Genomic DNA, 144,179 nt, shown 5'->3' on the forward strand with positions numbered 1-144,179 from the left:
TGTAAGTGTAGTGGAATTTTTATGTGAAGCCTAAATTATAATCTTTTTCCAAGTTATAGCTTGCTTCGTATTGATTTTGCAGCCAGAAGGCTATTCAAGTATGTCTGTGACAGAGTCTAAATTAATTTTCCACATATAAACCACAGACATGGCTGCAACATATATCAATGACAGGAAAGGGATGTCCGATAATATCAGCCAACCAATAGTATCGGCCGATATTAGCCTATTTTTGTAATATCTGTTCATATTGTTATCGGTTTTACCACCGATAATGAAAACGGATTACATAATGCCTGGGTTGTGCTGCTGCGTGCTCCTGCTGCTGCTGGTTGTGGGGTCCTGAGACATTTACCGGCATGCGATCAGGAAGAGTGTGATGATCCAACCTGTTGTTTGAGACAAAATGTTAATAAATATGGCACTTTTCCACAAGTGTCCTTATTTTTTATAGACAGTGTTAATTTGTGGAATCCATCTAGTGGGGTATCACAATAAAAGTAGGTGATGTGTTAATTCCACAACAGGAGATATGTTACCTAAAATTAGTCTGGACGGAAAAAAAAAACGCCTGCATATATCGGTATACCATATCGGTTGATATCGGAATCGGAAATTAAGAATTTGGACAATATTGGATATCTGATATCAGCAAAAAGTCAATATCCGACATCCCTAAATGAAAGTCTTCATGTATACTGGAAGGAAACTCTGCCTCATTCTAGTTTCCTTTCCCATCTTGAAAGTTTGTTCAGATGTGGAACTTATGCAACTTTGTTAGCATCAACTTTTTCTAGCAAGAAACACACACACACATAAACACACATGCATAAACACACAAAGTGATAGAAAACACAGGTTCCCGTTTAAACTGGCTACAGTCAAACTGATGAAGCAACAGCTCTCCAAAGTGCTACAAAGCAAATCAAAGCTCGATGCCCATGTAATGACACTGGAGAATTAAATCACTTTAGAGAGCTGTAGTCAGGTAGGTCCAAAACCAACACACTCAATCCAAATCGACAGCGCACATTCAAGCCGTTCTTTCAATTTCTCTGTCTGTTTTAACCTGGCACGGGATTGATGTATTGACACATGTTTTTAGTCCTAAAACTCGCCAGCAACTTGTTTTCACTGGCTTAGTTTTAGTTTGGTGATCAGCTTCGGAGTACAAAGTAGACTGAAGTTGATACTGAATTCGTCTTTCTCTGCCTCCTTTTTTCCCCATTTAAAAGCAATGGGAAAAAAAAGCTTTTCTAATTGAAACATACGAAAGCCTGCACTATAAACTGTGGTGTGGAGTTTCATACTAGGACTGAAAAGATAGCTGAACCATTATTTTCCTAATCTTTCTGTCACTCTCACTGCAGGACTTCTCCCAGTAAAAGAAAATTTCAGAAGCACAGATGTTTCTACTTTTGTACATAATCAAAAGATATATTTTCATCAGATTTCAGATACAACAGATGGTGTGTAAAACATTTTCAGGTCTTCGAGTAAATTAACTTTTTGAGTTCTTTGCAGAAAATCTTGTTCAACCCATTCATATTTTGTACTTGGCACAAACAATTTTACTGCCATAAAGTTCAGCCACAGCAACTACAATCAGTACAATAAGGACAGTTGTACCTGGGGGACCACATCGGTGAGGGCTTCACCAGGAGACTAAACACACAGCTGGTTAAGGCTCAACAGCAGTTGGTTAAGGCTCAACAGCAGCTGTGAGCCTGACAAAGTTTGGCATGATGCCTAAGATCCTCTACAACTTCTACAATTGCATCATTCAGAGCATCTTGATGAAGACTGCTGAGAAGATTACCAGGACTCCTATCCCTAATATTACTGAAAGAGAATTACCATTCGAAACAAACCTGATTATGGAAATTTACAAAATGAAGTATCCAAACCAGACCACATGTAGTTGATTACCTGGAGAGAATTAGATGTCTTAAGAGGCAAGCAACTCTTCTTCTGGCCACCTTTCAGTAACAGAGTTGTGTGCCCAGGTTAATTACCTCTAGTTCTCTGTGGGACACCTGTATATCTGATAAAACCTTGGGTTCATCTGTCTCTCTTAAAATTCAGTTCACTTTGAGAAATTGCTGTGGAACTTTAGCATGAAAGGACCTGGGGTGATCTGTGGGGAGAAACGTGGAAACATTTGATTAGTGAATCATACTGAGCAGCACTTTACTGCTTTGCTGTCTAGATGTCTGACAATAAATTATGAGTAAATTCATTCATGAGACATGATGTAAGTCATAGAAACAGGATCATCCTCACATCTTTTTTTAGGAATCATTGCAGTTCTTTACAAAAGGGTGTTTTGTAAATAGGATTGGTTAGGAACATTCAGGAAGAATACAAAAGGTAAAATACTTTGTGAAATAGAGTGTGCTTCTAAAAGAAATGCTAAGATGATTTTCAAATACCTCCAGTGTTGTTGGACCCTTGCAAAGAAATGTTTGACCAGAGACTTAAAAAAAGGAACAACACCATATATATTTTCTGTGAGATTTAACTCCCTGAATACTTGAAGGCTCATTTCGAGAGTTTTTCACACAGCCAAGCTTCAATGGTAGCAATAAAAGAACAACCAGGTACATAACACGGGAAATGTAACTTGTGAACTTGGACAAATATTTCTACTCACAACGGGCCTCACTTACGAACCGTGCTCACACACGTTTGACGCACAAATCTAGGATTCATTAATTTCTTCTTACCTAAGTTTTTTCCTACTACGCAAACAAATTTAAAACTCAGACCATGCGTACGCACAATTGATGAAAGAAATTTCCTCGGAAATGTTAAGAAACACCCTTTTAAATAAATACATACTATATTAAAACTTAATTTATCAGAAAAAAGGCTTTTATCATAACAACAATTGAATTTACTAATGTATGGACCAAACGTAAATGCCGTGTCATCCTCATAAATTATTATCACAATTAAAGTTGTCAATCACAGCAATTCAGTTATAGTTTATTCATTTTACAATAGAGTAGACTAGTAATCACTGCCATCAACCACTGCTCTCCTCTGGCATACTTTCCTCATCACTCAAAACAGCTGCTATTACCCCCACTCTCAAAAAACCTGGCTCAGATCCCAATGATTTCAACAAACTCTCCTTCTTATCCAAAATCATAGAAAAAACAATCACCTCTCAGCTTCATTCCCACTTATCTCACAATAAACTCTACGGAGAATTTCAGTCTGGTTTCCGCCACAGCACCGAAACAGCTCTACTTAAAATTACCAACAACCTCCTGACTGCTGCTGATTCCGGTTTCCTGCCCATTCTCATCCTCCTCGACCTAACCGCGGCATTTGATACATTTTCCCACTCAATAATCAATAGACTCTCCGCCATTGGCATCACTGACACACCTCTCCTTTGGTTCAATTCATATCTCTCCGGCTGCTTCCACTACATCAAGGTCAACTCCCACTGCTCCCAACCCTTCCCCATCACATCCGGTGTTATGACGGGGAAGACTCTGTCCTAGGAACCCTCCTTTTCCTTATTTACATCCTTCCCGCTGGCCACATCCTCAGATTCCTCCTGGTTGGCCCAAATTCTACCCTTTCCAAATCCCACAGGTTCTCACTACCCCTCAGCAACTCCACAATTTCATCCTCCCCCCAGGTCAAGAGCCTCTGGGTTATTCTGGATTCCACACTGTCACTACAGTCCCACATTAACCAAGTCACCAGGACCGCCTACTTCCACCTTCGCACTATCAACCGTCTTCGCCCCTCCCTAACACCTGAATCCACCGCCATCCTCATCCACTCCCTGGTCACATCCCGCCTTGATTATTGCAACTCTCTGCTCTCCGGTCTCCCCCTCAAATCACTTCACAAACTTCAACAGTTTTACAGCAACTCCACTGGCTACCCATCTGCTACCGCATCACCTTCAACAACCTTCTTCTAATTCTCAAAGCCCTCCCCCACCTTGCCTAATTGGCCATAATTGATAGGTGATTCCAAAAGACTTGTACTGCTATGACTGTGCGCATCTGTAGTTGATTTAATTGATTAATTGGTATGGAAGATATATAAAGGAGTCCAATTTACCTCCAACGAAGTGGAGATATGGCAGATCTAGCCTTGTTGGAAGAAAATATCGCTGCCCGTGCATTCAGGAGAGAACACATCTTCAGGGACTGTCAAAACATATTTGACGAAAGTGAAGAATGGCTTATGAACCATTTCGGACTGCCGAGGCATGTTTTGCTGGAGCTGTGCAATTCCTTGGAGCCGCATCTCCACTACCTGACTATCTGTGACGCTGACTGCTGCATCCTCAAAATTGTGGCCCGTTTGTGGCACGAGTCCTTTATTTTACACAACAGCACAGTGGGAATGCGTTTGGAGGGGGGAGCTGTAAGGGATGGGTGGCTGGTTGGTGAGTAGCTCTTTAACCCTTACATACTGTTCATATTCTGTACCTTCACAGTATGGGCCCAGACAAAGAATTCCTTTGTAGCAAGTATTTCCACAAAATGTTCAACTACAAACCTATTCAGAATGTTTAAATAGCTTATTCCACTTAAAAAAATGAATGATTAAACCTTCATGAATGTTTCAAAGAGCAGGGAAAGTGTATTTTTTAAGTTTTACACCACTCGTTTTTGATGAAAACTATCTATTACACAGTATAATGTCATGCTAACATATGTAAGAAGTAAAAAAATATAAAAAACATGATGATTTGAATATATTTTATTGACCCTGAAAATTACATGAACATTCTGGAACTTCATAATATAACCACTGAACACTGTCCGAACACTGTTTATCACAAGATAAAGTGCTTATCCTGAACTATTCTCTGCATTCAAAGCAAAGTGGGATACTTTCCGTGTGTGGATCTTGCACATGTTGTTCTCCGCTCGAAAAATCTGTCTTCGTGTCTCAGCATTCCAGACACTGGAAGCAGCCTCACCTTGGGATCTGTACACTCCAGCCAGGCTTTGAAGCCCCTTGTAGGCATGTAGGTCAGTTACATCCATGGTCTTCCGTTCCTGATCATAACGATAAAGTGGTGAGTTTTTAGATAAATGAAGGGCGGAAATGTTGACAAAATGTCATCTGCGTGGGATATGGTCAGTCTTGAGGGTCCTGGAGTCATTCGAATCACATTTTCTGCCAACATCCTGCCTGCAACAGGATGTGGAAGTGACAACCAACAGATAGCACTGTTTTTTGATAGAAGTGTCTGCCCTGCTCTCTGCACCTCTTCATCAGAGTCATCTTCATCAGATGGGGAATTTTCTTCTACATTGTCTTTCTGCTTTGACACATCCTCTAAATCAGAATCACACACATCTTGGAAGAGTAGATCCAGGGCCTGTTGGACATTCAGTCTTGCTGCCATGATGTCCATCACTACAATGGCAGCCCATATCTACCTTTATAATGTTATGACTCCCACCACCTCCCTCCCAATTCCCAGATTCTAATTTGTTATTTTCTACATTATTTTATTACATCGCAGGTGCAGGTGCAGGTGCTTGCAGGTGCATATCTTGTGTCTGTGTGAAGGCACCGTCTGACCTCTGGATGACTTCTGTTCCCTTCCTTTTCCATATATGATCACTCCTGGGATGTTTGTTGATATAGAGGTGCAGACAGCAGGGAAGAGATTTATATCAAAAAACAGTGTTATCTGTTGGTCGTCACTTCCACATCCTGTTGCAGGCAGAATGGCCGCAGAAAATGTGATTCAAATGACTCCAGGACCCTCAAGACTGACCATCTCCCATGCAGATGACATTTTGTCAACATGTCAGCTGTTCCTTCCTCCAGCCATTGAAAAAAATCACCATCTATGTGCAAGATCCACACACGGAAAGTGTCCCACCTCTGCTTCGAATGCAGGGACTAGTTCTGGATAAACGCTTTATCTTGTGTTATAGCAGTGAGGAGAGCAGTGTTCTCTGGTTCTCTTATGAAGTTCCAGAATGTTTATGTAATTTTCAGGGTCAATAAAATATATTCAAATCATTATACACTGTTAAAAAAAATGTAGTATAACGAAATTTTACTGTTTAAACAGTATATACAGACTATTTTAGAACTACAGAAACAATCTGGACAATCAACGAAAAAGACTGCGATTTTACATGCCAAAGGTAAAATAACATGAAATCACTGTAACTGTGAAAATATGTGTGAAAACATGATATTTCTGTTCTTTTACAAAAAAGCCCATTAGAAATACAGATATTTATTATTTTAATTTATTATTAAAATATGTTCACGTATCGTTATTTTACAAATATTTATCTGTTATTTAATGGAATAAACTGTAAAATTCAACAAAACCTAAAACTTTAAAAAAAAAAAACATTTAAAATTACTGAGAAATTAATAGTAAAATAACTATAACACTGTAGGCTATTGTGTGTATATATACAATCCAATGTAAATCACAACGTCTTGAATTATTTCACAGCATGTCTGAACAAAACACGTGTAATCAGGATACATATTACTGCTGCAACGTCTCCCTGCAAAAACACAAAAGACAAAAACGTGAACGCGACATGTCATTGGAGTGCGTGCTTTGAAAAGCGTGGGTCCCGTTTGGATTGGTCGACAGAAACGGTTGGAGAAGAAGAAGAAGAAGAAGACATGCCATTGGCTGTTGGGACACTGAACATGTTGTTATGATGTTATGCTTAACAAGGTCAACAACCACCACGCGGCCATTCCCGTTTGGTGACAGAAACTTGGAGTAAACAGCAGCTAATGTCGAGGCTGGAAGAAGGACGAAGGCAGAAGGCAAGTATCAAACTGAAGCTGAGTAGTATTAGCTTTATTTACCACCATGCCTCTGACTTGACTCAGTCGACAAAACCAATCCACTAGCATGCCGTCAATTGAAATGTTAGCTAACTACGATGACATAAGTATGGCCGGCGGCGGCCTCTTCAAGTGGCGTCTGCCAGTGTTAGTCATAGATATATAAATCTATGAGTGTTAGCAGTCAGCCAGACCAACCACTTTTTATTTTATTTACGCTAACGTTAGCTTAGCACTTAACACTGAGTCATTACGTTTACTTTTGTGAACTGACTGACACAGGCGGAGAAAGAGGAACAACATTTGTTTAGAGCTGCAACAATGAACAATAATCAATTATTAACCCTCTTCTACATTTTCACTAATTTTTTGGCCATAACTTTTACTGCGTGTCTTGAAATGGCATGATTTCTGGCTAGGATAGGAAGCTGGATTTTATGGCACGTGTCAAGATGTCAAAGTCTTCTTTCCGTGCAGACTGCTTCTACTCCTACTCCTCCAGTTGCAGGTGGTTAGGGTTAGGGTTAGGGTTAGGGTTAGGATTTGTTAATGGTTTATTTTAACCAGTTACTCTTTCTTAAAACTAATATTTTCATCTTCCTCTTGCCTCTCACAAATATAGGAAGAGTGACCTACTCTGCCTTTTTCAAGGTTTTTCTAATTTTAATTTTGGTGCAACACTAGTCAGTGGTCAACATGAAATTCAAAACAATACTGAAAAATATGTAAAGGATAAGCTAACGATCATCTTCTAGTTTATTGAGGGGAGATCTGCTAACACAGTTTAGGTCGACTTTTTCACAACCAATAGCATTTATTTTGATTTTGGCAAATTTCATGATTCATCATTTTTTTTTCTTTCTCTCTGCAGATAAGTGGTGAGAGTTGATTTCATGGCATAAACTGGTGGTTAAGAACTCCACTCCTTTCCATGCTGAACTGTACAGTGAAGCAGTGCGCTCCGCAGTAGGAGAAACCTTAGTCAAAGAACCCAATGTTTAGCAGCTACCGAGATGCAGTGGAAAGGCACTCAGTACAAAAAGGATCTTTCTGTGTTTAAACCAAGGTGAGGCACTTGAATTCAGACAGATTCAGCTCAGGCTTGTGATGCAGGACCAGCATGTATACTATATTGTTACACCTCATGATGTGTCCTATGTGCCAGCATTTGCATTGTATGAAGTGAAACAAGCATGAAATGTTGGAAGCCTGAGCAGAAACTAGATTATTACCATTTGCATGTGTACACGCTTTATGGGACAAGAGTAATTTCACTTAAGCATAGCATTGTTGACTCAGAGTCTGAAAGATTAAAATCTGACAGTAACAGTATTTTTCATCCCTTCTAGTCCTCCTAGTCATGGATGCAGAGAGTCCGCTTCTGTCTTTCATCAAATCAGTGCCTAAACTGAGAGACCCTGAGCCTTTGCTGGAGCATTTGCAATGTTTAAGAGTTGAGGACCTGAGCTACCTGCAGGAGCGTGACCTCCTTTCTGTCCTGAGACCAGTTGAAGCCAGGAAACGTCTGTCACTGCTCAAAAAGACAAGTATGTGTTTCAGTTTGTATAGAATAAACTTTCACATTAAAAAAATGTGCATAGTTAAAATCTACTTATTAGGTCCACCTGTACTAATCAATGCAGTCCAATACAGCCATTCTACTATGAATTATACTGAATAATCTTCTCTACATTTTTGTTGTTTTGAAAAAGGTGATGACTATACACTACACCTTGTTCATCATTGATTTCATAGTGGGTGTTAGTGGTGGTGTACTGCATTATATTGAGAAAGGAACAGTTTAAATTATATCAATGGCTACTGAGGATAGAATTATGTAAGGTAATAATATACCCACATTGAGCTATGTGATGTCTGTGTTTAATAAGGCCAACTACATGTCTTGGACAGTCCTCCAAGCAGCCAGAGCAACCAACAGTTGAGCAGAGCCAGTACCAGTACAAGTCCAGTAACACAGTCTGACCAGATGCCCCTCTCTGGTGAGTACATGCATCTGTTGCACACAATTACTCTTTTGGGTTAGATAGGCTGAAAAATAACATAATCTACCTGTAACTTAGTGTTATATAGTACAATCAGCAGCAGTGAATTGACAGTGTGCTTGTAAATCAGTACCATCAGTTGGGTCTATCTTCTCTAGATTCTGATTCGGTAGCAAATGACACACAACTAATGATGGGATGGGATTATGGGATGAACACAGGATACTTTATCACAATGTACAGAAAAAAAATACTTTTGTATCCAGCAGTAGCAATAGTTCCCCCGACAACAAAATGTTGTTCATTTAGTTCCCATGTATAGTCAGCCTGGTGTGTATTTTCTTTGTAGTGTGTTATGTTGAGATCTTGCAAACTTGTCTGTCCCAAAGCAATGTTGTCATCTATAATGGGACTCGTGTGACTGCTGTGGTGTTGGAAAAGGCTGTATCTTCTTGCACCTTTATCCTGGTCCTGCCTCTTTAACTGTTATTAGCTGTTATTATTTAATAACCGCTAATGTTTTCTGTCTTCTCTTCAGGTGGTTACAGCTCAGGAACTGCACCTTCACTACGATCAACAAGTAGTTCAAGTATGGACACCACACCTCGTCAAGTGTATAGAGCAGGGGTGAGCAACCCACGGCTCCGGAGCCGCATGCGGCTCTTTTGTTCCTCTGTCGCAGCTCTCTGCAGCGAGCGGTGCGGAGCAAGGATGCTGATCAAAGTCGTTCACTTTTTCACGCTAACTAACTGCCTCAGAATAGCGGCAACTAGTCACTCATCAGTGAACGAGCGAGAGTTACACAACAACTGAATGACACTGAATGCCACAACACACTCATGGTTGTAACATCAACCAAAAAACACTGAACTCCCACAACTCATTTACTAGTTGCTGTTGAGTATTTAATTCAAATGTATTTTTATTTTAGTGCATTCGTTTTTTAAATATAATTCTAAATTTGAATTGATGGTGATCTTTTAACATTAACATTTAACAAAATATACGTCACAACTGCCGACGTGCGACACCCGCCGGCAGGTCCAGCCCTCTATTTACTGAACTTTTTGACCCCAGGTAAGCCAACCATGGATAAATCCCCGTTATGTATGCATAATGCAATTTCGTTTTCTCTGTAGCAGTTATTTCATTTCATAAATGCAACACACTATGGGCCTAGCATAGAGGTGAAAACGATATTTTAGATGTCAAAGGGGTTTTGTGGCTCCCAGTGTTTTCTTTCCAAATGGCTCTTTGAGTGTTGAGGGTTGCCGACCCCTGGTATAGAGTATGGATTCATTTCCAGTGACGTTTCACCAAGTTTCTAATCAGTGTTGTGGATGTATGGTGACTTGTATGTAAATTGGTAACTCAACTATGTTTTTTTTTCTTTTTCTTTTTCTTTTTTTTTAACTTTTTTCTTTCATTATCAGTTCAGTTGAATTTTGTTTTGGTTTTGTTTCAGAACCACTCATTTTAATTGAATAGATTTTTGAATATTGGTGTAATAATGGCTACCTGCTACAGGAAATTGTAGCTGTTCTTGTTCAGCTTGGTCTCATTTTTTCTCATGTTCTCATGTTTTGAAAAGATCAAATTTTTGTTGTATACTGTTATATTATATCTAATCTAATATAGCCTACAGCCTTTTTAAATAAAATGCCATTAAAACAACTAAAAAGAGCACATTTATGTAACTTTAAGCATTATTATTCATATTACAATGTTCATTTGCTGTCTTTATGGGTAATTTCATTATTTTAAAATGTAAAATGTTTGTAATTAAACGTTAAAAATAAAGTAATTAAATATCCATTTGATGTTTTCTAAAATTAACAGTAAATTATTGCAATCTAACCAAATATCTAGTTTTGCAACAGTTTTTGATGTGTTTTGAAAGATTAATCACATTATTTTGTGTCATATACTGTTGTATTACATCAAATATAAATTATTATACAATCTCTTCCCATAAAATAATGTCATTTAAACCGATTAATAACAGCACATTTCTGTAAATTTAAGCAGTATTGTTCGTAATACAACCTTTATTTACCATATTTCTAGGTGATTTAATTGTTTTAAAATGTGAAAATGTTTCTAATTAAACGTTAAAATAACCTGAGTGGAAGTGGAAGAAGCTATTTAAACATTCTGAATAGGCCTGTAGTTGAACATTTGGTGGAAATACTTGCTACAATGGAATTCTTGGTCTGGGTCAATTTTGACCCGGACCATACTATGAACAGTATGTAAGGGTTAACACCGCTCTCTTCATGCGGCACTAAATGGATGTCCTAATATAGAGAAATTGAGGCGTGACAGTATGCTGATTGCTGTTCGCAGACACCCGCCTGTCAGTTTAGAATGGTTTTGATTTACTAACATACGCACGGTGGCGAGAACAAAATTGGCCAGTACGCATGTGTCATGAATCCGACGGTTTTTGGCAGAGAGTAAGAACATTTTTGCGCACACATTAGTGAATGAGGTCCATTGTTTTGAACATCACAAGAGGGGCTATAATTATGGACATTTTCTTTCAAGTGATAGGGAGACCTTACAAACGTGCTTACATTAACAATTCTAACATGCTGTTATTCTGGTGTAGTCAACTCAGTTCCTGTCAGAATACATCTGGTATACTTTTAATCTCTATATAAATCCAGAACAAACTATTTCATTGGCCTGGCAAATCAGCTCCATCAGGGTGACTCTAGACCAGGGCTCGGCAACCTTCAACACTCAAAGAGCCATTTGGACCCGTTTCCCGCAGAAAAAACACTGGGAGCCACAAAATCCCCTTGACATCTAAAATGAAGATAACAGTGAATATATAGTTTTTACCTCTATGCTAGACCTATGTATAAAAAACTATAGTATGTTGCATTTATGAAATGAATGAGCTGCAAGAGAGAAAACGATTTTTGTATGCATACGAATACATTTTGAACTCCGAAAAAAAGTAGATGAATGTACCACTGCATATATCGTTTGTTTTTTGTTTTTTTACCTCTACGCTATGTATAAAAACAACTATAGTGTGTTGCATATATGAAATGGAAAAACTGCTACAGAGAAAACAAATTGGTTTTAATGCATACATAACAGGGATGTATCCATGGTTGGCTTACCTGCGGTGGAAAAGTTCAATAAATAGCGGGCTGGACTTGCCGGCAGGTGTCGCACATCGGCAGTCGTGACGTATATTGTGAGCGACAAAAGTTACAAGATCACCATAAATTCAAATTTAGAATTATATTTAAAAAGCTAACGAACTTAAATAAAATACATTTGAATTAAATACTCGATAGCAAGGAGTATATGTGCTGCAATGCACTGTTGGAGTTAAGTGTTTTTTGATGTTATGACCATGAGTGTGAGTACAGTGGCATTCAATGTCATTCAGTTGTTGTGTAGCTCTTACTTGTTCACTAGTGAATGAAAAGTTCCTGATTTCTGAGGCAGTTAGCGTAAAAATCTGAACGACTTTGATCAGCATCCTTACTCTGCACCGCTTGCAACAGAGAGCAGCAGCAGAGGGACGTAAGAGCTGCATGCGGCTCCAGAGCCGCGGGTTGCCTACCCCTGTTCTAGACTAACCCTCCACAGCAAAAATGTGGTTGTTAGGGGAAGTTTAGTTGGCTTCCAGGCTAATATGCTCCAAAATTCTTTGTTACTCAGCCATCCTTTAAAGCACTTGGGAGTTTGTTCAAATATGTTGTGCAGGTTGATCCCTTCATTGGTATCATCAGTTTACTTATTGAAATAAAACTTGCTGTAAAGAGACTTTGATACAGTTGTAAAATATATTGAGAATGTGAGTGGTGAATACAAAGGAAATAATAAGCTTCAGCATTATGAGCAGTAGCTCTACTTGCAGTGTTTACCAGAATTCCTGCGGGAATTCTAAATTCATAGAAATCTTTCAGAATTTAGTGCCTCTGATAAACAAAACAAACTAATTCTTTCTATTTCACATCCAGAACAGAGCTGTCAGACATTAACGCAGACAGCCAGAGAATAAAGAAAAACACAGTGGAGAAAAAAACAGGCAAGTTAAGACAAAGAGAGATTGCCACTTCCAATCATCTGCCAAGGGATAAAGAGATCGCTACCCTCCATTTCACAAGTCTGTCCCTGATGAGCTGGTTTAGTCGAATCTGCTTAGGGGTGGGCCAGGCACAATTACGGGCAATCCACTTAACTTGTGACAGCTTCTCTAAACGTGATAAATTACACTGGTGGGGCAGAAATAACATTCTAAACTTTTGTTTGATGAATTTGGTCTCTGTTTGCTTCCAAAACTTTGCGAGCTAATGAGCGAAGTCCCACAACTCCCAATGTTTTAATTGGTGTGCTTTGTCATGATTAACTTTTCTGAGCTGCCTGGGAGAGAGAAGTAGTGGCAATGATATCTATCTATCTATCTATCTATCTATCTATCTATCTATCTATCTATCTATCTATCTATCTATCTATCTATCCATCCATCCATCCATCCAGCCAGCCAGCCAGCCAGCCAGCCAGCCAGCCAGCCAGCCAGCCTGCCTGCCTGCCTGCCTGCCTGCCTGCCAGCCAGCCAGCCAGCCAGCCAGCCAGCCTGCCTGCCTGCCTGCCTGCCTGCCTGCCTGCCTGCCTATCCAAGGTGGTTTGATTATTGTGAGGTCAGGTTTCTGAAGGATTAACTTAGTTTAAGTTGGAATACTAATTGGCATTTTTAAATCTTTTGATGTCTTTTCGTATCTGTTTCTTTAAAAAAAAACAACAAACATTTTTTTTACTGTACTATTGACTCTAATTTTGAATATTCAGAGAAAGTTCTTGACTATATAGGCTACAGACTTCATTGCTTAATTGGCAAATAATAACAAAAGGCCAGACAACCATCGTCTAATACAGACATAAACTATGTCCAAACAACACAACATGTAATTCTCAAGCTACAGTAAATTCTTTGGCTGACCTCGAATGGCTTTCAGAACAGCCATGCCCACAATTTTCTTGGTTGGCTTTAGAAGCCCATCTCAGCTCTTTGGGAGTTTCAGGGTTTTACACTAGGAAACACATTTTACTGCAGAAGCCTCCAAGTGTATTGACACATCGTTAAAAGCATCACATGCATTTAGAAGAAGTTTCTCCTTGTCTTCTTGTGTATGGCTATTTTGTGCAGAAAAATCTAAATTTCCATTCATCCATTTAACAGGGGCACACAGAATTCTAAACAGTGGGTAATTTGGTACGATTTCCCAACAAATAGTTATGCAATGTATCTAACTTCTGTGCACTTGTAGCAAAAATGATTAAGTTAATAATTAGTTGTTGTAGACTCTGTGTGTCTCTGAATATAGTCCAATCAGCACCACTTCTGTGTGATTTTAATATGGCTACTAATCGACAGATCCTTCTTGTATACATAGTGTTTTGATTCTCAAAAATCAGGTATGGTCACAACTGGCCATGGATACCATAACCAAGGTGTTCAGAAATTTACGACCCCATCTTGATTGCTATGGCAGCCAGTTAACGCTAAAAACAGTCATTCAATACACAGTAGGTTGGGACTGTCTAAATAAGTACTGGTTTTGCAGCTTTTGTGGGGAAGGAACTTATCAGTAACATACCCAATTATAATAACAATTGAAGGGTTTTGCTGCTATGAAAGAAACAATAGCAACATTTCAGTGGTTTCAAGTTTGAAATAATGTAAGCTGATTAGTGAGTTATGTGGTTGGTTTTGTTGTGTATTAAGTGCAATGGTTGAATAGTGAATGTCTTCACTCATCTTTATTCATTCATATTCATCTTATAAACCCCAGTACCACCTCTCTCCATTCTATATCAGTTGCACTTAAAAAAGGTGTTCGTGAAGTACTGAGTCAGATGATTAAGATGAGGAGACAATTAATTTTTCTTTAATACTAGAGTAATCACCTTTTCATCCAAAGGTGCTGACCTGATAAACGGAAACCCATCTGTGGATGATCTCTGTAGAATGTCAATTTGTCAAACTCATGGGTTTGTGTAGTACTCAGGTTAGGTACTATTTCTACATAATTTCAATGTTACAGTGTTCTTGCTAGCCTGTTGTTAATATACCCACTGGACTTCTTAGTCATCAGTACAATAGAAATAGCCTGCACTCCACTCTTTGCATTAAGTCTAAATAAACAATTTTTGTATCTTAATCTATAGATATGAAATGAATATCAAAGTTCTCACATTTCCTTACCCTTCACTTTCCTTTTCTGTCATTCTCTTTATATCCACCTTCACTTGGTTTCTCTCTGTCTCCCTCTCCTCTATCTCATTCTAATGCGTGGCTGTATTTTTGGCCTTTGTAGACACAGTATCAGTCCTGGAATCAATTTACCCTGCCTGTGCCAAGCCACTGATCAACAATTTACAGGCTATCAATGGTTAGTACAGCTTGGAGCCTGTTTAACTGGTATATTATGTGTCTGACATGACAAGAGCATTTTAAAGTGGATATAGTTGGAGGTTTAAAGAGAGCAACATGTCAGGAATACCTCTAATGTTAGTCTTTTCCATGTATACAGAGTTTTACATGGCCGTATTTAACCTACAGTCCTTTGGGCTTTGCTGACAGGCATCTAAGTACATGTAATCCATGCATGAATCTGTAACACAAATTTGCTGCTGCAAAACCCCAGAATCTGGATCCTGTTTTTAAGTTACAGCTGATCAGCTACAAGGATGTTAGCTGCAATTCCGAATCCTCTTTGTAGTTTTGGATTGTATTTGTTAAGAAAACATCATGGTGAGACATACAAATCAAGGCACCCACACAGCAACACAATAAACTAACATATTCCATCAGAGGGAATTGCATTCAACATGTTTCAGTGTATACAGCAGAAGTTAAAACCTGCATGACTTAATGTAGGATTAACTTAGCTCTGTATACTGCATTACCAAATCATTAGATGCCTTTACTATTTTTGTTGAGTTGTGTATGACAGAATACAATTTAAGAATGTGATCCTGTGATTCACGGAGAATACTTAGATTTACTAGATTTCTCACGTTCTCCCTCACCACTGTCAATGAATTCAGAGAAAGAAAAACAGAATAGAGCAAGAAAATAAGAGAGTAAGTGTGAGGAAACTTTGAGCAGAGCGGAAAATTGAGCAGAGTGGCATATAGGAACACAGTGGTTGCCGGATGGTCATCGCAAACATCAGTGATGACCGTCAGCCGTGATTTAAGATCAATTGTACAAACCCAAAATGAGCAATAATTTCAACATGATTGCAGCTTTTTCATAAAAGTGAAAAAGCTACAACATGAGCAAGACCAAGCGCCAAACAAAAATGAAACCAATGCAAACTGCAGTTTCCCAAATGCCCACTTGAGGCACATCAAATAAGTTTTATATAGTGTATGGTGAGTGATCGCAGACCTCCATGTTAAAACTCAGACAACGTTGCTCAAGAGCACTGTGAGTTGTGTGGAACACATGATTTGTGGACGCATCACCCCATTGAGTGAGGAAAAAAACTTGAAGAACCTAGCTCACCTTGATGTGCTGCATTGTTTGTTACTACATGGCACCATCTTCCACTGAAAATGTTCAGTCCCTTAGCCTGTGCTTCTCTACATCTACATATGTTACAAAAAAAACGTACATTTGTCAGAACCATGTTTAAATAAGTATATTAAGTATGTCCCAAAGATGGATGATGGATGATTTAGCTACAGTATGCCTTATTGCTTTCATATTTAAACAATTCTGTCAGAAAATTATGTCTTTTTGGTCAGTCAGGATAAACTGGCTTGTAAAACACATTTCAAGGGCTATTAAATAATCTGTGGCATATGCCACCAACATCACCAACATTCACAGCATCTTGCTCCAGCAATTACTGCTTTCATTTGGTCGAAAAGTATTGGTAGATTTAACATTTAGCGCACAGAGAGATCCTCATCTCTGCCTCTATAGTAGCATCCTCCAAATCCCTTTTAAGCAGAGGACAGATGGCTCACGTGTCAAGAATTCTGTCTCAAGTAAGAAAGCAACACACACAAACATGTGCATGCACTCAAACATACCTACAGGTAGACTTGAACCACAGGTCTTATCAGGTTGCCCCAGCTGTGTTGCCAGACGCTAGCCTCCACACTCCATCTGTCTATGGGAGTTAAACTGAGGGTGTTTAAAATTATATTTAACATCGATCATTTCCCCGGCCTGAATGTGGCCCAGTGTCAGAGGCTGGCAGAGGCAATCCCTCACACAGCGTCGGTCTGCCCCGCCCCAACACACCATCAGTCAGGTCTAGGAGACACGTAGGGAGAAATGGAGGGAGAAGGAAAACAAGTAAGGGAAGAGTACGACAAGGGGAATTACAAGTGGAGGGAGAAGGAAATGGAAAAAGGAAAGAGTAAGGGAGGAAAGCGATAGAAAAGAGACACAGTAAAAGATATTCATCCTTCCCATCAGGATCACCCATAATTTAATAACAATACGTTGTCTTTAAAATAAGGACATACGGTATACAGCAAGTTAGTAGTTATTAAATAGTTACATACATCATAGTATTTAGTTATTGCCCATGAACTGCATACCTTGGCCCAAAACATTTCAAACTCACAATTCCTGACCTTTGATTCTAGTGAAAACTTCCTGTCTTGGGTCAGATACTAAAGTCACTACTTTATTTTAAGAAGTGTTGAATAATATTAAAGGTAAGACTATTCGAAATTGATTTTCCTCACTCTGGAAAAATTTATTTAGTATCATTTGAGTATCTTTTAAACCCCTTGCCAAAGGCATAGGAATCCACAGAATTTCTTCTGAAGGCCTTAGCAAGCTCTTTACATCTTGGCATGATGACACCACACACTGTATTACAGTGGTGGCACTGAGATTTCCACACAATACCAATGAGAACACCAGACCTAGAATTCCTTTTCAGACAGAAACAGCACATGGATCAGTAATAGCTCCAAAACTCCACTGTCACCACCACTGTTAGCAACTTCACTAGTCATTCTGCAGAACCCCAATATAGCAGAAGGGCTACATCAATCATCTGAAAGTTCTTTACATACATATTACTAATTTAATTTGTACAACACAAATTGTTAAAGCTGCACTAATTAATGTTCATATGCTGGTCAGACGAATCTAATGTTCAGGCTGTGGCTACAAATATTAAGCTCCATTCAGATTTAAATTGGACGTTTTGAGTTTTAGTTGCTGGGCTGTTTACTTAACAGTAAACATAAGTTTTGAAAGGAAAGATAAAACAGACCTGGGGAGGAATAGTCACATCTGTCCGGTGTTGGTTATATTATCTTCTGCCACCTTCTGCCATTCCAGCAGCATGTCAGACATGGCATTACTCCCTGTAATACCTTCCATTCAGTTATGGCCTTGCAGCTGTAATGCCCACTCATTGGACTGTGATACTACCATCAGCATTCTTGTTATGTTTGTGAGATATCACCTTGCAAAATGTGAGGAACATTGATTTTTATACCGCTGCTCCCAGCAAAGTATATATCTGTAGTCTTGCTGTCTGGCCTTTCTCCTTTGAAGGGACAGTATATTTCAGTGAATACAGTAATTACCCATTAAAGGTCTTTGGGATAGATTTGATCAGAGGTATGACACAGTGTTTCCCCATCACAGACTAAATACCCAACTCAGTTTCTGTTCAGTTAATTCCTGAAGTGGATTCCTCATTACTGTCTTAATGGCTGTTCAATTAGAGTTTGGTCTGAAAGTGAATTAGCCCAACACTACAGTCTATGGACTCCAGTCAAGTATTTGTACAAAGGGGCCATTTGAGGCATGGAAATGGGTTTTACTTCAGAGATAAAATCAGAGGGCAGTTACATAATGACACCGTTTCACCTTCACACAGACTGTATGCTGAGTATAATGTGTATGTGGACTCAGACATGTTTTACCAACTGTTACTAACCAAGACTAAATACTGGAACATAAATTACATTGGAAAAAAATATTTTGTGCACTTTTGATATCTCTCTGATAATGTTCAGATTTAATTCAGAAGGATATTACATTTTGAACAGCATCATTCAATAAAATCAAGTTTTACCAACATCTGTGAAAGACTGTAGGTGAATGTGTGTGTCTTCTTTACAACAAACATAAAATAAATTTGTATGTCAATATTTTTGTTCAATAATGCCATTTTTTAAGATGTCGCTACATCCACTAGTGAAAGCTGAAGCCATCACAAATATTTTTGCCAAACAGATTTGTCACTCTATATATTTACATCTATTGTCCAGATTCAAGGAGCATGATCTGCAACTTTGCACTGACAATCAGCTATCAGATAGAAAACTATTGGAGAGAAAGCATACAGGCCAATTTCACTCAATGGGCCTGCATGCCATGCAGACAATTTTCAATCTTGATTGAAATTTTGATGCTGTCTCATTAAACCACACAGGTATTTTTCCCAAGACTCAGTAGAAAAACAAGATATAAGATAAGATATATCTTTGTCAACTAGTATTGTCTCCAATTTCCATTTCTCTGTATTCTTAATTTACATGTACCACTACATGAGATTATCTAGCAAATAGATTTCATGAATCAGAAAATATGTAAATTGCAAGCTAATGCATCTTGTCTGTGTGTACACATAATTTAGCAGAGGGTTGAATAACAACTGCTGGCCTCTTAATACCAACAATTCCTAATTTTTTCCACAATGTAATGAAAGGTCGACCTCACAACTTATAGGACCTAAAGGATCCACTGCCAAAACCTGAGATCAGATACCTGTTTCGACAGAAATTTCCGTCCAACATCATATTAGTCCTGTAAACATATTTTTTTCGTCTCATCGGTGTATACAGTACATCATATAATGTTGTTGAATCCCTGTTTTCTCATCTGGTGTCTGAACATGCTGAAAACAGCTGAAATTCTGACTATGATTCTCAATTCTGACTACGGGAGTCTAAATAATGTACATGATACCACAAAAATAAAGGCCTTAGAACGTCACTGACAGTCTGACACCTGCACGGTCATGCCCCTACTAAACAACATCATGTTACTGAAAAGCTAGTATAGCTTAGTCACCACCTTGTCTGGTTCAGGTCTAAGATAAAAGCTTCATTGTCATGCACAAACTGTATGCCAGAGTACCGCTTGGATCAGTGATTAGTAAGTATAAGCTGTCTCTTACCATACCTGTCCTTAACCTCCAATCAAACTAAGTTCATTTTCCTTCGTTTTTTTATCGTTTCTTTCGTCTCAACCCTTCTGTGATATCCATCAATCCTTAACTGTTGAGGGACACACTCATTTCACAGGTCAATTAATTTTAATCAGAGTGTGTCAATTTAATCTGAGTTCAAACCGCTAGACGGACACTTTGTGAAAATCTCATTAACCTTCCCATTTCCAATCTGCTCACTTCATCAGTGGGGCACAGCGATAATTCAGTCATTTCCAAACCCACACTTTTCCTACCAGTAAACAATCTCCGGAATTTGGATAATGTCACAAGAAGAAAAAAGAGACAACACCTGGGAGAGGAAACACACTGCATCCTTGCACACAGCGAAAATAGCACTGACATTGACTTGTGTTCTAAGGTAGCTGTTTCGATTGTAATCAGAGTGGCAAGAAAATCAATGTGATCTAAAGATAAGAATAAGGTTAAGTGGTTGTTGCAAGGGTAAGGAATGACGGCAGCAGCAAGAAGCACAACAAGTATAACATGTAATGAAAGATAATGCCAAAGTTTGCACTGAATTTAAATGTGTCAAATGCATGCAGTCAAACATGATTACAAGTTCTTGTTCTGAGTGCTTGAAATAGCAAACAAATAGCAATAGCAAACAACAGTGCAATCAAATTAGCATTTGTAAAGTTCAAAGTGGTTTTTCGATGTGACCATGAATGTAACAAGGTGAAGATGACAGAGGACTCTCAGATACAGGTTTGAGCTTGGAGACGTGAAACACGGTGTACCTTGAGGGTAGAGGGAAGCTTCAACTTGACCGCCACTGGATTAATGATGAACACGATCTCAAATGGACAATGAGGGGACAGCTTTCTGGTGTCGGTCTTCAATGGGATATTTTTTGCAGATAACCAGACTCTGACCTTGTTTGTAGGTGGGAGACCAGGGGTCAGCAACCCTTAACACTCAAAGAGCTATTTGGACCCATTTCCCACAGAAAAGAAACAGTAGGAGCCATAAAAATACATAACAGGGATTTATCCACGGTTGGCTTACCTGGGGTCGAAAAGTTCAACAAATAGCGGGCTGGACCTGCCGGTGGGTGTCACACGTTGGCAGTTGTGACGTATATTTTTGACAAAAAATAAAATAAATATATATAAATATATTTTATTTTAATGTTACAAGAGAGGGAGTTGTGAGTATATTCAATCCAAGCCAGATGAGAACTCCATGATGCTGGATTTTGAACCGCCATGCATTGCAGAGCAGCTTCAAGGTCTTGATTAGCTCTTTCTGCTTGGCCATTAGATTGGGGATGGAGACCAGACGACAGGCTGACCAACGCCCCCAGAGGGAAACAAAAGCTCTCCAAACTTGGGACGTGAACTGGGGGCCATGGCCTGAGATGATGTCAATGGGAATCCCATGGAGCCTGAACACATGAAGCACAAGCAAATCCCCTGTCTCTCAGGTAGAGGGGAGTTTAGGTAAGGCCACAAAATGCACAGATTTGGAGAAATGACCCACGATGGTTAGGATGACAGTTTCACCTTGAAAGGGAGGCAATCTGGTGACAAAATCTGTGGCGATGTGAGACCAGGGATAGGCTGGGAGCCGGCAAGGGATGAAGGAGACCTGCGGCAGGAGTGTGAGTAGCCTTACCCAGGGTACACACCTGGCAGGAGGCGACAAATGTGTAAGTGTCTGAGTACATAGTGGGCCACCAGAAGTAGCGTTTGAGAAGCTTCACCGTTCGATTAGCTTCAGCGTTTGATTAGCTCCTGGATGACAGGCGAAATGGGAACAGTGACCCCACTGCAGAACTTTGGTTGTCACCGAGTCAGGGATGAAACTCCTGCCAGGAGGACCGTTGCCTGGGTCAGACTGAACTCGGAGAGATGGCTGACTCTCTCCGAGGGGCGGGGGGGGGGGGGGGGGGGGGGGGGGGGATCTGAAACAGAGAACTGTCTGGAGAGAGCATCAGGTTTTATGTTTTTACTTCCAGGACGATAGGAGAGGGTGAAATTAAACTGGTTAAAGAATAAAGCCCAACGAGCTTGACGAGAGTTTGGCAGACTTATGATCAGTCCAAACCAGAAATGGATGCTTTGCCCCCTCGAGCCAGTGCCTCCACTCTTCCAGAGCAAGTTTGACGGTCAGCAGCTCCCAGTTCCCAACGTCATAGTTCTATTCAGCACAGGTTATTCTGCGAGAGCAGAAGGCACAGGGATGAAGCAAATCGTCTGACTGACTGCATTAAGAAAGGACTGCCCCCACTCCTACGTCCGAAGCATCCACCACCACTGTCGTTAGGGATCCGGTTGGATGAGAGTGGGGGCTGAAGTAGCCCTTTGAGCCACTGAAAGGCTGCATCTGTCTGAGGGGACCAGGGAAAAGGAACCTTGGAAGAGGTGAGTTGATAGAAGTTAGCAAAACCAAGAAATCTTTGCAGCTGTTTCACAGAGGATGGAAATGGCCATTCCACCACAGATCTAATCTTCTCCGGATCAGGTTTTACCTTTCCAGGATGTAGCCCAGGAACATAACGGAGGACTCGTGGTGTGCGAGAAGATCAGGATGTCATCTAAATAGACAAACACAAGCTGATTGAGGAAATCTCTCAAACTTTGTTGATGAGAGCCTGGAAGACAGCGCGCGCATTAGTTAGCCCAAACAGGTACTCAAAATGCCCAAGCGGGGTGTTGAAAGCCGTCTTCCATTCATCTTCCTCTTAGATGTGAACCAAATGGTAGATGTCCCTGAGATCAAGTTTGGTGAAGACACTAACACCTGGCAGAGGTTCAAACGCAGAGCAATTGAGAGGCAGTGGGTATTTATTTTTGATGGTAATCTGATTTAACCCTCGGAAATCAATGCAGGGACAGAGAGATTTGAAACCAGTTTGCAGGGGGGATGATGAAGGGCGAATGATTCTAGCTGCCAGAGAATCTGCAATGTATTTTTCCATGGCCTCTCTCTCTGGTCGGGAAAGGTTGTACCAGTGGGTACCAGAGGGAACCAGTGCGAAGCTGGGCTCCAGGGACAAAGTCGATAGCATAGTTGTGAGGACGGTGAGGTGGTAGGGAGTTTGCGTTATCTTTACTGAAGACAGCAGCTAGATCATGATAGTTAGCAAGGATGAGGGAGAGATCAGGAGGTGGTGAAGGGGAAAGCGATAGATTGAGTCCAGAGGGTGGAAGGGCAGATTGTAGGCAAACTTTATGCCAATGAAGACTCCAGTTCATTATTTTTCCCAAAGACCAATCTATGTGAGGAGTTAGTCATGGGTGACAACTGGAGCAGAGGGAGTGGACAAAAGTTTTAAAGATTGGGACTCACCATGGTTGCCGGACACTTGTAGCTGGAGGGGGTTTGGTGGGTTACTTGAGCTAGTAATTTCCCGTCGATAGCTCTCACCACAGTGGGGCTTTTGAGTGGTTCGGTGGCAAAACAACTTGTGATGTCTCTTTCTCATCCATGAAACAGTCCTCTGCTCCGGAGTCAGCAAGAGACGAAAGTTGCAGTAGACCAGTGGAAGTTCTCAGGGAGAGTAGGTTTTGCAGCAGTATTCATTTATGTATGGTATATTCTAGTACGATGACTGACAATTTGAAATGAGCATCCTTTATGTGTGTGTTATTGTGCATCTGACTCTGCACACACCCCTCATAAGTTTGGTCATAAGTCCACTCATTAATCACACACAGCATGTTGAGGGGAAAAGGTATGTCCGGCTTCTTTTTGTTTCTTTTTGTTTTTTTTTTTTGGCAATGATGCTAAGGCTATGTTATTTCACTAAAACTACGAAATGTACATGCATAATCACATAATTTTGGACTATTGTAGTAACAACGACAGGTATTTTTCTGTACAATGTTTCAAATCTGTGCTCCATGTGCTGACTTTAAACTTGGAGCACCTGCCCCTCCAGAGACTCTGCACAGCCCTTCTTCTATAACTGTCCTCAGCCGTCTTTGGGGAAGAGGTGGGGTCCACTCTGGACAGGTCTCCAGTCTATTGCAGGGCTAACACAGAGAGATAGACAACCATTCATACTTTCATTCGCATTACCGATGAACCACACCAGTATGTCTTTGGATGGTGGGAGGAAGCTGGAATACCTGGAGAGAATCCACGCAGACCCAGGGACAACATGCAAACTCCACACAGAAAGGCCCCAGTCGGGGATTCGAACCCAGACCCTTTATGAATTCGCCTTTTAACTGAACCTGAGGAAGAGAGACCAGTCAAACATTTCAGAGGACACTGATACTGACACTGATACTGGGTATGGATCTTTTTTTGTGCAGTGGGTATCCTAAAGTGGTTTGATCTTTTAGTCCAGACTTTTTACAAACAACAAAAGCTGTTTGCTCTTGTAAGTGGCCAGCGGGCTGATTTATTGTCAAGCGTATATATATTGTATTCATGTTTCTGGGTTACCGCGCTCTGTTAAGTTTGAAGGGAAGAGGGTGGATAGTGACGTCACACGCCAGTTTGTCGGCATGGATCTAGCACAGACCTGGGCATTTTACGGCCCGCGGGCCACATACGGCCCTTTGGGCATTCCCGTCTGGTCCGCGGTATGTCAGTCATAAGCACAGATGAACAAGTATTTATGCTGTGCATGCAATACAGCTGTGTTGCTTTTATTTTGAGCCATGATGTATTATTTCCGTCATGGCACTGTTAGTTCGTCAATTCTTCAAAAAGTAAGATTGAAACAGCTTCCTGCCATCTATTAACCCTCAAAAGCCTGAACGGATCGCTGGCATCTGTCAAAGCGGCTGATTTTGAATTACCCTAAGTCACAGTGGTTTGCGCTATTGACAGTATTCATTGTGAGTGAACACTGGTTAGTTGTGCTTTTGCCTGAAAGACCTTCTTGACATCTCAAGGGTATACCTAACTTAGTTTTTTACCAACAAATTCCTCCAAACAAGTCTCTCTTGCTGGCGCTCCGCGAACGTTGCTCTCCAACCTGTAGCCGACAGCAGTGGTGCGTCATCCTTACCGTAATGGCGTTTTTTCTAGAAAGTGCAACTTGAATATTATTCATCGGGGAGTTACGGTAATTCAAATACAGCAAGCTTCTCTGTGTGGGCAGACGGACATTCAGGTCTTAAAGGGTTAAACATTTATTGAAATTTATTGAGATACAGAAAATAATTCATGTAGCTATATGGTCCCTCCTTGGTCCAGCGAAGTTTTCCAAAGAGGACAAAGTTTCCAACATTCCATTGCGTTATATCCAAAACTACAGATCAATTGTGTTTCATTTTCCTCTTCAACCTACACCAAAACTCATAAATTTAAATAAATATTTACAGAATATTCTTATGTTTCTGATTACCAATAGCAGATTATCAACATATATAATTTACTGCTTTTTACAATGGGAGAAAATTAATAAGTAATATTGAGCAGAATTACGTTCAAGTTATCGTTTGTTTTGTCCCTTCAACACAGTTCAGATTTCTCATGTGGCCCCCTGTAGAAATCAATTGCCCAGCCCTGGTCTAGCAGGTGATCGTCGGGAGCGCAAACAACTGAAGTAACAAATCGGTCCAGGTTGGGTACATGTTGCCATTTGATGAGGCTGTTTGAATTAAAATTGCACCCTTGGTAGGCGAAGAGAGGTATGTTATATTAAGATATTAGTGGCGTGCTATTGCTTTTATAAAAGGGCTATGGGGTGTGTGGTATTGATTGTTATTGGGAGTGTATGTGTGTGTTTTAAGGAAATGTGATAATGTATTAAATGGCCTACTATAGTAGTTTTTGTGAATTATAAATGTCATGTTGTGTGTTAAGATGCATTGAATGTTAATATTTAAGTATTATTGTGTGCTAACTCACTGTTTTGTTTGCTTGTATTTGTTTTAGTTTCACGGTACTGGATGCTGAACGGATGAATGAAGTCGTACCAGTCGATCTCAATGCTGTGTTTATTGGTGACGAGGGCTGTAACAGCTCTAATTTACAAAATTGTTTGACCCCTTAGGTGTACTGATAATCACACTTCAAATCCCTGTAATATGAAAATGAAGAAAGAGAACATACGCTGTTGACTATATTTCAGCAGTGTCTCTCTCTAAGTAACTTAAACATGGCTAAATAGCAAAAGAGTTGTACTGACAACACTTAAATCTAATTATTGCCATTTTTGATATTCTAAATAAACAGCCACACATTTCTTTGAACTGATAAATAAATAATGAGCCAGAAGCACAAACTTACAATTTACAGCAGAACAGATGTGCATGTGTGCTTAATTAGCTCTTCATCATTATCAGGTTTACAGATGGCACAACTCAGACATGTATACAGTTGCTCCTATGCTGAGCTGTTAGTTATCCACATCATCATACTGCAGCTTTCACTTAGTGCGCCATTAAATTTACACCAGACTTCAATATGAAACTCTGTGACACTAGTGTGAAATGGTGTTATTATATTCGGAATATTCATGCCAAAGATTGCATCTTTTCAGAGGAGGTTACACACACATCATTAAGCCCTGCTCTCATTGCAGCCAAGGCATTGCATTTTTTCTTCTTGAGGTTTCAATGTGCTTGACAGACCAAATCAAACGCAGCCGACCACTACGGCCAAGTATTCATTATTTGGACTTCAGTGTCTTGGAGAGCTGATAAAATGCAAGCTCATTTGCATAAGAGGCCAAGACACCCTTCAGAAACCACAGAGCCATGCAGGCTGGCCGTTATAGTCAACACTAGCGTTTCATCTCTGTCTCGATCTCCTTTACTCTCCCATTCTCTTTCTGCACTCACGCACACACTGCTAGGTACAAAAGAATAATGGGCACGCATTGCAAAAAATGACAAGCTTGGCAAGAGATTTTATTTGCTATCAAAGTTTATCAGGCTCATTTTAGGACAGTTTAAGTCAACTTGTTCCATTGCTGACTCCCAGCATAATGTGAATTGTTTTATGATATTTGCTTCAAAAAAGACATACTGCCTCATGGTTTTTTGTTTGGAGGCTTTATGATTATTCTCCGAAAGAGGTGAAACAAGCAAAATTCAACACAATAAGCAGCAATGCAGCTTCACAAAAAGACCCTGGAGTGAAGGTGATAATTCTTCCTACAAAATACAGTCCCTTGCCAAGCTTGTAATTTATATAGTGTAGGAATATGAGGACACACACATACACATACACATACACACGGGTGCTCTCTTGCTCCGGCTCTCTCTCTTTCTCATAAAAGAAGCCTCTGGCCTCTTTAGTATTCTGATTTGGTTCGTGATTCTCTGTCAACATTTGACTTCACAGGCGGTGGGGATCAGACTCATACAGGGAGAGGCCAACTGCCTGTGGTTCACGGCTGCAGAGGACTGCAGGTAGGGATTACATGGACAAAGAGAGGGACTGACAGTATGACTTACAGACAGACACCCACCCCCCCTTACACCTGAAATTAAAGGGCATTGGACCTTAACAGATCTGAACTGTCAACCAAATTAGAAACTGCAAGAAAGAATCAGTTAAACTGCATCACAAGTGTTTTCTCTCCCCATCTCCTGTCGCCTTGAGCCACAGCAACCCTGTTGTCACAAAACAGACAAATAAGTTTGCTAATTACAGCAGAAGCCTGTCTCAAAGCCCTGCAGATACGCTACAGCCATTTCCTACTACGAGGCAATGAACAGTTTTTCTTATAAGCCCTTTAAAATTCACCTCACATGCAGTTTGCTTCTGGATATGATTCAGCTGGAGTACATTTATGGCTGACATTAAAATGCGATGGCAGTATACACACTGAAATTGGATTTCTGTTCTCCTCACCTAAATGCAGATTGTGCCCTTTACGTCCTTCAAAACTGACAGTAAATGTCTCATCCTATTTGTTCATCCAGAAGTATTCCATTTTTGACATGTATTTTACAAAGGTGCCTGTTGTGTGTTTTGATTTCCTTTTTTTGACTGTAGTTCCTTTATATGGACTGGAGTTGCTTTATGTTGGGTATTTTGGCCACCTCGGAGTGTCTGGGAACATCTTTCACATGCACCATGCTTTGCTCAGAGGAACACATCTGTATATACTGGTGCAGTGGTGCAGTAATACCCTGATAGTAGCAAAGCTGATAAGAAGTAGGGCTTGAGACCAGACACTGAATGTTTCATGTTTACTGATGGTTTACTGGAGGATGAGAGGGTCTGAATGACATTATTCACAGAAGTGTCCTGGAGCAAAGCACTTCTAATTTCCTGCCATGGCTATGCCTTCAAGGTGGATTATAAATAAGCAAACATTACGTTTTTCGCATTCCAGTGCAAGCTCATTTCACTTGGTCAACATCCCAGTTGTTAAGTCAGTGCTTATGCTGACCTATCACATGTTTTTTAATGAATTCTTAGACTTAGACAGACTTTAATGATCCACAGGGGAAATTAATTAGTCAAAGTAGCTTAATTGTTATGAAAAGCTGAGCTGTTATACAGCTGGATAGAGTGGTGAATAAAAGAAGTTCTGTAGCGTTCACTATGGCAGTGGAGCTGAATTATTCTGCTGGAGAATGAGCTTCTTTGCCCCTCTAGTGTTTGGTGTAGTGGATAGGATGGATTGTCCATAATTTAGAGCAGTGTATCCAGTGTCCACCTGTCCCTCACTGAGACAAATGACTCCAACTCCCTACCAATCACATGACCAGCCTTCTGGATCAGTTTGTGGATCCTACTGATATCTATTTCGCTGGTAAAAATCCCCTAGCAAACCACAGCAAAATACAGAGCACTTGTTACAACAGCGTCAATAACAATACAAACACAAAGGGAGATGGACTCACAGCGAAACCATGATATATAGTAGTAGCACACAGTGCATGAGCAGTGAGAAAGAGAGGATGAGATAAGGAACTAAATGACATTAGATGATCCCCTGCAGCCAGCCTATGTCTATAGCAGCATAACTAAGGGATGGTTCAGTCCAGTACTAAATACAAGATTTATCAGAAAGGAAAGTCTTTAGCCTGACCTCTAGGACACTGAGCTCCTGTCCTCTAATCTCTTATCTAATTTCTTCTCTATTACTTGCAATTCTGTGCTACTATTGTATGGCATGTTAACTGCTGTGTGCCCCACCCCTGGCTCCCTCCTCCATCTTTCTGTGAGACTGGCCTGGAGTTGGCCTGGAGTTGTTTGTTTCTGACCTGTGTAGCTCTAAAACTACATCTGTTGACTTGGTCTCATCAACCTGCCCAGTCTTCATGGCCTGGAGGTGTCCACTCCTACCTGCTCAGTTTTATTGCTGCTAAAATGACCCACGAATCAACCATATCATGAATATCATTCTAATAGTCTTATTTCTGCTTGGATGACGAAGACGGCATCTTGCTGTAATCAACATCTGTGTCAGTAAAACACATGTGGCCATCCATCAAACTCTGGTGGGGGGTCCTGTCCAGTATCCCACTTGACAGTTATACCACTACTAGAAACACCCAGACACCACTAGACAGTATAACCCAAAGTCAAGATATAAAGTAAGCTTTGGGAAACATTTTAATCTAAAAAGAAAATGAACTAGCAGATCATCCACTTATTCACAAATGAATAACTCTTAAATACCGGACATGCAAGCACAAATATTTTATCTAATAACAACAAACAGTTGTTATTAGATACAATTATTAGTGAATGAATGATTTTGGAGCATTTTCCATGTCCTAATAAAGTTCTTAAATATGAACCAGTTTTTGTGGCATGTATATGGTTTAGAGCATTCTTAAAATTAGTCTCACCTACAGGAAGTACGCAAGTACAGTTGTGCTCAAAAGTTTACATACCCCGGCAGAATTTTTGCTTTCTTGGCCTTTTTTTCAGTGAATATGAATGATAACACAAAAACTTTTTTCCACTCATGCTTAGTGGTCGGGTGAAGGCATTCATTGATAAACAACTGTGTTTTCAATTTTCAAATCATAATGACAACAAAAAACATCCAAATGACCCTGATCAAAAGTTTACCACAGTACTTAATACTGTGTATTGTCCACTCTAACATCAATGACAGCTTGAAGTCTTTTGTGGTAGTTGTGGATGAGGCTCTTTATTTTCTCAGATGGTAAAGCTGCCCATTATTCTTGGCAAAAAGCCTCCAGTTCCTGTAAATTCCTGGGCTGTCTTGCCTGAACTGCGCGCTTGAGATCTCCCCAGAGTGGCTCAATGATATTGAGGTCAGGAAACTGAGATGGCCACTCCAGAACCTTCACTTTGTTCTGCTATAGCCAAAGACAGGTCGATTTGGCCATGTGTTTTGGATCAATGTCATGTTGAAACGTAGTACGTCCCATGCGCAGCTTCTGGGCTGATGAGTGCAGATTTGCCACCAGTATTTGCCGATAACGTGCTGCATTCATCTTTCCTTCAACTTTGATCAAGTTTCCCGGGGCTTTTGTTGCTCACAAGACATCAGCAATCCACCTCTGTGCATTACAGTAGGAATGGTGTCCCTTTCATCATAGGCAATGTTTACGGTTGTGGCCAAAAAGTTCAATTTTGGTCTCATCACTCCAAGTTACCTTGTTCCATGTTCCCTTGTTTTGAGGCTTTTGAGGCTTGTCTCTGTGCTGTTCGGCGTATTGTAGGAGAGAAACTTTGTGGCATTTGCGCAGTAATGGATTTCTTCTGGCGACTCGACCATGCAGCCCATTTTTCTTGAAGTGCCTCCCTATTGTGCGTTGTGAAACAGCCACACCGCTAGTTTTCAGAGAGTCCTGTATTTCAGCTGATGTTATTTGTGTTTTTTTTTCCATCCTGAACAATTTTCCTGGCAGTTGTGGCCGAAATTTTTGTTGGTCTACTTGACCGTGGTTTGATTTTAGCAGAGCCCCTGATTTTCCATTTATTAATCACAGTTTGAACACTGCTGACTGGCATTATCAATTCCTTGGATATCTTTTTGTATCCCTTTCCTGTTTTATACAGTTCAACTACCTTTTCCTGTAGATCCATTGACAATTCATTTGCTTTCTTCATGACTCAGAATCCGGAAAACGTCAGTGGCTGGATGAAAGATGCAAGAGTCTGTCTGGATTCCAGAAACTCACTCAGCTTGTATGCACACACACTGATTACAAGCAAACCGATCACAGGTGAGGATGTTACCTTTAGTAGCCATTCAGACCCATTTGTGTCAACTTCTGTGCATGTTATCAGGCCAAAATCACCAGGGTATGTGAACTTTTGGGTCATTTGGGTAGTTTTTGTTGTCATGATTTGAAAAGAGAAAACACAGTCATTTGACAATAAATGGTTTCACCCAACCACTAAGCATGAGTGGAAAAAATGTTTTTGTGTTATCATTTATATTCTCTGGAAAATGGTCAAAGTATCATAGATTCTGCCAGGGTATGTAAACTTATGAGCATAACTGTATTGATGAATGCCACACATATTTTTTGGGGCTTAGTCATAAGGGTTTTGACTAATCTACAGTATGAATTCAAAATTTGTGTTTTTAATTTGTCAAATGATTGTCTGACAGCCTATTTTAGAGGGAAGAGACACTGCTGTGTCTGTGGAGGCAACTGTGCAATCTTTTTAGTATTTATCATATTCTGACATACCTGATACTGTATGTTGTCAAAAAAGGTTAAAACTTCAACCTGGCTGACCATACCTTTTAACTGGTCTTTTTCAGTTCTTTATCTTGTATTGACCTATATTGGCAATTGGGAATTTCCTAAATGATTTTGACGTCTTTAGAAAAAAGCTTGTGTAAATTGTCCCTGGACTAAGCTGGACTGAAAAGTGTTTTGCCATCAAAAGAAATGTTGGCTCTCTTTTGTCTAAATGCCACAAAGTAATCTTTGAGTACAAAGCCTAGATGTGATGTTGCGGCACGCTTGTGTTTATTGCTGAACTTTCCGAACAGTTAATCCCACTATCAGATGTCTGCATTGTTGGAATGTGATTATGTGAGTGGAAACGTGTGTGAGGGAAAGATAAACAGCAACAGAGAGTGAGTGGTGTGTCCATTTTGTGTGCAAATGTCAGTCAAGACAAGTAAAGCTTCAGGGACTTGATTCTGTGTGTGTGCACTGAGAGGCGCTGATGGAGGGATTAATCCAAAGGGATTTCTTCAGTGTTGTGAACAATTCATTTAAAAAAAGTCAGATAATGACACATTTGACTTTCAAGCACTTGTGACTCGAGCTTAAGAGCAAAGTGATAAGCGAATAGAGGGGTTTGAAGAGAAGGTCTGACAAAGATCCAGTTAAAATGTGAGACTGTGTTATTTGTGTGAATAATAACACTCAATGTATACAAATATATGGGTTAAATATACTGTATATCTGTGAATGTTTCACTCAATCAACTGTGCAGTTTTAGGTAAATACTGAAATGATGGACCCATGCGCACCAACCAAGTGGCTTCCTCCAGGGCTAAAAAATTAAACAAATAAGGAAGTTCCAAAAACTGCAGTTCTGCAAATAGCCACTTGAGGCTGGCTCCAAGATTGAGTCAATAGTCACATCCCCTCCATGTTAAAATGTTGAATTGTACAGCAACTTTAAACATGTCTACAGCTTTGTACAAATAAAAGGTTTGGGTTGATATTGCTACTTTATGACAATTTTACAGCAATTGTCATGATAACTCAAAAACGCACCTGCTTAAATTACATCAAGGCTTAGCGTCATGGATGATTAAGGGTGTGGTTGCTTTGAGTAACAGGTGATATCCTTGCTGGTTACTAGCTGTCTGAAAACATAGCCACCTCAGCAAACAGGGGGCAAATTGTCAGTCTACCAGACGGCCAGCACACGACATTCTATGGACTGTTCTGTTTATGGATGTGTGACTTTTAAATTGGGCTTTCACTATCTATACACAGGGGTTTGCAGATTAATTGAATTAATTCATTTTCATGTCTTCAAGGAGCTGCTAATCCACCTAAATGCTTTCATCAGTATCAGTTTCATTGGAGAGGTTTTGTATCGCATCTTGTTCTGAATTCTATTTCCGAGGCTTTTCCTTGCAGCTCCACTGTGTGTGTATGTGTGTGAGTGTTTGTGTGTGTGTGCTTTTGTACAGCTATCTTTCTGAGGACCAGTTTGAGATTTTACACCACTGGGGTGTGGACATTTGCGCAAAGTGAGGACATCTTAGCCGGGCCTCACTTCTTACAAGGTTGTTTGAGGGTTATGCCTTGACATTAGGGTAAAGGTTACAATTAGGTAATGCTGATGGTTAAGGTAAGGGCCTTGGGAATGCATTATGTCAATTAATGTCCTCACTAAGATAGCTGTACAAACAGGTATGTGTGTGTGGATTACCTTCCCCCAGTTACAATTGTCCAAAGATGTGGGCCACCACCAAATATCACTACAGCCATCACATTCAAAATGGAGATAAAATTGATTTTCTCTACCACACCTCTATCTCTGACAGCCACTCTCCACCTCCTCCTATGTCTCTTGTTCTCCTTCCTTTCTCTCCTTCTCTCCCCTCCTACACTATCCATACATATGTTTATCTCTGAAGTGTGTGTCCTGCTTCTTGCCATCTTCCTTTCGCTCTGTCTCTTTGTCTTGCTGCCATGTTACAGCATGCCAGGCAGGAGCCTCTAGCCTCTCTTGATATCAGGTGTATGTACCAAACAATGAAGAAGGAAGCTATTAAGCACTTGCTGGCTTCTTTGAAAGCATTTATAGGAAATACTGTAGGTGTAAGCTGTTCTCTGGCTTTTTTATCAGGAAAGTGCCATGCTGCCATGTCTTCATGCATCCATTTGTTACAGTTATTGTGTTTCAGTTACAATGAGTTAACACAACTAACAGTATTTTGTATTTGCAAATTAGCACCTTATATGCTCGTACAATACGATTGATTTTTCTTCATTTTTTATTGACCTGCTTTTTTTTGTCTGCTGAAATGTGCCTTGGCTGGTGCGTTATGTTGCTTAATATTGCATTTGTTTTATTCCATTGTATTATTTGCTTGTTATGTTATAGAGACACAGACTTGAAGTAGTTGCTTGTGTGGAGCCCTTTGCAAAGGCAATTTAGGAAAGGTGATCTACAAAAAAATCTGTTTGTGAATATTACAAGAAAAATCTTCCAGGAATTAGAGGGTTAGCAGTGGGACTCCTGATTCATGGACCATATGCAGAAATGTCCTTGAGCAAGACTCTGAACACCAAGTTGCCCCCCGTGCATGGCATTGGTGTGTGATTGTGTGTACATGTGAATGAGTGAGTAGATGTGTCATTGACTATGAAATGCTTTGTCTACCAATAGGTAAAAGGGTGCTATATAAACAGACCATTAAACAATCCGTACATGCAAATCCATACATTTCAAATCAGGACGACTGACGTTTCAGCCACACTTCTACCAGGCATTCTTCAGCCTCAAAAAAATCCTGTACACACTGTGGAAATTGTAGTAACAAACATAACCTCCAACTAAAGGTACTATACTTGAACAACAATATAAGGAGGTCAAGGACTCTAAAGAGGAAGGCACTGGATTCTTCTCTAGACAAAGCAAGGACAACCTTGGCATCAGTATTTTTGACTGCTCTTCCAAGTAAAGTTATGGTGTTTCTTGCATGTGCTGTCACTAAAATATATTAATGGGATTCCTATCTTAGCAAAAACCCTTTGACAGTTCAAAATGCTATTCCCTTTTCACTGCTTTATATATATCAGATTTTTAACCTCCCAGTAGTTCTATTACTATTGTTAATAATACTTTATAACCTACCACTCTCAAATTCCATGTAAAACTGCAGTTTACTGTTCTTTGCATCTTCTAATCAACAATTCACTAATGACAATAAAGTTGTAACTAATCTAATATGCATATCAGAAAATAATACATTGTATATTATACATGCAAGATGTATCTTATAGGCAACATGTATCTCTTAGGTTTTTCACTTTTTCCCCAAGAATAATCATTTTGATATAATAGCTGTAACTTCAGGCAATATTTGTTGTAAATAAATGTTTTCAAAAAGAGATAACAAATTGAACAGGGAAGTGCTAAAGGACTGGATGCTAACATGCTAACGTGCCAACATGGAAAGACATGGACGTTGATTTAGCAAAAGAGCTGACAGTAGACAGGCAGGAGATGGCACATGTTGAAGCTGAGAGAAAAAGGTGGCATGATGGTTTACATCGATTGGTGGCAATAATTCTACAGGATTTTAATTTTGTGGTAATTGTGTTTATATTGCATTTTTGATATTCATTTGTGATGTGTTGTAAATTGTTACGTTATCTTATGAATTGAAAACAATAGTAAAAACAATGCTGCAAATGTACTTTCAACTCTGTCAAGTGTTAAAATAAATTACAATTTAGGATCCACACATTAGGAAGAAATGTCTGGCAGAACAGTTTTTTTATTTATTTTTTTTTTCACAACGAAGATGTCAGCGTTTGTTTGGTGGGGCTCTGACGGACTCTGCTGATTTGATGAATAATTTCAGTCATATCTAACAGGAGAGAAACTCGTTTGATTGCACCACTTGACTTCGGGAGGAGGAAACAGTAAGGCCAACCCCTGCTCATCTCTCTCCCTCGCACTCTCTTTGTAAAAATAGCACTGCCACTCTGATTCTTGAGAACACTTATGTTGGTCTCCACAGCATGGTACAGTCACACTGACCTCATGTGATTTAACGCAATCAGCTCCCCCAGCTTGTGTGAAATTGTATTGTTCTGTTGCAAAGGAAATGGGGTACAATTCTGAGGAAATGATCCTACAGCGTCACCCCAGAGCAATTCCGCAGAGAAATGATGAGGCAATGTCATTAAGCAGACAGTTGTGTATCAAAAGCTTTTGGTTCCTTCAGGGATTGTGGAATGTGTTAATCATTGTGTGAAACAAAATGGATTTGTAATAATGGAGTCTTCAAGTCAGGCTTCCTTGCAGGGTGTTTTTTAAGTAGCTGACATGTTTAGATAAAAATATTACATACTATTCCTGTTGCCCTATTGTTAGAGTTATAAAGTGAGCTGGTTCTCACATACACCTGTGCCAGTATAAGTTAGTAACTTTACAAACACCATTATTTGGTTGTGAAGGACAGAAATACATTGGGGATGTCTGATCTAGAGTGTGAATGTTCAAAATAAGTTTCTTTTGGTTCAAATTACCACATTCATATTCATTAATACACAGGACAAGATGTTACAATCCCTTGTGCCATGATCTAAAGCAAAACTCCTTTAGAAGCCAGGTCCAACTGGACAACCAACCAGCAGACCAGTGGTCAGCTACTAACTAACCTAGCCAGCAGCAGTAGGTAATAGAGATAATGGGAATTTGACCACACTCGACCAGACATGTCTTCCTTCTGCCTATGTCAGAAATGAGATACAATTAGCCTAACCACAGAAACAAAACACTTAGAAAACACCAGTTAATTAGCCTAGCCACCAGCAGTAGGTAGGAAATGATGGGACATGCAACTATTCTTCAAACAACATTCCTCCCCTCTGCCAAGATCAGAAGTTACACACAAGAAAACACCAGCAAACAAGCCTAACTAGCAACAGTAGGCAGTGTGCAGTGTGCCGCACATCATTGGGGTTTTCAAGTGGGCACCTCCCTTCACAGACGTTTTGTTAAGTTAGGCCCACGACACCTCAAGAAGGCTTAACAGTGAGCTCCAGCATCCCGGAGTCACCCCCTCCATGCAGCCACCACGCCACCATGTGCCTTTCAACCAACAGATAAGATTAATCTAACTACAACTGCTAGCTAATGTTAGTACATAGCTAGCCTTACCTTTAGTATGCTCCCCAGCTAGCGTGCTTCCTCCATAGCCACAACCACTGGCTTGCTCGCTCCTTGCTCGCCAGGGACATATTTTCTTTACGGCAACCCTCTATTCTTTTCTGGGAATGCCCAACTCACACAGGAGAGCAATGGCGGATTTCGCCACAAATCCACGGCAGCCGACCCCCATTGGGCGCACACGGGCGCTCCAGCCTCTCTGCTCCGCTTCCGATGCCAACTCCGCATATCTAACTCTCTTGGGCTCATTTGCCTCTTCAACTTTGTCTTCCCACGGGACAGTTAACTTCACAAAATACACTATCCTTTTTCACACCACAATAGCACATCCGGTCTTTTAAGGGTCACGGCTATCTGTTGTGGAACGCTCAGGGTGCCATCTAGGTTGGTCCTCAGCTCCCAGGCTCCGCCCACACTTAGCTGCCCTACATTAAGCCTGCATCTCGCTGATCTGGCCTTATCTCCCTGTGGCTGAGCATACATGCACAAGAACAAAGTGGGCAGGCAGCATCCTCCCCTAGCCCCTGATTTAGGTTCTGGGGAGATGGCAGCACATACTGCCCCTATCATAAATCTAATCCTACGAGCCTCCATGCTCCACAGCTCTCTCCTCTCCTTTTCTCTACACTCTCCCAGTTCATCTACTGTCCTTGCTTAGCCTGCGACACTGCCTTCTTGCATCTCATTACTTCCTCTTGCCTATGAATTTCGTCCACTACCATCTTCCTCTTTTCCGCTGTGGATGCCTTGCTCCACAGAGGTTTCCCTGCACACAGTCCCAGGCCACCACGCCCTTTGCTGCACATGCCCCATTATATCCCACGAGAGCCCGCATCTCGTGGGTTCCACTTCCTCCCTGTTTTAACCGTGCGGGTTAGGGTTCGCCTGACTACTGGATCTTTTGACTGAGTAGGAGTCATCTCCAGTCTAGCCTTAGCACACTTAAACTCCTCTGTTAGACTAGTTACTGGGAGCTCCAGTATGCCTTTCCCATACAAGGCTGCACCGCTTAAGCAGCATGGGACACCAAGCCATCTCCTAATTGATGAATTAATCATCCTTTCAAGCTTCTCAACCTTTGTCAGAGGGACCTCGTACAATGTCAGTGGCCACATTAGTCGTGGCAATAACCCAAATTGCACCATAATCTCAGCTTTCCTGGGAGCCCTGACCGGTCTATGCTTGAAATGCCTTGGATCATATCTTGTCTCAATCCCTCAAACTATGCTACATTGCTGAGACTTGCATCATACCACCTTCCCAGACTCTTGACTGGCTTCTATATCACTGTGGGAATCACCTACTCATTTATAACAAATTTCTTATCTACTACCTTTCCTTTAACAACTGAGATGCTCCTAGACTTACTCAGCTTCACTTTCATCCTAGCCCACTGCATGCTGCTGTTTAACTTATCCAGCAGTCTGCTAGTACATGGAGCAGTAGACGTCACAGTCGTCATGTCATGTAGGCCCTAATTGGGGCCCTTCTCCACCTACCACCCATTTTGAGGCCCTAATAATCACCTCCATTGCCATTGTAAAGGGTAGTGGAGAGATTATACACCCTGCCATGATGCCTACCAGCTGCTACCATGCTGTAGTATACTCTGTTGTGGTAGGGCAGAGCTGTATATCTGCAAGGTATGCTTTGACTAGGCCTTTAATACTGCCTGGAACTCTAAAAAAATCAAAAGCTTCCCATAACAAACTGTGAGGAACTGAACCAAACGCATTAGCCAGGTCTAGAAATACCACATGCAGGTCTCTCTTTTCTCGCTTTACTAACTGGATTTGGTGCCAAATCATACTGGTGTGCTCTAAGCAGCCAGAAAAGCCGGGGACAGCCTTTTGCACCAAATTATCAATCAAGCCATTTTCCTCCAAGTACCTAGAAGGCCTCTGTGCCCCAACACTGAAGAAGACCTTCCCCTCAACATTAAGCAAACTGATCGGTCTAAACTGACTTATCTCTACTGAACCCTTCTCTTTGGGAATGAAAATCCCCCCTGCTCTACGCCACGCCTTGGGAATGACCTGTTTCTTCCAAACTACCAATTTCCAAAGAAATCTCAATACATCTGGTGCACTTTTATACAGCCAATACGGGACTCCATTAGGTCCCGGGGCTGAAGAGGCTCTTGCGCGCCTCACTACCTCCTGAACCTCTTTCCACCTTGATGGGCCAACATCACACTGCTTAACTATTTCTCCGATTGGTGGAATATCAGAGGGAAGTACCATCTTCCTAAGCCTTTCCTTAACTATGTGTACCTCCACCAAGTACTCCTCACGTTCCTGCTTTGGCACACCATCAGCTCACCTGCACACCCTCTGCCTGAACCCAGATTCGCCTGCCAACAAGCCCAGACCGAGACCCCTGGAGCTCCGATCCATGCGCTCGCCCGGACTCTTCAGCAACTCACGCCACGACTAATTTCTGTGTTTTCAAATAAACTCACTGAAAATCACTTTAACTCCTGGTCTGCGTTTGAGTCCTGTCACCAGTCCTGACAAATTTTATTTATATAGCGCCAATAACAATACAAACTGTCTCAAGACTCTTTACAAAAACCAGCCTGCAACCTCCAGAGAAGGCCTGGGGGTGACGGTGGCAAAGGAAAAACTCCCTTTTAACAGGAAAGAATCTTGAGCAGAACCTAGCTCATATGGAGGGGCCCATCTGCCGATGGCCAGCCGGGTAGAAACAGAGAATATAGAGAAAAAAGAACAGGAAAAGAAGATAAACAAATTTCTGTCATAGATACATATATCAAGCTGAAGGAAACATGTCAAATCTAATAATGTAACACATAGCTGATGATCTTATGTGACAGTTTGTGAGTATAACAGGAATCATGGGCAGGTTGGTGAATTGCTCATCTGGGTAGGAGTGGACAACTGCAGGAGGCCATGAAGACTGAGGCAGATGTAGTTTATGGAGCTCCACAGGTCTGATACACAGCACTCCAGGCCATCAAGACTGGGCTGGTTGATGAGGCCACAACATTGGTGTAGCTTACAACTCCAGAGGAGACCCTCACAAAAAGATGGAGGGGAGGGGAGAGTGAGAAACAGGGGTTACTAATAGAAAATAAATAATTAATTTAGAAAAGATTTTAGAGGACAGGAGCCAGAGAAGAGAGAGGAGAGGGCATGTCCTTAGTGCACAGTCCCCCCTGCAACCTAGGCCTATAGCAGGATAGCTAAGGGATGGTTAAGTTCAGCCCTAACTATAAGCTTTGTCAAAAAGGAAAGTCTTAAGTCTGACTGTTGTAAAGATTCACAAATTCACTTTATTTTTTCCACTTCCTGTTTCTTACCTTACTTCCTGTTACCCCTTCACTGATTGGTTGGTTGGTTTCATTTCATTATCCTCATTGATTTCACCTATGCATTCAATACCTATGTATTGTCTTTAGTTTTAGTGACACAGTATCATTTTTCAGAGAAATTATGATAATTTGATTTGTGTTAATTTAATCCTTTGTTTTGTTCTCTTTCAGAGGTACCCCCATGTGTATTTTTCTTTCCCTATTTTCTTATTTTCCATACATTCCCCACAATTCACAACTCAACAATAAATCTATTAAGAGTGACATCCAGCTTCCATCGTCTCATTCACGCATTCTGACCGATGCACCATGATGATAGCAAAGTCATGAACCTTTCTCCTATTTAATACTGACCTTAAAAGCAGAGAGGGTGTCTGCCTCCTGAACCGGAGACCGGAGCCTGATAGCTGAAGGCTCTACCTCCCATTTTACTTTTAGAAACTCTAGGAACCACAAGTAGTCCTGCACTTTGAGATCGTAGTGATCTTTTGGGACAATATGGTACTATGAGGTCTTTCAGATATGATAGAGCTAGACCTTTCAGGGTATGAGGAGGATTTTAAATTCAATTCTAGATTTTAATGGGAGCCAATTAAGAGATGCTAAAACTGGAGCAATATGATCTCTCTTGCTAATTCCTGTCAGTGCTCTTGCTGCAGTAAGTAATGAGTTACAATAATCCAGCCTGGAAGACACAAATGCATGAACTAGTTTTTCTGCATCACTCTGAGAAAGGAGGTTTCTAATTTTGAGGATATTACGAAGGTGAAAGAAAGCTGTGACAGTAGAGCAGAGTCTACTGGTCACCTGCTTTATGTGAGAATTAAAGGACATATCCTGTTCAAATAGAATACCAAGGTTTTTCATAGTAGTAATTGAAGCCATGTAATGCCATCCCAAGAAACCAAGTGATTAGATAATGAATCTCTGACATGTTTAGGGCCAAATACAATGACTTCAGTTTTGTCTGAGTTTAAAAGTAGTAAATGATATGTCATCCAAGCCTTTACGTCCTTAAGGCATGCTTGGAGTTTAACCAGCTCATTAGTTTCCTCTGGTTTCATGGATAAATATAGCTGGGTTTCATCTGCGTATAAATGGAAGTTTATACCATGCTTTCTAATAATGAGGGAAGCATGTATAATGTGAATAATATTGGTCCTTGCACAGAACCCAGAGGAACTTCGTAGCTTACTTTGGTATGTGTACACAGCAAATTGAGAAGAGTTGAATTCTTGGTGTTAAACTAGACATACACTAGAAGAGTTAATTATACTCTGGGTAGAGTTAATCCATTGTAATTAACTCTCAGTCGATAAATAGTTGTTGTTAAAACTGAGTGTAAAAAGGAAGTGTCACTTAATCAAACCTCTAGGTGTAAATGTTTAAATATTAACTCCGAACTTCTTACTCTAAACTCTGATCCTGTAATTAACACCTCAATTAACACCCCATCCTCCACATTACTCTTCGGGCACCCGAAGTCATTTTGTAGCGGTGAGCCACGGAAACTTTACTCGTCGCGCTGTTACTAACCACCCGAATACCTGCTTAATGAGCTAGAGGTTAGCATGCATGCCTGGCCTCACTGTAACATAGAAAGTGAGTAACGGCAGTGCACAGTACGTTTGGCTTGACGTTTTAGCTGAGTGAGACGAGTCATGCACTTTGTAACCATGGATATAAAACATGATAAGATGATGCTGATGGTTCGGAGTTCCTAGCTAGCGTGCTAAAGTGGTGCTAACACTACATACATGAATTGTGCCTTACTGTTACATGTTCTAATACTTGTGGTGCAAGTTTGAAAATAAACGTTTTCATAAAACGTGATAAGACGATGCTAATGGTTTGGAGTTGCTAGCTAGCGTGCTAAAGTGGTGCTAACGCTATACTGTGCCTTACTGTTGCATGTTCTAAAATTTGTGGTGCAAGTTTGAAAATAAATGTTTTTGAACTGCCAAACATGACAACCTTTTTATTTCAGTAAAGTTTATTTTCCAAGTATTTTTTGTAGGACTATATAAGAATTATATTGACACTTTTTAAGTGTTATGGGGGTAACATACTACATAAAAGTGTTAAAAAAAACTAACTGGTTGGTGTTAGGCAGTGTTAAATCTAACTACAAGAAGAGTCAAATTTACACTAACTTAGTGTAAAGGTATCAACACTCGAAAAAAGTGTTAAATTAAGATCAAATTGGACCCATATAGACACTTTAAAAGTGTTAAGATCAACTCTTACAGTGTTAATTTGGGTATGCTGATTTTACCGTGTAGAAGAATAATTGTTTACATGGACAAACTGAAGTCTGTCTGACAGATATGATTCAAACCAGTCTAATGCAGTTCCTGTAATCTTGATCACACTTTCAAGTCTCTGTAGTAGAATACTGTGATCAATAGTGTCAAATGCAGCACTGACATCTACACTAACATACCTTAAAAGGAAGATTTCATTCATTCCTATCCTTCTATTGAATAAGTATTAACATACAATTTATCTATTCATTACATTTGTTAAAGCACTGAACTTGAAGTTATCCACTGTCTTTTATAGATGTCTCAATTTTTGAGGAACATTGCTGCCTCAGTAGCATTGTAGGAAATATGGCATCCAGTTTTAGTTTTAAGAAAAGGGACTTTCTTAGTCTCATATCCTGGCAGGACAGAACTTTTCTAAGGGGCAGAGCACCAACCTCTAAAACACACAACACAACAACTTGTGAGCTTTTTCCGTGTTGTAAATACCATGTAAGATGGTCATTTATATGGACTCTTCATATGAATACAGTGAACACTGCCCCATTTAAAGTCACTGATTCCTTTGCTTTCCCTTCAGTCTCAGTGTCTGCTGCAATGTCTCTACTGTGAGAAAGACCCACTCATATAGAACTTTTCTTAACAAACAACAACAACAACAACAAAAATAATAATAAATCAGCTAAAATGCATAATTTCCTCTGTGCCAGTTTACCACATGCTTAACTCGTTGATGGCTCAGAAATCTGCTGCATTAGCCATTTCATGCTTGGGCTATTACTTGATGTTTTACTATAGTCCTTGTCTTTCATCATTCAGGCTTGTCCACATCAGATGAACATGTGGTTTGTTGTCATTGTCATTGCATACAGCTGCTGCACACCAATCTGTGAACTACATAACATATTTTAGTATAAGCCTTTATTTGCAAAAAGCTTATGAAGAAAACACATTCACCTGTGATAATGCCATCATCATCAAGACTCATCTTAAACACTATCAGTAAGATGTTATGTGAAAATTTCCGTTTATTTTCCTTCACCCTGTTTCTGTCTCTTTCCTTTGATCAAAGACTTTCTCCCCCGTGTTTGGCAGGATGTCAAGCTTGACTGTTTGGCCTTCCTTTTAATGTTGTTCCTATTGCTCTACTGTCACAGATCACTGACCAGAGACTGGAGTAGTTATGGTGCCGCCTATGTCACGCCACACACATTCCCCAATGTTGTTCATTGAAAAAGTGATTTTCTTCTTGTCTTGATCAGTGAGAAAGCTCAGCATATGGGGCTTTCCTATTATAAATACTGTAGAAGTAAGCTTATAAGATCAAGATTTCTGGTGAGAGGTCTGATGTGGAAACATTCATGTCCAATTTTACTTGAATTGTAGTTTTAGAATAGCTGAGTGTGCCCAAACGTATTTTTGTTATGATGCATCACAAATGTCCATAGAAGAAGCAGATTATAAGTAAATCAAATAGTGTAAATCAGTGTGAGTAAATATTCTACTGTGTACAACAGTATTAATTTTGCAGATTTTTTCAATGTGTAATTATCACATAATATTATTATACTATTATTGTATTAACACACACACAAAATACATAAATAAATAAATAAATGTTTTAAACTATTCAACCATCTATAGAAGTAGTAAAAATGGGGGGAATGTGTGTTGTTGTGTGCGTGACAGAGAGAGTGAGTATGGGAGGATGACATGTTAGGAATTGGAGTTGAGGAGAACCTGCCTTGGGACTAGCATTTGTGTTAAGTCCAGTGCATTTACACTGATGCCTAATGCACCAATCTTGATGAGTGTGCATTGTCACAATTCTATAAATGAATAAATGAAATGAAATGAGCAGGATAGCTTTGGGGACAATGGTGGCCATCCTCTTCTGGGTACTGCAGATGGGGTAGCTGAGCCACTGTCCAGAGTGGAGCCACTAAAATGCTGAGCAGAGGAGATGTGAGGGGTCTTTGGAGATCTTGCCTGAGTGCCTGTAGGTTGTGCATGTGTGAAATAGTTTTGACAGCTTCTGCAGCTGGTTTCTGTTCTGGGGACTGATGGAGTGGAACCAGCAGGTTTTGGAGAAAGTGATGCTCTCTATGAAACTGTAATAAAATGTCAATTGAATGTCTTTGCTGACTCCAAAGGAATGGAGTTTCTTAAGTTTATTATTGTCTCTGCTGTGTGCAAAGAGGTGATGTGTGCTCTTCTATGTTGGAGGGAAATTCTAGTAGGTTGTTAAAGATGGTGACCAAATATGTGTGCTCATCAGCTAGCCTCTACTTCTTGAAAAAGGCCACCATCATCCCTTTCTCATTTTCTTCCTATAGTAAAATAGATAGATGGACAAATTCATATTAACACGTGTCACAAATACTCCTACAGTGTACTCCTAAAATAGCTGACAATTCAACTTAAAAATAAATTGAATTAACTAATTATAAAAATAAGTTGGGTTCATAAATTAAGTAAAACAGAATCAAATATCAAACGTAGCCGTAGACATAATAGAAAAAAACATTACTTGTTTACCCTTATTCTATAGATTCAGCGCTTTATGCCTTTTGTGTATTGTTGAATGTTGACTGCCAATTAAAATAATTCTCCATTTTTTCTAATCTGTATGTCATCCTTCATAACATTATAGTCAGCTTGAATGGAATGTTATCTAACTAGTGTTCCAACCCCCATGAGTGAATTTAGTGGAGTTAGTAATAAATCAGAATTTATATACAGTTATGTATTTTTCAGATTATTTCCAAAACACAGTTTTTCTAGTGTTGCTTGTTTATGCAGCACGTTTCTGTTTTCGGTTATGAGTAGTCTATTTGCAGTAAACCTGTTGTCAGATGGGTGAAAATGTTCTCTTAATTTGCATGTGTTGCGTTGCAATGTGATGAGCTCTCTCTTCCACTGTTAATTTGTATGCATAAAGCGTTTAAAAAAGCCTAGATCCAAAAACGCTTTTCACACACATTGTCGTCCCTTAGGGTATACCTATGATACCGGGTATATGTAGAGACACTTTACGTTAAATTGAGAGAACAGAGCATATGGAACAGAAACAGTATGTGGCTGCTACTTTACGACTTTACGACTATGTGTTGTTACGACAATGATCAAGACCGTTTTACGGCAGGCATGTGTATGCGGGAAGCTTCAAGCTTGTTGATAACCGAATAGCTAACAGTTCAAAGTGTGCAGATTTACTTTTCTTTTAAAACAGATCGCCTTCAAGGCTACTTACACAGACAAATGGATGTCGGAGAGCTCCTAAACTATCAGGTAGGTATTTTATTCCGCCTACCAACGTAGGATAAAATTAATTCAGCTCATCTTAACTCTTATTCATCTGGTTGTAAGTTATATAACGCTACTGGTAAGAGTTACGGGTAAACATAGGCTAGCATGCTTTAGTGAATTTACTCTTTCGTGCAGTTGAGAGTCACACAGTTCCTCCTGTGTAGCGTCCACACGACAAAAGAACAGCTCGAGTCCTTATTTATCACCGAATAACATGTTAGCTAGCTTGCTACCTGCATGCATTGAAAGGAAAGGAAGCCAATGATGCTCAGACTGGAAGGAATAATAATTGTCCAAAGTAGTTTTGCAAATTGAAGTTTATACATTCTGAGGTATTGTTTTGTCAAAAGACACTTCGGTTATGTTGTTTGTCTTGTGTTCAAATATTCAAAAGCCACCCGATTTCGGACACGTTTTGTTTATCTCAGAAGTGCACAAATGTTGTGTTTACAGTCGTTTCCTTTCATTTAGCGAATTCATCACATGGCTGGCCCTTTATAAAACTCTTTAATATATATATGTTTTACATCCATTAATGGGTTGCAGCTAATTTTTAAATATGTCAGAGTAGATACTGTAGTATTTTTGACTGTTTGTTCTGAGGAGTTTCTGTGGTTTCTGCTCGTGTGTGTTGGATTGGTCTGATTGATCATGGACATGGCGAATGTTAAACAATCCTTCTAATCTCTATTGAATTACATTTGGCACCACTGTACGCAAGTGACACCTGAGCCGTTTCAAGTTCTTGCGACGTTTGTCTACATATTGGTACATATACTTGTTCAGCAGACTTAACTCTGGGCAGATGATCACATTTCATCATCTCTTTTCATCTTGCAGCCTGACAGAGGAGCAAAGCGTCCTAGGGAGGAGGATGGAGGATCAGCAGGAGGAGACGAGGACTCCAGAGGAGGAAAGCAGCAGAAAGGGCTCAGTGCTAGAGAGCTGGCCAGATACCGGGAAGCATCAGGAATGGAAGGTGGCGTTGAGATGAGGGAAACTGAAGAGCTGACTGGAGAGAAGAAGAAGATCCTTGAAAAACTGATGGACCAGGATGAAGAAGAACCTGAGGTGGGGGAATTTAGTGTATAATTATTACATAGTCTTTTGGTAATTGTTATGAAGTGTCATCTTCATTCAAAAAATATAGTGAGCTTTTATTTGAGAATGGCCCTCTCTCTCAGACACTAGTGTTTGCATTTTCATACAGGAATTTGATGAGACTGAATTGTTAGCATGCAAGAGTAGGATTTAGGTCTCCCGTAAACCAAAATCACATATTAAAGAACATGACTAATATGATAATAATAATAATAATAATAATAATAATAATAATAATAATAATAACAATAATGCTAGTTTTGTCCTGGAATTGAGATTTAGTATTTGTTGTGACAGCCTGAATATTCATGTTAATACATACATCACAATTAAAATGAAAATCTTTAAGGAATAGCTTAAGGGTGAATATTTTTTTTCTCAATGCATTACAGTCCTATTTAGCTGTCAAGTATATTGGCCTATATTAGATTGATTTTGAAGTATATTGTCTTAAATGTATCTGTCTGGTGTACATGTGATCCATGACAATACGAGATAAGACAAACCTCTATGAATCGGCAGGTGAGGAATGTTTATTTATTGACACAACGTAACACAAAATAAAGAAAACAAAATTCAGCTCAGGACTTTGATCGGCCAACAGAAAATCAAAACTTGGTCAGGACGTCTTCATCTGATAGTACATCACTATACCCCTTCAGAATTCAATTTTCTTTTTAAAAGGGAAAAAAAAAATTCAAAGAGTTCAGTGCGGTTGTTAACTGATTTAATGGTAGAGTGTAGCTATGGTGTGTTGATCTTAGCTACTTTTGGAAGGTGTGAGATTCATTTCAAAAATTCAGGATGTGTCATCAAGTAAACCGCAGTGGTTTATTTGTATTGCATTATTCGCTACTGCAGGTAAATAAATACTTACTCATTAAGTCTGTGATTGAGGAAACACCACAAGATGCAACAAGAACTGTGGTTGATCAGCTGAAGCAGCTTGAGTTTCAGATGCTAGCAGTGGAAATTGTTGAGACGGAGAACAAATTGATTGAATTGATTTAATGAAGCAACCTAAATAGATTGACTGTAATCAAATTTAACTTTTCCAACAGTGCTGTCATGATAAAGTGTGTTCATTTCGTCCTAAATGTGTCTGAAAACTTAAAGTGCAAAAACAACCAAAGAACACGTAAAATTAATGAGAAACATCTGCTTCAGAAAAGCTGATTACAACTAAGTGACTATGACCATATTCAAACTGCACACCTGTATTCTTGTTCTTATTATCTGTGCTGCAGTCTTTTCAGAAATTTACTGTATTAAGAATTCCATGATTCCACAATGTTAGACGGCTGTAACGTTCTAACCTGTCATTTTATATATATATATATATATGTACATATACATATACACACACACACACACACACACACACACACACACATATATATATTATATATATATATTTTTTTTTTAAATGCATTCCGCTTTTAGAGAAATACTCTGAGATTCCTACTGATTGAAGAAAACACCTCATGGCTATGTGCCTTTCAAATAATTAAGGTCACCCTGTTTCACTATTGTTACTGCAGCCGTTGAAGCAATTACATAATTAGTTTTTTCTTTTTTCCCATCTTATTATCCTTTCTCCCCGCCCTTTGCACTAATCAAACAGGCAGAACCGGTCGATGAGAGCTCAGTGAAGAAAATGATCCTGACCTTTGAGAAAAGGTCGTACAAAAACCAGGAACTGAGGATTAAGTTTCCAGACAATCCAGAGAAGTAAGTCCACTGCAGATGATGCACAGTTGCACACTCTTGGTAGAAGTTTTAGATATCATTAAAAATCTACTTTTATAGCTTACATGCTTCACATATATGGCATGTAATAACATAGTTAAAATAACAAATCGTGTGACTTTACAGAAGCTTATTACTTCTTTGTCAGTTTAGATTGTTTGTGTCACATTTTGATTGATAAATATAAAGAACAAAATAGAATCTAAAAATTAAATCTTATTTATTTCTTTTTCTTTTTAAACCAGGTTCATGGAGTCAGAGCTGGATCTTAATGACATCATTCAGGAAATGCATGTGATTGCCACAATGCCAGATCTCTACCACCTGCTGGTGGAGCTTAATTCTGTCCACTCCCTGCTGGGCCTCCTCAGCCATGAAAACACAGATATCCTTTCACTTGGATATTGAATCAGACTGACTGTCACTTCTGATCCGTTTGATCGTGTTTGATATTCAGTATTGTTCTTATCTTATCTCATTCCTCTACTCCTTCGATAGAGCTCCCTACTGAATTCTAACGGATCCACACAATCGTGAATAGTTTTTTTTGTTTTTTTGATCTTCCCATGTAGATTTGCATCCATCTCTTGTTATGGTTTGCTATCACGCATTTTGGATCTCATTATGTGGTGTATTTCAACTGATACAGAGAAAAACAATACCTCTGCACTCAACTGGATAGTCCAACCAATCAGAGCCAATTTGATTTAAACAAACTTCATGGTGCTCAGACAACATATATGACTACATTGCTGTTGCACGTATGTCCATCACTGCATAGAGCCTGCCCAAATGATTTCATTGGTGCAGCAGATCTTTGGTGGTGCACAATTAGCAAATCCAGGCCAATTTTCCATCACAAAAATTTGGGGATTGTGAAAGTAATGCTTATTTAAGGCTAGTATTCCACAAAAAATTGAAAACAAGGAAGGACAAAGAAGGATTTTTCAAACCACTGGGAGGGATGATGTAAAATTTTACCTCAATCGTTTGTCTCCGACTGGAATAAATACATTCTTTTTATTTAGTTCATTAATTTTTGGGGAATGACAACAAAAAAGGTAGAGCCACTAAACCCTACTAACAACACACTTATAACTAAGACCAGGTAGAGGGTGGTCGTGTTGTGTTGTGGGTAATGTTGTTGGCATGTTTTGGAAAAGCAGGGAGAAAGCAGCGTTAGTTTTGATCTTTATGTCTATAACATATGTGAGCTTTTTGTCCTTAACCTCAAGCACATGTCGCCATAGCAGTGGTGGACTTGCTACAGGAGCTGACAGATATCGACACACTTCATGAGAGTGAGGAGGGTGCTGAGGTACTCATAGATGCTCTGGTGAGTTCAAAATTTAAATCAGCCTCTGGTGATATTGATGAAGCAGCACTTTGTGCAGTCAATACTTTTAAGTTCCTGGGCTCTGGCACCTAAACCAGGCAGAGTAGGATTGATTATTTAGTCTGAATTAATGAATCAAGAGAAAGACTTTGGTTGGCTCTCACTATCATGCAGAAACTCGGATAATTTTTGTTACCATTCAGAAGAGATGGTAAACATTTGACATGTTGATTAATATCGATTTTTTTGTGCTTTCATTAGTTGTTCAGTGATTAAATCTAGAATTATGCTGAAATAACAATTAGCCTAAGGACACAATTACAAATGAGTTTGTTTTCAAATACTCAAATAACTTTTGAGACATTCTAATTAAATGGGCAACAAATGTGTTTGATTATTAGTTTAACTAAGTTTAATTAAGTTTGCTTTCTCTTGAACTCTGTCATTGTGAGACGACAGTTAAAAAAAATCTTAATTTACAAAGTGACAAAAAAAACTTGCAGTCACATTGTGTAATGTCATCTGAATAATAATACCATCTCCTGGTCCACTCTTTCTTTGTTACTCTCCAGCTGAATTTCTGTTTCTATAGACATTCTGTCTATGAAGCAGGGCATCATGGGGCCTCAAGACTCTTGGTATCTCATTTGCGATGGACTCAAGAAGAACTATTTGGCCCTTAGTGGCTGTCACTTTATTACCTCGTTTTTCACTTTTATTATTGACCATTCACACACTCTGATCTGTGTGTCTGACCAAATATTCAGTCAAAGTTGAACACAGATACTTTTCAGATACTTAGAGTCAATGTGAATTCTCAAGAATATTTTGAATGTATTAAAGTAGTTCTGGTGCTCCTATCACTAGAACTAAGAATGTTTATCGTATATACTACATATATGTGGAGTAAAATTAGTCTCACAACCATCACAAATATGTGTTCCATAATCCGCAAGAGAAACATGAGTTTCTCTTTCGTACCGCAATTTGTGTGTGCACAACAATTTGTGTTTTCATTTGGGTGGTCGCAAATGTGTAACGTGTGATTCCAAGCATTTTGTACATACAGTTGCAATCAAAATGACTCAGCAGAAACTGCAAATTAGGTTTACAAGCTAGCAGCTGTTTGCAATAAACAATTCAAACGAGAACTATTTGAATAGCTAAACACAACAAATATTACAAGTAGTTACTTCAAATTCAACACAAAATGCCACTTCTAATGACTGCTGCAGTCTCAAAATTATTCAGCCCTTTCATGACAAGCATCTTTAGTACGTTGTAACATATATACATTAATGTATTGCTGGACTGTGTCTATTCCAAATGCTGGACATGCAAAGAAAACAACAGCATGCATGTGAGTGAAATAGTAATCAAATTGCATATTATTTACTTTACCTTCTACGTAGGCTCTGTTTGTTAATGGTTGCTTTTTGACTAAACTAGCAGAGTAATAGTGCACATCTCTTTCTTTTTTGACCAAGTGCACAATCTAAGACAAATAATCAGAGACTCAGTCGACACAAGTCAAAGATTGTTGAAAGAAAAACTGTGGTGTGCTTGTGAATTGCTACATGATGTGGCAGCAGGTGATTTAGTAGCCTCAGTTGGATGTGCAACACTCTCAGGATGAAGGCATTATATAAATGCAGTCCATTTAACATGCAATGGAGCGCCCATAAACTCCACGCTTCTTTATAGCTACATCCAAGGGAAACAGTTTGAGGGCAGCAAGGGTTGGTTAAATCCATTTGTCTCTCCTCTTTGCTGTGATGCCTGCAGCCCCTCTGTCCTTGCTGCCAGAAGGCCAGGTGGTATCCTTGATAAGATAAATCAAAATGATCCACGATGTTCTCTGGTGACTCATAAATCTGTGTTGACCGTCCATCTTCTTTCATCTGTAATGATACTTTTATCTAGCCCCGCAAGCTTTTCTTGATTATGAGTCTCCAGTCTTGACTTAACTGATAATACTTGGACATCTTCAGAGAAGCTGCAAAATGAACCAGGTTTCATATGCCAAGACCACTACATAAAAGTGAACCATTCTGCTGCCATTCCTGCCTTTCTCTGTGTACATGTTTCAAAATTTTAAAGACACATAATGGCAGATGTCCAACAAAAATGAAACAATTGACGTTTAGGAAGTGTGTATGAAAAAGATGTATTCAGATTCACATTCTAAAACCACTTGCACACCACCAACGATCAGATTTCACATTAGACTCATTGGTTTTGATACTGAGAAGTACTGAGAAACATTTTGGTTCTAATAATAACATTAATATTCTTTAATATTTTTTTTGTATATTTCTTTCAAGATTGACTAGATTTTATTTTGAACCTTGACTTGAACTTTATCATTCTATTTGTAGTTGGAGGGTCAGGTGGTCGCCTTGCTGGTGCAGAATATGGAGCGGCTGGATGAACAAGTGAAAGAAGAGGCTGATGGTATCTATAACACACTGGGTAAGGAGATGTGCACCCAGGTCTTAACAATTACTCTCCAGTCTCGGGTTTTGTCAAAGATAATGGTTTCATTGTAAATATTAAACACATCTGTATAATAACTTTGTATGCAAAGAAGTTCTATATTTTATTCCTATTACCACATTTATGCAGTGTGGGTGCACTGAAATGTGTTTACCTGGAATTGACATAAATAGTCACAGAAGGACACAGCTAAAGTCACTTCCCTGTCACCTGTCCAATGCTCGCAAAATACACTGAATCAAACTGTGGAAAATTTGGCATGCTGTGTTCAAACATTGTTCATGTTTTGAACTAAATCCCAAAGCAAACCAATTAGGTGCCAGGAATGAAATAATGACTATTTCACTTTTGAAATGTGTTTTTACAAAGCTTGCTTTGGCCCTGTTCTTCTTATTACTGCTGGTATCATGTATACTACGTAGTTTTACTATTGTAGGTGTGAAATTAGGCTTTATGTTGGTGCAGAGGAATATATCAAATTTGCATAGGTTCCGTTAAGGGCTGCAACGATGCGTCAACACAATTGATGCCATCCTTTACTTCAATTAACCAAACAAAAAGCCCAATCTTTATTTAAAGTGTGGGATTTTTTTTAAAGATTCAGTTGCGTGCTTAGTTAAGCCAAAATGCTGCATGGCAGCAGAACAAACTATGCACAAGCACCTCAACAGAGAAGCTTTGCAAGGTTTCAGCCCCGAAAATCAATGAGACAATAGCTATCACTATTTGGACTGTTACAGTGAATTTTGTCCAGCTGTTGTTTCTTAGGCCAGGGTCAGTTGGCATCCAACATATTTTCAAACACCTGTGTGTGTGCGTGCGTGCGTGCGTGCGTGTGTGTAAATGTAAATGTGAATGTGAGACCATGTGGAGACGAGGCCCCCTACAATATAAGGGTAAACACTGTCTTTGAATGAAAGCAAGTTTAATTGCAGAAGGTTATGGTTATTATTTAATAACATGCTAACCAACTGATTAGTTGAATAGTGGTATTACCAGCTGTATTCACTGTCACCATTCTTTTCTATTATTTCCTGTTTTGTCTATTACATTCATCGACTCTTCATTTGTACAGAGCAACTGTGGCTGTAGATATTTAACTTCAGAAACCTGCGAAATATATAATTTGCATTAGTGACTACAGGTGGGTAAATACATTTCATGTGGACAGATATGGAAGAATAGTGACTAGTGCAGAGATTCTGGGTCTAGATGCCCATTACTTGGATAATAATAGCAGCATTAACATTTGAATATTCTGAGCAAGAATAATTGATAAACTGTACCTTGTTCAGTGCTGAAACATCCAGAAACACTGCCAGAAGGAGACATGCCTTTAAGGGATGTATGAGCCAGCGTTGACGCTTTGGGCAGTAGAGTGACAGGAAGTCCTTGCAGACTTGATTTTGACTTTACCCACAGAAGAACTAACTATATTTGTATTCTTTCTGCTTTAAGAGTGTGTCCCCCTGCTGCCAAGCGTCCTAGCCATTTTCAGACAGTCAAAGGAAGTCTGCAGTGTCTCATTTCAATGTTTTAGCAAAGTTAAGCACTTTTAAAACACTTCATCTTCAGAGGTTTTACTCCTTCTAAAAGCCACAATGCATTTAATGCATGAAATGTAGACACAAGGTCTAGGAGAGGGCATGGTCCAGCAGATAGTTTGAAAAGTCATGGTCTCTGCATTTAGCCTCACATGGTTGAGACTTTTCTGCCTCTCAGCTCTTTTTGTGTTGAATGAGTCTACTGAGATGATTTTTTTTCATTGTTGCCAGATTGAGGCTGAGTGTCAGGAGGGCTGTTTAGGTGTGTGTATTTGGCTCTGTCTATGAGGGTTATATAGTGAGAGCTGCACTTGTGCATCCTCGGTTCCAAGTTTGTGTGTGTGTGTGTGTGTTATCAAGGGAGCTCTCCAAGCTCGAATAAGCCTTTTGTCTGCCTTGGCTGCTCTCTGCTCTGAGCCTGCTGTCCTCCAGGAGGCTGTCTGTCTGCTCTGTTTGAATCCCCGATAAAAGCTCTTCCTCTCTCTCCCTCACCAGCCCATCTCGTCCTCTGTTTCTCTCTCATCTGCAGCCCTTCTCGAAAGATGTTGCTCATTTTGTATTTATTTCATTTTTTTTTCCTTTTACTATCACAACCCATTCTCCTTTGGGATCATGTTATCTCTTCATTCACTTGCTTCTAAATCCCTCTTTCCCACATCTTTTAATCCTTCATCTTTGGCTCATCTTCCTATCCTCCTCCCTCCCTTCTACTTTTCTTTGCTCCTCCTTCTGAGTTTTTCTCCTCCTCCCTCTTCCATGACCATTCCTCTATCTCTCCATCTCTGTCATTTTCTGCTTCTAATTGCTCTGACAGAGACATTATTTAACAGGGATGGCTTTCTACTGATCCTGGAATAGAATTTAGATGAACCCTCGCTATAAAGGTGTATGTCTTATTTCACAGTCAAAAGTTTTACAGATGGGAGTCTTTGATATAGTGTCTACGCTCAGAGTAAACCTCGATTTAAGGATTGTTTACGTTTGAAGAATTGTATACGATGGGAATGATACTGTGACAAAAAGTGTAACACATTTGGCTGATCCACTTCGTAAGATGAGCATTGGTTATGATATTAATGTATTAATATTCATAATTTCTAGTCACTAAATAACATGCTCATGGTTTTGTCCATGGACAAAGACTGTGCATGCTGTATATTAAGTTTGGTCTCTGTGTGTCTTCCTCAGCTATTATAGAAAATATGGCTGAGTTCAGACCAGGCCTGTGCACTGAGGCAGCCCAGCAAGGACTCATGCAGTGGCTGCTCAAGAGAATCAAGGTAAAAACTTCACTGTGCTTTCCCAACCTAAAGCAACAAATTGGCAACTCATTTTGATTAATTAATTAATCAATTATGAAGTAAAACACTCATTTCAAGTGTCTCAGATGTGGCCTTTCCTTCTCAATATTTCACTAAATTGAATATTTGTAGAACTTAGATTATAGAACATGATACTGGGCGACTCAGTAGTGGCTTAGTAGGTAGAGCGGGTTGTCCACGTACCGAAGGGTTAGTGGTTCGATCCCAGGAATGTGCCATATACTGAAGTGTCCTTGACCAAGACACTGAACCCCCAGTTGCTCCCAGTGCATTGGTGTGTGAATGTGTGTGTGCTTGTGTGAGCGAATGGCTGAATGTGTCTCTGACTGTAAAAGCAAGACCATTTACCATATTTCGTGGCATCACCTGAAACCATGAAAGGCATTTAATAGTGTTAATGTTTACTGACTTAAAGAGAAAAGAAGTATATTTATTTATTTAAGAAAAAAATTGTCATTTACAACATTGTGTTAACTGCAAATCCTTCCGTTCCATAACTAATTAAATCTCCTGCAGTCTTCTAAAGGTCATTTTTGTCTGTGTTTTCACTCTGTTGGGTTGTGATAAATTCAGTGTAAAAATGTGTTTTGAAATGGTGTCTGTATACCACTACTTTAAACGACATACAAGGCACAATCTCTGCTTGAAGTCAGAAATGCAGAATTGGCTGTGGTGTAAACGGTGCTTTTCTAATTTTCCGGAGAGCAGAGTTTCTCAACATGAGTAGTAATTAGAATTTGTTCTCTTTCCCTCTCAGGCCAAGATGCCGTTTGATGCTAACAAGCTGTACTGCAGTGAAATCCTGGCCATCTTGCTGCAAAACAATGACAGTAAGTGTGTCTCAGTAAATGGTTTGCGGATTGTTAATTATTTTAGTTTATCACTCATATTTCTGCTACTTTCTTTTCGATTTTCCTTTCATGTTTCAGTCATCCCACATTGTATCTCCTTTTGCTTTTTTATCTTGTCCTTGTTTTTTTTTCTTCTCCTTTTTCTTTCTTCTCATTTTTCTCCATTTCCTCCTCATCTCTTCTTCCTTGTGCATTTGCTGTCTTTTCCATCCTATCCCTCCCTCAATAAAAAAAAGGTGAAGCCTCACGTAACCACAGGACTATTAGGTCCTTAGACAGGTTCTCATTTAAGGTACAAGCCGCATTGATATTCAGTGGAAGTCGTGTCTCATTTTTGTGCCCCCCCCACCCACCCATTCATCTTGCAAATACAATGTATAATATGAATCTGATTTTTTTTTCATGAATACTGGTCTATATTCAATATGGTGATTATAAACATAATCACTTGACTGCTATTAAGAAACTGATCTTGATGTGCCAATTTGAATGTAATTATCACTTACTGCTGTTGAATGTGACTTACAGCTCTGAAGCGTTACATGCAAAAATTTGTGGCCATAATGAAACAGAGTTGTGTTGTAAGAATATATATATATATATATATGTTATGCTCATTGTATGCACATGGAACACTTTTTCTGCCATTTCCTGTCTTTTCTCATGTTTAGGATTCCTTTCTGTCATGGTTTTCTGTCTTCTATAGAGCTCCTTAAATGTGCAGCCATTTCAATTTAATCTCCCTGCTGTCTTGTTCTACCATTTTTATTTCTTTGTCTTGTGTCTTCTTTATTTATCTTCTCTGCAGACACAAGAGAGCTCCTTGGTGAGATGGATGGCATTGATGTGTTACTGCAGCAACTATCTGTAAGATTTTCTTTTACTCTGAATTTTTGTGTTTGCTCTACCACTACCCCTAGTTATTCATCCACCAGTCACTAGATCCAAGTTTTTAATTTGAGCAGCATACTGTGTGGCCATGGGTCTTTAGCCTTTGACAACAAACCCAGTTTAACCCAGAAATAATTTTAACTCCATATCCAGCCTTGCAGATAACCCCAACCTTACAATCACTATCACATTAACTCCAGTAGAACAAGTTATCCTAATTTTTTTTTTTTTTATCGAACTCCAGTTTACGTGAGCTGTTTTACATCATAGCTAAGATTTTGTCACTCTATGCTCTATTCACTATTTAATTCGGTTATTTCCTCACCTAATGACTAATGATCATGACCTAGATGATTCTTGATTTTACAAAACATTTTATGAACACCTTAAATATCTTAAGAAAAGTAAGTGTAGTAAGAGCTCTAAACTGAAGAGGCATGATTTGATTCGTTTTGGTGATCTTCGTTTACACCTGACATTTGAAATCCATCTCCAAATGTGTCTCGAGACGCAATGAAATGTGCTGTCTGATGTCATGACATGAAGACTTGGAGAATCGTACACATTTTGGAACAAGCTGTAAAGATTATAACTAAAACTCTGGAAACTTCCATACGCACCGTGATTTCAACACTGTGCACAATTTCCACTAATAAAGGTAAATAAAGGCATGGATCTTCAAAAGGCTGCTTTGCATTTGTCAACATGATCACATGGATAATTGACCACATGTGGATATTTTTTTTTGTGAGACAATTAATAACTGAATAATTGAATTAGTTAATGACTAACTAACGGATGTCACTTGGAGTTTTTTCTTCTCTGGTGATTATTAATAAATAAATAATAAATATATCAATAGTGATAGTGAGTTTTATTTTGCTGTTTTTTGTGTAACTCAGGATGCATTTGCCAAAAGAATGCAGTCACCATCTCTAATGAGGTTGGGGAAATCACTTAAAATGCGTCATCACTGCATCCCACACACTTGCCTGCCTTTACGTCTGTATTTTAAGCTGGCCACTTGCGATTGAATTACTCAAATAACCAGGTCTCAAGAGGGCCATACTCTTTGTCCTTACAGACTAATTTTGTTCATTTTCTCACATTATTCTCGTAAACTATTCCCTTCCTTCCCTCTCAGGTGTTCAAACGTCACAACCCCTCCACAGCTGAAGAGCAGGAGATGATGGAGAACCTATTTGACGCTCTGTGTTCCTGCCTCATGCTGCCCAACAATCGGGATCGCTTCCTCAGAGGAGAAGGTCTTCAGCTAATGAATCTCATGCTTAGGTGAGGCTGCACTATATAACAAAGGCAGTCAGTGTGCCATAGTCCTCATAGTCTGCTCAAAAGTGGGGGAGGTACATTTGTTGAAAGATATGTTCAAGCTCTAAGGATTGCTTTTTCAAATGGGTCACAGGCTCATAGTGTGTGCATCTCTACAGATGCATGTTGTATAATAATGCCAAGTGCATTTTCTTGTTTTTCTCTACCGCTTTCGTTATCCTGCTTGTTTATGAGTCAATTCAGGGAATGCAAGGAAGTTTCAGGGGACATCTGCAGATTGGTATAGGGGGGGAAAAGTCATACTGTGATCAACCCCAACATTAAGAAGTGAAACACACTGATGATCTTATTTGTAACTGTGATGCATAGCACCTCCTGAACATTGTTGCAGACCACGCACGCCTCCATTGCTACAGCAAGGCCTTGCATCCTGGTACCATATTTTCCAGCTAAGTGACACTTTCCATTAGAACAAGCATTTGCTTAGAGCTTAAAGCTTAAATCAGACAGCATGAATCTGTCTTCACTCCCCATGTGCATAAGTCAGCCTTGGTTAGACAAGAACCTGTCGCTGGTTTGCTTTTCCTTTTTTAGATTCCTTCTTTGATAGGTACTGACCACTGCAGTATCTATCTTCTCTGTTAGAGCTGCAGATTGTGTGACCCTGTCAACTAGCAATCACAATTGGGCTCTCATCAAAAGTCACTGAAATCCTTCCCCTTGCCCATTTCCTGCATCTAACATTTGAACTTTGAGGACTAAATGCTAAATAATGATTGTAATTTACCTGTTTGTGTGACCATAATGTTATGGCTGATCTGTGTAATTCTCAGCACATCCCTACATAAATATCAGTTTTATATTTGCTATTAAGTGTGTTGAAAGTGTAAATAGGTCATTGCTTGCTTTAGTTGGTTAATAATTACCAGCTCTAGCTTATTTGCCCAATTAACAATGATAAGCATGGGGTTTAAATTTGTAGACTCTCATGTTAAAATTTAAAAACTGTAGTCTGAGCTGGTGAGTTTTTTTTCCCAACACACAGCCTTTGAATTTAAATGCATTTATAAACCTACTAATATCTTGTATCTAAGTTGAGTGGTTACATTATTTGCAACAGAGCATTGATTTCAAATTAGGCTGGGCTTTACTGCTGTACTACTTAAATGCATATATAGTGCTGCATAAGCGCAGACAAAACATAAATACATTTAAGTTGGTGATCTTGTTTGCCATCACAAAGGCAAATATTTATTGTGTAACCAGTATCACTCACTAGGCGTGTTTTTGCTTGCCATTTCTAGAAACACGGCTGCAGTTGTACAGAAATCTCTTACTAGACAATTCAGTTCTTACAGCTTACTTAGAGAAGCACAAGAATAAGAAGTTTCCCATTTTCATTGTCCGCTGAAAAACAACAAAATACAGTTTGGCAGCTCTTTGGTCCGGGAGCAATAAAAATGGAAACTCTAGCGGCATAAAGATAAAAAAAAAAAAAAAAAAAAAAAAAAAAAACAACAACTATACAGCTATACACAATAAAATCCAATATATACAACACACAGTAGCACACAAAAGAATTGAATTGGTACAGTGAGGGAAAAAATAGCCGGCTTTTACAATGGTAAACAAAGAGCCTTGTTTTCTTCCTTCATTCTATACATCTGTGTACTCTGTTGCCTGGTGAGACTGCCAGTTCAATCTAGCAACAGTTGGTGGAGTGCAGCAAGGCAAAGAAGAGACTTTAAGGACTCAGAAAGTCACGTTACATACATTTATGAAACCTTCAGCATCTGCACCAGTGTGCTGATTATGACATCTCTGGACACGTAGATTTAAGACTTAGATCAATATCTAGTTATCGGAATGCAAAAACCCTTTTCTGTTAAATCATCCTCCAGGGAAAGAGAGAAACAGAAATGAAGGAGTTGCACAAAAAAGAAAGAAATGACTTTGTAAATTACTTTAACAACAGTCCCAGAGAAAGTGATTCTGTGTTTTTACTGTCTATTCATTTTGGTCCCAAACCATGACCATTTATTAGTCATGTACTTCTTAGAGGAGTTTTAAAATCACACCAGTTCACACACTTAGTAACAGACATTTTTATCTTTAATCTAAAACTTGCATGATTTAAAAATAGTCCAACACACATTGAAGGTTATTATTAAGATTATCATACCGGATCAAGAAGCACTGAATGAAACTTAATCTTACAGGGTAGCAAAATGTAGACTGTGATGCAACTATTTGCTGCAACTTTGTGTGTATATATCTATATTTCGTATCTTTATACGAAATAAGTAATAATAACTAAAAAGTTCTCTCTCCTCACTGAGATACTTCCATCCAAACTCAATTTCAGGCCTGCAGTCTTGTCCTACATAACAATATTGTCACTTGGTGAGCCAGCACAGCTAAATGTTTGTCAGACCTGAGGCCTGTATCACTAAGCGAGCTCAATTTATTCGACTTTAATCCAACTTATCCAGCTGAACCTATCCAGAACAGTGACGATCTGGATAAGCGGCGACGCTGGTTATCAACTCGCTAACTCAATCCAGGTTTGTGTTGCATACGTCTCCTACGAGGAGCAAAGACTGATTCTACTCAAATATGAAGAAGAAAAGTAAATGTCACTCGAAATCTCGAAAAGTCAAACATTGCGGCTGCAATGCCATAAGGCATGGTAAAGGATTGCAGATTGCATAAATGCGCAAATTACACATCAATGGCTCAATTAGTTTAGATTTAACGAAGCCACGTCATGATTTGCATAGATGAATCGCGTGTATGACAATTAGTGTCATTCCCCCAGATGTAACCCCTCCGGAATAAAAAGAACGTAGGAGCAGATAAAAACCAAGCACAAAAATATAATTTCATCTGGGGAGTTGGATTTCTTAATTCTATACTGTTACATGGGCTACAATAAAGATGGAAGCTAATGCCACAATTACATCATAACAATACACCAAGTTGTTAGCCTGAATGAAATTATCCTGTTTCTAAGCTGTGTATGAGCTTAGCGGGGCCAAATGGCTAAAATATACTCTTCTTTGTATGATTATCTCCTGGAAGTGAGTGAGACACAGTGTTTAGTAAATTATAAGAGATAGAAAACAAAATGATAAGATATTAGAGGACAGGAGCCAGAGAAGAGAGAGTACAGGACATGTCCTCAGTGCATCGTCCCCCTGCAGCCTAGGCCTATAGCAGCATAACTAAGGGATGGTTAAGTCCAGCCCTAGCTATAAGCTTTTTCAAAAAGGAAAGTCTTAAGCCTGACCTTAAACGTAGAGATGGTGTCTGCATCCCGAACCCAAACTGGGAGCTGGTTCCACAGGAGAGGAATGAATGAATGAATCCAGCTTCATGATACCGGAAACCCAGGGTTAACCCTGAAGTTACATCGCTAAGCCCGTAATCCTGCTTCGTGATACAGGGCTCAGGTGCTGCAACTGAACCTGATATACCAAAGCTGAAGAATCATATTTAGCATTTTAAACATTCAAATGTTTCCCCTTAGAATGGGATGTACCTATTTTTTGCTCATATCAGTGTTTTGATCAATGAGAAATGTACATACGTTTAAAAAAAACAACTCTTCAGCCAGAGTCCATCTTTGAGGGATTTAGTCTCATCAGAACTCTCACTCTAATTACAAATGTATTCTGATGGTAGTATCCACAACACACATCCACTAGCCTATTTTGAGGTGACAGCAATGTACAGTGTATCTCAATGTTGAGTTAAGTCAGCTGTCTACCAACTGAATGGCCTCAGTTTCCCTTTTGAAAGTACACTGGATATCTCTCCCCCTTGCCCTCTGCAGCCGTCCATCATAAATAATGTGGCTGTCTGCAGAACCAGACACAACTGACTAAAATATGTGTCCTTCCTCTGAGATAAACACTGTCATCTGTCATTGGTGGGAGTGGAGGAAGTGACATCTTGACAGACAGCTATATTTCCTAAAAGGTGTGCGTGTGCTGGAAGAGTAGACAGAGCAGGAAACAGTTGGTCCTTTTCATAAAAGCAATTCTTTGATGATTAAAATTACCGGTAGTTGAATATATATTCTTAAAAGATTTAGCAAGGTTTAAAGCAAGTTTATTCAATTCAATTCAATTCAGTTTTATTTATATAGCGCCAATAACAATACAAATCGTCTCAAGACGCTTCACAAAAACCAGCCTGCAACCTCCAGAGCAAGCCTGAAGGTGACGGTGGCAAGGAAAAACTCCCTTTTAACAGGAAGAAACCTTGAGCAGAACCCAGCTCATATGGAGGGACCCATCTGCCGAAGGCCAGCCGGTTAGAAACAGAGAAGATAGAGAGAAAAGAAGAGCAGGAGAAACAAGATAAACAAACTTCTGTCATAGATACATACATCAAGCGGAAGGAAACATGTAGGGTCTAGTAATATAACACATAGCTGATGATCTGTGACAGTTTGTGAGTATAACAGGAATTATGGGCAGGTTGGTGAATTGTTCATCTAGGTAGGAGTGGACAACTGGAGGAGGCCATGATGACTGGGGCAGATGTAGTTTATGGAGCTCCACAGGTCTGATACACAGACTCCAGACCATGAAGACTGGGCTGGTTGATGAGGCCACGGCAGCAGATGTAGCTTAGAACTCCACAGGTCAGATATTCAGCACTCCTGCTAAATATGATCTTAAGTTAAACAATAGGCTTTGCATTACAGTTATGATTAAAGAGAAACTATGGCATGGTTTCATTCAGTCAAGGGAATGTGGCAGCCACACTCATAATAAATTAGAGAATTTTATACTGTATGTCATGTTGCTGTCCTGCCTACTGGTAACACAGAGGATAGTTTTATAACAGTGACCTGCATGTAGCTCCTGAGACAGCTGTTTGAGGCATTGTTCTGAATATTTACTGAGCTTTCTCAGTTTCCATGCAAATTGGTGTAAATGCAAAATTTATTCATTTATTTAGATCAAAAATTGGTGCGTGCCCCAAATGCTCAGGTGGCACACATCACTTTGTTTAATATCGCCCATTATTTTCAGCACTTAAGTAAAACTGTAACAGTCTTCAGTGTATATTTATTTTTTTTATCTATGTTTTGGTTTATTTCATTAATCTATCCGAACTCAGTTCTATCCAAACACCGGCCTGATAGCACAGCATTTGAATTTTTGTGAGAATCAGAATCAGCTTTATTGGCCAAGTCAGAATAAAAAGAATTTGGAGAAAAAAAAAAAAAAAAAAAATGAATAAATAAAGGGCAGATGGGGTGTGTGTTTCAAATGATATAGAAAAAAAATACTGTATCTTGTGCAAATTAGATGGTTCTATGACCAGTATGAGCGATTTTGGAAACAACTTCATCTTCATGCAGCACAGATGACGCGGTAGCCTGGTAGCCAGACCCACATCACGTCTGCTGGTTTGAAAGCCCTCCCTTGGAGCTGGTTATTGTTTGGGCTGGCTCTATGTAGTGGTGGAAGGAAGAGCATACAGCAACCTAGTCATACTTCACCTGAGCGCCTTTAGGTCGTATTTATGGACCACAAAATGACTGTGGTTGGAATCAACCTATCCTTTAGCGGATCTTTGACAGAGTATAATCAGTTCCCAATGGAATGACTCCAGACCAACTTTCCCCCACAAAACGTTTGTTGGCATTAAAAGTTTTAAGTAGCTTCCAGGCTAAGTCTGCACACATGTTAAATGTTTTTTTTGTGATCTAAAAACTTTATTATGTTTCTAATATGTAATGATGGTACTTTTCTGCAGAGAGAAAAAACTGTCTCGAACCAGTGCTCTAAAGGTCCTGGACCATGGGATGATTGGACCAGAGGGAACAGATAACTGCCATAAGTTTGTGGACATTTTGGGCTTGCGAACCATCTTTCCTCTTTTCATGAAAACCCCCAAGAAGATGAAGAAAACTGGTGCTTCAGAAAAAGAACATGAAGGTCAGTCACTAATCAACAAGGCAGCTTCTGCAAACACGTCTGATCCATAGGACCATGTAGTAGAACGACACATCAGTGCAACAAATGGAATTTTAAATAAAAGAATTAATCCAATGGATACTGAATAACTCAAGCGAAAAGTAGCTGCATTGCATTACAGTTTTTCCTTAAAAATAAAAGTGATATTTCTGAAATTTTGGTAAAGACGCATTTCGTACGTGTTTCCATTGAGAGGTATTTTGTCAGTGAGGTGTAATTTGTAAAGTGTAGTCTCGCGAAATTATTATTCTCTTAAATTCTCGTCAGGCAAGACTTCACTTTGAGGAAGTGGACTTTAAATGAATTCGTTACATGACCCCCTGCGTCATCTCCAGGAAAGTTTTTCAATTGCACTTTTGCAATCAACTTTTATATTGATACATCTGAAAAAACACCCCTTGCGAGCATGAAAGTGTATTAGCAATATTTGAGAGGCTTTTCAAAATGTAGGCATTTCCATTACCAGTTTTTTTATTGCGATATTTAGGTTTTGTGCATTTCTAGACGTAATTGAAACGCAGCAAGTTATGTATATGATTTATACACATGTGGAAGAGCAGTAATGTGGACATATCAAGCACTACAGATAGCTGTAAATGTGACGAGTCACAAAAGATTGTATTTTTCTGTAAATCTATTTAGATTTATAATCAGTAGGATTTGGATGGACTCAAATGTTTAACTGACAAAAATAACTCTGAGATAAAGGACGTGCAACACAGCTAGTTTATTTTAAGAAAATACTATTTTAAATGTAATATATTTCTACATATTTTGACATAACAGTATTGTGGTTTTGATATTTCTCTCCTACCTAATTAGCATACACCAGCATTAGTATTTCATGCTTTTATGTGAAATATATTATTAAAGATTAACAGTATTATAATAATGTCTTAGATACTTTAAAAGTTTTAAAGCTACTTTTCAAACAGCCTACAAAATCTATATATTGTTGATTGTGTTCATTCAAGTTATTATGCTAATCAAGATGAGGGCATTCTTTCTGCTCCTGCTCCTTGTTTTCCGCAACATGCAGACACACCCGTTTCCTGCAGACACACTTACTCCTAATCTCCTCGTGTATCATGGTTCGCTGCCTCTTCAGCCTGTCGGTTTACGCTATCAATCCAATCTTGATTGATTTTCCTGCCTGCACTCTCGAACCTCTCTTGTCTCTGAGTGAGAGATAGGAAGTGCAAACAAGAGCCAGAGATGAAAACAGAGGGAAGAGAGAGCGAGAGATAGGTCCACGTCATACAGGACGAGGGAATAAAATACAGAGGACACTGCTCTTTGTTTGATTACCTACATCCAATATGTGAAACCCCTCCTCTTGCTCTGTTCATATTAAGTTTCACATGTCCAGAAAGGTTTCCCAGCTCTGCAAAGGAGAGCTAATTGTCTATTGTGTGCTGTTTCACCAAGGGACTTAATGAAGTCATTGACCTCCTTGAACAGCATGTTGAAACCTCTGGCTAGACAGACCTTTTGAAAACAGAGGTTTTAGACAGAGATGTGAAAATCCATCCTAAAGGTTCTTCTTCCTTGTGAGTTTAGTTTCTGGTTTCATTCTGTATTTCTCAACCAAAGTTGTACCTTGTTGGACCTTGGGGTGGCGACAACCAGCTGTTTTGTTTTTGACACCACCTGATTGTAGCTGACATGTTTTAATTCAGTTTAGTTAGTTCTGGTAAATTGTTAAGGGGTCCTCAAAGCCACCTCTCTGAATAAACTGGAATTACTTCTGACCTTTGATTGTCATTATTCAAATACACCAATCAGCCACAATATTAAAACCACTGAAAGGAGAAGTAAATAACACTGACCATCTTGTGATTATTCAGCATTCCGCCTTGAAACTTTTGGGCCTGGCATTTGTGTGGATGTTACTTAGACATGTAGCACCCACCTAGACCAGACCAGACTATCCCGCCCCATAACAATGACACTCAATGATGGCAGCAGCCGACCCAGCAGGATGCAGCCTGACACAGACACACACTCAAAAACTTTACGAACAACTCAAACAAACATGAACAACAACACACATTGTTGACCTGGCCTCCAAATTCACTATCTTATGCCAAATCAGTGCAAGTATCAACACAGAAACTTAGTATAGTACATGCAATTACATTTGGGTATGTGCCAATGCCAAGTACTTAATATTACCCTTAAGCACATAGCCATCTGTTTACAGGATTACAATAGTTTACTCTTTTGGTTAATTCCTCACACAGAACCAGAACAGCATCTTTTCCATGAGGTCTCTTTGGTGGGTAGTCAGATTGTCAGGGAACTCGAATACAGTCTATTGTCAGAGCCTGCCTCTGTTAGATGGAATACTTTCTTTCTTTGTACATACTACTCATTTGTGTGCCAGCACATCTTCCTTCAGTTTTATAATTGGCTGCTTGAGCCGTATTTGCATCAGCAAATCTTCTCTAAGCCACGAGACTAATAAACAGCTTGCTAACCTTTCCATACTGCTGCCCACTTTCGCTCACACACACGTTACCAGCAACTTGGGTTCAGTGTCTTGCGCAAGGACATGTAACCAACACTGGTTTGCTGAATTTTCACAGTTTCTTTGTGAATAGGTGAAGTACATTGCTAAAAAATTGTATCGGGTGACGTTGTAGGAGTATTACATAAGCACACTATATGTAGTAGTAGTACCAGTAACAGGACAGAAAAGACAGCAAAAAGAGTTTGTGTGTGTGAGATCAATGAGCTTATTTTGATCAAGTTCTAAATACACATATTATTTTATTGAAGCATAAATATGAACATGTTTATCTATCTTTGTGATGAGATTTGAAGCCTGTATAGGATTTGTATCAGGTCTACACTGACTCAAACTGCCATAGGTTTAATGAGATGCCTGTCAAAATATAAAACATATTGAGGGAATACTCCCTCTCCGTGGCATTACTAATTGAAAATGCCATGAATCAAGTGGTTGTCTTGTGTAACAGAATAACACTGTAGTTTAATGAACTATCATGTACTTCAAACAAAAGTAATTAGGTGTTGAGGCCTCTCTGTCCTTCTTTCCTTAGTTCCCACTCTCTCGTTTTCATTCCATTGCTCTCTCTATCATAAACCTCAGTGCAAAGATTGATCCCCGTGAAATCCTTTCTGAAATTGACACAGCCCAAATGACCAAGGATTGCCGGGCCATATTAGCATATGGAATGGCATAATTAATAGAGACATTCTAAGAGGGAAGAAAAAACTGAAAGGAAACAGCAAATTACACTTCCCTGCTCATGAGCAGTTTTGTCACGACACTGCCAGTCACCTTGTTTTAGGGTCTCAGTTTATTGGTGTATGTACTCTGTCATTACCAGTGAAATGAGATTGTATGATGGAAATTGGTGGCAGCCGGTTGTTATATTTAGGCAGCTAATGATGCGAGCGAGTGTGAGAGGGAACAGAAGTAAACAACTAATTTACATGACGAGACACAATAGTCCTAGCTCCATCTCCAGCTCTAACTTGGAAAATTGTTTCTTTGTGTGTTGTCACACGTTTGTTTGGGGGCAAAAGAAGGCACAAGAGAGGGAAGAGAGGCCTTTGAATGCCACACAACACCTTCCAGCACTGCGAAAGCCATTATCATGACCCTTATTTTCTAATGAATGCCGTAAAACAGGTAATGAGTTAGGCATGTGGGTAGAAAGACTCCTGCTTTCAAAATATTATCATATTTTCTTACAGTGGGATGCAGGCAGTAAGACTAAAAAAGATGGAATTACACATTTAATGGAAACAAGATGCCTTTATTAAAGCAACCCCCCTCTTCCTCCTACAAAAAAAAGTTGCTGTAGTTGTATCTAGCCATTACTTTATCACACATGCTCTCCTCTGATGTTAGCAAATGGAAATTTTAAGAGCATGAATACAAATGAATATGTGGCATTAGATCGGTGGCTGTAGTAGAGAAACTTGGTTATCTGGATTTAATAACGTAACGTGTGTCACATATATCGAAAGTAGAGAAACAAATTGAGCTCTCATTTAACCATCTCCCTCCTAGCACCGAGCTCCTTTGGCACAGATCGAGATAAGTAACATTAACATGATATAACTTTGATTGTAATCTTTGCTGCCAGAGTCATGATGTGTAATCCTATTATTAGTGTATTTCAGAGGGAGAGATTTGCAGTTAGATCCTTGTGTAAAGATGCATCTAATTAACATCTTCATGTTTTGCCTCTCCTCTTGTGGGGATTGGTTGTTTTCCAACTCTGTAGACTTTAATGAAATATGCTGTGGAGTACTTAGATGTGTATGAAATGTGTTTTTTTTGTTTTTTTTGTTTTGTTTTTGTATTTCAGTTCCCAAGTATTGTATTTTATTTCAGTACTCAAGAGACATGTAAAAGCTGTAATATCTTTTAGGAGTGTTTGACATTTTTTCTTTTTTCTTATCTCTTGGACAAGTAAGTAAACCTAATGTACGCGTGAATGCACACGAGGCTTGTATAGTTTGTACCATATATGGGGCTCTTTATTAAGTAGGCTATGGTATATATACTTGGTTGTGTTCTATACAGTGCTTTATCCAATATTTTTAATTTCCTGACAAACAAACTTTGGCCCCATCACAGTTGGTCATCAGTGTGGTCTCACAGGAACCTAGCACCAGTTTGTTCTATGGTGTTTGATTATTAATTACCTCAGGCATGAACAGCCCTTTTTGTGGGTTCCTGTTTGTGTCCCACATGTGAAAAGGTTAGTTAGTGAAACAGATGATAGACTAAAATTTGATGGCCTCCTTTGACTTACAAAGTTGACACAAGAAAGTGCTAGCCAAAAACATTACCCTGGCCTCTGTGTTTGAAAACTACGATGTAGGATAAAGTGCAACTGAATTTTTGTTCATAGTTCCTGAACTTAGAAAGTTGTATCCACCTGCAGCTACTGTACAAGAACTACATTTATTCTGTTTCTCCTGCTGGCAAAATGTAAGTTTGGTTCCTCATGAGGCTCCTCGTCGCCTTAAGATAAAAGCCCTAGAGGTGGTACTTTGGTGGCCCAGGTATTATTAGAGCGACGTTTGCAAGGATGAGCCTAGCAAACTGATCAATCAGGTTGTTGTTTGGATTTTGGTGTGTTTTTGACAAGATGTTTGCCTAACCAGTCTAAACGATGCAGCCCATTGAATATTTTAGCAAGCAATCACAGTAGAATTTAGAGCATGCTCCTTCAGATGTTTAATGCTGACTCTATAACCCCTGAAAGGTAGCCTGTGGTGCTGAGAGGCTGATTGCTCTCCCCAGGGCTCAGTTAGTTCAGACTCAATCTGTCTGCCATTGCAGTACCACATATCAGTCCCTCTGTCATTCAGAACTACAACATGCTTTCGTTTAGCTGTCACTCAGTAAATGAATCCAGGCCCTTCTGGGTTATATGCATGTTACCTCAGAACTATTCATGCCCTGGGGCAAAGATGAGGCAAACATTGAATGATTAATGGGTGATGAGTGTAGGCCATCATTTGGATATGCATGGCAAAATGTGAATGCAAATATCACTCAAGAAAGAGTGGATGGAGAACTTGTTCACTGCTCTGAAGTAGTTTTAAGATGATGGATGGGTTTTATGCATTACTTTTAGGGGTACCAACTCAGTCAGCAGCTTGTTACTGCATCAGTTATTCAACTGTGGAACATTTTCGGTTCATAGCAAATCATCATTTGTTGTCCGTTGGTGACACTGAGCAAAAATTTCGGAGTTTTGTGCTTCTTTAAAATATGATTCTCAACTGAATCATAATCAGTTCAGAGGTCCCGGTAGTTAAAACCGTCACATAACCATCACGTTAAGGGAAACTTGTGTTCATGTCATCAAAAGGATGTCATTTGCTGTCATGAGCAACATGTAGCTCAACCACATAATTACTAACTACAGTTACGATAATAAACCAATTTGCTGATGTATTTAGACGCATGACCCATCTGCCATGATTGATTATGCCTTTTCTTTTTTGTGACCTCACATTGTTAACAAGTACATTCTGACCTCAGGTGATCCTACTCAGCTGTGGTGGCAGCTCCCCACAGACCACACGGGCATGTGACATTTTTAACAAAGGATATGCAAAAATTTGTGTACATCTCCTACTTTTTCATGCCTTTTGAGAGATTGCATTTTTAACAGTGTGGAACTGTATTCACGTCTAAACCTAAACATGCAAATTAAGTATATTGATTGGTCACTTTGCTAAGGATAGATGAGGAAGTTGTTTCATTTATTCTTGCCCTCTATCAGCACCCATAAAGTAATCCTGCTTCCACCCCCCAACAAATCTCAAAGGAGCAGTCTCTGTTTAGTTTTAAACTCTTTAGAGAGAATGTTCCACAGCTGGCGATCAATAGCCTCCCTGGCAGGTCGTAGAGGTGGCGACATCAATTACCACTTGGATCAAGTTGATAAAGTAGTGTCCTTTTGGAAATGGCAGTTAGCCTCCTTGTCATTGTGTACAGGAAATGAGGCTGGCTACATTAAAATAAGGGATCCTTGGACTGAGGTTACCTGATGTGCAACCAGAGCACATAGTTTTAAAGGCATATAGTAGCTGTCATCTGATTTATAGCTTCACCACCACTTCTGATATGCCTTGATATGAAGGGTTATTTCACATGAGTGTCTTTACACAGGAATCTAACGACAGGTGCATACTCTTTAGGCATTGATCCCTTCATTAGTCCTTTAATTAAAAAAAAAAAAAAATCAATCAGTAAAATAAGCATATTTAAAGGGACACCTACTCTCATCTCATCTCATCTTCTGTACCGCTTAATTCTCACTAGGGTCGCGGGGTTGCTGGAGCCTATCCCAGCTGGCATCGGGCAAGAGGCGTGGTACACCCTGGACATGTCACCAGCCTATTACAGGGCTAACACAGACACAAACAACCATTCGCACTCACATGCACACCTAGGGTCAGTTTAGAGTCACCAATCAGCCTAAGAGCATGTCTTTGGAGGACCAGCCGGTCTGCCGAAGGCCAGCCGGTTAGAAACAGAGAAGATAGAGAGAAAAGAAGAAGATGGAGAGAAAAGAGTTGATGGGAATTCTGACTGAATCGGTACATAACAGGTCCCCACACTGATAATGGTAATAAGCATATCTTTAGTAGGTACAATGTAAATACAAAACACTGTTATTTTTAATTTTTTATTATTTCTTCAACCCAGGATCAGTATAGATATTAGCATTCATAGAGCATTTTTAATGTGCTAGGTTTTATGAACTCAATCTCCAATAAAACATTAAGGTCTATCAAGGAATTAGTGAAGCAGCTGGCTTGTTATTTCCTGACTTTTAAGGTTTTATAACTCATTTCATAGACCCGAGAAGATAATTAGCTGAAATACCTGGTATGCACTGAAAACATGTTTCTATGATCAACTTCTACCTGCAACTTCCACACAACATTTTAATTTGAAAATGGAGTAATAGCTACTTAGCTGCTTTGCTTATTTTGCCATCACTGTTGATTCAGTCTGCCCACAGTACACCTGCACACAGCACCAATAATCAAACAATGGTTAAATTAGAAAGAAGGGGCTTAAGATGTTTTATAATCTTTCACTTTAAATGCCATTTATTTATTCATGAATATTTAGCTCTTTAGAGACATAACAAAGATGTAAAATCATATTTTCTGGGCCTTCAATTGCATCATTAATACAGCTAAAAGAAAAGAGATTGATTGATTGGTAAGGGAGAGGGATTCAGTTTAATAGGGAAGGTAACAGAGGACTAAGATTTTTGAGTCAACAGTTGTGCTTCAATGAATCGAAGACTTCTTGCCCATAGATTCATAGAACTAGTAGACATAGACAGTAATCTGTCGATTTAGTTCAGCTCTGTGAAGGCTATATTTTCTATCTGACCTTCTCTTCACAGCAGCGTAACTCCAGTTTGTTTTGTATTGTGTTTCAGTGCATTCCTGTGTTTCGTTTGCTTATATTGTTAATGTCACAGGGTATTTGTATATTTTGAAAGAGTTGACAATGGCAGGTATTACAGCCTTTAGTTTTTTCTGCTATCATGTCATGTGGGTAAAGAAACTGTGTGGTTGTAGGGAATTGCACAAAGGGAGCTGACAGCAAACATGACCCCTTTTAAAAAGCAGAATTGGGATTGATTCCTGATTCTTGTTGCTTAGCAACTGCAAAGCCTTGTTGAGGGAGAATATTGACCTCTTGTTGATAAAGTCCAATTACATTTTTTTCTTCTCTACTCTGTATATTCAGTGATTTTACAGTGTCATGTTCTGCTACCCTTGGGTGTACAGTGTATATTTCATTTAATATCGTAGAGAAATATTATGCTGGATCTTGCCTTCTGGTGCAGCCAGTGACTAAGAAGGTTTTATAATGAAATAAAACATCTCACATAACACGAACATGGTTAACAAGGGCACTCAGTGTGACTAGTGTTTGTTGTAAATGTAGCCAATTAATATGTTTTCAGTCGTCTAGCTTTCTTGCTTTTCTGAATGGCCTACAGACAAATTTCCATCATCATGAGAAATGTAATTCAGCCACAGAGCCAAACCATTACATATGTTCAAATGAAAATTGATTTCTAAATTACATTAACAGTACTTTCAGTACTTTCATTACGCAGCACTGTGGCTGTGTTCTTTAACTGCAAATTTTCAAGTGCTAATCGATTTGTCCTTAGTGCGTGCAAGGTTTGACACTAATCAGTTTAATTCAGAAGCAAAAATGTTGTTCATTAAAGACGACACAGACTATTAGATTGGGAAGTCAGCCCACTGCAAGATATTGCAAGGTCTTTGTTGAGTTTTAAGTTGCACAGTTGGTGTCATTGGTGTCTAATTATTTTCTTGGCGTTAGATGTATTTAAACTTTGAAGAAACATTTTACAAGATTTTACATTTAACTTCTCATCCTTTCTTTAGAGCATGTCTGCTCCATCATCGCCTCCATGCTGAGAAATCTCAAGTCCCAACAGAGAAGCAGACTTCTCAACAAGTTTACAGAGAATGACTGTGAGAAGGTGAGTTTTCTTCATCTTGGTCATGTTTATTCTTTTGTCCTTCATCTTCCAGTTATTTTTTTTTTTGAGTCTCCTCTCTGTGATTACCAGCAGATTGCTTCATCGGAAAACCTAAGCTGAAGTGTTTGTGTCCTCATCATAAATATGTTTTTGTTACTCAGTGTTTGCAGTATCTTGAATCAGAACTGCTCTGACAATTTCCTCTACATAATTTCTCAATCAGTTTCTAACTATGCCGTATAATAGTATTTGCATTTTTCTCTGTATTCATGTTGTGAGTTAGCAGTAGTAGTAGTAGTAAGTACACAGGATCCTTTATGAAGCAATCATGTTTTTGATGACGTTGCCAAGTCCCAGTTTATCAATTCTGATCTTTATGATTTTATTTTTTTCTGTTGTATGCAATCACTGTGTTTTCAGGGCTCCAACAATTAATCTCTTAGTCTTTCAGAATTCATCAGCATCTGTTTTTTTTCTGCTGTATTTTTCAAGCAAAGTTGCCAGATATCTTAAGGTTCCAACTTGTCTAATATTAAGATTTGTTGCTTGTCGTATTTATAGTTAAAACGATGTTTAATTATTTATTTTTGGGTCTGATCAGACCCAGATTAAAAAAAACAACAAAAAACAGAATTTAAGAATGTTGTATTTTTCAGCTGAGTTGCCAATCATCACATTGCTGCCCTGATGGAGCAGTTTGCAAAGACAATGTGTTGTTGATTTCACACAAAAATAATTTTGTTTCCATTACATGTTTTAATTAATACAAACATGTATCGGTACAACATGATACTATTCAATAGTACAAAATTGGCCTCCAAATTAAAACCACAGTTGACTCAGCAACTCTCAGTTAATTAAATTTTTTTAAGAGATTTGGTGCCTGACTGTTAAAAAAGAATAATCGTAGCCCTTTTGTTGTCAACTCAGCAGTGCTCAGATGACATGTATGACTACATAGCTGTTACTCTTGATTTGAATGTAACTTTGCAGGATCTTTGATCTAGCGGGAATACAATATAGAAATTTGTGCTGTCAAATGATTAAAATTTTTAATCAGATTAATCACAGAGTTGCTGTGAGTTAGTTTCAATGAATCACAATTAAATATCTCGTCTCGTCTTCATCCGCCTATCGGGATTGCGGGGAGGGAGATCCAGACGGTCCTCTCCCCGGCCACTTCCAGGAATCTCCAGGCGCTCCCAGGCCAGACAGGAGATATAATCCCTCCATCATGTCCTGGGGCGAACCCGAGGCTTCCTACCAGTGGGACCTGCCCGGAACCCCTCTAAAGGGAGGCGTCTGGGAGGCATCCTCATCAGATGCCTGAACCACCTCAACTGACTCCTCTCGACGTGGAGAAGCAGCGGTTCTACTCTGAGGAGTATGAACAGAACCGGTGACAAAGGGCAGCCCTGGCGGAGTTCAACCCAAACTGGGAACAAGTCCGACTTACAGCCGGCTACACGGACTGAACTCGCACTTCTTTGGTACAGGAACTGAATGGCCCATAGCATACTACCGGAGCACCCCCCACAGGACCCCCCACAGGATGCCCCTGGGGACACAGTCGTAGGCCTTCTCCAAATTCACAAAAAACTGCTCACACCGGTTGAGCAAACTCCCATTTCCCCTCCAGCACCCCAGTGAGGGTAAAGAGCGGGTCCATGGTTCCACGGCCGGGACGAAAACCACATTGTTCCTCCTTGATCTGAGGTTCAACTATCGACCGGACCCTCTTTTCCAGCACCCTGGCATAAACTTTCCCGGGAAGGCTGAGGAGTGTTATGCCCCTATAGTTGGACACACCCTCTGGTCCCCTTTTTTAAAGATGGGAATCACCACCCCAGTCTGCCACTCCAGACATACTGCCCCTGATGTCCATGCAATGTTGCAGAGGTGTGTCAACCAAGACAGCCCTACAACATCCAGAGCCTTGAGGATCTCATCCTCTCCTGGGGCTCCACCGCCAGGTAGTTGGTTCACCCCCAGGACCTCCGGCTCTGTTTCCCCTAAGAAATACATGTTGGTAGGATTCAGGAGCTCCTCAAAGTTTTCCTTCCACCACTGGACAACAGCTCCAGGTGATATCAGCAGCTCCCTGCCCCCACCAAAAACGGTGTGGGCAAGTTGCCGTCTTCCGCTCCTGAGGCACTGGATGGTTTGCCAGAACTTCTTTGGACCCGACCGATAGTCTTATTCCATACCCTCACCGAACTCCTCCCACGCCTGAGTTTTTGCCTCAGTGACTGCCCTGGCCGCAGACCGCTTAGCGCCATCTGGTACCAGTCAGCTGCTTCTGGAGAGACCCACAGACAGCTACTTGGACAAACTGCCCGGAATGCTTTTGCCAGAGATGCTCAGAATCATTTTGCACTGCAGATGGGTTAAATGCATTAAAATTTTTAACCAGATTAATCATGATAATGGATTAATCTGCGTTAATGCCTTAATTTTGACAGCCCTAATAGAAATAATTGGTCATAATGATTTCTGAATGGAGCAACTCCCCTGCTAAAATTTTTGTTTTATTTCATGAGGGGTTGGATTCTAACTGACTTTGTACTCGCCTGGTCCTCTTAACCCGTTTAATCCCACTGGTAACAGTAGTTGCTGCACTTTTTGGAAGCTCTTGAAGTGTTAGTTTGACTTTGGGTAGCTAATTAAAGTTTTAAAATGAAAGAATACGGTATCTCCTATAACTTATATCGATATCATGTAACTAGTGTTAATGGTCACATCACTAGGCCTCTTTACTTATGGCATGCACTTATTTTGCAGGGGAAAATTTTAGGATTAAACCTGAGTTACTCTGCAGGCACCCAAAAATATGTCCCATTAGATGACATTTGACTGAATCAGTCATGTTCTTATCAAGTCTTGTTCTATCTTTACTGAAAGCTGGTTAAATACATTCAGGTCACAAAGTCACTCTGTACCTGTTTATGTTGTCTGTTATATGCTACAAAGTAACTACAATATCAAATGTGACAACTGAACTGTGATTTTATTTTCCACCCATAACTCCTGCATGTTTGATAATAGTGCAAAAAAATCTCTTACTCACTGTGTTGCTTTTGGCCGTTTTAGACTGTCATGCAAATCATCTCTCGATGTCTTTCTCACTTTCATTTCCATCAGCTACTTTCTGCACTTAGATGTTCCTTTTAAGGTTTAAATCTAATGTCTTCAGCCATATGTTAATATGATAAATTAATATCTAAAATCATTACTTTTCTTCTCCTTGCTCACCACCTCATAAGTTCTTCCTGCATTGAACAAGCTTAGGGCCAAAATAATAGATAAATAGTTAATGTCATATTTGCATATAAGGAAGAGACAAAGCATATGTATTAATAAATCATTGTTGCCAAATAATTTCGGTTGTTGTGTGTTCTGCCCAAAGTATTTTCAGATTTGTTTCCATATTTTTCCCTTGGACTCCCATAATCGTTCCATTTCTGTTTTGCACTCATATTTCTCTTCATATTTCTCCTATTTTCACTATTCTTTCTGGTATGCTTCCTCCCTCACTTTCTTTCTCATTGCCTCTGTTTCTTTGACTCTCCAGGTTGATAGACTGATGGAGTTGCATTTTAAGTACCTGGAGGCTGTTCAACAGGCTGACAAGAGGATCGAAGGAGAGAAACATGTAAGCATCTCTCTTTTTTTCTTTTCTCCCACCCTCCCCTTCCATCCTCCTCTTCTTACCGTCACTGTATACATTGGCTTTACCTCATGCAGCTTGTAGCATTGATGGATTCACACAAAAACTTAATGTCATCTGTTTTGCTTTGTTGACCTTGAATGAAAAGCTATCAAGGCAATGTCATTTTTAGAAGTAGCTGATGTTATACAGCTGATTTTTAAGTTTCTGGGACAAGCATACACTTCTTGTGAAGTGAGAGCCCTGAACATACCATGCCTCAAGAATTAAGAGACAAATTGTGACTAAATAGAAAATTAAAGGTCCATGTATTTCACGTCCTGTCTGCAGACGGCAACTAACTCTGAACTTCATGTGACTGTACACATGACTGCTTTTTCTGTATGTTTCCTTTACATACAGTACATTCTTATCTAAATAATGCACTCAGCTGCATAAAATACCTTCTTTGATGTTCCTCTCATCCAGTGCTCCTCTTGCCAATTGCTAAATGCTTCATAAATATCCACTAGTGTGCCTAACTAGCACTATGTTCAAAACTGAAAGGGGATGATTTGCAATTTATCACACCAACAAAATGATGATTGCTCACTGTTTTTGGATTGACCAAATTTGAGACATAATTCTAATATTAGTCTGAATAGCACAAAGCCAGCTCAACTTACTTGGTATTTTTCACTGTGCAGCTCTCATTATTGTATATGAAGCAATATGGTATCACATCAGGCATTTGAGCTCAACAGACGGTACCAATCTTGGATTTTCATTCAAATATGAAAGCTTTTCCTGGATTCAGCTTTTTTAATGTTTTATACAACATTTTCATGTTGTTTCCCTTCGCCTTCTCACTATGTATACATACATTGCTTTTCTATGTATAGAAAATGTATAGCTCTTTTTGGGAGATAAGATGTGAGGTTCCAGCCGATGCCATCTTCCCTCTTCACATTCACAATCCTGTTTATAACAATATGACAGTTTGCAGGGGGCTGGAACTTTTAGTAGTTGGGATCTAATGTGTCAGGCCCCTATTGAGCTGTCTCTCTCTCTGTGTATGTCAGTGCGTTGGGTTGAGCAATAGACAGTCCAATGGAGGCATACAGATAGAGGATAAGTGACCAGGTAGGTGATAATTGCTTGAACAGAAAGTGAAAGAAAGAGTATGCTGTTCTCAGAAAGGTAGGAAAATGAGAAAAAAGCCAGAGATATACTGTAAACATCAGAATAGGAACAAAAAAAACCCCCAAAAAATGGAATCTGAATGAACGACAAGGGGGACAAAAGTGTCATCCAGTGCTCCTCTTGCCAATTGCTAAATGCTTCATAAATATCCACTAGTGTGCCTAACTAGCACTATGTTCAAAACTGAAAGGGGATGATTTGCAATTTATCACACCAACAAAATGATGATTGCTCACTGTTTTTGGATTGACCAAATTTGAGACATAATTCTAATATTAGTCTGAATAGCACAAAGCCAGCTCAACTTACTTGGTATTTTTCACTGTGCAGCTCTCATTATTGTATATGAAGCAATATGGTATCACATCAGGCATTTGAGCTCAACAGACGGTACCAATCTTGGATTTTCATTCAAATATGAAAGCTTTTCCTGGATTCAGCTTTTTTAATGTTTTATACAACATTTTCATGTTGTTTCCCTTCGCCTTCTCACTATGTATACATACATTGCTTTTCTATGTATAGAAAATGTATAGCTCTTTTTGGGAGATAAGATGTGAGGTTCCAGCCGATGCCATCTTCCCTCTTCACATTCACAATCCTGTTTATAACAATATGACAGTTTGCAGGGGGCTGGAACTTTTAGTAGTTGGGATCTAATGTGTCAGGCCCCTATTGAGCTGTCTCTCTCTCTGTGTATGTCAGTGCGTTGGGTTGAGCAATAGACAGTCCAATGGAGGCATACAGATAGAGGATAAGTGACCAGGTAGGTGATAATTGCTTGAACAGAAAGTGAAAGAAAGAGTATGCTGTTCTCAGAAAGGTAGGAAAATGAGAAAAAAGCCAGAGATATACTGTAAACATCAGAATAGGAACAAAAAAAAACCCCAAAAAATGGAATCTGAATGAACGACAAGGGGGACAAAAGTGTGGATGTGGACAGATAAGTGTGAGATTCCCATCACAAGATGACAGAAGATTAATTTCTCAGACAGACATCGTGGTGGGATTGCCAAGAAAAGGCCAGACAGTTTGACATTTTCTCTCCCCCAGTCTCTTTTTCTCCTCTTCCTTCTCCCTGTCTCACTGTGTCACTCTCCCCTCTCTTCCTCTGGGATGGTGAAAGCTTGGCTTTGTGATAACCTGGTGATAAGCAAACTTGTCGGTGTATGCAGCTATCTTTGAAGCCTCATGGCTAGCCTCCCCCAGTTCTGAGCCACACTGTGAGCCAGGCACACATGAAGCAAGACGTGATAACTTACCTATTTGTGGCCTAGCAACAATGTTCTATTCACTGTGTACCAAACAAAGAACATTCGAAAGAAGTCATAATATCTTATTAACCTCTTACTGTTCCATGCAAAAGAACACTGTAAGGGACTCTAGTACAATGAAAAGTGACATAAACATGAAAGATGTTATCAGTACATTAGAGTGACCTGAGCCTAAAGAGGACTGGTAATCTCAACACAGGCAATCACAGGCTTTATACTTGATCTTTTTCACATATGCAATAGTAACACATGTGATGAGGCTTTAATGCTTAAAACCAAATATAGTTTGAAAAAGGATAAAAAAAGAAAAATATTAAAAACAAAAATGGCTGATGGTTATAATACATGTTATACAGTTCATTTACTGATAAAATGGTTGTCAGGATAATAACTAAACAATAACTAAAATAATGATATGTGCCTAAACTTCTTTCAGAATAACAGCGGTGTTTGGTTAAATTAATCATTTCATGGGCTCTCTTATGCTACACTTTAACTTGTTTTTGTTACGTTAATTTCAGTGATTTTTTTTCACTCTGCAAAGTTATTGTATATTCCGTTTACTAGCTAGTTTGGTCTCTGTAATTTACATTTTTAGTCAATACAGCAGTGAACTACTTAAAGCATTCAGGTGAATGGGCACTGAAACCTATCCCAGCTGTCAGTGGCCAGTCCATCACAGTGCTAACCCAGAGAGACAAACAACCATTCACACTCACACCTAAGGCCAATCTAAAATCACCATTTAGTTTAATGGGCACGTCTTTTGTAATGGGAGGAAGCCAAACTGCAGACTCCACACAGAAAGTCCCCAGTCAATCGATTCGAACCCAAAAACCTTCTTGCTGTGAGGCATCAGGGCACAACACAAATGTGGTGCCATTATGCAGACATGACCAAAATAACTACATTTTAAAAGTGAGCGTTATTGTAGGAGTGAGGGCATTTTATGTAAGACAATATTTTCCGGATTTACATCCTGATGTGAACCTAGTCACAATCATGAAGAAGCAGAATTTGCCTGTTGCTTTGCATTGTCTTGATTTTTTTACTTTAGTTTTACGGAATGGTTGTGAATCATTCTTAGCTGTTAGAATGACAGTGCTGTTGCACATTAGTTATTTGGTTACCGTGCCTTGTGTAGCCCGGTGGTTTGGGCAAAGGGCTGTTTTTTCATTCCTGCTGGAACAGGTCTGATACTGACAACACCCAGATAATATTTAAAGTCTTTGTGAATCAAAGCTTCCACCAAATGCCACATTACGTTAAATAAGGTGATAAAGACGGCGACCCAGTTCTGTCCAGCGCCTCAACTGAATCGTCTGCCGTCAGCAGCAGCAGTGTTTTATCTCCCTCTGCCGAGCCTTTTGGTTTCCCCTAGTTAAGCCTGTTTTTAAGGGGCGGTAAGCAAAATGTTTTTCCTCTGTAACATATTATCCACAGATTTCTCAGGAGGATAGCAAAAAAAAAAAGCTGCTCTTGCTATTTCTCTGCAGCCCAGCGCCTTTAATAAGCTGCTTATTTCCCTCCCTCGTTGGTATCAGTCCTCTCTTCCTATCCTTCTTATTCCTCTTTTAAAGCTACTTTTCTCATACTGCTGTATTTCAAACTTTTGACTTCCTCCTTCGCCCCTATTTTGCTTCCTTTACACTCTGTCACTTTTCTTCAATGTTCCCTTCTCATCTTTCCTGTCCTTGGTTCCCTAATTTTTCCAGTCATTATTTACCGTGGCCTCTTGTTTTTGTTTAATATTCCCTGTCTCCTTTACTTTCATGTGATCTGCTCATTTCCAGATCTTCCTGTAGTCTTTTTTATGCATATTGTCATTCTCCCCTCATCCTCTGTTTCTGTTGGTGTCACACCTTTTCCTTGTCCTTACTATCCTTCTTTCATCTAATTCTTTTCCTTGCTTTCTCCATCTCCTTTCCTTCTGAACCTTCCCTCTGCTCTCAGATTGTTAACAGCTCTTTGGGATTGATGAAGCTCAGCAAAACATGGCTAGGGTTGACCTCAATACTCTAAAATGCCTGAGTGCACTTTCTTAGCACCAAAGAACCCAGTTGGTTACTGTGTATGTTTGAGAGAGATTGTGTGCTTCCTTTACTGGACAGAAGCAAAAGTATACAGCAGAAATGTGCTACTTTAACTTTGCTGACAGTAGATATTTTCAAAGAAAGCATGTTAAGTTGGAATTGGTTTTGCACCTGAATGTGATACATTTAGTTTTCCTGAATGTCTTCAGAGAATAAATGCTCTTGCTCAGTATCCCTCCCTGTCTGCTTCCTGACTAAAAGTTTAGAATAGTTTAGAACTGAAATTGTGTTGGTTTCACATCTTGTTTATCTTCTCCTCATCATTGCTCTTTCTTCTGTTTTTTTTTTTTTAACCTTATCCATTGACCTTCCTTGAAATTCAACATTCATCCTAGATTTGAATTAGGTTTTTGAGAAGTGTCGTGCTAAAAACTGTCTGCAGTGCAACTAACTCATTCATGTTTGGATTAGTGTATTTCAGTTTAAGAGGTATTAACTTGTAGGTCCATCTCATTTGGATGTTTTTAAAGAAGCAGTAGAAAATTGCGCGACCAGGTAATGTGAATTTCTCATTGAGATGCATATCTGTCTGCCTGTCTGTCTGACAGTCTGGTGCTCCAGTGCAAGCAGGAAGTGTGACGTTGTTGAACACAGTGTAAGTTTGAATAGTGGATAATATGGTCAAGTGCTGGACACAAAAAGTCTATGGTTCAAATCCCATATTCTTCTTAAGCTTGGCTTATAGTTGCACGCCACTTATACATCATAGCTAGTAGATACACATCTACCTACCTTGTAGCTACCTGATACACATCTCTCCAGAAATTTAACTACGCATAGTGGCAATGCAGATTACAAGCACTGTGAATGGTCCAAAAGCAGTTCTTTGTTCATGACTTCAGGGAGTCAAAGATCAAGTTTTGCCCTCCACGTCTCACAGTGTGATGCTAGTGTTTTTGCTCCTCTTCAAGGTGAGGGAAGGTGCAGCACAGTTCTTACCAAGTTCATAAGTAACTTGTAAATACCAGGAACTTTTATTACTCAATGATTGTAGCCAAATCAGTAAAAGCCCTAAAAAGCCCTAAAATTTGTGGACCTATGCTGAAAAGTTATTGAAATTGTGCAGACGACTTCACAGTGCAACCTCCAAAGGAAGCTGTCAAAGATCAACTATAAGAAGCTGCTTCAGACTCAACACAACCCACAGAATAAACGTGGTACCTTGTCCCGTCTTATAACACTGCAGTTTTTCTTTGCCCCACTTTGTGAACAAACTCTAATTGATTTGGATCCTAAGGCACTGGGCTGTTCTGTCTCTCTTTCTCTTATCATATCTTGAAATCGGCACGTTGTCTCGCCAAGTTGCCATTTTTTTTCTCGGGGGGAATATGTTATTATCAACCTCTGTATCTGTGTTTCATAATGAGGCTATCTAACAGCTCTTTTTGGTGTTTATTTAAGCCTCATAAAGAGCATTACAGTCTCCATACACACACACTTGCACACACGCAGTCTTTATACAAAGTGCTGACAAGGAAACCACTTAAATTCTGCATCTAAGCATCCCAGCGGAAAAGAAAGTACAGGAATAACAAACAGACGCACACACTCATATAAAAGCTGATACACATTCATTAAGAAACTCACCAAAAAGAGGCCCTTGGTCAAAGACACGCACACACACAATACACAGACATTATCATTCCTACATGGTTTTCAGTATGCACAATGCACATACTACTAATCATACACATCTTGTCATGCACACATGAGCTCAGTGCAACTGAGTTACAGTAAAGGGACTGAGACTGAAAATCACTGCTTATTACTTTGTCTGTACTGTAGCCAGGCTACTGGCCTCCTCTGAGGTTGCAGTAATTGACTTGTCCAATCCTTCCTTTCAACACGTTTTTCTTTCTCCGCTTCCTCTGTCGACTGTTTGCTAGAGGGACTGAGCTGACACACACACACACACACACACACACACACACACACACACACACACACACACGCACGCACACACACAAAGATATTGGCCACAATGTCAAAATTCACAAGTGGACAAAACTCCCAATGATGTAATGAACACGTCACATTGCCCGCATTGGCTCTGGTTTTAATATCCCAAATGTCTGCTTCCACTGCTCAGAATAATGAATATTTAATGCATATGTCATTGTTCAAACACTTCCACTCACTGCCCAGATTTAAAGGTCTGGCTTTTTTCTCCTTTCCTTTACATTGAGGTTTTTCAAAGGGAGCAGTAGTTGACTTGATGATATGTTTCAAATAAGTTCGCCATGACAAGTCTTGTATTTATAGAGCAGCCAAATGGAAGGTCTTATTTCACATGTCAAAGGCTTTAAGAAGGAAATGTTCCATATAGGCAGTATGCACAAAGGCAATTCTCCCTGACTACCTAACACATACGTTTTTTCTGGAACGTAGGTCAGTACAGAAAGATAGATTGGTGGTTAGAGACCGATGAGTCATAGATGAAGGTAGTGGATAGGGAAAAGGCACCCTGGAGTCTAGGCACTGGTGGTGGTGGTGGAGTAGACAGGCAGGTGGAGACCTGTGTAGAGAAGCCTTAGACAACCAGGATGAGGTGGAAATGGGGACCTTAAAGACAGCGGGGCAGAAATAAAAGGAATAAATGTAAAGAACAAGGACTTGAAGACCAACTGGCTTGGATAACCCAGGCAAAGAGACAAGACAAGGACAAAAGGTGGGATGTAAATAAGGAAATAATAAGGAGAGAAGCAGCAGAAATCGTAAAACTTAATTTATCCCCACTATGGGATGAAAAAGGGATAATCTTATCTTAGCAATGGAATAGAGACAGAACATGTGGATATACCTTCCTTATCGAATTTTACCTAATCTTCATGAACTGAACAATACAATTCTTGTTGTACACACACTTTAACAACAGTGTTGTTAAATTATTCATGACACTACAGTGATTATGTGAAGTTCAAGTGGTAAAAATATTTTCAGAGTCAGATGCTTTTTTTCAACTCTGCAGGGATCTGTTAAGCAGATTCTGAGTGCATTGCCGGCATCTGAAAGCTGGATGCTTTGTTTCAGAACTAAAACTAGACATTCTTTTAGGAAATGCAATTTCTATTCCAGATCTTACCACCTAGCAGTCGTTTTGATGACCCATCAGATAAAGCTAACACGGTTTGAGTCTTTCTCTGTCAATCACACCGGATCAGTCATCATCATAGCTGTCTGCCCTTCTGCTTTCAGCCCTCCTGCAGCATAAAGGAAAACTATGTGCTTGTGCTTTTTTACACTTTGTGAGCCTTGTCGGGAACATTTTATTTTCTTGAAATACACTAATCAGACATAATATTATCACTGCGGTAACTTTTATACACTGTCCCTGGCACCACATGGTGATATGGTGTTTAAGTTTACCCAGGTTTGTGATAGATATGTCACCTTATAGTGACTCAAGTTCAATATCACATTAGTTTTGATTATTGGTTATTTTCCACTAAAATTTCAGTATGTGTGTATGTATAATTTTATCCCATCATACCTCCTATTACTAGCTATTTTACAATCATTTCACACTTTACTGAAGTACTCCCTTCAGTGGACACCACACAAAATCTCCATAATTACATCTTCATCCAACTAATCCACATCTTGCCGAAATGCTTGTTTTTACCTCATCTCAAAATTAATTAATTTACTTTCTGATTGCTTGCACACAGCCCAGTAAATTTACTCCCATCATAGACATAAGTCACAGTCTTTCATATTTAGAATAGATTCCCACCTCTCTGCAGCTGGTGGCTAGAAACTGCCTCCAGCTGTGCTTTGCTGTTTCCATTATCATAAATGATGATGCCATGAAAAAGACTACCTTGCAGTGTGAAACAATGAGAGAAAATGCAAACATGGTGTATGCGCATGCTATGTTTCCAGTCCCTCTGGCTCACATGTATGTATTGTGTTCTATCTATTTGTCATTTTGGCCCACATGCTGTGTCTTTGCTGAAGTCAGGAGATTAAAACCAACCAGCGTTGCTGTAAGCTACTGTATCTCTTCTAAATAATGAGATGATTTGCCCTAGAAACTGAGATTTTTTTTCCTACAGGAAGGAAAGGAAACGGTTTACATCTGACTTTGTGCATCTTTAATGAGCACTACTTGACAGCAACAAGGCCAAGCTTTTTTTTCTTATTCTTTTTTGTTTAATAATGCGGTAATTCTCCTCTTTTTGCAGTCATATGGAATTCCATTCCAGTGTCTAGCTCAGAGGACACTGTAGAGACAACTGTCCTACATTTGAAGTCTTTATTTAGCACTTTTAATTATCAGGTTTTTTTTTTAACAGTTTGTAGACAATCTACAGTTTTTATTTTACACTTTGTTCTGAAGATGTAGCTTTGTCTTATAGATACCTTGTTTAATGTCCCAGTGTTGTGGCATGGACTTCTAATGTTTTTTTCCACAATAATCTTGTACTGTAATCTTCAGAAGCTGGCCTTTGGCGGAGGTATATTAATGAGCTGAACTTCACAAGTATAATCGGGTTTTACAGTAGTGATTGATCTTTAAGGTCAAGGCCTTTGGAAAATTTAAATTTTTTCCAGGATTAAATCATTGAGATGTAAATGCCGTGCGTGATACTCTTTAGCTCAGTGCTTAAATCTACTTGTTTTCATTAGGAACTGTTTGCAAAGTAGATTTACTGCGTGTTAGGTAGGCCTCAACCTCCATTGCTGAAAAAATGAAAACAAAAATGCAGTTGCTCAAATGGCCACATTAGGCTATTCCAAGAGCATGTCAATAAACATTAGGGGTTTGCACAACTTCAGATTTGTTAAGGTGGGCTATTATGTGGTGAAAGTCGAGTCGACACCGACTAGACACTAATGACATCACTAATGTAGACACTGTAGACTTGAATACATATTGTAACATCTCACGCAAAGGAAGTTACGGAAGTTTTTCTGTCACTCTGGCACTTCTAAAATGCAGCTCTCACTCGGCAATCTCTCAGATTTACCATAATTACCATCTCTACCAAAAGTGGACATAAACACATGAGCTTATCATACTAATCTGCTTATGCACTACATACTGTGCACTGAATATATGTATCGTCATTTAATAGTACTTCACACTGTGTTATAAGATGGATAACCTACTGTCAGGTTAAAAAAATGTGGCGTTTTTAATTAATCTTTATTGAAGTATTTCTACACGCTTGAAAACCCTCCTCAGCTGTCTTTTTGAGGCTTCCATGTTGTTACTGTCACATGATCAGTTGACATAATGCCTAAAGCGTCATGTGAAGTTGACTAGTTGGTTTCACCACAAATCTGTCGCGCAACCCCTAAAACATATATTCTTCCATGTTACAATGTACAGCTTTAGAGCATATCCTGCTTCAGCTCCATTCATGCTCCACCTTTTACCCATTTTTGAATGAACTGGCATTTAGTTGGAGTCTAGCATAACTAAGATGGTGATGGCCAGAGACACTACACTGAGCTTCCAACACCCTAATGATTGTCGACTAAAGGCTGTAGAATTACATGTCAGTGTTTCTACACACTAGACTAGAGTGAAGTGAACATTCTTTTGGGAAATGTCATGTTTGATATGTGCCAGAAATCCACAAAATACTTGTATGAATATGTTAATGAGAGACAGTTGAGATACTCAAAGAAAGGGTTTGTAACTTTGATAAGACCGGTCCTATCTAAAAATGTTTAGTATATTAGTATTATTAAAAAACTGTTTAGGAGCCTACTAGTCCAGTGGCTTACATTTCAGAGTCCCCTCTCTCCCTCAGGTTTGCTTCTTAATCTCTAATGATGATTAATGTGTGCTGTGTGCTTATTGGCAGCACCGTGTTATTGGCATACGGACAGGGCTGTTAAGATGGATAACTATGCAAGCGTGTGTATGTATGTGTGAGCTCACGAGCACCAGCCGCAGAGCCCCTCGCCCCATTTTAGTTGCTTAGCTGTGAAATCAATTGATTTGTGTATCTGGTCAATGGGAAAAAATGGATTTGAGGAAAAGTCTGAAAAACACCTAAATTAAACTTGGTCTCTGATTTTCTGTTTGCTGACTTGCATGACAAGAATAATAGAAACCTCTAAACAAGCAGCAAATTGGGATTTATTCACCCCTTCATGCTTACAAATATGTTTAATGAATGTGTTTTATTTTCCGTGTCTGCAGGAGATGGTTCGTCGGGGGGAGATCCTGGATGACAGCATGGAGGATGAGTTCTACCTTCGTCGCCTGGACGCCGGGCTATTTGTCCTTCAGTTGATCTGCTACATAATGGTGGAGATCAGCAACTCGGGGATCTCACAGGTGCACACACGCACACAGACACACTCACACACAGACTTGCCAAATAAGGTCCCTCTTTGATTAATTATAGTAAAGACATCTGATCAGACCAGCTATAAAAGCAGACAGGATTCAGATGTTTTTATGGGAAATGCAACCAAGTGGCTCATTCACTTCACCATTAATCTGGCGTTAAATGAAACCAGACAATGGCAGTACTGCTGTTGTTGTTTTAACAACTCACAAGACTTTTTATTTTAAATAGCTGCAACCTAACTTGGCTCAACTTACTCTTTGTTGGGAGAAAAAAATAATAGTGGGGCTCTTTACATGTCTTTATAGCTAGGTACTGTTTGATATTCACCATTCCTCACAATTATTATGAGTGATATGGATGCCCTGAAACTGAAATGTATTTATATGTATTTATTTATATGTGTTCCATAAAACAAGAAACACACTAATAAAAACAAAGTACAGTAGCCACGAACAATATGAAGAAGTTATCCATTAAAATGAATGGCGTGTACTGCAGTTATTGTGCAAATTTTACAATTTTCAAAAGCCGTCTTTTGACACATTTCTGAAAACAACATAAAACAACGTGCTATCTATTGCTGTGGCGCAAGACCACAGCATTCGTGTTGTTGTCGATCTGTGGAGTCACAGATCACTGTGACTCCACTTCACATTCACCTCTATTTTGGTCTCACATTCCAGGATTGAAAGGCTGATAAAATAAAAGTTGTCGCAAATTCCAATAATGGCATTTATTTTCAGCGGCTTGTTCATGATTCTTTTTTTTCTCTCCATGTAGCTTCAGCAGAGGGTTCATCAAATTCTCAACCTAAGAGGGGGCTCTGTCAAAGTAGTGCGCCACATCATGAGAGGTGAGTAACAAAGAGGTCATCAGTCCATCACTCATTCTCTGCAGAAATCTGCTCTTATTGCGGCACCTCTTCTACATGTTCACATCAATAGATGATACCCTCCCTAATAACCTAATGCACATTACATATAGGAAGGGAAATGAATTAATACTTTTTCTTGTCAAATAAAAATAGTTACATTAAGTATAGATTTATAAATAAAGACATGAGGATAACACAGGTAGGTTTCTTTCTCATTTAAGAAATGGTATCTTCAATTCTAAAAAAAAAAAAAAAAAAATACCGTAGTGCTTTGCGCTATCAAACACTAACCCATAAATATTTCGCTGCAGATGCTCCAAAAAGATTGATTGAAAGAACAATGGTTGCCCTCTAGTTATGGTTTAACGAACCAAAGTGCTGTTGTGAGTAAACTACAGGTTGATCGCGTTCTTGACCAGAAACACAAATCTCTTACCTGTGATTACAAGAAGATAGAATAGAAAACCCGTGTGTCTTTTGGAAAGGCAAAAGCCGTCCTGCTCTAACAGACCTACAATGTTTCAGATTATTTTTTGAGCAAAGCATTTTATTGACTCATTAAGTAAAATCCTGTTTCCCAGGAGCTTTTCTCCCTGGCATGGAAGCAACATTTCAAGGGGAGATGTTGGAATAACCGCTGCTCTTTGGCTGTGGTTATTGTTTGGTCACAGGGCCATGCTGTTGGTCTGCCAAATGTATTATGTTGGAGTACGATGAAGTACTATGAATAATGTATCACCTCCTTATTCTCTCCTTTGCTTATTCATATTAATGTATTGGTGCAATAGAACCCCAAACTTGTGTCTAATAGGAGCCCAGGGTATTAATTATAAAATACAGGTGGAGAAATAAAGATATAGAAGCTAAGGATAAGCACAGTGTCCAGCATGTAATATCTCAAGGCAGAAGTGTTTTTTTGTTTTGTTTTGTTCATATTGCACAGAAAGTAAAAGCATGAATTCAAGCATGCGTAGTCCTCTGTAATTTGATCACACTTTCATTTGTAGAGGAACAGAGATCATCTGTCATACGTCACCTGCTGCCCTTGTCCAGTGATTCCCTGTCCTGCCATATTTGTTTTCTATTTGCTTTTCAAAGACCTAGCAGGTGTGTTATTTTCTTCCTGGTGTGACATCCATCCTTTCCTGTATCATTGTCAGATAAAGCTAGAGGACAAGGCTCTGTTCACACACCCTCTGGCTCTCCGTGGCATGTAGCACAGTAGATAGAGCCATCCGTCACACATGGCAGTGCCAGCAAGCGTGGCAGTCCTCCAGGCCTGTTTTTATGTGTGTGCGTGTTTGTGTTTGTGCAGGAATCTGTTTCCAGAATGTTGCCGTGTGTCGCTTCTGTTTTTATCTGCATATTTGCATTGTCGTGTACCTTGCGCTTGTTTGTGCTTTTGCTTACTAACATGATTTTTTTGTTTGTGTGTGTGGATAGCATTTTTCATTAGCATGTCTACATATTTATGTGTACGCACACGTAACCTTGCTTGATTTTATGTGCATCTTTTTTGCATATTAACATGCCTTTCAGAGAAAACCCATGCAGGTGTTTACTTCTTCTGTCTTTCAGTTTGCAGGTTGTATTTATGGCTGCCTGTGCATGTTGTGTGTCCTTGCATGATCTTGACGTATTTTTTTGTCATAAACTGTGTTGTGTTTGTGTTTAATGGCTGTGCGTTAGCATCTGTAATGGCATCCATCCACTTAAATCTGTGTGCCTGAGGCACATATTGTGTTGCCTCATCCCTTCCATTAGGCAGCATTGTAGTGCCCTCTCCCATTTCAAGTGCCCCGTCAGGTCAATGTGAAACTGCAGGAAAAGGTTAAGCACATGCAGAGTGTGTCACTAACTATGCCAACTTGACCTTAATGGCTTGAGATCAACAAAAGAGAAACAGCTCTGCAGGAAGGAAGGCATAGCACTCTGGAAGGAACAACACTGATTTCACTAATGTCAAGAAAATCTGCTGGGAGGCTTCCAGATCTGGAACATTCGGTAGAATATGTCACAAGTGGCCAGAGAAAAGTTAGTTGTCTGGCTTAGTCTAAACTAATGGTGTCATGTTTTTGAAATATAACAAAAAAACTTCTGCGCAATAGGTTCCCAGCATAGCATGTTGGAAATCCCAAGCCTGATCATAAACCTGTGGAAACTCCTTTAAAATACAAATGATGATGAACAAATGATACACAGGAGCACCTCAGCAGAGAACACGGATCAGCTTCCGTCTAAAGCTCAGTCAGTTGTTTGTCCTTAACTTGTTTATCCTTGTTTTTCAGTTGGTCAACAAGTCAGCAAAGACTTACTAGAGCAGATGCCACTAGCTTGTATGAAATGCTGCGTTCCAGTCACATTTGCTAGTTGTTTATTTTTGCACATGTAGTCCTATAAAACTAAACAACATAGGTTTACCTAAGCATTGCGCCTCAATAAAGCTGCAATTAAAGCTCTTAGGAAATATCAGCCTATTATAAATGTGGAACTAAATATGAAGTAAATATAAATGAAGAATCCATTAATAGATTTCATGTTAAAATAAATGATGAGGAAATGTGTCAGGTTTTATGGTTGGTTTTATTATTTAATGGAGAGTTAATCAAAGGAATAATATTCTGCTCAGGCATCAATCTTCACATTAATCAAAACATAAACATTGTGGTGTAATGGTTGTCCTTTGTACAGCTGGACCAGAGCAGCTGCAGTCGCACTGAAAGTCCTACTGTGTCCATGCCGTTGAGTGTGACTGCAGAGACTGCTCCTGGAAATGATTCTCCTTGTATTCATGGCAGATCAGTCCCAGTCACTGACCTGAGTAATGGCGATGCTCAGTGCTGTATTGTCCTCTGTCGTGTTGCCGTGGTGACAGAAGGAAAGGGTACCAGCATGCCAAAGAAAAGGTTCTGCAGAGAGTTGAGGAGTCACAGAATCTCTGACCTTTCTGTCTGTGTGGCTGACTGCGACGCCATTTATAGACACGGAGACATTCTGGTATACACACAGTCACAATGGCAGGCTGGCTGGAGAAGAAGCTGTAGATTTTCATGTTTTTGTTGAGTTGCTCTCTCTGCATCCCCTCGCCTGCTTCTCTCAGTCAACTGTAAAATTCTGCCATCTTTTAGCTCTGTAACATCCCGCACATCTGCAGATCAAATTCTAATCCCTGCTGCTTCCATTCAAGGCTGTTATCTCTGCAGCATGCTCCAGACCTACACCCCTATATCTTTACACAGTCATCTAGCCTTACACTTTCATAACCAGCTCTGTGGTCTGTCATAACTGACCTCTCCTCACAATACCCAGTGATGGAGTGACCTCTGTACAGACTGCTGTCACACTGTGGGTCTTTTTGACCTGACCTGACACGTTGCATCTCAAGAAACAGTTCACGTACTCTGTTGGTCTGCCTTCCTTCCAACTCTGCTTGTATCTGATGTTGCGTCTTACATAAATACATATCTGCGGGATGTTTTTTTCTTTGTACTGCTTTGAATTACATAGTCTCTGCTGAAATGATACCATTTAAAATCTGTGTTCCACTTTGTTTTGTCAACCTCATCCTGCTTGTTCTGCAGCACCCCAACTCTGTTTCTCACAAGCAAACAGCAACAAACAAAACATTGAACTGGCTGCATGCCATTTTTAGCTCTCACTCCCTCGCTTACAACATTAGTGCACAAACACCTTTGACGGTGGGCAGTAGTGGTCCACAAAGCATTTCCTACAGTGCTGTGCAGACATGATATGATTTGCTGATGATGAAAACTCCCTGAATTATAAGCATTTTGCCTATTTGTGATGTAATTAAACTGGACTCTTAAACATCAGTCTGCCTTTGCTACACATTCATGTAACTGCTTGAGCTGTTACAGAGAAGTTACCACTGGTAGCACACCACAGGGAGTAGACGACAAGACTTTTATGACATCTTCAGCTCACTCTGTGAACTCAATTTAAAATTCATCAAGTGCCAGCGTTAAAAGTCCAACTGTAAGCAGGTAGGAACATATTTGACAGAATCCCACCTTTACCTAGAATTTTGGGATGGCTTGAGGCTGGACTGTCCTCTACCCCAGAGGGTTCTCCAGCTACACCACTAGAATTCGACTGACCCAAGGAATACAAAGGAATGGATCTGTGTCCGTACAGACAAAAGACCAACTCCTTGAGCTTCCAAATAATGTTAGTTTACAATGTTTGTTTGCCAAACTGCAGACGTTGCAGATCAAAGTCAGGGCTGAATATCGCATGGTTGTCTCCTATCAGCATCTAATGGAACTCTGAAAAATAAGATGTCAGAAAACTGTCTAAATTATGTGATCAAACTGTGTTACTGGGTACCGTCATTAAAGCATCAATCTCTACTTTGAATCCTCTCTACGAATAAAGCTGTTTTCATTTTGAGCCCTGGTTGTTTGACATGTTGGCTCAGTGATGTTTGCTGAATACCATGAAAGATAGTACTTCATTTATTAAACCATGTTAAGTGGTTGTGCTGTAATTTTTACTGCTAATCAGCAATCAAGACTGTGCTCATCAAAACCAACCCTCCAGAGGGTCCAGTGAGCTGACGTTTAGAAGAAAAGATAAAAGTGAGTTATGACATTATTACCCAAAACTGTCAGTAAACATCAACCAAAACTTTCTGCTTCAACTCTGACGCACCATATTTACAAAGCTCTTTGCCCCATCAGACTTCATTTTAGTCAGTTTAGTCAGGCCAATTACAGTGTTATGATGGAACAGAATTACCATAGCAAATAATTGTTCTTCTTCCTCCAGCACTCACAAAGACAAATAATATTCTTTCACCATGTCCCCGAGGTCTCTCCTCAGTCCCATTACATCTATTACTATCCTTTATGCACACTCTAAAAACACAAAAACAAACTCTTCTGAGTCTTTGAAAGCATTGCCTCATCTTCTTAAACTGTGTGGGCTCTTGTCAGGAAATCCCTCTTCATTGTCATGTCTCTGCAGTGTCACCCGGAGAAAAATTCTTTAACATTTCTGTCTCAACATCCCCGGGTTTAATGTGTAATCCCTGCCTCGGAGGCTGAGAGAGCGAGTGGATGCCTGGAGTCCACTGGGGCTGCGGCAGATGCAACTTTCTCTTTCTGCACATTAGACTCACAAATCGACCGTCTGACAGTCTCAAAGGCCTGGTGTTCAAGGAAGACGCACAAAATGAAGAAAACACTCACAATGAAGCAGTGCACAGTGCAACTGTTTCTATTGACCGTGGCTGGATTTCAGTTCAGTCACTGTTGTGGGACATCTCATTATAGGAGATCTTGGAATGTGAATTCTTGTTGTAAAATTGATGTACAGATGCTCAGTGCTGACAGTTCTTGAATGCACTCTCTCAGCTTTTCCCTTTCCAAACACAAAGAATGGCTTAGTTTGAATCTCTACTCGGGTAGAAGGAGATCTCCTGGAAGGGGTTCACAGGGGGTCTTTCTTCTTATTGAATCTTATAAATGAAGGAAGATTCCAACCAAAGAGCTGGCTGAGGATCTTTACGTTCAGTTCCTCGTGCCAAACATTCACAAAACACAATAAAGACCAGGATATTTAAAGTAATTGAGTAAGCTGATTTATGACAATAATTGTTTGCAGTATTTCAGAATTGAATAACTTGTAGTTGATGCCTTTACATGAGGAGTAAACATCTGCAGTACAGACAGAGTGACAGCTGAATTTAGCCTAAATAAGTGAGTTGTTAATCTTTTTTTATTCAAGAAATTCTATATTCCTTGTGAATTTTCTAGATATTTAAATATAGCTCTGTCGACTTTTTACATATAAAATTGTTTGTTGATCAGATAACTGAGGCGTGTTCTGCTTCTCCGTTCTGGGCAAGCCTGTCAGGGAAATTCCTCAACCTAAAGCGCATTATTTTGCTCCTCACATTTATCTTCTGTTCAGTGCTGAAGGAGAATCGATCTTGTGAATTTCTGGCACCAAGGATGTTCTGTTTAACCTCAAAAGTCAAACAGCCACGCCTGTGCTGTCAAGCCAACTAATCCTCTGATTTTTCTTTGTCTTTTGCAGAGTACGCTGAGAGCATCGGAGATGGGAAGAGCGACGAGTTCAAGGAGGCCGAGCGGAAGAGGATCATGGACCTTGTAGAAAACTTCTAATCACACTTTGTCTCCACACACACTCGAACACCAACAGAGGTCACCAAAACTAATCGTTCACAATATGGGACTGCTGGTTAAATGCATAAGCCTCTGTATTAGTCAGCCTAAAGCAATCCATCATTACAGACTTATTTTCATGGTTTCAATTCTTTTATTACTGTTACTCTTTCACCTTGCCTGAATCTTTGACATTCAATTTGGGGGGAAAAAGAAGAAACTCATCATATGAAAAACATAAATAATTCAAAGCTTTGATTAATCAAATACTTTTGTTCAAATACGTCTGTATATGAATTGGAGAAAATTCAGCAAAGTCTCTGCTCTCTTATTAGAAACATTGAGGAGTGCAGAAAATTGTTGCTTGACTGTAGCTGTTTATTATTTGTGTTGCTGTGCTGAACACAGCAGGATAATTGTGTACACACATTGCACAGAGATCTGCAAGCTAAATAACCCTCCCTTGACTCCTCACACTTTTCAGGGTTTGTTTGTTTTGGATTTAGGTGTAAAATATTTTCTAATAAAACATTTGGTGATAAAATCCTGATTGCTTGTTTGGTTTGTTTGATTAATGTCACGGTTTAGACAGTGAGATGTGAGCACCAGTTGCTGATCACCGTCTGTGCACGTGAGCCTCTGCTTGGTAACTGTCTCGCAGAAACACAGATGGAGACAGCAAACCTGTATCTGCAGCTTCCCTCTCGGTGTGAGAATCCAAACAGAAAGACAGAGCTGCTTCTTTTTTATTTGTCTGAACCCGCCCACGGATGGGTCTCAGCAGCCTCCTGGAGCTCTGAGCCCACTGCTGTTTCTCTTTGTGATGCTCTTCATCAGTGTGATGGTGTATTAAGGAACAGCTGTGTACACAAGCAATCCTACTGTGTTATTTTCTCTGTTGTGTGCACCAGATTTCACTGTATCGCTGCTGTCCTTATGCCCCAGAATAAAAAAAAACATATTCTTAATTACTTGTGAAGTTTAGGTGTGTAAGAGAGAAGACAGATGAATGCAGAAAGGAAATGGCAGAGACTTGTAGTGACCCACTTACAGATTACCTACTATTTTTAGTGCGATACAAAGATTGCAGCTGTTTTCTAAATATATATTAGATAATTGTTTTTTGTCTGAGTACAACCAGCTTCATCATCGCAATAACACTTCCCCGCTGCTGTCATAAATAAGCAGCTACTGGTGCAGCACTCCATCTGATACTTTGCTCTCTAGTCCTCTTGCTGATGGGAATGAGCTAAGACTGGATATGGTAGGATTTATCCAGCCATAAACCATTTACCTCGTAAATGTAATTCATTAGGGCATAACCACTTTTTTGCGAGCTTATCTTTTACATTACTGTACTGTATTTATGGACTGACTTTTTGGGGGGTCAGAGAAGGGGGTAAGGACATGTAGGAAAGGCCACTTGGTGTGGGATTCAAACCGCTGCTTAGTTCTTTCACTGTTACCAGTCTCAGTTTAAATGTACATTAAACAGCCACAACATTAAAACCACTGACAGGAGAAGTGAATAACAATGTTGGGACAATTCAGTGTTCTGCTGGGACCTGGCATTCATGTGGTTGTTACTGAATGTAATCATGTAGCACTCACCTAGACCAGACCAGACCAGACACCTCCACCCCATAACAACGACACTCCTTGATGGCAACAGCCATCCCCAGCAGGATGCAAATTCACTAGATCCCAAACTGATCAAGTATCTGTGCAATGATCATCATGAGCATCATAATGTTATCTTTTAAGTCCCAATTAAGAAGGCACCACCTATGTATTTTTGCGTTGAGAGCTGACACCCCTGGTGCTTGAGGAGGGGGAAGGGACATGAAATCTCAAGAGGGCATCTTATAGGTCAAACCTTTTGTGTAGACAGCTCATAGCTACCATCTTTTTTTATATCGGTGTTGTTTATAGTGGGTTTCTCTGTTATTAATCACTCATTTAGTGTCCTACGTCTTCTTTGGATCCCTGACCAGGATTTCCTGGCAGGAAGCAGTTGTGCTGGTAAGGAGCGAGGGTTACTCACTGACAGCTGCCACATCTGCTGCCTTTCCTAAGTGCCTTTACAAGTGCTAATATCGCTCAGTAACAAGATGGGTAGAACGGCAGGGCGTCGTTTGCATACTGTATTGGCAGAGGAGGCCCGGCCCCATGCATCTCTTATCAGTGATTATGACTGCAGCGTGTTTAACAGCGGTTGTACAGCAATTTCACAGCCGAGGGGAGGGAGAATAATTGTATTTTCCGAATGACTGAGTGCAAACACTGTGCACTGCTGTGCTTTTGGGGTCCTGTCTTATAGTAGGGAGGGAGAGGAGAAGGTATTCTGTTCTTGAGAGTGAGCACAGGGATTGATAGTGTGTAATACAGGCAAGTTAAAGCTTTGATGTATACAAGCCTCCAGAGCCTGAAATAAAAGCTCAAAGCTCGGTAAGAGACACTGCACAATACATGTTTTAGTCTAGGGGTGTGAGGGTCAGTCCTATTTGGATCGGGATAAAATCATGCTAGTAACATTACAATATTTTTGTTTATAATCACAAACGTGGACGTGCAGGGTGAGAGCAAGATCATTGTAATTACTGTCTCGATAGCGTATATGGTTGTATCTTTATTATTCACAGGTTTTTTATTTGTTTAATTTTGCTGAATTATATTATTTCCCCACGGCCCAATGGCAGATGCTTCACAACCTGGTGCCAGTCCATAGGGACCCCTTCTATATTATAATGCAAAACACATTCTCCACTCAACGTAAACAAAACTTTTTACTATTCTATTGCAATTAAATGATTTGGGTTCGAAATGTTAGTGCCATAAAAGCTGCTATTACTACCTAGGGAACCTAGGCTGGAAAAAACAAAAAAAACAAAAAACAAACAAACAAACAAAAAAACATAATAAAGGAAAAAGACCAATCCCCACCCACCTGCCAGTGATTTCACTGCCAGGTGAAATCACTGCATGTGACAGGTGACTTTGCTAAAGCCAGCCAGCATACTTGGAACATACATATTCAGTCATGCCCATGCTCATACAGACAGCAGACACTCAGTCAGCATAATGGCGCTGCCAGGGAAAGAGGTCGGCCGACTGCACCTCTACCTTTATTAATGGCTGTGTAAAGTAAGGGAAGAAATGGTGAGATTTCAGCTAGACGGGCTGGACAATAATCACTGATTGGGCTTGAAAGTTATAATTTCTTTAATGCAGGAAGATTTCAGAGAAACAGGGTGATAGAAAGGAGAACATATATTAACATATAATGAAACTTGTCAGAATAAAACACAATACAAATGCATCAGCATTATATTAACTGCCTGAATTGGAAGAAACCATCCTTAAAAAATATATTATTTTAATTTGATTCAGTTTTATTTATATAGCGCCAATAACAATACAAATTGTCTCAAGATGCTTTACAAAAAACAGCCTGAAACCTCCAGAGCAAGCCTGAGGGTGATGGTGGCAGTAAAAACTCCCTTTTAACAGGAAGAAACCTTGATCAGAACCCAGCTCATATGGAGGGATCCATCTGCCGAAGGCCAGCCGGGTAGAAACAGAAAATATAGAGATAAAAGAAGAGCAGGAGAAACAAGATAAACAAACTTCTGTCATAGATACATATATCAAGCTGAAGGAAACAGGTAGAACCTAATAATATAACATATAGCTGATGATTGCTCTTATGTGACAGCTTGAGAGTATAACAGGATTCATGGGCAGGTTGGAGAATTGTTCATATAGGTAGGAGTACGTTTTAGCTGCACTAATCCTACTTGCTTTGACACACCCAGGGGTAAATTGGATCATGGAAAGAATAGAAGAGGACAGGAGGCACAAAAATATGGAACAAAAGACAGTTGACAATTTACGAGGAAAGAGCTGCATGATTTGTTGTCTCAGACTCTGGATATCTTGCGGTTAATGACAGAATGAGTTAACTTGTGTGTAAATTATCTGTCCGTTATGTGAAACAGAAGTTGATTCGGCAATGACATGATAATGACACACAGGTGTCATGTACCAAAGCCAGTGAGAAAACTCAAAAAAACATATTTTCAATATTTTCATATTAAAAAAAAAAAACATAATATACATTGACCCTACATATTTTTAGATTTAAAACTAAATATACTTACATACATACATACTCACATTTACAACAAACTCAATAAAACACTTTTGTGATTAGACTGCCGCTAAATAATTATTTCACCCAACAACGAATAGAAAATACCCTACTGGCTGCATAGTCCTCTTGACAGAAATATGATAAATATCAATACAGGATACTGGAGCAATTACATACATCTGTAAACAGTCAAACAGCCCACATCACTGTGCTGGAATGAAAATGTTATGTTTTACTGTGTGTTACTATGTAGCCAAGACACAGGCTGCCTTTCAGAACCACGGACAGCGACGCAGCATTCACACGGTGCTGTGTGTCCCTGACATCAGGCTTGCAGGCAAACACCTACTACAGGCAGATGGCAAGATGCATCAGGGAAAACATTTCTGTCCTGTCCCCTACAAATCCATACATGACACTACAGACGGGTTCTGCTGTACTTCACACTGACCAAGGCAGTTGATCTGATACAACAGGGGTTAGCTGCATAGTAATAAAAGATTCTAACATTTCAGACACTCATCAGATCCAGTTTTCCGTGAGCAGGAAAAAGAGTATTTTTTTTTTTCTAATCCATCATTCTTATTGTACATGTGGGGCCTGGCAAATAAAATGGTAAATCCTGGGAAATGGATTGTGACTCTGGATTGTGACTTTAGAAAACTAAAGGAATAATTATTTGCTTAAGAGTTTAACACTTTAAACCTAAGCTAATGCCATCAGGGGTGGCTATGGCTCAGTAGGTAGAGTGGATTGTCCATGAACCAAAGGGTTAGTGGTTTGATCCCCTGAGTGTGCCATATGCCGAAGTGTCCTTGAGCAAGATACTGAACCCTCAGTTGCTCCCAGTGCAACTGGCGCTGGTGTGTGAATATGTGTGTGCTTGTGTGAGCGAATGGGTGGATGTGTCTCTGACTGTAAAAGCGCTTTGAGTACCTTTGAGTAGGTAGAAAAGCTCTATATAAGAGCAAGACCATTTACCATTTACCATCTGTCAGCTCATTCATGCGAAACCTGAAATAAGAGCGACAAGTTTACAGCTTAACCCCACCCAGTTCAATCCTTTAAGAGAATAACAGTGCAAAAATATAAATAAATAAATGCAATCAAGACCTGACCATATTTTTTCAACCATAATCAAGATTCAAGTCGTGTGTATTGTCACTTTCAGAATATGTTAATAAAAAAGTAAAACACATGTCCCACTGTGCTACATATATCCTGACAAGACACACACAATAACTACTCAATCTGCAACTACTGCTGTACTAATCTATCTACTACTTTACAACATATGGCGACACAGAACACAAAATTATTTTCAGAACAAAAGATACAGATACAGATCTACAAGTGTAAACTGTGTAACTATACAGTATTTTGATATAGACTGTACCTATAAACTACATATTTACATGACGCAGGATAACTGTAAGTACTCAGTAATCAAAATAATAATGGAAAACTTTTTAAAACAATAATATACTTTATTTAGCACAATTTATTCCCTGAAAAATATCAAAATCAATAAATCTTAAATGGTATGAGCAGCGTGTTGTCTAGTATACAGTACCTTGCCGACCAAAATAAATGCTTTGTGGTCTGTAATGGGCCCAGGGACCAGTATTTGGGGATCCAGGCAAACATGTCTCTCCGTTATTGCACTGTTTAGCTGGCATTATTAAAACATAATAACTCTAAAATATGTGATTTATAACACCGTTAAGTTTAGGGTAAGAATATGCGTTTTTAATATTACTCCTCTCTCAATTGATATTCCCCACTGCAAGCCGCAGCACTCCCCATTTGGGGTGAGTCTGCCTCCGCCGCATGTAACGCGGGGGGCTGAACGGAAGCGGAGCCTCAGTCAGTCAGTCAGTCAGTCTGTCTGCTGGCACAGGAGGAGGCTGCGGCTACTTCTCCCTCTCTTTATTTCTCGCGCATATCTCACTCTCCTTCCTCTCCAGAACAGTTCACCAGGATTATTTTATATATGTAAAAAAGAAACAAAAAGAAAAGAAAACTAAAATCGTTTTCGACGTGCACTGCACCCGATGTGAAAAAAGAAAGAAGGGGAAAGAAGAGCAGATAAAAACAGAAGAGAAATGGGAGCGTTCCGGGTGCTGCTGGGGAGTTTACATTACATTGGACTCTGCCTGCAACTTAGTGTCTGCACGAGGCAAGCTGGACACGGCGAGATAGAGAACCACATCTCTGGGAACGGTAGGTGTGAGATCCCGCTTTGCACTCTTTTGTGAGGGCACTTCAAAAGGTCTGTGGAGAGGATGGCATAGGTGATGCCATCTGCTGAGGATGCTGAGGAATTAAACAAAGAGCAGCGTGCAGGCTTGAGAGGCTGATGATGATGATATGCGCGCAAATATGTGTTTTATGGGACTGTGTTAAATACGTGCTTGTGGTCGCTGCTGTTATACAAACAACAGAGCAAATGAACAAAATGTGTGTAATGAATACATTAACATGCCATTCAGTCGGGCAACAGGGTTTGTCATTTAAATTTGGATTATTTCAAGTCTGAAGGGCTGAGATTTCTTCTGGATGCTAAACAGCTCATGACTGATAGGATTTAGTTTTCTGTCAGATCTGGAGCTGCTCTTCTTCCTCCCCTCTCCTGATCAGCATGTCATTCATCCAGCGGGGGCAGAGCTGATGTCAGCCAATACATGTTAATATTCTCACGTTGTATCCTGGTGAAATGTGTTAATGAACATCCTCCGGCCCAGATCGGCCCCCTTCTCTGTCTCCAGCAGTTTCCCTAAATGGCCTCCAGAGTTTACACTTGGTTACGTCATATAGCCCAACACAAAGACCGTGTCACAGCTCTCTAGTTTTGGTCCTGGAAACTTTCTGCTCAGCCTGCCAATCTCCACAGGTGTTGTGCTGACGGGCCTGACAGATGCGCTGGCAGCTCTGAGTTTGTGTCAGTTGGAAAGTGGAGAGGGCAAAGCGAACTTTTCTTGCACTGATAAATGTCTTCCATCATGAAGAGCTCCATGTGTGCTCAATCGAGGCTCCCTCAAACAGCACCCAGGACTGAAATTCTCGCTAAATAAACTACACAATCAAATTCTGTTTCTAAAAATACAAATGAATGATATAATATTTCAACACACGGTCAAAACATATATGAGATTATCATAATCTTTGCTGTAGGGTATGATAGGATAGCATCTCCTCCCACGCTGAGGGATTACAACCCAAGAAGAGGGAGTTCATTACGCTCATATATGCAGCACTACATTAGAGCAGAACTGAGAAAAAGTACTCATTTTAATTTAAAAATGAAAGGTAAAACTATCCACCTAACATCAGTTGCAAGGTCACAAATTAACGAGTTAACCTAAAGGTCTCCTGGCACTGACTGTTTACTTCATGTTTATTTCCTTGTTTATCTCTCAACCAGAGAGCAAGCGTAACCTCTTCATCACAAAATTTGCGCAGTTGTAATAGAAATGGCTTCATGTTTTATTGAGGACGCATCTGGAGATACTCAGCACAGTCAGGTATCCCAGAATGCCTAATAGAATGCCTGACAATTTATACAGGCATCATCAAGTATTCTGATTACAGAATGATCACACTACATTTTTCCGTCTGTACTTCGGGGTCAAACATGTGAAGTCCGAACTACTAACTATAAGTCCAAAATTCACGTTTGCCATTGAGAAATGGAGATTCTTGATTTTTCCACAGTTGTCCACATGGTTGATGAACTTTAACCCCCATCTAACGAATGCGGTGATCGCTTTTGGTCTGGTATTCACATACACCTGACATTGTCTGCTCAGCAGTTCAATCCCGGTTGAAGTCTGAATTCATGGCACAGGTTCTTTATCTTGCACCAGCAGGGGTTTTAAGATGCTGAAAGCTTTGTAGTCTCCACAGGGACTTCCACCTGTGTTGCATGCATGGTCCTTATTTTTTTAGCAGTGTCCATCCTCATCTCAAGTCAAGGGTTGATACTCATTACAGATACCAACCATTACGTCTTTTCTATTTGCGTTGTGGTATGTTACATAACTTCTCTGTATCTCGGGTTTAAATATTTAGTATTTCTCATTTTGTTTCCATGTGGTTCAATATGAATCACACCTCACGGCATGCTGGCGTACCCATAACATAAAGAATCTAAATCTGTTTTCAGGCTCAATAACGTGCTTGTGGGAAGAGATATTTTCGAGCAGTGGGTGTGTGGGATTTTTATGGAAATGAGCCGTGTGCAGAGACACTTGTTTTTGTTTTGTCCTGAGGGTAGAATGAGAGAAAAAGAAGAAAAATGGGAGGGTAACAAGAGATTTAAAACTCTGCAGATGCAAGAGCAGAACTAGATTTATGTAGTGTAATTCCTAATTGAAATACTAAACGGCCTTGCAATGTAATAATTAGTAAAGCATGGTGCGTAATACTGCAGAGTTAAGTCTAATGGGATTTTCAGATGGATTGCTAGTATAATGATGTGCAGGGTGGGTGTGATGAGAGCACAAACCAACCTGAACTCGCTTAACACCTTCATATTTGCAGAATAAATTTTGGCATTTTTTAGACTGACATCCATAGTTATGAGGTGCATGGACTGCACCACAGTGACTCATAGCAAATAAATGGCGTGAGGGCAGGGTCAACTGAAGGAAATTGAGAGGCCCTCTCTTTCTTTTCTCAGACTGTACTGTAATTTAGGCTTGTATTGGTGGTTTCCGAGCCCCTGGTGGTCATACTTCACACTGGCACACCTTCACTGGCACTGAACCAGCCACAGAACAGGGCAGACATAAGAAAAGGAAATAAAAGTGTTTGGAAATCTGTCCTCGATTTTCACAATGTTCAATTTGCCATTTGGCCAGACGCTGTTTTAGTCATTGATGCTTTTCATTTAGGTCCTAATTAGGAGCGAGCGAGGCGATTATTCCAGCCAATCAATTGCCTTAATTAATCAGTGAAGGGGAAATGAGTTGTTGGGACAATGGAATAGCTAAAACTTTCCAAAGAAAAAACTGTTCCATTTTAACAATTGCAGAGCTTTCCATGGGAGCTTTCATTATTGTTTCTTTACCAACAGTCTAAACTCAAACACGTTACATTTAATGTAAGAAGAAAGAAGTGAAAGAAGTAGATGTGGCTGTCCCGAACACAGGTATTGGTTTGTTAATGGTCATTTTGAATTTTGACAGTTTTGCCATCTTCAGTAACATGCATCAATTTAGTGAAAGGATAGAGCACAGTGAGAACACAGGAACACACTATGTTGATTCATATCACATGTGTTTTTTTTTTTTACTCTAAATGTGAACATTATCCACTAAATAAAAATCCTACAGTATTGAAGAAGATTTGAAACAAATGACTCAAACCATAAACTGTTAATTCAGGAAATAAATCAAGGGCGAGGTTGGGACATTTTTTTATCCACATCTATGCAATAGTACTGTTTGTGTCTGTTTGAGGTCTCTCCGGGTAGTCCTGCTTCCTCCCACCATCCAAAGACGCAGCCCCCCAGAAGACAATTAAATTTATTGCATTACATCAATTCATTTGAAAGAATGCAGGTTTCAAGCACTGCACATCATTCAGTCGTGGACTGACTCCAAAGTGTATTTTACAAAAATGTTTCAGGTCTCTCACTAATTTACACATTGATGGTCATTTCTAACTTACCTGTGGGTGAAGTTCTAATAGGTCTATAGCTGTCTGCCTGGGCACCACCCAACAACCTCGGCTCCACTCATGTTTTTCCCCATTCCAAATTGTTTGTCAAAAGTGTTCAATAGTTCATCCGTCTTAATATACAGTCAGTCTACGACATTTGCCCCAGACCTTTTCAGATCTAGTGGCTTCACTCACCTCTGTAACACGCTGTTTGATCTTCACCCTCTTTTGACCTCCACACACCAGAGAAACTGGTGCCATTCTGGAAATAACTCACCATTCAGTGAAGACAGAATCGTTTATGACTGCTGCACCACCTTAAACGGCTTCATTCATGGCTGCTCCTCCACACTATGACAGTATTCAAAAGAATATAGTGGATGGATGGATGAGAATAAATCCAGGTCTGGCACAGATGCAGCCACAGCCCTATTTACAACAATGTCTTTACCAATTTAAATGCACTTTTCTAATGAAGGTGTTGTGTGAATCAACGAGCTAGGGGGATTAAAAAGTAAACTCGATTACTGAGGCAGTGACATCACACTACTTAGACCATTAAAAATTTAACAGTGGCCAATGCAGTATCCCTGGCAAATATTCAGCAGCAGCTTGCTGGGTTTACTGGTGTCTTCTTTGGAATCAGACACCAAATGTCCCTGTCTGCTCCCTGCCTCCAGCTCAGTCACAATTCACATGTGAAAATGATGGGGTCCATCCATCATCACTGAGTACAGAACAACAGCTGTCATGAAAGGGTCAGTCAGGTGCTCTGATTTACTGTTGCAAATAGAGAAAAGACTGGTAACTGGGTCAGCTACTGTGGGCCCAGTTCCAAGTAGTGCTGAACAAACCTTGTGCATAGGCCTTTTCTGAAATAACAACAGGAACAGCCGTTTCATTTCATCAGAGAGATTTTTTTAACAATATTCAGTTAAATGAAGGAAAGGTACTGCAGCAAAGAAGAGCAAGGGTATTCACAAGTCATTGTAAGTCTACTAGAGTGAATATATATATATATATATATATATACATATGAACAAGTTATGCAAAAACAGTCGCTGTTCTGTTCTCTATTATAATACCAGTGTCACAGAATAAATATTGTATACGTTATAGCTAAATCTGGCATGGACAGATTTTCAAAGTACACTAAAACTATTTCTGGCAGAATTCAGTCGGATTCAGGTCTGTCAGATGTTCCTATAGTTTAAATATAATAATGAAGTATTGATAAAATGCGCAAACCTTTTGTATTTCCAGCCCCCAGCCCAATTTCCAAATTACATCTTTACTACATGTGGGTGGAGAGAAGATGTTTAGCTGAACATGGTAATGGTTGGAGACACAGTCAGAGCTTTGTAGGCAGAATTGAGGATGTCACTGTAATCTTCTGTCACTATGATGAAACCACCACATACAAATGGTAACTATCATAGATGAGATGTCCTCCAAGTCATTTTACAGAAATAACAACTAACAAATATTGTACATCACTGATTGATCTGGGCAATATTTGAAAAGACCAAACATGTCATGATCCTGGACATTAAATCTAAGTATTTCCTGCTTTTCTCTTCAGCAGTTTGCAAGTTTCTTGATCAAATAAGAACTAATTTTTGTTCAGTATAATTGTGTGTACACTGTGTTGAGCTTCATGTTCTGACACATGCTGTAGAGTGAATGTCTTTCAGGTGTGTTCTCTCTGTCTGTCTCCCACTGTTACTAACCCCTCTGCTCAGAAAGACACGTAAAAATAGAGGAAGAAGGGAAGTGTCGGAGAAAACAGCAAGGATGAGAGAGAGGAGAGGGACAGGCTGACAGTTTTAAAGCCTGTTGGCTCAGCGGTAGGCAGAGCCAATGTATTTAGGTCCTGACCTCAGTATATACTCCTCACTGAGAAGACAAGTGCTGGAGGGTGGCCTGGGATAAACTACACAAAGGAGGGAAATTACTGCTATAGCTGCACCTTCCCTCCACATAACACAGTTGGGCTTTATCAGGACTTAAAGATCATTCTTTTACATGTCTCCTGGCTGTGTCTATATATCCTTTCATGAGCAAAGTGCACTCAATGCAATGATCTGTGACATTTTCACATTAATACGCATTTATTAATACGCAGTTCTCCGTAGTTCACTGATGTGACTCAATCTACTGTACATCTCCATGATTGATGTTCAGTTTCAAGCATTGCCACCATAAAATAGATATTAAATACTCTGGAAAATAAAATAAAAGGTGTTGTGGACTCATACGTATGTAGAAGATGCATCTGTGGCAACTGTAGTTGATTCTGTTGCATGTCCCAAAGCAAACCTGCACTTAATCCAAACTTTACAAATATTTTTTTTAAAACTGGCCCCGTAGTTACTGTCTTTGCATAGTTACATACATAGTGCATAGATACTCTTTGTCTTTGTATAGTTGGTAATCCAGACTTCCAAATAACTTTTTAGTATTGTTGTACAAGAATCTGAAAGAAGACTTTTAGTTCTTGTTGTATGTGCTCTAAATATTTATTGCACCATGTTGGAGAAAACCCGTTCAGAGTTGCTTTAAGCTCATTCATCTTTGTGTCCTTAGCCACATAGCCAAGAATGATCTTTTGTCTTTGTTTTACAGCTGTTGTAAACACAAACCAAACCTTAACAAAGGTGACTGAACACCTGTCTGTCTAGAAGTGCTTTAGAGAACTGAGAACAGATTACTGCTGTATTGTCCCTAATGCTGGTGGAGGCAGAGCTGTGATTTAGTATTTGCTGCGAAAGCGTGAATGTTGAGTCATACATCACCATTTAGAAAGATCTTTTAGTTTGTTAGTTAAACCTATCCAACTCCGGTGGGGGGTTTTGTGATAAGACCCAGTGCACTTTTAGTTTCTTTACTGTCATATATTTATTTTATTATTGAAGATGGCTTCACTGTTAGGTATAAAATAAAATGAAATTCTATAACAAATGTTTTGGAGGTAGGTATTTTTCAATGCTCTGCAGAGCTGTCAAGGAAGAAAGGGAAAGTAGTTTATCGACAAAAAAAAAAAAGAATTGAAATTGAAAAACTCAAATGGGACTCAAATGAGCTGATACTCATAATTAAATGGTTGGGAATGGATTAAGATAAGATTAATTGAAATAAATCAAATTTTTCAAAACGAGAATAAATTATTGGTCAAAGATGGACCTCACTGACCGACTGTATTAGATTTATAACTAACCTGTACAGGCATGTGGTGGCACTTCAGGTGCTCGTTGCTTGAGTATATGGACTCAGACATTCTGTGTCCTCCATCATTCTTACCTCCTCCTTCTTTCCCCACCTGTCACTGCTTGTTCTGTTGTGCGTAACAAACTCTGAATGCTCTCCTCTTCCCCCTTGATCACAACGCTCTCTTCAAAATCAGCACAAACAAGCTGCGGGGTCAGGCAGCAGTCAAGGACTCTCCCTCTGTCTGTCTCAACAAGTGCCGTCTGCCGCGCTCGTCCTTCGCTCTCTTGTGGCGCACTTCACTGGTTTGTGTATACGTTGGTGTGTGTGTGGGGACACACTTTAGAGGAGAAATGATTGTGGACCGCTTTGAGCTTGGTGATCCAAAGCTGCACTTTCTCTGAGGCTCTCCTCTACGACTGAAACTCATCTTCGGGACCCATCACCCAACCCACGTGTGTGTGTGTGTGTGTGTGTGTGTGTGTGTGTGTGTGTGTGTGTGTGTGTGTGTGTGTGTGTGTGTGTGTGTGTGTGAGCCTGTGTGGACTTTGTGTGACAGATGATAAAGGGAGCTTTGAGACAGATGATCCAAACCCTCTGCTTGTGTGTGCATGTGTGTCTTTATATCAGTGTACACAGAGAGTTGTGTGTCTGTTCTCCAAAAGATGGAGAGGGGGATAGAGTATTTCCTCCATTGCACTCAGTATGATGATGTTGGGGGAAGTGCTTAGCTGTGAAGACTTATCTGAGAGAGTGTTGCTCATCTTCCATTAGACACATTATTGCCAACGTTGTCATCAATGTGGAAAGACACACACACAAAGACACAAAGTGAGAGAGAGAGAGAGATGCACACTTCTCCTGGGGAGGTACTTGGCAGGATTCATCTGTTGGCAGTCTCACTGAAGGAGGAAAGAGGAGGAAGAAGAAAGGCGAAGGGGGGAACGTGATGTGTCCATAGTCCAAGATCAGTCATTTGCAGGCTGAAAGAGCTCCTCAGCCTCCACATAATTTAGTGAAGGATCATTGTTCCTTGCACAGTCTCTCTGAATTCTGTTAGATTTCAACTGTATCTTTAAGTAATATGTTGGTTTGATGTTGATTAGTCATGGCTCAGAAAATAGAACTGATTATAGTCTTTGAGGTTATTGCTATATGAAGGATATAAAGAAATCCTTTGACTATACAAAACAAAAAATGAAAAGCCAGTATTGTATATTTGTTACACTGTAAAATAATGTGCCACACACTGCAATAAAGTAAAAATAAAATAAAAGCTGCCCTAGTGCTTTAAAATTCACAAAGTATGGTGTCTTATCTTAGTTTTTCTAATTATGCTAGGCTTAAACTCTCAACAAGAATGAAAATTTTCCATTTGCCAAATTATTTATTTATCTCTTGCATAAACCTAAAGGATACTGTACACCAAAAATAATTAATTTACCCAAAAAATGCAACTTTGCTAGATGATTTTGATTTGAGACATTAGCTAGTTAGTAATATAAGTAGAAATTGAAATTTTACGATAATATTATTTCAATGATTAGCAGTTTGACAGAAAATCTGTTAATGATTTGACAAAAATGCCAAATATTGCAATCCTTCCAATTTCCCATATGAAGAAATGTAGTGCTATTATGTTTCATATTACTGTAATTTAATTAACACTGGTTTTTGGACAGTTAGACAAAAATAGCACTCTGGAAACAGATTTCATTAAATGGAGAAAAAAAGTAATTGCAATGCTAACTACTGTATGCTCAATATCTGCAATAAATTGGACAACAGACTACAGCTACATCTGTCGTGCAACCAAGCAGTGCCAACCACACTGAGAAAATACATTTACTGGTATGCAACTCTGCCACACCAAGCTGAGCGTAATGGTATTTGTGTGTCTTTCTGTGTGTGTGTGTTTCATTTTACACTGCCCACAGGTATCAAGCTGTCCAACTCAGCAGCCGTCAGTAAATACCATGCAGGGTCTCAAAGATAACCAAGAGCCCATTAGTTGGACATGAAAGGCAGAATATGTGAATCAGTGGCAGGCTAAAGGAGGGAACGAGCATGATTGGCTTCAAGCAAAGCACGCCTGTCAGTGTGTGTGTTAGCCCCAAACAATATTTTGAGCAAGTACTTGTGTATGCTGGTTAATTTGGCCCACGTTTTGGTAATTGGAAAACCAATCACTGGCTGAAGACTCATTTACAGACTACAATCACACAATGCACACATCTTGCCTTTGTCCGTATACCTTCCCTCCTGCTGTGTTGGAGAGGGGCTCTCCACAGCAGTGTAATTAGGCCTGGTCACTGCAGAAACGCAGTAATGGATAACCCTGTCTGAAATGGCCAGGGGCAGCACACATAATTGAGCTTGCTGTGTCTATGCGTGTACTGTTGTGTGTATGTGCTTCCCCGGGAGGGCCTACAAAAATGCCATTTCTTGCTTCTTGCTTTATTTTGTTTCAACTTTCTGGATTAGGAATGCAGTAGTACTTAATGAATGTGGAAGAATGTTGAACTTCTGTGCCTTTATTGCTACTATTAGCACTACAAGACTGTGTCATTATCAGACATTTGCTATAAAAGACTTAAATATATTTGGTTTTCAGGTAGTGAAGCAAGTTAAAATGTTGTTACCATCCCATGTCCAGCATTTTTATGTCTATACTGACATACCGCATTGCAGCATAAAAAGAGAAGGAGAGTTCTGTCTGTGATGTTGCATAAATGTGTGTTTGGAAGTGAGTGGGTCTTTGTGTCATTAAAAAAAAAAATAAAAAAAATCAATCAATAATCTCATCTCGTCTTCCATACCCCTTAATCCTGCACTAGGGTCATGGGGGTTGCTGGAGCCTATCCCGGCTGGCATCGGGCGAGAGGCGGGGTACACCATGGACAGGCTGCCAGCCTATCGCAGGGCTTCGTCTTGTTAAATCAAATAACATATTGAATGATTCTCCCTGATTTTGTACACTCTCTTTTAAAATTCAACCAGTTATCCCGGGTATACTGGCCCACCTCAAGAATATAAGATAAAGCTCTGTGGGTTGAAGCTCACTGGTGGGCCTGACAGAGCTAAAAGTGGGAAAGAGGCATCTTACATACTAATACATGACCAACTATGGTTCATACAAATTAGGTAACCTCTCTGTGCTACTCTTGAAACAGTACTTCAGAAATATTCAAAATGTAAAAGCTCGCCTCAAAATCTGCCACATGAAAGGCAGCGTGAGAAGCAAACATATTAAACCAATCTTCAAAGTCAGTCTCTCCCATATGCTTGAAGTCATGGGATGCTGCCTGCTGATTATGTGATGGGTTGATTTCAAAGGACTGACACAGGGCCATAACACCACTGCATAAAGAACAGCGGGGTGTAGTTTCTTCAGAGCGCGGGGTCCTTAAGAGACTGTTGCCATGGTGAGGAATCTGTAAGTTAGGAGAGAGGATGGGTGTGTGAAATTATTAAAGTAACCTATAATTTAGACTTAATGAATCACATATGCAAAGGCGTCTACAATCTGCATTGTGGAAAGAGGCAGACAAAGCAGACTTTTCATTTCCAGCCAGTGACTGTTAAGATTCATTGGCACTGTTGCTAGCAGTTTTTATTGGCTATTGGTTGCTACCCGACCATTTTTAGTTCACACATTTTCAATAGAAATTCCTGTAAAAGATGGGAATCAATATGAGTTCTGTAGTTTATGTGTTGTGCTACAGAAAAGAGTGAAACGTCTGAAAAGGCTAATGATGTGTGGACCTTTACTGACTAAGTGAGCTGTTTAGGGCTCCGGGATCACAAATGTATGTGTTTTTACATTAAAATGTTGCCATGTAAATATGTTTCTAGTGGACTTTCCAGGCTCTGGTTACCTGGGTAACCTTCCTGATTCCAAGTGAAACACGAATACTATGGAAATATTTCCAGTGTGTGGACAGAGCTTGCTCTTCCTGCTGTCTCCGCTCTATAAGTGAATAGAAAATATCATATAAGATTCCATATGTGTCTATCTGATAATCCAAGCCCTCTATCAGCAAAGTGAATTTTGCAGTACAACAATATTTCTTGTGGTAAACATTTGGTGTTACATCATATAGTCCACTACAATGGTTTGTAAACAATGTGACGTTTTTTGATGGGCGGGGCTTAACTGGATGCAACACATCTCAAACACTACAGCCTGTAAACGGCAGTTAGCATATTTCAATGAACTGTTTTGACAAGAATGAGCAAAATGCATATTTTAGAGAATACACTAAAACACTCGCTTACCTCTGAGGATTATTTAAAAAACCATACAAATTATTAGATGGCTATAACATGTCTTGAATGGACATGTGCAAGATTTGCAATAGAAGTAACATAGCAAATGCAACTTCTGCTTGGACACCCGTGAGTGGTTAGCATTAGCATTACCAATGCTAATGCAGGTAGTATTAACATGTATCAAAAATCCCCAAAATAAGCATTAACTTAACATAGTTTCAGTCAGGATTTAGTCTAACCCATAACGTTATCCAGACTGATACATTACATATTCATCTTATCTGATATGAAGTGTGAGCGTTGTTGATTGTCTCACTCAGTCGTTTCTTTTAATTGCCAAAGCCGAACCAAAGTTGTCTACGACTGGCAGCGGTTGGTATGTGATAAAACTTCAAGCTAGTGTTTTTGATATTTTGGCCCCCAAAAGTACAGCAAGACGACAGTTTCATGGTTGAAAGTCACAGTGTTCGCCTCGAGCTTCTCTCTGTTTTGCCTCCAGTTAACATCGCAGTGACATCATGACGTCACAGTGACATAGGTCATGAAGGGTCTATGTTAATCATTAGTATCAATTGGTCCAACTGGTTGTTGTCTCAATCACATAGCTTTACATTTACACTGACATTAACTTGGTACCTGCCCAATTCAAGATGCTTCAAGATTTATTTGCATAACATCAATACAATTTGATTTACAGGTATACAGGGCCTCTATAGGACTATGCCATTTAACCCCACAAATAATGAGCAGCAAAGTAGCTTAATGCTAAAGGGAGACATTTCACAGTAGAGACAGGCTGAGGAAAGGCTGCAGATGAAGTTGTTCAGAACTATGCTTAACTGTCTGTAGATTTCTGTAAGTAGAGAGGAACATTTCGGCCAGAAAGGATGCTGCTTGATATTGGAGCTGCATCGCCCCAAACATGACACATGATGAGAACGTGCTGAATATCCAGTTCAATTGCTACTAGAGAGATGCTTTAACCATTAAGCTGCTCAGTGCTGAAGCCATTACCCCAGCCAGGGGATTAATGAAGAGAACGTGTTGCATATCAAATGACCTTTAGACTGGAGGGAGGCTTTGCTATAGATGATGGTTCTCAGTAGCACATATAGGCTCCCAAGATAGCTTCTCTTGTTTTCACTGCAATTTTTCTGCAGTGGCCATTTTGCCTCATTTACAGGACAGTTTCAAGATTTTCAAAATGTTGAACTATATTCACAAATTATGATGTCTTTTCTTATATATATATATATAATAAACGCCACGAAAATAGGTCATGAAATCTAATTGGCGCCCCGTTACTGCATCTTCCCACAGCTGTAGTTTCTATTGACTGTTTCCAACCTGTGGATCAATTACACAAATATTTTAAGGGAAATAAACCTTAAAATATTTGAATCATCTTTTATCCCTACCCATTAACAGTCTGCAACTATGTTTATGTCAGTGTGATTATATGAAAGCTATTTCAGATGCTCCCACAGTTTACTAAAACAGGACCAAAGACAATGACTCTAAAATGACTTTGTGATGCATTGATACGTCAGCTCATCTGACTCATGATGGTACTCACAAATGTATGCATTGTGTAAGACTCATAGAGGCGTGTGTGTATATATAGAAAAACATGTTTTCTTGAGGTGGTGTATTTGGTATTTAAAGCCAGGTGATGATCATTGAAAAGTGGTGATATGATTTGTGTCTTCGTATGAGCAGAGGTGTGGAGCAGTGTGCTGTCTGTAGAAAGTATGCGGACTGATCATTGTTGTTTCTACAGTGTGCCCAGTCCTGATATATTGTTGACTAGAAATTGGTGACTCATTTAATATCTTACCATATGACTGCTGGAATTTTGTAACCTGACTTTGATGATGTGATATTGATGCACCATTCCCAGATCCTTCTAGGTGCTGTGGTGGGTACAGTAACAGGTGGAAATGATGGCAAAATGCAGTAAAATATGAGCCAAGCTGTAAAACATCCACTTTCAAGCTTGTGGTGGCTTTTCTCTATATCACACTGCCTCTTATAGTGGACAGGGTCACTGAACTGCAGACGCACCTCTAAAACATCTTGTCCATGTTGACCTAAGACCCAGGGATGCAAATGAAAGCATCGAATTAAGATTCCTTGATGAATGTACTCTTTGCTTATACAAGGTTCAGTTAATAGAACAAATTAATGGAACAGAGCAGGTTATCATTTGTGGAATATAAAAGGCCTGATGTGACTTTATTAGGGGAAGTTATCGGCATATTAATGCATCTTGTTATGAATAATTCCTGATCCATGGTAAAGTGGAATGAATAAAAATATTTAATTATTTGAAATGTTAAGGTCAAATTCAAACAATCCCATGTTACTCAAGAATTGAATACTTTAATGTCTAATTAGATTTTAAACAGATTTGAGCAGCTAATGTAAAAATGTCTTTTTTACTTGATCAAATGTTATTGTACTTGTAACGGTGAGCCCCTCATAAGCCACAGTGTCTCTCTGTTGTCCTGAGCTGTGCAATATGTCAAGCTCATTAGCTCAGCCAAATTGTCGTTCCAGGAAGACAAACAGTGCAAATGAAATCTCCAAATGAAGCTTAGCATCGTTGCTGCAAATAGATTACAACTGAGGAGTTGTATTCCCAACGTCGGCTCTGATTAGCGCCGTGAAGACGCCCCTCATTCTGTTTTTAGAGAGAGATGTTTCAGTGTGACAGCTCGGTGTCTCGGAGGAGGCGTGATGTGTTGTGTCCCTATTAGATGTGACACTTTCGCGCCTGTTATTCTTTTTTAATCTGCTGTGTTAAAGTCATGCTCTCTCTTAGTTTTTTTTTGTCTTTTTTCCTCTGTCTTTTTTTCATGTCTTTCACTCTCCTCCTTTCACTATTCCCTTTCCACCTTTCTGCACACCTTAATGTGGCAGCCTGACGAGAAGATGAAAATATCTAATAGCAATGTAGGCAGCGCAAACATTCTCCCATTACTGGCAATATGTGTTTTCCACCTCCGATTAATTGAATGTGATTTACATTAACATCCTAGGCAAGTTTTGAAAGTAGGCCAGGTGCCACTTTTTCCACTTCAGCTACTTGTACTGCTGTCAAGGGACCTAAGGTGCTTTTTTAGTCAGTTATTTTTTCTTAATGCAGTGTAATGAGAAGCTTTAAGGATGATGCTCCCCTCCTCCTGGTTTGTATAACGAGTTTATCCAGTACATGTGGTTTAAAAAAATTGTGTTAATCTAAATGTATTATTAGGTCACTAATATTTATAGTGAGTCAGAATCCTCTGAATCCTCAGATTGAGCTATTTCACATAGAAATGGAAAGCAGTATTATTTATGTTCAGCTTTGCTATCAGGACACTGATATACACTGCAATAAATTACAGCGCTGACCAGCCTCATGTTTCATTCACACAGTCACAGACAGTCCTCTGTCCACCCACCTCAGTATATCACCTTGATTTTTTTTATTAGCTAACATGACACAGAGAACCAGCAGCTCCCTTTCCTTTTTGCTTAGACAGCTTTCTGATGAACAAAAAGAAACTTCAACAATCCAATCCCAAATTGCGTGTGTGTGCAGTGAAGTTTCCATTTTCCAAGAATGATAAAGCAGTGCAAACAGACAAAAAAACTACAACTACTGCAGCCTCTTCTTCAATTTGAATAGGACTATGTCTGGGTATCCAGCAAGTAACAGGTGTCAGACTGCAGAGATGTGATCTGGGAGGTTGTTGCTGCGGTGCTGTTGTTGCTGATCACAGAATATGATACAGCGATCTTTTTAGTAAAATCTTTTCAGCATGCAGGTTGCTAGCTCAGAGGTTGTTGTTGCTGTTTACTGTAAAATAGAAAAATCGTGATAACAGAAGAATTTTTTTAAGGTGGCTAGCAAGGTGATCGGGGTTGTCATCACTCTAAGTTCTCTGTCCTGTTCACAGGAACTTTTATCTGATTCATTAAGCATGGCCTCCATACTCAGTGCGGTGTTCATCAGAGCCGATGTTGGTAATACAACTCCTCAGTTGTAAACTATTTGCAGCAACGACGCGAAGCTTCATTTGGAGATTTCATTTGCACAGTTTTTCTTCCTGGAACGACAATTTGGCTGAGCTAATGAGCTTGACATATTGTACAGCTCACGACAACAGAGAGATACCACAGCTTACAAGCACAATGACATTTGATCTAGTAAGAAGAACCTGGGTTTGCCTGCATTTAACCTTTCTTTCGAACATTTCTAATAATAAAACATTTGTAATAAACATTTATATGTTTCTACCAAAACATTATTCATAATAAGCAGCAATAGTATGCCACTTAGCTGTTACTTCTTCAAAGATCATGTCTGGCCATTCATATTGAACAAATGCTAACCCGCTCTGTTTCTTTAACTGGTCCCATTAACTGAACTTTGTCCAGGCAACAGGTACAATTTGAACCTTATCAAGGAATCTCAACTTAGTCTCTTGTTTTGACGCTTTCATTCACATCCCTGGGTCTTAGGTCAACGTGGACAAAATGTTCTAGAGGTGCATCTGCAGCTGACTGACAGACCTTAGCTACCATAGAGGGCAGTGTTATATGGATGAAAGTTACCACATGCTTAAACGTGGACCTTCTTCCACCCACCATGATCTTGGTAAACAAAGGTTACAAAAGACAATCAGTTAAATGGTACAATTTTAAGACTGAAAAGAAGACTGAGGCTGAACCAGGATATTATTCCATTCCGATAGATGTTTCCACTGGATCTGATGTTAAAAAAAAAAAAAAAAAAGATAAGTCTTAGCTGCAGTATCTCCAAACTTTATTCAGCAATGCAGTTGACAACTTCAGACTGCAGGCCTGTTTTATTTAGTTCCACCACATCGAAACTATGAATCTCAATAAACCTCCACTTTTGTAATGGTAGGAATCTTTTTATTTACTGTACTGTAGTTCAGCAACAGTAGTTAGCGATCTAACATATCAAACCATTCAGCTTTCAGCATTTGTCACGAATTAGTCACGATAAGAAGTAGATATACATCAATTAACTGTTGTCCCTGTTGAAATCATATCATGCACTGAAAGCCTCCAAGCCGACAAAGAAACGAGCACAAGTGCCCCTTTTCTCAATATTTAGCATCAGTCTTGATCTTCTTTGTGATTTTGATCGGATCAGTCTGTGTGGTTTGTTTAATCTGCTCCTGTTTAAAGAAGAAAAAAAAACAAGAACAAAACATAGTTATTTCAGTTTTTATTGCTATATTTAAAATGATGAAAAAGAAAAAAGAACAACTTGATGGCACTTTTATAATATCCATATGGTTGTAAAAACACATTTCTGTTTTTGCCTTCATGACTAAAATGCAGATCTGGAGCTTAGCTGCCTTGTTGTTGCTTGCTGCAATAAGTCATTTTTTCTTTTTAACCTTCACTTCTTAAGAGTTGCTGCGTCACTCACAAATACATATGGCATTTCTTTCTTGCATATTGGGTGCTATAATGTGGAGAGGAAGAGGAGGAAAAAGGAATGGTATTTAGAAAGGGCTGATTTGCTTCCAGTATAATGAGCATAAGATGCAGGGCTGGATAGGCCTACGCCCAAATTAGTCCTAACTTCTGTTTGGGCAACAATAATTGGCTTAAGTTGAAGATCCACAAACTTTCCAGACTCACAGCCTCAGCATCATTGTGCTGAATCTGTTTCTTTCACATGATAAAAATGTTTGATACCATCATATCACACAAAAGTATTTCGAAATTGGCCAACTTCATACTGAGAACACGGAGATGAATCAACTTGTTTAAATGTTTTTCTTTCTGGTTTTAAAAAAGTTCAAACAACAGTTATTTTCGTGTTGCATTTAAACTAAACTTAGAGGAACTGTTGTAACAAAATAATATAAGTCTTAGCTGCAGTATCTACAAACTTTAATCCTGCAGCTGATAGTTTCAGACTGATACTCAGTTTTACTTTTTTTCTCCATTCTCTTACAATGGTAAGGATCTTTTAATTTACTGTACTTCACTAATGGTAGTTAGGTCTCTAACATAGAAAACCTCCCAGCCTCTGCATTTGAGTTTAAATTAACAGTGAAAGAACAGTTGTACATCCTCACCCAGTATGTGTATATTTATCCAAATCTGTTGACTTTCCTTGGTGTCAATTGGAGACATTTAGAAATGAATCAGTCATCCAAATCCCTGGTTTTTTCGAACAACTAATGTGCTAATCCCTGCGTTATGATTAACCTCACACGTTAAATCCTCCTTTGTTTATAGACAAACAAAACTGCCTGTTTTATTCAGCCTTTGTGGGCGTCAGACACAGACATTAATCTGGTGTGGTTTCAGTCAAACTGAATAATTCATTAATCATTCTCCATACCAGAAAAAGTGGTAAAGCCTAATCTTGACTAAAATCGAGGTCACAGTCATTAAATGCCCCTCTGATTATAGAAATTAAAACTTTTACTCTGGTTGCAGGTCTAAATATTTCCTTCTTGGACAACACAGACATTTTCTGCGATATTAAGCTGGATACAGTTGAAATAAATAAATAAAAAAAAAACCTCAACATACTGTACTACTGTAGGTCACAAAAAACCCCTGAGATTTTAAACCCTCTTTTCTTTACAGACAAAATGTATCATTGTTCAGTTCCTCCTTTACTGCTGTCATCAGCCAGAAATATTCACATCCTCATGTCTCGTCAAAAAAAGCCTGACAAAAAAGCCTGACAAAAAAAACTTGTTATTAATTGTTAGTAACTGAGAGTGGTTTGAGTGAATGCAGATTGATTTTTATGATTTCCCACTGAGTGACAGAATACTATATTTCTCTGCACATTATTCAAGGCAAAGTAAGAGCAATCAAGCTGGATACATTATTATCAAAACTGCTGATGGATCCAAATATTCACTGTTTCAGGTCAGTGCAAACTTATGAAGTGGTTTCTGCAAACATGGCGTGTTTTTCCTAAAACGTTTTTGCCCGGTCTGCCATGTTATGTAACTCCCAACAGGTTAGAATGCATCTGGACTGAGTTGACTTGTGTACATGTGTACATTTAATGTATATTGTATATCAAAGGCTGATAAAACAGTGCACTCTGAAGCTTAAAGATAAACACACAACTCTGTGAATTTTTGCCTGGTTAGGATTGATATCGTGTTTTGAGATGATAAGTACGCTTCCAGAATACAGGTTGCAAAATCACTGTGCCTCCCCAGGATTTCAAACATGGCTGATTTCTTCTTCCACCTCCATCTTGGGCAGTATAAAGTTCCCTCCATCCTCTCTGTGTCTCTATGTTTGATTACATTTGTTCTGTGATGAAGCTAAGCAGCAGTCTGTCCTGTAATCTGTGTAATTCATCAATGTCAGCCTTAATAGAGGCAGAGAGCAAAAGGAATGTAAGGGAACCCTGTGGGTAAACCTCTTGTGACTGGCTGTACATCTGCTAATGTGTGTGTCTGTGTCTGTGTGTGTGCAAATCGAACCTCCTCTGCTCTGCCTCATGTGATGAAGCCCATTTTGTGTCACACCTGTGTGCAGGCATACGTAGCTTCGCCGTTTAGTGAGTTACAGAAAGCCAGTGTAAGAGTGTGTTTCTCTGCGTGGAATGGAGTATGTGCTTTGTGCAACCAACAAGCCAGTTCACTCATTTATCTGTGCTGTCAGCTCGCCCCATGAGAGCCTCGCTAGCACAACTGTAACCTGCAGGGACGAAGAGGATGAGGAGGAAGAAGAAAAGAGGAGGAGGTAGAGGGAAAGAAGGAGGAGGTGATTTGGGTGGAAGGGAATTTCAACACTCCCTGCCAGACACTGCGAGGCTTGGTTCCAGCTGTCCTGTCTACCAACACGCCACCATCCCCAGCTCCACCCTCTCCTCCCCCTTTCCCTGTTGCTGCCTGTATGCCTGCAGCACTGGACACAAAGGCTCTCCCAGCTCTGGCTTTAACAGCATGGAGATAATGGGAGTCTTCTTTTTTCTTGCTCTTTGCAAACTGCTCCTGATAACTTCAAACAGTGTGCTTTGAGTCAAGGCAAACAAAGCGTCAATCATTCACCATTCCGAAGCAAGCATCTGTTTCACACTCACAAATGCTCTTTGTAATCTGCTGAATATAGGTGTATTTAAATTGTAACTTTTGTTTGTGAAAAGCTGCTTCAGTTTCAGCTCTAAACATTTTATTCAGGAAGAACACACAAAGATAAGATAAAGATGGAAATTTACGTAAAAAATGTTTTATTTTTTATTTCTTTGTTAAGTCAATATTATAAAGTGTTTTATCCTGGAACCAATGCATCATTTCCTCTATCTCCATACAATCAAGTGTATTTATGGGCTATGATTTTCTAATGCTTTATATTTCAGTAGTGATTAGTGTGATCAAAGGAGCTGGCCAGGTTTTATTTGTATTGTACTCAGGCTATCAGAAGAAAGAACTGGAGTGTGAGGGGCCTGCGCTTATTCTATCTGCCTGTTTCCTGACTGTGCAGGTGTAAAAGTGCTGGACTGTGGCCAAGTTGGCACCATTGACATAGCTGTCTGTAACTTGCTCCATTTGGTGGCTGCACTAAACCAGACTGTGATCGATGAGCAGAGAACGGACTCGATGATTGCTGCGTAGAGCTGGATGAGCAGCTCATGTGGCAGGTGAAGGACATTTTCTGCAGGGCCTTTGTGATAATGCATTCAGTCAATGACGGTCAGGCTGATGGTTGCCATGGCTGCAGGTTCGCAGAAGTAATGCCAAGCATCAGTTGTATTTTGTGTTAGTTGCTAATTAGCAAATGTTAACATGCTAAACTAAGAGGGTGAACACGGTAAACATTCTACCTGCTAAAAATCTGCATGTTGTCATTGATAATCAGCGTCTTGATGCTTTTCTCTACAGCCACTAGCATGTCAGTTAACGCTGTAAATGCCAAGTACATACATTTGTCACATTTCTTATTAGAGGTACACTATTTCAACCTGGTAATTTTCTCACTTCTTTATTTTCTTTATCCATCATTTATTTATTTATGGATTTACACAAATCTGCATGTTCAACAAAGCCCGCTTTCCATTGACTATTAGAATGTTGCAATTTGCTTTGATTTGTGGTACAGTTAGGTGCATATATATTTGGATTCTGAAGCTTAGTTTTTGTAACTGTCAAGTTAGAATTGTACATATTTTAAAGTGTAAAATAAGTGGTGTTAACGTGTAGACTTTCAGCTTTAATCTGAGGGTATTCACAAAAGGAAAGGCGTAGGAATTTCAGCATTTTTTATACACAGCCCCTTATTTTAGGGTCTCAAAACTTGAATATGGCAAGATAACAAAACAGTGTCCAAACACACAATATATGGACCTAAGTCTGACTTAAGTTTGCTTTCAGTATTTACTCTGCTCTGCATTCAAATGCAAGGATTCTTACACATTTAACCCAGGTAAATTAAGTGACAATGAATAAAAATTAAATAAACACTGCTAATAAAATAATCATTAAGCCCTTGAACACTTCTCAATGACATTAGAATTATATGGACAGGTAAAATACTCAAGAAAATCTAAAAGAATAATTAAGAGGTTTAGAAGCAATGTATGGCTCATTCTGTGTTGAATCATCATGTCAGAAATAAAGGTTTATTTTAGGTGGCAGACTGACAACATCTTTATGGGTTAATAGAGAAAAGTTGGTGTATTTCTTCTAGACATGGATTGTGTAATTTACAAAATGTCTCATCTGCCCCTGGCCCTCCCTACACAGCTGTCAATGTGGGTCTTTGCTTGGGCAGGAGAGGCCAATAAAGGCTGAAACCACTGTGCACTACTGTGCTCTACTTGTAGTTTTTATCCACTTTAGTTCCCAGGTCTACTGTAACTCTGGATGTTTTTTTAGTTAGTGCATGTTACTTTTGAAAGAAATCCTCACATTTTCACATTTGAACAACCTTGTCGAAGCGTGAATCATTATCTGTATCTGCACATACCACTGTCTTTTACAAATGTCTGAAAGTGTTGCACACTGTATTGAAACATCTTAATTTTACCTTATTGGAAGATGTTTGCTTTGAAGACATAATGCGTTTGAATTAGTATAAATGTCTTGTTAAAGCACACCAGTTGAGTAGTAAACTTAAACCTCTGGGATTGGTTTCCTTAAGCCATCTTTCCTCCCCCCACAAGCCACCATCCCTCTGATCTGACTCAGGCCCAGCAGGGAAAACTTACCTTTAGCTGTAAAGCTCGGGTGCTGGGTTTTAGCTTGTGCAGCTGTCGACTCCTATCTTTCTGCCTGTGTCGGGGCTGGAGAGGATACTCCAGGGTGCATTAGAGAGGGTAGGGAGATTAGATACAGAGTGCTGATATCACCCGTCTCACTCCCTCTCTGCTACCGCTGCCTGGCCCAAGAGAATAGACCATTGGAGGCAGCTTTTAAGGAGGCAGAGAAAGAGAGATGCTCCCTGTTGTGATTTCTGCAGGCCACTTCTTTCATTTTGCCTCTGCTTATTCCTCTGACTCCATTGTCTCCTCTGCTTTCTTCTTTGAAGCTAGTCCTCCTGCCATGGCTGCATTGCTGCAGAGAATGAGCATGCTGCATACAAAGGAGAAGACAATGTTGTGTCTTACTTTATGAGTAAAATGGAAAAAAAAAAAAAAGTGTTACTTGGCTGCTTAGTATTCTGAGCACCGAGTATGTTGTTGTTGTATTGTTGAAAACATTTCTGCGTCTCTACGCTTTGCACAGCACTTTTCTGTGTCTGTTGGGAGCTGCTAAAGATTCACCTTGGAGATGGCTTTATTGATTGCTCTGTCTCTCGGGGTGAGCTACACACACATCAGATTCATTGACTGATTGTGGGCGAGGTGTTTTAATTGCTGTGTTTTTGTACGCTTTAATGGTGGAAACAGAGAAATTGAGCCTTTGGGGAGAAGCAGACGTGTCAGGAGAAATACTGAAGCATACACAGCAAAGGATGCAGACATGCACACAGTTTAGTTACGTACATTAGGAACCGATTTTAATGATAAACAGCAGGGATAACAGTATTGTGAATTAAGAAGGAGCCAATGAATTTCATCAGTTTTAACATGGTGTTGTGAGTTATTTTTATTGACACTTTGATGCTCAGGGAGCTTAGTTCCATATTTGTTTTGAGCAGAATGTGCAATTACTCAGTTAGTGTCTTCGTCCACTGCTGCATGGCTTGTCATGAAATAATGTAAGGACATTAATGGTTCTGAGAGAATGAATCCTATTCACATTGATGTTAGCGTTTTTGTTTTTACTGTGAAAACTATGAATGAGCTTCATGGATGCCATGTACTCTGGTTGGAGAGGAGGATAGATCATATGAGAGCGCACTTGAACCAAAGTCTCCATTACCTGATTTGAGGTTATTGTTGCATTTTCTTCATTGATTTTGTTTTGGTAATTTAGAGTTGCTAGTTTCCTTGCTGTACTGGCATAGAGTGAAGTACGGTAAATAAATATTAGTGGGGTGTTGAATGCTGCTTGTAGTAGTTGTATTATTGTTATAGGAGAATAGAATTTAATAGAGGATAACAGGGCCCAAAAATGGTTTTACAGGAGAAAACTGACTTGTCGACCTCAAGGAATGCTGTAATAAAGATGAATGTGTTTTGTTAAAAAAAACTCATGAGCCCTACATGCATCGTCAATTTCTACCCTCTATTTTTGTTTCTGATTAGATGGGTGTCACAAGATTCTCCTTGTGAATAGTTCTTTTTTGGTTATAAGGTTAGTTAAAGATCCTCTCAAACTGACAACCATACATATTTAAAGTTGAGGTTTTTTCAACCAATCAATAACTTTTTATGCAGTTGATAGCTCTATGTAAATCTAGTTAGAGAATGTTATGGGGCACATTTAGTTACTTAACAAAAGCTTGTATCATGACTAAACGAAAGGCCAAATATAAATAACTTTAGTACCTGTTAAGGTACTCTTTATGCAAGCCACATGCTGTTTTCAAACCCATATGAACACCAGGGAACGGCTCATAAACACAGTGGCATTTACACATGGCTGTTTAAACCTTCATATCATCCATCACTGTTTTATGGCTAGTTAGCTCAGCTCCTGCTGTACTGACCACACACACACTCCACAGGGCATTTTCACAGAGCCTTGTAAAAGACATTACACACTTCACTGTGATGTATCCTTGTACATAATTCTTGAACTAAGGTTAGTTGGTGTGGATATTGACACATTATATTTTTGAGGATATGTTTTATCACTGTAAACAAGAAATATGCTGGTTGTATTTCACCACTAAGAAACAAACTAAATCTGACACAGAATTTGTAGCCAAACTAAATTCTTTTCAGAATCAGAGTCTGGTAACACATCTGGATTTCATTATGGGGTTTGTTTCAATCCATACAGAAAAAAAATAGCTCTGCATGAAACTGTCCTACAACCAATCAGAGCCAATCATTTTGTTGTAAAATGCTAAGATGATGTATAACTACAATAATGCTTTTTTGTCCATCGTTGCGTAAATACCCGCCCAAATGATTTGATTAGCCAGATCTTTATTGGAGCATAAGCAGTTCCCAACAGAGTGAACCCAGACCGACGTTCAGCCACAAAAATATATTTGTGGGTGGGGAAGTTTGCTTCCAGGCTATAGCTTTCCTGTTTTTAAATAGAATGTGCCCCTGGTCCTCTAAGACTTGTCACTCAACAGTTTCCTTCATCACATGGAAAGCCATGTTAAGACCATAATAAACCGTGTTAGTATAGGCAGAAAGGAGATTTGCTTTTCCACAAGTGTTGTAGATTTTGTGAAGGTGGCTTTAGAGAGGACAAACACTTCTTTTCTGTGTTGCATCTATCAGTTCCCCAGTCCCCAAACTGTTTTACATTTATTATACCGTGGAAACACTTCAATTCATCCCCTTCTGTTGTTTGGACTACTGATGAAAGTTATGAAATATTGTAGACTTATGAATAGGCAATAGGCACAGCAAATTCCCATTTTGCCTTTCTGTGTTGAATTCATATGTGGTTTCTCATTAGTGAATCTTCACAAAAGTCCAAACATGTTCAAAGAGACAAAACAGTCTTGTGAATTCTGCTTGCTCAGACTGGATTGTCTTTGGGTTTTGCTGGAGCTTAAGGCTGGCGGCAGGTTCTCTGTATAACTGATGGCAGCTGTTTACCACAGAACTGTTTAGAAGCTCATTATTAGAGCGTGAAGCTTGTTATGAGGCCATGTGAGAGACTCGTTACTCGCTAATTATTTCTGAGAAGCTGCCTGGCAAGTCTGGATGGAATAAAAAAGAGAGAGAAGCAGAGAGATTGAAGGTCTCTTAGCTTGGGGGATGGGTGAGCTGTTGCAGAGAAAGAGGGTTCAGTCTTGCTGTGTGGCTTAACCCACTGGGAGTTCCATTTCCCAGTGTGTTTAAATATGTGTTCAGTTTTTGTCTCTGTGGTCCATTACTGAGCAAAAACGGTGCACCACAAAACCTCAGAATAGATTAATTTAACATGTAAAATAGATAGATAGATCTTATTGGTTTATTTTTGTCTGTCATAAGCTTTCCAAGGGAGCATGTTTGACTTTCTTTTTCCCACCATGATTTTGCATGCAGCACCTTAGTCAGGCTCAGGTACAGCCAACTGGAAGCAGATGGGTTACAATGAGGAAAAGTATCATGGGAGGAAGGTTTAACACATATGTAGTCATGCATAAAAAGACCCACACTGAACACAGCACTGGATTATGATAAGCTAATTATTTACACAGCATGTGTGTAGGAATGATTCAGTTTCAGTTTTTGATCCATCAGCGATTACCACTGTAAATAGATTAGTAGAAAATAACTAAATTGCTGGTTGCTGGTGATATTTTGTACGCTGTGTTTAAATATCACACACTACATGGCAGCACTCATGAACCAGGAGGAACTTGGAGGAAGCTGTGTGTTATTGTACTGAGAGTGTCTCTATTTCAAGACTGTTGATGCTGTAACCTCTGGCTGTCTCGATAATGTTAGCTCTCTAAATGTCACTTTGTCCTGTGTCTCAGTATCCAGATACTATTACTACCTTTTGCTCTTACTTTTATATTCCACTTCGCACTTCCTCATATTTTCTCATATTCCATTTTTTTCGTACATATATTTCTTTTTATTTTATCTTTATTTACTTTTTATTTTGCTGGTAGAGTTGTTTAAAGAGGCTGGTTATTCTCCACAATATATGTACAGTTCATACCAGTGTTTGTGTATGTATGCAAGACCAATGTATCTAATGGGCATTGGCAAAGTTAATTTATCTTTTCTCTTTCAGTATTGCCAGCAATTTAGCAATAATTTAATAAACCTATTGCAGATTTAAACTGTCACAACAGCAGACAATATGGTAGGGATAAAAATACAACAAACAGAAATACAAAAGATAAAGAGATTAATAGGCCATCTGTATTGACAGATTTACAGATTGTACTGTTGGTGGGCGTGTATGTATGCATTGTGGGTACTGAAGTGACCACAATCAATTATTGTGGATATTTTTACCCCATTATCAACCATCGTTGCTGGCTCCTAGAGTTGATCGTTTATAACTGACTTGAAGGTGGCCGTGCTTCTCACTCTTCCAGGCGCCTCACTGCCTGCAAGTCTTTTTATGCATAGCACAGAACACAAGACAGAAATAGCCTCAACTCAAGTGTTGAATTTCTTATTGTTCCAAAGGCTCTGAGCCAGACAAGTGATGCAGCCCTACCGAGCAAAATCAGACCTCTGCAGGAGAAACCAGATCCATGTGGCTTTATCATCCTAATGGAAAGCGATTGAGGGCTGATATATCACCAACTAGATCTGCTGCTGATGGAAAAGATTCATGTTAACCAATCAACAAATTATTCAGGCAATACCAAACTGATTAAACTAAACTAAAGGTTTAATCCCCACAGTGTCCCTACAGCCATCAGTCTGTACAACACCACTGTTTAAATGTTAAAATGCTCTCTTGTAAAATGTAAACTTGTCCGGCCAACTGTACATAGTTTTGAACCACCACCACTCAGCTCTTTTGCACAGACATACATGTTAACAGGGTCTTATATATATATATATTACCAGTCTTCCTCTTCCTTTTGCACTGCTTTTACTGCTGCTATTATGTTGATTTAGTTGTTTTTCTTGGTGCGTCATGTTGATGTTTGTGTATGTTTGCTACGCTAAGCCACTGGTCACTCCCCCAGGGGATGAATAAAGTAAAAATAAAGTATTTTTCTGTTCTGTTCTAGTGACAATATTGGTATTTTCAGTACATTGTTATTCATATATTGTTCACACACTCTTAAATTGAACATCTTCACTTGCCTGCTGTTGCTCTCAGACATGTTTGTTGAGACGAGAGATCCTTAAAACACATTCATCTCGACCTGCTTTGTAATACAAGGGTTTAGCTGTTATTCTGAACTCTTTGCTCTCCTTGTGTTTTTGTGAGGGAATAATTGCTGAGCGATGATGTGCTAATAATTTCTTGTGCAGAGGTGGACCTTTGTTGTGTTGAATTCCAGAAAAAAAGGACTCGTCCTTGATGTTCTGGCTGAACTCTCTGGCTCAGGAAGCCATGTTCTCCTTTTAACCTTTTTCATTTGATTAAGAGGGAAAACAGTGTTTGACCTACGCTGCAGGGAGGCCGGCTGGCAGCTGGGAGTTGGGCCAAAACAGCAGGACACTCAGCTCAAGTTGGTGAGCTGGCAGAGACAAGGATGATGAAGGTCCACTCATAGGATATGCATGTGTGCATATACATATACATACAAATAGTCGCTGTGAGTCTTCAAGTAGATCCACTGAACATACACATGCAGAAAAAATACATAATTGTATGTACATTCAAAATGTCAAACAATCATATGCATACATCTGCTATTGCATGGCCAAATTACTGTACTCAGAATCAGTGGCGGCTAGTGGTGAAATTTGGTGGGTGGGCTACCAAATCATAATACCGATTTAATAGTTAACACAGGAGCAAAAGAAACATCATCTACAATACACATCAATTACAGGTACACATACATTTGTAGTACTCTACATCAGTGGTTCTCAACTGGTCTGGCTTCAGGACCCATCATCACACTTCAATGACAAGACCCAAATGTGACAACATTTTCAACTTCTCAAATTTATTCAAGGAAATAACTGAATTAACACTGGACATGAAATAAGACATGTTTATAAGTTTCTAAACAGCCATGCAATAAAAAAATGGACAACTACTGAGAAATATATATATATGTATTTCTAAAAACTCAAATTATGCAGGTTTAGCTGAGAATTTTCACTTACTGAATGTATGACAACCGACAATGTACTATGGAAAAAAAATCATGTTCTGTCTTAAACGGGATTTGAATCCCGACCTCGCGTGTCCTGTGCAATTGAAGCCAGTGTCACTGACGACGGTACCATCTGAAAGATCGCTCAACCGAAAACCTTGAGAACCTTAAAACTTAAACCTGCAGTCGCCATGTTGGTTGTCCTTTACTCCGCCCACACTCTGATATTCCAAATATGGACAAAGGGATCATGTTGTGGCGGAGTCAAGCAGCCTCAACGTTGAAAGCTAGTATATACAGTCGATGGTTGTAACCCGGCCACCCAACTCTGCACTTTAGCTCAGGCTACCGACCTAGGCTAATCGGTGCTAGCAGCCTTTTAACATGGTGGCCTATCTCCCAGTTTGATGCCATTTGTCCCGCCTAAAATCTAATATATTAAAAACAGGTATGATTTACAGATTATTGTCTTATAATTTTTTTTATTTTTTTTTTTTATTTTTTTAATATCAGAGTTCTGTACAAATTATGGGTCACATTTCAATTAATTATGTTGCAAGCAAATACTAATACATACAAATAAATAATTAATCATAAAAATTTTAAGAGCAAAAGTGACAAATTAAAGTGAAAATCGTCAAAACATGGACAAATTTAACATGTCTGGGCTATAAGTGATGATTTTCAAAGTATTCTCAGCCCAAATTTTCTGCCCAGTCCTGATAGTCCAATTTTTCATCTCATGTAGAACATCTGGATCAAATTTTACACAGACAAATAGACATAAAATAATGTAGGCCTATGTGTTATATGTACAGAATGTGTACGTGTACGAACTATTATTACAAATATTCACATTTTGGTTCCTCAATCGCGATTTGCAGTACTGTCTAACTTCAACTTCTAACATAAAACCTCATTTCAACATTTAGACTAACGATATGTCTGGATCCATACTCTAATATAACATTCAGATTTTAATATAACTGAACACAGCTCAACACATCAAACCGAACCAAGTCTGTTGATGTAACCCTAAGATTGTGTGGACCAAGTAACATGAATGTTTCCTACTTTACATGGTGTATTAATATTTCCCAAACTGAGACACTTAATACAAAAGTATTATTATTATTTTGGTTCTGACTTTGGTGGTGGTTTTATTGATAGCCTCCCGTTAGCCTGACGAACAAACTGGAGCCTCATATAAGTTACCTGTCACCTATGTTTAATAATGCTGTTGGGCTGTTTTTTCCACATGGGCTTCATCATTAAGCCCTGGAGGTTGCTACTTGCATGTGACTTATGCTGCACGTCATGTTTTCTAGTTTTGTCGGACAAATGTTTCAAATCCAATTCCTTGTTCTGTCCATATCGTATCTCCTCCAAAAAGTAAGCACGGAAAACAGAAAAAAAGATTATATATATCTATATAATCTTTTTTTATATATATAATTTAATTTAATTTAACATGTAATTTAATGGCATTGTGTTAAAACAATGGTGCACACAGATCTGATCTTGTTTATAAGTTGTAGCTTTGATTGCATCCTCTGTCCTGGAGTGTCCTTGAAGAAGATTAAACTCCAGCCAGCTCCCAGGCTGCTGTTCTTGCTAAGCCTTACCCATGACCTCTCTGTGGAAAAAGTGAATTCCCTCTACTACATACAGTCCTGTGCAAAATTTTAGACACTTCAGATGTCGAGATCAAGCAAAATGCCGTCAGTGAGGCATTTTGCCCGTCCTACCCGTCTTACGTTCATCCTGCAGTATGACAACAAGGCACGCCAAAATTTTATCTAAACACAGTGGATTTTTCAATGTTTTATTGTCTGCTTTTATTGTATTTAATATTGTAAAATATTTGTATTGAAAACATATCCACTAGGGAAAATAGCAAAATTAGTGTTGTAATACAAAAATAAGTGTGTAAGGAAGTGTGTAACAGAGGATGCGCATACATCAGTCTAATTACTGTTATAATAGATGGTGCATCCTACCACACTGTACCCACTTCCTCAGCTGTTATGAAGCCATTTCATGAAGCTGAAAAGGTCTTGAGAGTACTATATGCAGCTCAGTGCACCACCAACCATCTCACACACTGAACAACATTGACATTCAGAGGCTGATGCTGCTGGCTGCCCAATCATGATGGATTCAGATTGAGAACAGAAAAGGCACAGAGAACCTCAGTGTTGCCAGAGCCCTTATGTATTAAAAAAAACGGACTGTTGCAGCAGTGTATTGTTGCTCTGAAAGGAGTCTGGGTTATACAAGCCCGCTGACAAAATGCAAAGAAGTGTATGCATGACAGTACTCTCAATATCCTTGTTAGGCAACTGTGAAATTACATGTAAGCACTGGCAAAGTGATATGTAGGATTTTTTTTTTAAGTATGGAAGGGTATAAGGGGAGAGGCTAAGTTCTTCCATCCTTCATCGACTGTGTTTGGTATTTGTGTTATTTATGTGACCTTAAAAACTGTAAAGGGAAGTACATGCAGGTACATTTTTAATCCATCTTCCCTTATCTGGTTGTAAATCCTGTGGCAGTGAGGTAAAAGAAGTGTAAATGCTATTCTGGCATCCAGAGGCCACGTCAACATTAGAGTAATCAGTTAGTTTACTAAGCATTTGTGTACTTTTGTTATGAGCATGTAATTTATGCCATATAAATTATAATGTTTACAGTTCTTCAACCATTATAATGTGATGAGGTTCAGAAGTTGTATGCCCTAAAGTTGGGCTCACATTATTTTTTTGTATGCATATTAAGCATAGCGGGTGGCTATGGCTCAGTAGGTAGAGCGGGTTGTCCATGAACCGAAGGGTTAGCGGTTCAATCCTCTGAGTGAGCCATATGCCGAAGTGTCCCTGAGCAAGGCACTGAACCCCCAGTTGCTCCCAATGCAACTGGCATTGGTATGTGTGTGTGCTGTGTGAGTGAATGGGTGGATGTGTCTCTGACTGTAAAAGCGCTTTGAGTACCTTTGAATAGGTACAAAAGCGCTATATAAGAGCAAGACCATTTACCATATTGTCAGATAGTTTTATTGTTAGTATTTTATTCCATGAGGTTGCTGAACGACTGAGTTACTTATGTTATAAACTGTTACAAAATCTTAGCAGGCCCTGTAAGGGATTACAGTTTCCATTCAGTACTTGTAACTAATGTAACTAATTCCAGTGACATGCTGTCCTTGTGTTCACTGTAGCCGAGGTGGTGGCATGCATGTACTGCAGTTTTTCTTGTGTGTATAATGTTCAGTGATACTAAGAGACACCAAACATAATTTCATTGCATGCCTACAATCCCAACTGTCTCATCAGCTAGACTCACTGCAGTCATTGGGTCTGCTAGCTAAGGTACTGTATTTAGCTAATCACTAGCTAAGGTGTTATGGTATACTTAACCAAAAGCTGCTTTTCCAAATGTGACATTTGCATTTCCAAATGTGACATCTGAAACTGCTAACCGCCTTTGTGTTCCTAGATGGTTTGCAAACAATAGGTAGGTGAAGGTAAGCATACAGGACAGCTGAGGTCGAGACTTCTGGAGTATCTGAACTGAATGTGCAGAGTTCGTTGACCCTGCATGTTAAATACAAAATATGTGTGTGGATGAGGATTGGAGGTATCATTGATGGAGTAAGCCAAGAATAACAAAATAACACAAATAGCACATTATTTTACAGCTATATGATGAACACAGTACAGAGATCTTTTTTTCTGCAGGTAATAAAGTGACTCGAGTTTCTGGACCAACGTTTACAACAGTTTAGAACAGGGAAGCTAAGACCAGTTTCCTTTCTGTGATAAAACCCAGCAATAACTTATACCAATTTTATAGGGACATTAGTTAGACTACGCTAAACAAAAGCTTAATATCTTACTACAAAGATTTTCTCTCTTTGCACAGATTTGAAAATACTTGCCAACTAACTAACACCACTATCCATAAACCAAGTCTTTGTAGAAGACTTTAATAAACAATGTGAATTTGTTACTTTTTGTATATATGCCAATACTTGTGTATTGTTTATTCTCTTCTATTTTTTTTTTATGTTATTATTTATCTTTCACACAGTCCACTCTTTATTCGTGTTACTTTTCTGCACTATGTATGCTGTTCCAAACTACATTTTCCCCACTGTGGGACAAATAAAGGTTTTCTATTCTATTGTATTCTATTGAGGGTATGCATTGAGGTCACTGCCACCTTGGCCACACCCCCCTGAGTTGCACAGTGAACACAGTGAAACGTATCAGTAAATAGAGCAAGACCTGGAAAAATGTGGATTATCAGATCAAATTAAGGACAATTGGACTTGAAAATGATCCATACGAACTAGTATGAATTTGGAAAAGTGGATTAGCCTCAGTTTTGGTTTTAGTTTTAGGTCATTTCTTCATGAAAAATGTAGCTAAATAAAAGATGCTAACACTAAGAGCTTTACTGAGAAGTGACGTTTGCCAAAAGGATGGCGAGGAGCATTCCGTTTATTGTGTATAGTTGTTATTGAAATAGTTAAGTACTGCCACTAATATTAACTAATATTACCTGACACAAAATGTAAACCACAACACCAGGTTTCGGTGCCTGGATTCCAGCTGTTTATTCGTAATCCATTTACTTCTCTTCTTTTCTTTGGCAGTCGGAGATATGTGTAAAAAATATATCTCTGACCACTTTTCAAATCTGTTGGTACAGTCAATCGCGAAGCAAAATTTGTCCAGGGTGTACCTCACATCTTGCCCAATGACAGCTGGAATAGGCTCCAGCAACCCCCACGACCCTAGTGAGGATACGCGGTAGTAGTAGATGAGATGAGACGCTATTAAAGCCTATGATTCAGACTAATGCAGCTTATCGCCATGCTCAACTGTCACTGTCACTTTTTGCCCCTCGATGGCTGTAACCATGGAGACTTCGCTTGCTGTGACGTCACAGTCATACCCTCTATTCTATTCTATTCTATTCTATTCTATTCTATTCTATTCTATTCTATTCTATAACACTGGTAATCAGTAATGTCCCCATGCAAAAAGAATATCTGATTTATTTATTTATTTATATATTTTTTTAAATTCAACACAATCTACAAGCATCATTTACTTTGCCACTTTGAATTTAGTGAATGAACCGTAACCCTCTATTCAATAATCAATAATGCTTTGGTCAGAAACATTGTCTACTTCATGGACCAGAGTCTGTAGGTAGCACATCTGTTGTCCTAACCAGTCCCACACAGAAAAAAGTCTACCATATATCCACAATGGAACTTACACACCTTTATGCATGCACGCATGTTTGGTGACATTTCCTGAAATGGCAAGGTAGAGTTTCTTTGTACTTTTACAATATGTCTGAGGACACAGATATGGATATGGATAATCCCAATTTGTTATCTTGCTAAATCCTTAGCCTTGGAGGCCTCTAAATAGTTTTTGTATACAACTTCCCATGACATAACAACTGCTCACAAATTAAAAAATATAAAACTGCCTTTATTTCTGAAGTGTTGGCATTATGAAAATGATCACATAGGTAGATCTTGCTGTGTGCTATGTATGTATGTTACTTTTCTCTCAAAGAAATACACAACAACAGTCACCTCTGCAGCTTTCCCCAACCACTGCTTTCTTTTGAGCCCTGACTTGCAACAGTAGCCAGAAACCTTCCGCTGTTTATCTTGTAGATAATGATAACGCTTCAGGGTGAGTAGACCCTACTCATCTCAACCTTTTATGGCCTCAACAATGAAAGCGGGATATTAGAGATGGCTGTTGCCAAGAGATACAGCATTAGAAAGTCACATGTTTGAGTCACTCACACAAGAAATAATGGAATGTAAATTAGAGTAGTAAAAGATAATTATATTTAAAATAATGATATGAGAGATTTCCCTCTAATTTGGCTCAATTTTCACTGTAAAATATCAAATAAGTGTATCAATTATTAAAATGATGAAGATGAAGAAAGAGACAGGCTGAGAAATGGCACATCCTAATATCAGATTTGTGGAGTTTGTAAATTTCTGGATGATCTTTCCTACATAACAATAGACTGCTGATGATTATCACATTTCCCAGTTGTCTCCTAATGTAGGAAGCAGTAAGCCAGAAAAAAAAGTGCATGGATTTTGCATTACGGGCTTCACAGCTAAGTGGGAAAAGACATATTATCATTGCCGAAAGGAACTTCAGAGGCTCTATCTCTTACACACCAATTTTTATGTCTCAGCCTTGAATATTGTCTAACAGAGAGGGGCTGTGGGCATTGTTGCTGGCTGCGGTTGTATAATGTCAAATCGATACTTGGTGCGTTTCGGGTTTCACAAATGAAAAATACAAGCAGATTTGATCAATGTACAAGAGGGATGTATGACTTGAGGCTTGTACTGCTCTCGTAATACAAGACAGATCCATAGCATAGCGTCATTGCTTTAACAGCAAGATTAATCCATGAACCCAGATGACAATCGGCACTTAGTTGGCAAAGCTTTGACTTGGTCTTATTGACTGAATAAGCCAGACAAATCTATGAGGAAGGGGGCATTGGGCAAAGGTTAAGACATTTCAAAGTTTGCAGAAGGCCTTGCACTTGCTATTGAATAGCCCAGGCAGTCCACAGATGTGTCACACTTCTATCAGGGGAGAGTTCAGAGGGACCAAGAGATTACGATAACACCAGATACTAACCTAGATTTAACTTTCCTGAACCAGGAAATCATGTGCTGCTGATTCCAGTGCCCTTCATTTGTGTTACAGGAGTTCCCAAGAGTGAAAACATTTCCGAACTAAGTTGTTTCAAGGGGAATTTCGCCACAACACTGTTGCAGTCACAGTGTTGAAAGTAATTAGATGTGTGCCAGTAATTACATTTCATTAAAAAGCAGATGGTCAATCTCATTCACATCTAATATTAGGATTGTGCCTCTGTTCTCTGTGAAAGATGGAATAGTGTTTGATTTTCCTTTCACTTTTTTATTCATTCAAGTTCAGCATGTGAAAACAAGCTGGTCCTTTTGTATGGCCTTTAAAGGGATACTATGAAATACAAGAGATAAGGGGTACTTATTTACAAGGGTACAAAGCTACATACAAAACCAATGCTCCTTGTCGTCATTCATTCTCGAGATGCTTAACCACCAATTTATTTAGTAAAAAAAAAAAGCCAACATATTTTATTTATAGATTTTTTTAACACACAGACTCTCTTGTCTCTCGCACTTTCTCTCACTTTTTTCACAACAGACTCTCACACTGTGCTTCCTTTATCAGCCTTGCCATCACTGAATCTTATCACAAGGCTTTTGCATCTAGAATAGGAATGAAGAAAGAATTCACTCAGTGATTTATGTCTTTACTCTTTGGGCTGTTGTAATATTGCTTTGGTGAATCATTTCAAATATCCAGTCGCTGATTAATCAACTATTGCAAAACCGGATTACAAAATGATTGAACTGCTTTATTACACATTACTATTTAATGATCACTGTTTTGACGCAAAATTTTAAGTGCTATGAAACACATTTAGATATGCAATCATTCATAACAATTCACATGCAAGATCTTTAGGACGTCAACATCATCTGCACTGAAAACAAGCCACAAGAAGTCATTTTTTAACCATGTCTTTTTCTGCTGTCTCCCTAGCCATGTTCACAGACGTGCCTCATGATATGACTGCCCAGAGAGGTCAGGATGTGGAGATGGCCTGCTCCTTCAGAGGGGCGGGAACACCCTCCTATTCACTGGAGATCCAGTGGTGGTACATCAGGAACCATCTCGACTGGACAGACAGGCAGCCCTGGACAACTAATGAAGTAGGTTCATTACAGGAGCTCTGACCATCTTCTAATGTAAAATAATTAACTCTTTTACAACATTTGTGAATAAATCTCAACCAGATCCTTCTCTGTTGCTAAAATAGTATGTATTTACCTCAATTTATAATGGTTTTATAGTTTTCATAGGTTGTGGTTCTCATCACAACACCTTTGTGCTCAAAAGGTTAACTGCCAAGATTTCAGGTATTTTGTCCTTTCTGTGCGAGTAGGATTCAGATTTCCGTGTTGTGTTTTCATTTAAAAATAATATAATTTGCATTATCTGTTTACAATCCTAATGATTATTTGACTGCTTGTGTGTCTAATCGTTTTTTTGACTGTGAAGATTTTCAGTCATGTGATATAGATACTTGGATTATAGCTTAAAGAATAAATCAATACAGAGTTACCCTAAAAAGTCTACATGCTAAAGAAAAGATAAAGAAAACTAAACACAACAGAACTTAGACTCAAGTTGGAATTATGCAGACATGTTACGCTTGTAGTCTTTTAAGTGGCATTGATTAATTTTCTGGCCATTAGGGGGCAGAAAATCCCCAAACATGCATCGATACTAAAATACCATTTCCACAGTCTCTAAGTAAATTGCTCTCCTGTCTACCCTTCAGAAAGCAACATTAGCTTTGATTTAATATCAGATTTCATACTATCAGAGAAACAGCATTGCTTTAAATCTGAGTCCACAGAAGATGACCCAAAAAATATCTGCTATGTTTACCAATGTTCGGCAGCTAGTTGTCTGTCCGCTCTTGTATGATTCACTGTACATGAAAGGCAGTAAATATATAACCTAGAAGAAATCAAAACCTATATGGTCTTGAAATGTGAACATTATCAGGGAGATTTGTCTGACTACACAACCTTTTTAACTGTGATTTAATGAAAAATATTACATGCCTGGATTAAGAGTAAGAACACAATATGTCCAGTCATGTGTGTAGGCGCTTGTATTTTCCATTTTATGCTCATAATACTTTGTGAAATAAATAAATAAATGCATTATGATTAAATTGTTCCTCTGTGCTTGTTATTTTCCCTAGGTGGATCCTGAAGAAGAGATGCCAAAGGATGCTACAAAGATAAGTGTGAGTTGTGCACTGTCTGCTGTTAATTTCCCACTAAGGTCCTCATGTTTGCGTTGGTGTTATATGATCAGATGAGGCACCAAATGCGTATGATTGCATTTAAATTTCTTGTTCTAGATGATCCACAGATGTTGTGCTTATGGCGTACTTCACACAAGGATCTGATTTTCACTGGGTGCTGCTCTCAGTGCAGTGAGCGTTGCAGATGACAAAATAACACATTGACTTCATCTTCAGTGGGTATATAGAAATGACAATGTCAGCCAAAGTGCCGGCAGTGCTGGTGCTCGTGGGTGGTTAAGTATCCACCTCATGGGGGCATGACCCGCAGTGCCTTTTCTTCAGATTCTAATAAATGCCCTTGCATCTTTATGGCTACAACACCAAATCCCAATAATAAACAGTAAAAGGGACATACTGGGAAGTCTGCACAACGTTTTATATCTCCTCTGTTGTTTGTAGAGCCTTTTAGTTACTCACCCAGGACCAAATAGTGACTAAAAATTTGGGCATTTTCCCTCTAATTAACTGCAGCGTGTAGGAACTACTGCACATTACCTTAACACAAACCTATTCCCTTGCGTGAATCTCTCTACACAGACTTTACAATTGCACTACTTTTGTAACATAACATTAATATATTTCAGAGCATTGGTTAATACAAATTTGCTTTTTATATATAGAAACATGCACACACAAAAACATGAAGCCTCTCTCCTTTCTCCCAACAGGCTAGCTGCTGCTTATTCCCTGTAATGAAAGCACCAGCTGTGATTTGGGTGACTGGAAGCGTGTATGTGTGTGTGTTTGTGTGGGTGGAGTCACACACTGCAGGCTGTACAGCTGGAAAATCATTATGAGCACTCTGTATATAATGGATACTGGCCCACTTCCACAGTCGAAAATGCTCACTTTGCTTAAGCGTTTACATACACTTGCACAGACATATGCATCTACTGGCATCATGAGGAGGAAGGTGACTGATAAACTAAGTTATATTTATATCTTTGTGCGCCACATCTGATGATGTCCCCAGAACTCATCATCTCAATGGTTCTGTGAACAAACACACAAAGCTTTTACATGTACTCTCTTGACACTTTCAAGGTCACAAATAGAATTTGTTAGACAGCACCTTTGTCTGAGGATGTGTGAGTGGGAGTGATTGGCTATGAGGAGGTGTGGAGTGAACCCAGACAACACTGCAGAATTGATTTCAGACTTACATTATGCTGCAGTTCTCATGTTCTTTCTTTGTACTTCTATCACTTAATGCATCTATGTAAATGTATGCCAAGTTAATTTCCCCTTTAAATAGAGCAAACCCTAATTCATGACAAAAACCCCTTTATACAGTATGTACTTAAACAGATAATCACAGGGAGATTTTATGTGCAGAGATATCTTGTTTGACTGAATTTACACAAAAGATGAATGTTAATACCATTGAAGTAATAATTTGATGGTCTGAAATAATATACTTATTTATTCTTAGATGACATGATCAATATCGCAGTCATGACTGTAATGTTGGATTTTTCCATTGGGAAAATGCGACATGATTATGTCATATTAATCACAATTCATGTGTGTTGCTAGTAGTAAAAAGTCAATATTTAGCTGGAGCCAGTAAAGGATTAGCTTGGCTTCACATAAAGGACTAGATGGGTGGAAACAGCTTACAAGTAAAAAGTCTACACCTCCTTTTTCCTCCTTACAAATTAACTGATGACTGTTTTTTAAAAAAAAAAAACGTTCAAAATTAAAAGTGACAAGCTGTGGCTTTATTACGGATTATCTGTGCACAGGGAGCAGTGAGTCTTTTGTTTACCTGACAACCCTACAGCAACAAAGAGAATACAGGAGTCATCATTTCTGTGCTTGACATGTAAATTAGTGAGCCGGGTGCAGTAAGGGACCCTCTTTTCTTTATATGCAAATCAAAGCTGATTGTCTCTCAGTTGTGATTCATAAGTACTGTATGTAACAGATAGACTTGAGAGTGGTACTGATCTTCTCATGAGTGTGGTAAAAGCAAATCCCAAATTTTTCAAAGGCCTGTATGCCATTTGCTTTGGTCTGGTATACATCTACAGGTATATGTTCCCTCACCTTACCTCTCCCCTAATGTCATTACCAGACAACTTGACTAATTGAGCAGTCTTATTATTATTATTTTTTGCATGTTACAGACTAAAAGACTTTGTATTTTATTGTGATGCTGCAGACATTTAATCTTAATCTTAAATGGCTCTTGCTCTGCATACACAATAAAAGGGAAAAGGCTATGATGGACAGGCCGCCAGCTGAAAAAGAACTGATTTGCAGAAAGACATTATAAAGAAAGAAAAGTAGAGAGACTACAGTGCATGTCAAACTGGTGTTGTTCTGAGACATGGGACTCAGATTACCATACATTTTCACTGATGACACTATCTGCTATGTTTATGAAATGTCTAGGAGAACTACACCTGATGACAAATTCTGAACCGTGCTTCAGGAAAAAAAAATATGTACTTGTTGTAAATTACAGTTTTTCACTGCTCCCGTATTGTACATCCAAAAAGATGAACAGCACCTATCTGCTGAAACATATGCTGGAGCATTTGTCAAAGTTTTAGCAAGGCAAAAGTAAAAGTCTATTTTTAAAAGAGTAAATTGGCATATTGCTCAAATTATAAAGATAATCCATCAATCAATCAAACTTTATTTATTTCACACACAAACACACACACACACACACACACACACACACACACACACACACACACACACACACACACACACACACACACACACACACACACACACAGTATGAGACAAGACTTCAGAATGTCAGCTTTTATTTCCTGGTATTTACATCTTGATGTGTTAAACAACTCGGGACATACTGCCCTTTGTTTGAACCCATCCATTTTGCAAGTGAGCAAAACTATTGGAACATGTGACTGACAGGCGTTTCTTGTTGACCAGGTATTGCCTTTAAGGTTGATTGTTGAAACATTAAATAGCTCTGCATGACTAGTCTACTTTTTGGCCTGGGTTGAAACCTATAAAGTATACGTTTCTTGTTAAAGAGGATAAACCAACATGAAGACCAGAGAGCTATCTATGAGAGAAAAGCAAGCCATTTTCAAGCTGAGAACAGAAGGAAAATCGGTCAAAGCCATTGGACAAACATTGGGCATAGCAAACAACAGTTTGGAATGTCCTGAATAAGAAAGAAACTAGTGGTGTACTGAGCAACAGACGTCAGCCAAGGAAAACAACGGTAGTTGATGACAGAAATATTGCGAGAGCTGTGAAGAAAAATCCCAAAACATCAGTAAGTGACATCACCAACAACCTCCACAGTGCAGGGATGAAGGTATTACAATCCACTGTTCCAAGAAGACTCCGAGAGCAGAAATATACAGGCCATACCATAAGATACAAACTACTCATCAGTAGTAAGTATCGGAAGGCCAGATTGAAATTTGAACAGAGATGAGAGAAGTACATAGATGAGCCACAAAGGTTCTGGAACACAATGTTATGGACTCAAGAGACCAAGACTAATCTCCACCAAAGTGATGAAAAGGTCAAAGTGCGGAGAAAGAAAGGAACTGCTTATGATCCGAAGCATACAAGCTCATCTGTGAAGCATGGTAATGTCATGGCTTGGGCGTGCATGGCCGCTTCTGGAACAAGCTCATTAATATTTATTGATGATGTAACTGATGATAGTAACAGCAGAATGAATTCCGAAGTGTACAGAAACATTTTGCCTGCCACTTTACGGAGAAATGCATCCAAACTAATCGGGAGGAATTTTATTATGCAGCAGGACAATGACCCAAAGCATAAACACACAAAACAAAGGACTTCAACGGGTGGAAAAAAAAGTGGAAGGTTTTAGACTGGCCAAGTAATTCACCTGACCTTAACCCAATTGAGCAGAACCTCCTGAAGAGGAAAGAAAGAAACAAGAACTGAAAGAAGCTGCCTTAAAAGCCTGGAATAGTATCACAAATTAAGAATGCAGCAGTTTGGTAATGTCGATGGGTCGCAGGCTTGAGGCAGTCATTGCAAGCAAAGCTTGTGCCACCAAATATGAAATGTTATTTACTTTAAGATTATTTGTTTCATTACTTTTGCTCACCTAAAAATGCTGTAGTGTAATACAAACGGTGATATATCCGTTGTTTAACACATCTAGATATAAATACCAGGAAATAAAAGCTGACATTCTGAACTCTTGTCTCATACTCATCTTTTGATCTTAAACCCAAATGTGAACAACAGTGAACAACAAAAACAAGGGAATTTGCCTTGCTGTTCCAATACTTTTGGAGGGGACTGTACAAACACATTCACGCATACATACACACACACCAGTATACACAGTAAAAGTTGTTGACGAGACATGGCTGGACACTGAGGCTTAAGACAAGGACGCAACCTAAATGCCGCCTCCCTGTGTGTTTTAGACCTAACTTGTGGTATGGTTAAAAGGCCGGTGCGTCAAGGTCTGTAAGGGTTGATGTGATAAAAGTGGGACAAGAATGCCCAAGAACCTTAAGACATTTAAAAACTATTAAGAGAACCTTAAAATTGATCCTGAAACACATGGGGAGCCAATGCAGCAATCTTAAAACCGGTGTAATGTGTTTCTGCCCTCTGGTCCTCAACAGCACACAAACAGCTGAATTTTGTAAAAGTTGTAAACTGGAAATGGTCTTTTTGGGAAGACCAGAGAGCAGAGTATTACTATAGTCCACACAACAGGAGATAAAAGCATGCCTCAGCACCTCCATGTCAGCTTGAGAGAGAAAGGTGCAGACTCTGGCTATATTCTTAAGATGGTAAACCAATGACTAAAGCATCTGTTTTGTCCTGGTTGAGCTGTAGGAAGTTCTCTGCCATCCATGACTTAATTTCAGCAATGTATAGCTGTGTATCATCAGCATAACTATGGAAGCTGATGACGTCCCCCAGGGGAAGCATATATAAGTTAAAGAAAGTTGGGCCTAGAATTGACCACTGGGGAACCCCACACTCAATCCTATGGGTTCAGGTATCCAGACTTACAAAGAATCTTCTTTGAGAGAGGCATGAGATGAACCAGTCAAGTCCTCACAAAGGGGCGTCACCAGGTATTTTGGAGGATCCTTTAAAATTTGGGTATTTTAGTATACAGTGTACTAATGTGGAGAAGAGGAATTTGGAGTCGTTTTTATTTTCTGTAGTTAGTTTTTGATTAAAAAGGTATTCTTACCTGTCTGACTGTGTTATTGTAAGTTTTGATGTGTCCCCGTAATATTTCATAATGAACCCCCATCTCCTCTCAGCACTCCTGCAGTTTCTTTTCAAATGTTTGATTTCTCTATTTCTCCATGTTGGTGTAGGTCTTCTTTTTAAAGTTTTTGTTACCAATGGAGTCACTGAGTTCAGTGCTGACTTCAGTTTGCTGTTGGCAAAAAAATGGTCAGACACAGCCAGGTTGGTCTAAAAACTGCCCTGTGTCGTGTTCGTCTTTGTGTAATGATTGTTGGGATTGTGTGGCTATTGTCCGCTGCTTCTGGGGCCAGTGGAGAGGGGTCGTGTAAAGTGTGTGTGGATGCAGTGGGGGAGGGCATGTCTGTGTGGGTGAGTCATATAAAGACCATAACATTTCTTAATTTTAATACACTCGATAATGGACTGATAGGTATATATATATTAGTCATGTATTATATGATAAGCAATTAGAGAGCAAAAACAAAAATGAAGTGGTCTACTGGGATACAACTGTGTTCATTTCCTCTGTAAAGTTGATTATTTTGGTGCCAGCCTTAAGTGGACACTTAACTGCGTTGTTCGGCTTTATTTTCAGTCCCAGAGGTTGCAAACCCTAATACTAAAATGTATAGTTTTTACTCTAATTCCCACTTGTTTTTTTAAAGGTTACTTTTTAGGGAAGGTCATGTTCACATTATTTCTTTTGCATTCTCTCCATAATTTCTTCCGTCTCTTTCTATGTCCGTCTTTTTCAGGTTGTTAAAGTTGTAGGAAGCAACATTTCCCATAAACTCCGCCTCTCCCGAGTAAAGCTGTCGGATGAGGGCACCTACGAATGTCGTGTCATCGACTTCAGTGATGACGCCGGTGCCCGCCATCACCGAGTCAGAGCCTACCTGCAGGTGGTGCCAGAGAACGATGCCATCGACGGCAACCACAATGACAACTTCGAGGTTTTGGATGATACCAAGAGAGGAGTGGGATTTATTGTAGGGGACGACGGGGACTCCCACGGTGGCATCAAGGAGCACGCTCACGGCCATCACCAGAATCACGGGCACCACCAGGAGCACAGCAAGCGGCCTTCTTCACCTGCCCACCATGGCCACAGCCATGGCAGCAGCAGTCAGCAGCCCAAGGCAGTCAGAGAGCTGAGGAAGAGGGATGTGGACAGTAACCAGAGCCACAATGACTGCACCAATGAGCCAAGCTGTGCGCTGTAGATGGTCATTGCACCTGAGCATTAGACTACACATGGATTGTATAACATGATGTGTGTCACAGCCAAAAAAAAAAGCTATTCTTCCCACACAGTGCACGCATGTACACAAATCCACAGTCGCTAGAAATGTACAGTATGACTTATCCAGAGCACAGTGCTGTAAACTGTGTGGGAAATGTAACTTTTTTCTTGCTGTACGTGGGTCAGGCTTGGACTGTTCATTGTCTATAAAGCCTGGCAACGTGAAATTC

General features: G+C 39.4%; 2 protein-coding genes and 1 pseudogene across 2 annotated transcripts in view; 2 read left to right on the forward strand and 1 right to left on the reverse strand.

Moving 5' to 3' along the window:
* Window positions 1-40,042: 40,042 nt before the first annotated feature.
* On the reverse strand, window positions 40,043-41,269 carry LOC125006377 (annotated as a pseudogene).
* A 4,257-nt stretch (window positions 41,270-45,526) lies between these two features.
* Window positions 45,527-95,444, forward strand: ctnnbl1 (catenin, beta like 1). The gene is made up of 16 exons (XM_047608207.1): window positions 45,527-45,703; window positions 46,562-46,792; window positions 48,447-48,553; window positions 48,817-48,956; window positions 49,810-49,907; window positions 52,286-52,379; window positions 55,136-55,227; window positions 56,027-56,099; window positions 56,929-56,987; window positions 58,156-58,304; window positions 64,077-64,258; window positions 73,247-73,344; window positions 76,916-76,996; window positions 87,718-87,855; window positions 88,652-88,724; window positions 94,806-95,444. The coding sequence occupies exons 1-16, from the start codon at window positions 45,674-45,676 to the stop codon at window positions 94,892-94,894; spliced, it is 1,734 nt and encodes a 577-aa protein (XP_047464163.1). The 5' UTR covers window positions 45,527-45,673; the 3' UTR covers window positions 94,895-95,444.
* A 5,467-nt stretch (window positions 95,445-100,911) lies between these two features.
* The window catches only part of LOC125000152 (V-set and transmembrane domain-containing protein 2-like protein), a 43,308-nt gene continuing 40 nt past the window's right edge, over window positions 100,912-144,179 (forward strand). The window contains exons 1-4 of the mRNA XM_047575578.1: window positions 100,912-101,270; window positions 136,169-136,338; window positions 137,403-137,447; window positions 143,462-144,179. The exon at window positions 143,462-144,179 is cut by the window's right edge and continues 40 nt beyond it. Of these exons, the coding sequence (XP_047431534.1) occupies window positions 101,153-101,270; window positions 136,169-136,338; window positions 137,403-137,447; window positions 143,462-143,929 (801 nt within the window). The 5' untranslated portion in view covers window positions 100,912-101,152 and the 3' untranslated portion in view covers window positions 143,930-144,179. The remainder of the gene's footprint in view (window positions 101,271-136,168; window positions 136,339-137,402; window positions 137,448-143,461) is intronic.

This window comes from Mugil cephalus, chromosome 1 (assembly GCF_022458985.1).
Source record: "Mugil cephalus isolate CIBA_MC_2020 chromosome 1, CIBA_Mcephalus_1.1, whole genome shotgun sequence".
Taxonomy (NCBI): Eukaryota; Metazoa; Chordata; class Actinopteri; order Mugiliformes; family Mugilidae; genus Mugil; species Mugil cephalus.

What these genes read in the sequence shown, in the direction of transcription:
- ctnnbl1 (XM_047608207.1), top strand. Translation starts at nt 45,674, where the DNA reads ATGGATGTCGGAGAGCTCCTAAACTATCAG. An exon ending in CCTCAGCCATGAAAACACAG is followed by an intron (nt 48,957 to 49,809) that starts ATATCCTTTCAC and finishes AACCTCAAGCAC; the next exon opens with ATGTCGCCATAGCAGTGGTG. An exon ending in GGCTGCTCAAGAGAATCAAG is followed by an intron (nt 55,228 to 56,026) that starts GTAAAAACTTCA and finishes TTTCCCTCTCAG; the next exon opens with GCCAAGATGCCGTTTGATGC.